The sequence below is a fragment of the Galleria mellonella genome, unplaced genomic scaffold (assembly GCF_026898425.1).
Source record: "Galleria mellonella isolate WM207_F2 unplaced genomic scaffold, CSIRO_AGI_GalMel_v1 utg171, whole genome shotgun sequence".
NCBI classification, from domain to species: domain Eukaryota; kingdom Metazoa; phylum Arthropoda; class Insecta; order Lepidoptera; family Pyralidae; genus Galleria; species Galleria mellonella.
Genome location: NW_026442014.1, coordinates 3,385,998 through 3,530,176, shown reverse-complemented (window position 1 = coordinate 3,530,176; position 144,179 = coordinate 3,385,998). Strand labels below are relative to the sequence as shown.

Genomic DNA, 144,179 nt, shown 5'->3' with positions numbered 1-144,179 from the left:
AGTATATTTCTCGCAAAGTAGGGACAAGTGATGGTTTAATGTAGCTGACATCTACAAGTACCTCGCTCGGAATGATCCTTCATAATATTTATCGATTTTTTCTGTGCAAATAGCCATGATCTATGGCTTTAGCTGCGTACAAAAACAAATCTGTGTACGACTTTAATTTAAATCAATTGAGTAACAAACATTAAAAGAACTTGTTTATTGCATTACAATTTTTGTTTAATTTTTACATTTTTTAATCAACGTGACAAACATTAAATTGAAATTTTTACAAAATTTGAATTTATTTTTACAATTCTAAATAAAATCATTATTTTTAGTTTATGCTTGAATGCTAAATTACTTTAGGCAAATATAATGTAATTTATTATTATTATTAATGTCATCAATGATTTTTAAAAATGTTTAAAATTGTTTATGTTTTTTTTATGCAACTTAAAATGGCAAACAAACTGACGGCCCACCTGATAGATAGTGGTAACCGTCGCCTATAGACGTGAGTAGTACCATGGACATAACAGAGTGTACTGTTTCGTGCATGATACCTCCCATGCGTTGCCATTCCTGAGGACTCAGATGTTATTCCTCTGTACCCTGTAAATTTACTGCCATAAATAATAACTCCCTCATATAAATTTAAATATGTGTATGTTTACTTGTGTGTATGTGTATGTGTTTTCTTTACATTTTACTGTCGGCACGCCTTGAAAAATAAATAAATAATACGTACACTGTTGTTTCAATTACACAAACTCACTCTTCGACGCATACACAAACAATACATGTGACCTACTAACACATTTCTTCTCAAGAATAAGAATGGGAGTAGAGTTGTTATATTTCTTGGTACTTCAACGCGTGAACGTGATATTTACAATATGCGAAATCCTTTTAATGTTATAAATATAAAAGTTTGTACATCTTTTTATTTATGTATACTTTCGCGTACAATAAAATATGTATACAGGGAGGATTTAATGTCTAATGGCATTCTCTATTAGTCAACCGAGAGTAAATGGCAATGCATTGATCTATCAAAATCAATTTGTAAATAAAATAAATACTTCGATACATAACAACATTAATACATTTTAAGATGAATGAATATACAAAAGTATAAAATAATGTAAAAATAAATAAATAAATAAATGTACTTACAAAAATTATACATATATACAAAACAATACATGTATAAATAACTATACATCATCATCATTCATCATCTCAGCCATTATCTATCCATTGCTGGACGGTTCTGAACCACCTGCATCCACTGACTCCCTGCAATGCATTTAAGGTCGTCACTCCATCTAGTGGGGGGTCGTCCTACACTGCGTTAATAGTTATGCATAACATATTATAAATATATGAGTTATGGTTAATTATATAATAGTATAGATTGATGCTCTTCATTGTTGCCAACTATTCATATATGCATGTTTGTTAACTCAATCACGTCTAAACGGTTAAATGTATTTGAATTAAATTTACTACATGGCTAGGTTATAGTTTAATTTAATATAAAGGCTACTTTATACACTGATTTAGCAAGAATAGACGCGGGATAAACTACTATGAGAATACTAAAGAAAATCAAATTTTAGCTATTAACTAAGTAGGTATGTTAGAAATTTTATTGAAACTACTTCGAACTGTGAATAATATATTAAAAAACAATTTCAGGAAATTTGGTAAGCTTTTCGTATTATATATATATATATATATATGCCTAATCTTATTGTATAATATTTGATTTTCGTAGCGAAAATTGCATTTTATTTATTTAAAGAAAGAAAAATAATTTATTTAATGGCATACACAGACATTAGGACAAGTAACAGTAAAGGAAAAATGTAGTCTTCCAAGTCACTAAAAAGGCTCCTACTCAGCATGTGTCGGGAGTCGTTACGGCTCACCGACGCATACATTTACACTCTATTACAATAAAAGAATTACAGAAAGAATTTAATGTTCGATGTGGCATTCATTTATTATTATTATCTATCTATCCTATAATATTATAATATCACTTGAATTAAATTATTACTAGGTTTTACCTGCGACTTTGTGTGATAAGAATTAAGATTGTGTTCCACAAAAAAATTTACTTCAATTGTGGCAAAACCAGTTATTTTGATTTTCTAAAGCAAACTACTGAACCGATTTTGATAAAATTCCTATTGTACCAATCTGTACGTACATCCTTAGAGATAAAAAAATAATTTTCCAAATCGCTTTTCGCTTTTATAGGGTAACGATCATAAAAAAACCGAGTTAAGAAATTAACAGATTTAAAAGTGTAAACTGTTGAGTTTCTTGCGGGATCTTCTCAACGAACTCGGCATTAAAAACATTATCTTAACTTAACGACTTAAGTGATTTTGACTTACGATTTTATGTTATATTCTTTATTGCACTTGTAAGTTACATGTAAAATAATCTATTTATAAATGTTGTGAGCAAGGGTGAACTTATCTCTGACAGAGATCTCTTCCAGTCAACCCAGTACAGTAAGAAAGCATTTCGTTAGCGGACAGCTGAAGTGCTACAACTATTAATATATAAACAGATATACAGTTAAACAGATTTTAAAGTGATCATGGGCGGTGATAGTGGCTTTCCATCAGGTGAACCGCATGGTCGTTTGTCCTAATAAAAAGTGCCAGGGGGAAAGGAATTATTAGTAACGGAGACTTAGAATCTCATTGCTAGCAATATGCCCAACCAGGTCGACCTCCTCACGGTTTCCCCTGGAAACTATCAAGGTTAATTCCTGATGAATTCATCATGATGGGCTAATTGGCCTATTTTCATTCTCATCTATCACCCTTCACTGGTGCTCCGCCAGCGTATCCCGTTAGCGCAGGCGGGATTACCATACCATTTTCACCTACCAAAAAAAATTGTAAAAAATAAAAAGTGCTTGTAAAGAAGTTTAAAAAAAGTGCTTGTAAACAATTCTATTTGAATGAAGATTATTGGAATTGGAATTTAAGAACCTCTTTTTTTCGAATCGGTTAAAGAAATATGTGTACGCCGTGCTATCGTCCGCACAGGCTTTAAACGAATGACATTTCTTATTACTCTACGGAACCCCTCAACTCGAATACATGTTCACAGCGCAAAATACTCCCGCGACTCCAACACCATTCTTGATCATTAATTAAAGTCCATTTCTTATACGATCCACGGTCGTCTTGGATCCAATTATTTTCTGTCCCTGTCATCTGTTTTGTTAGACAATCATTTTGTCTAACAAACGAAAAGACTTAGTTATACTTATATTAGTTAGACGAAAACAGGAGTAAACTAAGTTTACTCCTGATTTCCTGGGATATGTTCTCTGACTGTGATAATACTTTTTATCTCAGTCAGAGAACATATCCCACAACTATACAAACTGCTTCAAAAACACAAAAGTCGCTTATAACATACAAGTTACTTCTAGCACCAATAATGTAGAGAATAACTATATTATAAATTAATCTAACCATAATGATAATAAATATTTTTTGTTTAAGTAAACTCAATAATAAGCATTTTTTAATAGTATTATTTTTATGAAACAACCGCCCAGTTTGAAATTTAATTTCAGTTGAGAAAAACAGGCAAGAAACACTGCTATTGCTTTTTTTTTTTTTAATTTAAGATTACAAAAAAAATTATAGATAAAGTTACTAAAAAAAAGCTACAATCAGTCACAGTATTCTTGAACAGACCAGTGTCTACTAGAAGCACCCATTCACAACTTACATGTACCAATTATTTTTGCAAGATTCAATTTAATTGTTTATATTCATACAAAACTTTATAAATGTGATGGCGAAGCAGTATATAATTTAAAACAACTGAATAAAAGATATGGATTTCGCTGATAGTCACGAAAATCTCATTAAAACTTTTAACATAAACTCCGTTAACAATCTTACTAAAGTTTTGACGTCAGTTATACTTACCTATTATTCTTCTTTTCAATTCATTCGCGACTGGCTTATTGTTTAAAATTGAGAACCTTGGGAATCTTAATATAAATTAAAGTTCTAAAATTATAGATGCCTGTAAATTACAGTTATTTTTTCTGTATGTATTTTTAAACTACCCTAGTTTCTATTTAGAAAAAAAAAAACACTGCTGTAGTAATATCATTAAGATATGAAAATTTTATTACAATAATTATTGAAGGATTTAAAAATTCGAAGTGACTAGGATTTTACATAATTTTTAACATTTAAATATACTTTTATATCAATTTGGAATTACGTAATAAATTTCCAAGTATCTAAACATATTTATTTCTGTTAATACTCATATTATGAAGGCAAAAGTTTGTGTAGATGGATGTATGTTACTCTTTCATGCAAAAACTACTAAACGGATTTATATGAAAATTAGTACATGGATTGGTTATATCCTACATTAGTACATAGGATACGTTACGTAATCACACAGTTTATTTAATGTATCCTACGGTCTCCGTGGGATACATTAAATAAAGAAAAATGTTTAAATAATATTTATCGAAATAACAAAATAGGAAATAAAAAATGCATCTCCTTGTATGTAAATTGATTTAAAGTTTATTAAGTCGAAATATGTTAAATACTTTTCTTATTTTTATTATATTTTTTATTCTGCATAACATAATGATTATATGTACTAGCGATGACATATGCATTTTCTTAAAATCTCATTTTTGTTTGTGAAAACCTGTGCAATTGGCTTTTTGTCTTTACTATTGTTTTTTTTTTTTTTTTATAGTAAATCTATATAGGTGTTAGTTTTTCTTCAATAAAAAATTAAATATCATTTTACAAACATAACCTATTTCAACTAAATGGTTTCATCATAAATAATTAACTTCAATGATATAATTCTACAAAATTAATCTATATTTCCCTTCCAGTTAACTCTATCTACTTATAAGACGCTTGTAAAAATAATCTTAATAAAATTCATCTTAATAAAATTCATCTTAGCAATGACAAGATCCGTCTCGTTCCCTTTATAATTCCGTCCCTTTTCCACTTCGTTAAACGTGATGGCCTTCAAGATTAGTTTCATCAAACCTAATTGTTTTCCCCTGAAAATATCTACGCTGGTTTTGCTTCTCTGGCTATCTAATGATCAGAATAAAAATAACGTTTAACCTTTTTCTTTTATATTATACTAATAAAAATTTATTAAACTACTGGTCGCCCAGTGGTCGAAATTCGATAACATATATTGTTATAAATGAATTTATTATGGTTATGTTTGACAATCAGTAAGACTATAGACAAACAATATTAATCTGTTCTCAATTTGACCACAGACTTTAAGAATAAAACAAAAGATGATACTCGTATATGCGTGTGTATCAAATACATGGTAGTGTGTGTAATGTTTTTTTTTTTATTGATTTAAGAAATAATTAGCACTCTGCACTCCTTATCTATGTAAACTATAAGTGTGCCAAATTTTATATTCCTCCGTCTGCGCAACTTTCGTAAAAAGGGTTACAAAGGTTTTGCTTCACGTATTAATATATAGATACTAGCTTTTACCCACAAATTCGTCCACACCGAAATATATTTACTGATTGAGATAAAAAGTAGCCTATATGCATCTCCATCCCATATAATGCTTTTAAATCAAAGTTCATAGTGATTGTTTTACAGTGATTGTTAAGGCGCTATAAGGTAACAAACAAACACTCTTTGACATTTATATAATATTAGTAAGGGTAGTATTTTATTATACATATATATAATATTATATTAAATAAAGATGTACTACAGATGTATAAACGAGCTTAACTTTGTAAGAGTTCTCTTCCAGAAAATCCTGAGTAATAATTTTTAATAATATCATAAATTTGAAAATATATTTGTTACATTCAACCACTATTTATTTAATATAATGCTAAAAACAATAATGAAAAATTGTATCCAATAAAAAAAACTGACTTTAATTGTGACAAAACTACTTGTTTTGGTCTAAATATTCAACTATTGAACCGATTTTGATAAAATTTCTATGAAGCCAGTCTATAAGGATATCCTTTCAGATTAAAAATTTCTCCTTCTTTTTGAAGTCGGTTGGAAACAGACCAATTTTCATGAAATTTAGTACACGCATTGTATTTTATATAGAAAAGAGCATATCTATAATCAATAAATAATATGACATAAATACCCAACTTCTGTTAATCCATTGACACTTATTTAACTATAGCTTCTTTAGGACTTCCATCAACAATAATTGTGATATATTTTATATAATGACCACGTGGTTCACTATACTTGTTCACTCTTGATACGTCAGGGAGCTCCGCTCTGTTCAACGGTTGGACAAAAAGTGTCTCCCCACCCGAATAATAATCTTTTATATCCACAGGGCCGAATTCGAGTGAACAAGTCAGCGAGACTTGTTCACTCGATTCCTAGGTATTATAATAGACAATAAATTAAACTGGAAAGATCATATAGATGAATTATCCAAGAAATTGAGTTCTTCGGCTTATGCTTTAAATAAATTGTCTGCTATAGTAAATGAATCAGCGCTCATTACAGCGTATCATGGTATTACTGCTTCAAATTTACGGTATGGCATAATATTTTGGGGAAATTCAACGAAGAAAGAATTTGTATTTAAAGCTCAAAAAAGGTGCATAAGAGCCATGTTTAATCTTAAAAATACTGATAGTTGTATGCCGTATTTCAAACAATATAATATATTGACAGTACCTTCATTGTACATATTTAAAGTGTGTGTATTTGTTAAAACTAATAAGAATTTATTTCCACGACTTTCAGAAATTGTTAAACGCAATCGACGTGATAATGATAAGTTATATCTAAAAAAATCTAGTACAAAACTTATGCACGATAGTATATTATGTATGACACCAAAAATCTATAATAAAATACCAAAATCTATAAAGCATGCACCAACTAATGTATTTAAGTATAAATTAAAAAAATTCTTAATTGATAAATGTTATTACAATGTATGTGAATTCTTTAATGATAAAATTTGACAAAACGAATATTTATTTATATTTATTAACATCATTGTGACATCGTTCTTTTATTTTTGACTGACAATTATTATTTATTTAAATGTATTTGAAAATTGTAATGTGATGACGATTAATGGTATAAAATGGACTTGATGTACAACGTGAACTATCTGTGTAACCACATATTTTTGTATGCCGAACGTTATTATATTGTCAACATCTGCATGTATTTATACGCATGTTTTACAAATAAATAAAATCTTGAATCTTGAATCTTTATGTTTCATCTACTTTCATTATTGTACTAAAAAATACTATTATGGCAATCTGCATGTATCTTTATATTGTATTTTATCGTAGTTACAATATTTTTATTAACTAACATGTTTTTTTTTCTTGTTTCAGGTAATTCAGTGGATTTAATAATTTAAAATTGTGTCCCACAAAAATGACCTCCAGGAAACCATCTTTATTGATGTATTTGTCATAAAAGGCTATTAACCTACTTTCATCCTCACCTGTCACCCCTCACAGGTGGCCCGCCATTCATACATTAAAAAATTCAATAAAAAAATAAAATATATGGTCATTGATATATGGTCTTCTAATTGCCAACCCTCTTTACCAACATAATTTGAAGTCTGTTATTATAACGGATCTTGTTATCTGATAATAAATAAATTTGAATTGAAATTTAAAAAAAATATCTGAAAGTATTATTGATTTTTTTTAAACAACATTATCAATTTCAACTTCGTGTTAATTCGAAAAAAAAAATATTCTTATTCAGATTTGTTATTACGAGTACAAATCTAAAGCGTTATTAGCAAAGAGCGGGGGCTGATTTGGTAAAATATTGTAATACCTATTAAAGGTTGGCCGTGCCTCGGGCGTCGGCAGCGAGATTTCGAGCTTAAGTGAAACGAATTTGACTGAGTAAAAAAGCCTTCAAATTTTATCACGTAATTGTAAGATTGGAGGGGAGGTTGCCGGTGTGGAACAATCCGGCTTTTCAGTGTTCGCTGTTGATGAACGTCGATTTTTTCTCGCTTGATCTGCTCGTTTATGAATTTCTTTGCATTTTGTTCTGATGAACTGTTGTATCAAGGACAAGTTCCAAATTAAATATTTACACACCACATGGTTTAATGGAGAGATAGTTTTCAACATACAATTACTAGATACTGTTTACAACATACTTCTATTCAATTTCTCAAAGGTTGACTGTAAGAGATCCCTCTATGAAATAAGTCCACTATTATATATTAAATCTTTTAATACATCCGATGTAAATTGCATACAATAAAGATTTTACAATACAGTACAATAATCTGTATTTTTGTTTTAATGTGTGAAAATGGAATGGTAACCCCGCATTCGCTAACGGAATATGCTGGCGGAGCACCAGTGAAGGGTGATAGATGAGAATGAAAACAGGCCAGTTAGCCCATCATGAATTCATCAGGAACTAACCATGATAGTTTCCAGGGGGAACCGGGAGGAAGTCGACGAGGTTGGGTATATTGCTAGCAGTGGGATTCTCAGTCTCCATCACTAACAATCCCTTTCCCCCCAATAATCAGTATTCATGTACATAAAATTATCATTCATTCATTAATATAACGTACTATATACATAATTGTATCACATTGCATAGTGTAGTAATGGAACAAAGGTCTAAAGACAAAATTCCTAAAAAATATTGTTTTAGCTTCTTTAGTTCTTACTCGTATATAAGATATAATATAAGAGCCCTCAATTTTTTTTAAATATATTCCATGTATAGGCAATGTCTATTTTTTTTATACAACTTAGAATGGCAAACAAGCTGACGGTCCACCTGATGGAAAGTGATAACCGTCGCCTATAGACATGAGCAGTACCATGGACATAACAGAGTATACTGTTTCGCCCATGATACCCCCCATGCGTTGCCATTCCTGAGGACTCAGGTGTTATTCCTCTTTAGCCTGTAAATTCACGCCATATCCCACCCTTCAAACCGTAGTAGATATATTTATTTTCGATACTGTAATTTAATTTGTACTTATTTTAATAGTAAACTTAATTAATTATCTGTTTATCGTCGACTGGTAAAGAACGCTGTTAGGTGTTAAGTCCTCTATATGTATACTTACTTATATAATTGGGCATTGAAGTTTAAATAGATAAATTAGTTAAACGAAGATATAGTGCAATATAAACACAAAAATTACAGGCGAAATTAGGACTCCTTAATAATTTTTAAGTTAAAAATACCTTACAAGCTTTCGTTTAACATAATTATCTGAAATTAAGATTAATAATTTCTCAGAGAAGATGTTTACAAATGAAATTAGAATTTTCAAGCGACTTTAGAAATAAAAAAGTTGTCGTTTCGCTTGTACTTTTAACTGACTTCAAAAAAGGAGAAGATAATTCGGTTGTATTTTTTATGTTTGTTAACTTAGAACTTCGTAATTTATAAACCGATTTGAAACATTTCTTATATATTTGAAAGGATATAAGATTGATCCAATAAAAATGTAATCCAAATCAATTTAGTAGCTTAGTTTTTAAATCGAAATAACGGATGTTGCCTCGATTTATATCGTTTTTTTTATACGTGGAACAAAATCTACATGTATATGCCAATTTGTAGTCCATTTTCATAATTCTTTTCATTTTATTTAAAGCAAAATCTTAAAGTATTATAATAAAATATTAAAGTAAACGATGATAAAGAAATTGTACATAGTAATTGAAGAATTTTTGCGTTTTATCTTCACCAATTTTATACCGAACATAATGATTGTTATCTGATTTGTTTTATTCTATTTCTCCTTTGACAATTATTAGTAAACTAATTAGGGAAACTAGTTATTAGCCATAATTTTATATTATGAAATTGTTCGTTTATATCGTTTATTTTTTCTATAAAATACTGTTTGTTTTTAATAATCAAAAATTCTTCCTTTAATTTAAACTGTACTACCATTTTTGATACCACACTATTTATGTTTGCAATTGTTGCTGTGGTTTATGAAATAGGATAAATCCTTGTTAATATCAGATCTATACAAACAAGTAGAATGCCATCTACCCAAACTAATCATTCGGCTACAACCCAGCTCTAGTGGCTGTCACTATAATGAAAAATAATAGTCACTGGCTTCCAACAATAATGAGATATTCTCACAAAATTTTACCCAACCACTACAAAACGGAGGGTAATGTATTTCACACGAAAACATCACACCGTAAACATGTTTCAAAATTAAAATTTGCATCACATGCAACATTAAAAGTAGATTTCTCTTTTCTTCTCTATATATCATCTTACCAGAGGGAGACTTTGTACAAAAGTCGATTGCTTGGGTACCTCTGCCCCATTCGTGTTTCAACCGTGATGCAGCTGTGTTTGCATGGCTGTATGGCGTGAATTTATTGGTATACCCAATAAATAATAACACCTGAGTCCTTAGGAATGGCAACGCATGGGGGGTATCATGGGCGAAACAGTATACTCTGTTATGTCCATGGTCCTGCTCATGTCTATAGGCGACGGTTACCACTTTCCATCAGGTGGACCGTCAGCTTGTTTGCCATCCTAAGTTGCATAAAAAAAAAATTATGTATATACTCTTTCCGATTGATCCCATTCACTGACCATATTGTCTTCATGTTCACTCAGGATCAGATACCGTACTGTTGTATAAAAGTATTATTCAAATCTATTGGAGGAAAGTATTATACCCTTTTAGGTTGACCTCTCCTCTGGAAATCTTCATGGTTCATTCCTCATGAGTTCACCACAATAAACCAACTAACCAACTGACCTATCTTCATTCTCACCTATTGTTACTCACTTTTACCTTATCTGCGTATCCCAGCGTGAACTAGATTGGCACTCCATCTTTATACTGTAAAAACGGTTTAAATCCATTATAAAATTGTTTTACACTGATTTTTATAATACTTAATATTTTTTAATTAGAATTACGTTTAAAAATCGAACCTAACTCACAAAATTTTTAATATTATATTTACTAATACTAATTTAGATTACTAACAGAATATAAATACTACAGGACGGCGCCCTCTGGTGTCCTGTGGTATATTTTGCAAACTGGCTGCGTTGCCTATGTAGGCTTCCAATATAACTTACTGGATGACAGCGTTACACACACTTCCGAAGCACAAAGTGAATGAAGAATTTTTAAATAATTCACAATGTGATTTGAAAAAGCCCATAGTTTGATAAAAAAAACTTTTTCATACTGACTCGACATCTCTGTGTTACTAATAAAAAAATATATAAATACCATTAACTCCCCATGGAAGATTTTCCCCCTATTTTATCAACTATGAGAATCTGGAAAATGCGAACAAGCGATTTGCCCAAAGTTCCGCACAGTTTCATCTATACAACAAGAGAAACGCAACGCTTTTGATTTACGAGTAAAAGATTGTATCATAAATCATTGTGTAGCACCCGACACCTAGGCATGAAAAAAACGGCAGAAAAAAAAAACATAAAAGAGACGAGCAAGTATTTTTAAAAAAGCACTGTCAGCCACCCCTACACGCTATTAATTATACCGCCCAATTAGAATTTATTGCGGATCTTACTTTTTAAAAAGTTCCCTGTCCTTAAACATGAACAATACACGAAACATTTTTATTATTTATAGAGACTGCGTAGTAGTCTTGCACGAATACATCGGTTCCTGTCTTGTTTATGCCACTTGAAAGAAACTTCTAATAATAAATTTAAATATAAATCTGTAATTTTTACTGATGATAAACAATCAAATAATTACGTTGATGGTAAAAGAATGGGTGGCTCATTCTATGCCGGGACTACATGGCATTTATATTATATACATATATAATATATTTATGTTACCTATCCATTTATTTCATTTACATAAAGCAACGTTGCACGAAACAAACATCGACATTCGTCGGCATCAATTTTCTAAGCACGTTTATTGTAGACATGTACGTACGCTTTCCCTGTTTGACCCGTTCCTTTTTTCGTACATTTATAGTTATATTTGTATTACACAATGGGTATTGAAAAGAATTCGATCCCCCTAATTCCCCATTGGGGATGGACTGTATTTTTCTCACTAGACACTTGGGCGGGCCCACGTAATATATCAGTTTTGTTTGGACCCATTCCAAGTATGGGCTGTACATGAAAATGCACAATTTATAATCACTGCTGCTGCACAAATGTTTCTAACATAACGCCTCGATAAGTCCAGAGAGTTTAGAGAATACGATATCGTATAAAATAAATAAATCAAGGAAAGAGCATATTCCTTTTTAAAAGGTGAGCAGCACACCTCCAAAGCTTCTGGTGTGGCGGGTGTTTATAGGCGGCAGTAGTCACCATCAAGTAAACCGCATGCTCGTTTGCCCCCTGTGTTATAAAAAATAAAAAGCTTTCTATGACCTCGCTGGATGTGAGATGTGGACACTAACCAAATAAGAAAAGGATAAACATAAAGCCTTTGAAATGTGGTACTGGATAGGATGAAGAAAATTAGCTAGAAAGATCGAATTAGTAATGAGGAGGTACTTAGGGTTAAGGAAAAAAGACAAAGGTCTTTTTTTTTAAGTAATATATAACCTATATTATTCGCTAATAATGTAGCTTTCTATAGATGAAAGATAGCCATGTGTATGTCCCAGCGGGAAATGGAGGCCTGGCTAATTCTATAATTAGCAAGTCCTTCATTTCCCATGGGTGTTGTAGGTGACGACTACGGGAACTTATGGTCGAGAGATGAACAGCAGTATCCCTCTTAAAATATCTCTAAAAGCCTAACTGCGATTGCTGACCCACCTATCAAGCGTGACAATTACTGGCAAACCCCCGAATTGAACGACGAAACGAACATCGAATTGAAAACTTTTTTTGAAGTCAGTTTAAAATGCTAAGTAACTTATAATTGATCCGACCATAGACAGTGTGCTGATGTCCAATATTAACTAGTACAAATCATAATCATTACCAGAAGGAGACTTTGTACAAAAGTCAATTGCTTGGGTACCTCTGTCCCATTCGTGTTTCAACCATAAAACAGTTGTGTTTGCATGACTGTGTTTCGGTTTGAAGGATGGGAAATGGTGTGAATTTACTGGGTACAGAGAATAACATCTGAGTCCTCAGGAATGACAACGCATGGGGGTATCATGGGCGTAACAGTATACTCTGTTATGTCCATGGTACTGCTCATGTCTTTAGGCGACGGTTACCACTTTCCATCAGGAGGGCCGTCAGCTTGTTTGCCATTCTAAGTTGTATAAAAAAAATCGATTAATTGAAAGAACATTTTTATTTGTTAACAAGTTAGAATTTCTATGCTAATTTCAAGAAAACTTAGTTACTTTTTTCATAAAATGCTATTGAAATAGTCGTTTGTTAAACAACGGCGATCATTATCTCTTAACTTCAAGAATTCCACTTGTTTGATTTGAAATGTCTTGAAAAAATATTATTTTTGTATTCCAAGTCACCATCCAGACGTAGAATATCAGTTTTAATTTTCCCCGCTGGATGTAGAATAAATTATTTTTCTAGACGGCGAACAAGCCCTAGAGATGACTATTAAAAAGGACTTTTATCTTTTACCGCCACTCAACGTAATTCCGTTATACGAATCGCCTCTAGGTAATATTGTCATTGGAAAAAAATTAATACATTTACCTATATTGAAATTAAACTATTCAATAATATTCTTTGAATTGGCAATTACTTTTTTCATTGTTCGTTTTCTTGTTTTAACTTCGTTTTGTAGTACAATACAATCATTACTTTTTTTAAATTCGATATAAAAAGAGTCTAATATTTTCTATAGTTGTAAACAACGGATAAATATCACATTTGAGTGGGTAGGACTAACCGACTAACAGGTTTTAAAAACGCTCTGCAAAGTTTTTGAGTTTAAAATTATTTATATTAAATTTTTTACGTTTATTTTTTATAAATGATATAAAGTATATCTTTAGTCAGTCGCCAGCTAATAGATTTCAACATTATTAAAACACGTCTAGTTTATTCAAGATCAAAAAGTTTAATTATATATAATGGATTACCTTTCACAACTGAAAAAAGGCATGGATGAATTGACAGCCATGTTCACAGAGAAGATGTCAGCTTTTGAGGAGTCCCTTGGCAGTACGAGTCAATCTAAGGACACAGCGTCTATTGCATGTGAGTTCAGAAATTTTAAATCACTGATGTGGAAGACAGTTTCTGGTTTAAATGCACAGATGAAATTAGTACATCAATTACTAGATGACAGTGAAATGAGAGCTCGTGCCAAGGTACTCCTTGTTCATGGTCTGGTTGAAAGCAGAGATGAGGATATATCTGATAAGCTTCTAACAATGTTTAAAGATAAGCTTCATTTGCATAATGTTTCTTCACAAGTGTTGGTATCATGTCATCGACTTGGCAGCAATATAATTACAGGCAAACCACGTCCTGTCCTCATAAGATTTTTAGACCATCACACTAGAAGAAATGTGTGGGAGGCAAAGAAGATGTTAAAGGGAACTGGATTGACAGTCACCGAGTTTCTAACGGCTTCGCGACATGCTGTGTTTTTGGAGGCTCGTAAGAGCCTGGGTGTTAAGGGATGCTGGACGAATGGTGGTAAAATAGTAGTTGTATGTCCGGATGGTTCCCGTCGAAAAATCACATCCATCTCTGAACTCCGATCGATCAAGAATGCCGAGAAAACCACTGTGCAGATATCTGAGTCATCTGTAGAACCAGCAGCAAGACTGAACAAAGGTCGCAGTACCAGAATGCAATCGAAAGCGCCAAATAAGTAGGTCAAATACCGTTCAATTCTCATCACTTTACAACAGTAATCTAAATCTTAAAATTTTTCATTATTATTTTTATCCACCATCATTTTAAAAAATATTAACTTCAATAATGTAACAACAACAACATAGACGCTCTTGTGACAGGTGGTTGTCAAAGTCATCAACGCAGCCGGTAGCGGTAAAATCATAGATAGTGAACATATGCTGTTATGCGTTCCGTTTTATGATTTCTTATTAAACTGAGTAGAAATTTTAATCAATTTTATTATTCGATTTTAACAAATATTTTTAAACTATGATTAGGTAAGATTTATTTTTATTATTATTAGTTTTATTTATGCCAATATTGCTTATGTGTACGTAAATATGTTTTAAGGAAAAAAATTATAAATTGTTACCTTTTTTTATTTTTAAGATGCAGCAGTGGGGTTTTTTTTTTTATTTTTTTTATTTTTAATATTTCCACTAATTTATTTGCTGTTATTTATTATTATGTTATCTTCGTTTTAATGATCTTTTTTCTGTATTAAAAAATATATACTAGGTATACACCAGTATACATAGTGATTACTTGGGAGAGGTTATTCATTTTCTATATTGTAACAGTTATATTATTCTAAATTGTAACAGATATATTATTTAAGTCGAGTTTTAATTATACTTTTCATAAAAATTAGATCATTTTTTTTCTTTATTTTCTTTTTTGATTTGATTTGTATATTTTGATTATTTACCAATATTTCTGGATTGATTGGCTGGCGAGTGGCTGAGGAAAACTGGAATAATCGTAGTGTAGTATTTAGTTTTAGGTTGCTAGATAATATTAGATAGAATTCTATCAAATCTAAGGCAGTGGGCAATGATAATATCAGTCTGGATATGTTGGATCCTATCAAGGATCTTATAGCACATATATTAGCCGTCATTATAAACTTTTCTCTTTCTACTGGTACTTTTCCCACATCCTGGAAACTGGCGCATGTTATTCCTCTCCCTAAAAAATCCAATCCGTCTACTTTCTCGGAATACCGACCTATCTCAATCCTTCCCGTACTTTCAAAGGTATTGGAACATTTTGTTCATCGACGCCTTACTAAATATCTTTATCGTAATGATCTCTTGAGTCAGTATCAGTCTGGTTTTCGTACCGGTCATAGCACGGTTACTGCACTGGTAAAAATTACTGAGGATATTCGACTTAATATTGACAAAAAGAATATTTTAATATTAGTGCTACTTGATTTTACCAGTGCTTTTAATACTGTGGACTTTGATGTACTTCTCGGCATTCTCTCCAAATTTAGATTCTCATCATTGGCTCTGGCATGGTTCCGATCATATCTTTCTGGCCGGCGCCAATTGGTACGTGTGGATGACTGTTGTTCTGACTGGTGCGCGATTAATGCAGGTGTCCCTCAGGGTGGAGTTCTTTCGCCTGTACTTTTCTCAATTTTCATCAACGGAATTACGTCTGCTCTCCTCTCTTCATTTCATTTGTATGCAGACGACATGCAATTATATACTGCTGCTCCCATCTACAACCTTACTAATGCTGTAGATGTAATTAATAATGATTTGAACGTAATTGCTAAGTGGACGAAGGATTTTGGGCTTTTAGTTAACGCAGATAAATCTCAAGCGGTCATTATGGGTAGTTCTCATTTTATTGCTAAACTTCGGTATTTAAGAGTTCCCAACGTTATTTATGACGGAAAAATAATCCCATATTCCACTACTGTTAAAAATTTGGGAATTGTTATAGACCAGACACTGTCATGGGGTCCTCATATAGGTGAAGTAAGTCGAAAAATCCACGCATCACTACATTCCTTAAAGCGCCTACAGAACTTCCTCCCTTTAGGAACTAGACTTTTACTGGCTCAATCTCCTCTTCTTCCTCTTCTAGACTATGCTGATGTTGCCTACCTAGATCCCACACAGGAGCTTGTTGATAAACTTGAGCGACTGCAAAATCAATGTATAAGATACATCTATAACCTTCGAAAGTATGACCACATATCTAGTTATCGCAGTCAACTCAAATGGCTTCCTATCAGGCTACGGAGAAATGTCCACATTCTTACTCTTCTTTTCAATATCCTTTTTAATCCAACATGTCCACATTACCTTCAGGAAAGATTCAAATTTCGCGAAATTGATGTTCGCCTGAGATGCAGTAATGACTTCATTATAGATTTGCCTTGTTTTAATACTCAAAGCTATGCCATGTCATTTACTGTACATGCTGCACGTCTCTGGAATTCACTTCCTAATAACTTAAAGATGGCACAGTCGCTGAAATCTTCTAAAGCAGGTATCATAAAATTTTATTTTGAAAATCCCTCTTCATTGAGCCAATTGTGAATATATGTATTTATTATGTATACATGTATGTGTATGTAGGAGTGTATATATGTATGTGTATGTATGTATATATATGTATATATATATATATATGTATATGTATATGTATGTGTGTATATGTGTATATATGTATGTGTATGTGTATAAGTTTTTATTTATTAATGTTATATTATTATTAATTTACTTTTATTATTTACATATGTAGGTATATGGAGCTGTTTTTATTGTGTTATATATTCAATTTTTTTTTTTTTACTGGGTATTATTTAGTTTATCTTTAATTGTACGGTTATTACCCTTATACATTCTACAGTTTTCTTTCAGCTTCTCAAAGGTTGACTGTAAGAGATCCCTTTATGGGATAAGTCCGCCATTGTATACTAAATCATTTACTAGTATTTAATCTGACTTATGTACAATAAAGATTTTTACAATACAATTTACGAAAATATTATTTTTACTTTTAAATAAATTAGTGTTATTTTTTTTACGATTTTACAAGAAAAGTAATAAATCCTTTGTATTAATAAATCGTTTAAATTTATATCTTTCAAATTACCGACAAAGGCATTGCTTTATATACGCTTAAAAAAGACTAAGGTTTTGTAAACATAGTCAAGTTTCTTATGTCATAATTTAAAAAATATTACTAATAAAAAAAAATGCATTCTATTTACAACCGTAGTTTTCAACATCTTTCCCGTTTCTTTCTATGGCAGTTCTCTAAATGGATAATATAGATGCCTCTCTCAGTGTCTTCTACCGCCTTTTCCATGGGAATTGCTTCGAAAAATTTCACTCCCTGATTTCATCATCCCCTTTCCGTTATCGCACCACAAGAATAGACAAGCTACTGCATCCATACATGGTAGACTGCCCGCGCTCGCATACAAATAAGTTTACTAAACTCTTACGTAAACCGTACTGGAACGATGTGAAATGAATTTTTCCATGACGTGTTTCCTTCGTCCTTCAAACCTCGGATCCTTTAAACGTAGCGTGAAAAAGCAATTAGTGAGCCGGCATAGTACGGCCAAATGTTTGAGAGTATAACATTCACTTTTGGGTTGACTGCATTTAAGGACCATGTTGTCTCTATGTTCGCTCACGATGGTGTGCTCACATGTCGTGCTATAATAAAAAAAATCATTAATCCAATATTTGACTCGAAGAAAAATAATGTAACTTGGTGTAATTCTCTAAAAGCATTCGACACGACATTGCGTCTTGACCTAATTTAGGGCGTTAGCCGGAGGCCGGCCCGCCATTTCCCGGGCTATTGGGCCCAAATGGTGCTATCTAGCAACGACATCTAATTCCGCTGACAAAAAAGGGAATTTTATAGCTCTTGCGAACCCAGTCACGATTCTAAAATAACGCTGTCCAAAATTAAAACGTTCCTCAAACTTTTCCAAGTAAACACAAAATAGGTGACCCGAAAACGAACATCGCTTCGGGCAAATGAAATCAAGCACATATCATGCGTCGACGACGCCGGAGCCGACTTGTTAAATGAACCATAACACTCGGTTCGAGACCATTTCAAGTTCTATGCTACGTATTTCCACGTTTTTCTTTCTTATCTATGTAGATTTTTTTTTATAAAAATTATCATTCTTATTGAGATATGATCAAAAGACTTGATTGACTTTGTCCTCATTTTCAAATTCAAATTTCGCGTTCCGTAGTTATATTTTTGTAACTAAATAAATACATCTGTACAAGTATTTACCTTTGTAATTTACTAAATTTTACTATTCCTTTACCCGCGAGACCCATTTTAACTACTGAAGAGTTTATTCTTTGACTTTTGAATAAAATTTTTAATAGAAATTTAAATGACAAAACAATAAAGATGAAAATAGATTTTTAAGAGATTTAAAACTGGCATTCGAATATTGAAATAACTTTACAACTTTCAAACATTAATATGATTAAACAAACATAACGTTATATTTTACTTTCTGATAAAAAAATAACTTTATTCTAACTATAATAGGTACTCAATTTTATAAGCCAAATAATAGTATAAGACGAAAATGTCATATCGTATCAAAAATACAGATGTCTTGTAAAAAAGCCAAGTAAGAATATATTTCTCAGAAATTATTAGTTCCCGCATAACAAATATTATACGAAATGAAATATGTAGATATAGATATATATGTATGTACCACGCGCACATATATTTGTGTTACACAAAATAACAGATATTGCATGTTGTAACATTAAGACATAAATATAAATAAAAGCATGTTTATTACGAATTGTCATGAAATTGACATATTTGGCATCGATAAAATAAAGTCTTTTTATTACGATCTATCAATATAGTCCAGTTTGGTAATAACAAATTCATAAATATATATAATTAAGAAATAATAATATCTTTCTTTGTAATGAACGTGAAGTATTTAAAAAATATACATACTGTTTTCTTATAAATGAAGACAAAGTATTTTGTTTTTATGCCCAGTTTTTACCCAGTTGAATGTAGCAAGCGTTGCTAGTTCATTTCCGACAAGTTATTTATAGATTTCTTGAATTCTAAATACTGAAACCATATATTTAGATTTTTTTTTTATTTTTTGATTCAAATAAAGTAAAACTTATTCAATAAGATCGTTATAATTATTTATTTCGTATGTCATCTACGATATCATTCGACCTCGCAAAAAATATTTTGTTGTTCCGATTATTTTTTATAACACTATTTCAAGTTTAGGCCTACAGTAAAACCATTCATCTTGATTTACTTCTCTAAACATTTGCAGGTTTTATTATTTTTTAATATTCCCATTTATTTCATTTAATAATTTAAGGCATCAATTAAAATACTATCAATAGAATTCTTTAAAACAATAATTGAAATAGCATAATTTAAATCAAATTGTCAGCTTACAGAGATAAAATTTATTATACGTAAACCGGTCCCACGTTGGGCGCCAATTCGCCCGGAAGAGTCGCAGGCCTCGTTCACTCGAACGCGTTTATTGTTATTTTGATTCCCTAGTAAGACTTCCTTACTCGGACGTCCCGACAGCTAGCTGAATAGGTTTGTTTTCTTCCATTTTACGGATGTCTTTCAAAGAGTTGGCGATCCTTAAAGACTACAGATACGCGATATCCTATTGTTGAAATATAAAAGCAGATTTCTTAGACGTGATATGATTTTTTGTACGTAATAGTACTTAAATTTATATCTAGATATTTGTATAAAGACATTTTAATGTATATTGATTTTTAATAAGATTTTGTTGCATAAAAAGGAACTTAAACCTTAATATTTATATCGAACTAGCATGACTACAAACTTTATTTATAAGAATTGTCAGGATTAATTCAGAATTGATAAAGTAATATCACGTAGTAATAAGTAATATCAGAATTTTGTCAAAGCAATGATAAAGTTTGGCAGAAAGATGGTGCAAAATATGGACATGGGATATGTATCATCTAAAACATTGTACGCAATCAAAAGTCATAGAGCTCAAGTACTATTAACATTATGAATATAGTCTGCCCATTACATTTTTTATGCAACTTAGAATGGCAAACAAGCTGACGGCCCACCTGATGGTAAGTGGTTACTATCGCCTATAGAGATTAATAGCACCATGAACATAACATATATAATAGAATGAACTATTGTGTCTATTACTTTCTAATGCCTTTAAAAATAAAATTAAACTCCCATCTATCTATTATTTAAAGATAATTTTAATAATAATATTATAATTATAATATTTGAATTTGTCATTAACCTATTTATCAACCGACTTCAAAAAGAAAGAAGTTAACAATTCAGTTGTTTCTTTTTTGTTTTTTTTTTTTTTCATGTTTGTTACCTCATAACTCTGTCAGTTCTAAGTTGATTTGAATAATTCTTTTTTCATTTGAAAAGATATACTTACAGATTAGTCTCAAAGAATTTTTATTCAAATCGGTTCAATAGTTTTTAAAATCAAAATAGCTGATTTTGTCACAACTGAAGTCCGTTTTTTTTATTTTATTTTGTATTTATTTATTTTTTATTGCATTCCATAATATAATTAGTAGATAACATTTCAGTTATGGACCCCGTTGGGCACAGTAAGTAGCAGAGAGGAGGACAACACTTTTTTCACTTTAGAAATAGTCTAAGGATCTGTTACAATATTATCCAGTCATTGAAATTGTATCACGATAGGTACGTATTTTCTTATTATTATTATTCATTATTTAAGTATTGGTGTGTATCTATTCATATCGTAATTGTTATTAGTATTATATAGTTATTTGATATAATCTGTAGTTTATAAATATTTATATTCATATTGTAAAATTAATTAATAAATAATTAATAATAAATAATGAGACAATCTTTAATTGTTTATCATTTACATTACAATACGCTCGCGATTAATGTCCTTTGTGTGTACTCGTACATTTTATTTTCCCTGCAAATTAAATATTTACCTTTCCTGTTACATAATAATGTACTTGTATTTGTTTGATGTTGTTGTGTACCGTTGTAATTGAGTTTAATGACCTTGAAGGTGGAGCGGTTTAACGTAATCTCTCCTTAGTTTGGGACAGGAAAGCAATACAAATCTTAAGATTCCAATGATGGTACCTTTCAATATATCGACGATTAAACACGATATCTCTTAACTTATTAAAAGTCTAAAAACTAAATTTGCGTCAGGTTATGATGGCATCGGTAATTATTTGTTGAAAGGAGCAAGTAAAACCCTGTCACCTATTATAGCTTATATATATAATGTAAGCTTGCAAAATGGAATAGTGCCAGAGCCTTTCAAAGTAGCCCGAGTTTGTCCAATCTACAAATCAGGAAATTCACTGGAAGCTCATAATTATCGACCCATCTCTCTGCTGCCTTCATTATCAAAAATCCTCGAAAAGATAATCAATGAAAGGTTACTAATATATTTAGAAAAGCACAAACTACTCGATGACAGACAATTTGGTTTTCGTGAAAAAAAAAACAACAGAGAATGCTGTTACTAAACTAGTGGATACAGTTACCGGTGAAATTGATTCTAAATACAACAATAGAAAAATAATAATAATAGAAAATATCTCGACCTGGCTCACGAGGTGACCGAAATGTGGGAGGTGACATCCATCGAAATCATTCCAATCATTATGTCGGTGAACGGTCTTATCCCAACCAGTCTGGAACAACATCTCAGACGGTTGGGATTCCGGGGTGGCTCACTCCCGGGAAAGATGCAGAAAGCGGTGCTCTTAGATTCTGCCCGCCTTGTACGCCGGTTTCTCTCGCTAGGGCCCTGAACCCCGGCCGATTGTGCTTCTGCCGGGGGTTAGTTGCCATCTCCTCTCCTTAAGAGAGGAGATGAGAATTTTTATAAAGTTTAAAAAATAATAATAAATTCTAATTAGATTGTACATGTTCTATTACCTTATAAAGTACTGAACAGAATTGCTGCCACATTGTATTTTTACTCTACAAGCCTTCTTAGTGCCAAATTTTATAATACATAGTACGCTACAATTGTATGTGCATAAAGTGAGCCGAATTGCTCCTGATAACGTTGGAAGCGTTTTTTGAGCCGTCACTAAGACGGCGCTTAATTGGCGTGAGGGCGCAATTACGTGCGCTAACGACCCGGCCGGGCCGTTGTTGCGCATCCATGAGGACGTTATGTTTATCTTTACTTCAATTTGAGGACTTGTAATTTTCATGGCCCTCTTAAGCCTCTTATTATTTGACTAGCGACCTGCCCCGGGTTTACACAGGTTTATAAGAGGTTATGTAAGTACAAATGTTCCGTAAAAAATAATTGACAATGAAAATTGTATTAAAATCCGTTGCTTTGTTTAGATGTGTTAAATATGTGAAGAAACGAATCCAAAAAAATATAAGTATAAATAAATTTGTATAAAAAGAATATCATCCAACAAAAAAGTGAGCTACAAATAAAAATAGAAAAGTAATATTATGTAAGTAGATAGTGAGCTTTTTCCAGCAAATAGATTGATACGTCTCGAGTATACTTGAAGTCGGCGAATTGTTCTCCCAACCCCTTTATGTTGGCAATTACATTTACCACCACGTCGGCGCCAAGAATATGAATATTAAGTCTTCATATATAGACACAGAATAGTTAATAGTATTTACAAACGTTTCGTTCAGCGTTTCTGAGATAGGTTTTTCAGGAAATAGTTTTGTTATATATATATAAAACATATATACATAGAGAATATTTGAAAGTATATGAGGAATCTTAATAAGTACAAGCAAATAATTTTTCTAAATATCGAAGTGATAAAATCTCTAAATAATTTCTAGCTAGGAGTAAACTCGAGACATCTGCTATTATCTGGAGTTCTCATGAGACTAAATATATGTTGGAAAAAATACAGAACAAATTTATTAGATATTTGTTTTTCAGACGGTGTCTATCCTTTTTTCTCCCTTGACGTCCCAACCCTGTTCGTATTGAAAATGGTGGGATACAATACACTAGAGACGAGGAGGGACTTAATGATGGTCACATACGTCTTTAAGGGGAAAGATTGAAATTTCTATCATACTGGCTAACGTAAACTTTTTTGTGCCAGATAAAATACTTGTGTTAAACGTCATGAATTATTTGCCTTGCCTAAGGCTAAACAAATTTGCTCCTTAACGCACCTTTCATTAAAACACTTGTTTTATTAAATAATATTTCGAATAAAGATACTGATCTCTTTATTATGTTCTCAGACGGAATTTACAAGGGCTGGAATTTTTACTACTAATTATTGTAAAATTTAAACCAATATTGTTTGTTGTACCATGTGGAATTGGGATGTATCCTGTAAGAATGTGGAAATAAAAATAATATGTTTTAGAATTTTTCTGTCTTTCTATCTGTATGTATGTTTGCTCCGCCATCACCCAAAAACTACTGCACCAAATTGAATACAGCTTTCACACTTTTGTTCCTGAAAATCCATCTTAACAATTATAAATAATCCTAATACATTTGATAGGCGGGAGAAGGGATAGTTAGTAATGGGGATAAGTAGCCCTAGTAGTAGTAATTGCTAGCAATGTACTATATCAGGTCGACCTCCTCGTGGCTCCCCCTGGAAACCATCGTGATTGGTTTATTATTATATTCGTCATGGTGGGCTAACTGACCTACTTCATCCTCACTTGTCATCTCTCATTGATGCCCCGCCAGTGTATACCGATAGCGGGGTTGTCATTCCATTATCATCCATTAAAAAAAATACATTTGATAGGTGACACAAAATTCTGAATAATAACAAAATTATATTTTCTAATCACTTTTACCTATAATAATTAATTAATACTTACTTTTTTAATATTTTCCCATTTATGTAAACAAAATAAATATTCTTCATTACACTTGTAAACATATATTAATAATAAAAAAAATCCAATTGTTTTATTATTCAATTATTATTTTCAATTGTAAAATATCAAACACTACTTTTTCATTAAACATACATCGTGTACATATATCTATAATTCTTACAGAGCATTTATACAAAGTTTCATACATTTTTTAGCATATCTGTAAAACATAGTTTTTGCATTTCGTTGAGTGAATTGAATTTGAATTGTTCGAATACGAATACAACGATGTAAAAATTATTTTCTGCTAATATAATTGTACAATATTTTATCAAATTTAGTATTATTATAGTAAGTTGTTTATTTGACTTTAAAAATGTATACTTTAATGCATAGTGTGAAACATATAAGTATATATATATATATATATATATATATATATATATATATATATATATATATACTTATATGTTTCACACATTTTAAAATTCCTATCATTGATAGAAATTTACAGCGAACTTTAGAAAAGAGCGAGTACAAAAGATCATGGTAAGGTCGCAGTGTCATAGGTGTTCTACCTAAAAAGCACGTTTTTCATGCTCAACATCGGATGGAGATTGTAAAGCCTTCATCCGATAAGCTAAGTCAGAGATCTTCGTTTATAAAGAAGTTTTGCCTAAAATTCTTGACGCTAGAGGGAAGCACTTACACGAATGCTTAGTAGTTACTGAACCAACTCTACCACCCCCTATAAAAGTAATAAAACAACGCAATTCCGACGTTTTTTCCTCTAATCCCAACTTAAGAGAAGCCGAAGGGAAATGAAAATAAATCCGTCTAGGATTACACCAGGCGTATGAAGGCCCCGCGTCCGTTTGCTAACCCTTGCCAAAGTTTTCCTAATTTACCGTTATCGGGGCCCACGGGCCCCGGGTAACGCCGCTTATTCGGGTCAGATAACAGCGTGGATGCGACTACTAACGTCACTTCCTAAACACCATACTTACAGTTTGTAATGTTTTGCAATATAGGGTAAGTTAATGGGCGTACCAAACTGAAAACCAGTAATAGTACCCTACCCATATGGCTCGACTCAAGAAGTATTGTCGGTAGTAGGAAATTAGGTAACTCCATGTGGTTTCCAGGGGGGGCACGTGGAGGTCGACCTGACAGGGTGCATTGCTAACAATAGGACTGGTTGTCCGCATTACTAACAATCCCTTCATTTCATTACACGTAACATAGTATATAATTTATTTATTTATAAATAGTAAAACAAATAATAAAAAAAAAACTAAAACCAATTATAAATTTTTACCAATAGATAAAATATTCAAATATATATAGGTGAACGCTTCAAATACGAACCACGGTAGTAGGTATTTATTAAAAAAAAACCGAATGTATTTTACAAAAAGAACTTTGTACAAAAATATGCATAGATTGCTTTAACAACAGCGTATCTCACGACCTAGCGAAAACGTTGCTAACAGAAGTCGGCGACCGACATTCAATAACGAATTCCATTTCTGTACACACATATAGGTCAGTTCGGGATATTCATTTACGAGGGTGATATAGAATAGACGGGAAATAGGTTGTGGTGCATAATATAAGCATAAAGCGTATTGGTTTTATTAAAAAGTTATGCAATCATAATAGTAATTAATATTTTTATATAATTTTTTTCTTATATTTTAAAAGCATTCTAGTATTTATTATATAAATAAATAATACAATGTAAAATTCTACTGTAATAAATATGATAATGCAATTATAATGTGAAAGTTTATATAATTTGTAATTAAAATTAAAAAATTCAAAAATGATCAAATATTTGCACGCGTTCTCAGAGGCATAATATATAAGGGCAAAATTCATCAATCCTATCTAAAAATCACCTACATTCTTCCAAAATAAATTGATACATAAAAAAACATACATACTATCAAATCTTTCCTCTTTATAATTAGCAGCTCTTAACTGTCCACTGCTGAACATAAGACTTTTTTATGCCGGGACCACACGACAAATCACAAAAGCTCTCTTTATAATATTAGTATAGATATAGATATAATTAATTCTCTTTTACACAATAAGTGATTAACTAAATAACATTGTTTTAATTATTTATTTTATTTAGAAAATACAACAGATAACAATAAAAATGTACATAGTTAACTATAGTTATACAAGACATAAAACAAAATTGATATCCTAAAACGTGTCAACATAATATGAATGAGATGCAGTTGAATTAAAGTTAATAATGATTAATGAACTATTAAAAATTACTAAAACAGTCGAACATGAAATTCTATACTAATATATTTCAATTAAACTATTTTAATTTTTATTTAAATTATTAAATAGAAAAATTCTGAAACAGTTGAACGTGAAATACTATTATATATATTAATATACTTGTTTTTTTTTTTTTGTTATTAAACGCTTCCTCCTTTCACTTGTAACTAAACTGTAACTACAACACAACTACTAACCCAATACATCTAACTATTATAATTTGAGCTGCCGCGCATCTCACGAAACTAAGACAAATGAACGTCCGCAGGGAAAACTTATGGAGGACGGCAGGTCACATCAATCTGGTCAAATAACAAGTGGAACCAATCGGACATGGCTCGTAACGATTCCATCTCTAGTTAGAAATTAAATTGGCATAAAAATATCGAGGCAATAATCTTTAAGCGCAATGAATGTTTTTTCTATTAGCACTTTTATTATATAGATATTAAGATAATATAAAGCATGCTGTATTCCACGGATTTGTCTGTGAACATAATGTGATGTTGCCTTACTCAAAAAATAAAAATCAAACATTTTTCAATTTGATTCCGTATTTTTGTATGATGTCAGAACAAAAGCTGATAAATTAACTTTAAACATAAACATAAATCTATTATTTGCAAATTCATAAAAAAAAATTGAGAAAAAAATTAATTATTAATATATATTCTTTATTGCACTTGTAAGTTACATATAAAATAATCTATTTATAAATGTTGTGAGCAAGGGTGGACTTATCTCTGACAGAGATCTCTTCCAGTCAACCCAGTACAGTAAGAAAGCATTTCGTTAGCGGACAGCTGAAGTGCTACAACTATTAATACATAAACAAATATACAGTTAAATAAAATATTAAAATATATAATAAAATATTACATAAATACATACACTATAAATATATACAATACCTACCTACTTATATAGTATATGTTAAAATAAATTAATATACTACTTACATTAGAAATTTCGTTTAATGATTTTAAGATTTGAGAGTTCAATTAGAAAAATACAAAAAAAAATATTACTCAAGGGGAAGAAAATGTGATTTCAACCTCTTCTTGAAAGAGGTATAGAGGGACTCTCTTGTATGTGGGAAGGGAGTTTGTTTCATAACTGGACAGCTCGATACGAGAAAGAGTTGCCCATAAAGTGTGTCCTACACACAGGAAGTTCAAGCATCCTGGATTGCAGTTGACAGGAGCGTTTAGGACGGACTGGTGGTGGTAATAATTTAAACCGGGAGCGGAGGTACGATGGAGAATTGGGGTTATTGAGTATGTTATAAAGGAAAGAAAGGATGTGCATATCACGTCGAAGTCGGATAGGGAGCCACTTTAACTGGTTGCGAAAAGCAGACACGTGATCGTATTTACGAAGACCAAAGATGAACCTAATAGCTAGGTTTTGTAAACGTTCCAGCTTGTTTAGAAGCTCCTCAGTCACATCCAAAAAACAGACGTCGGCATAGTCAAGTATTGGGAGTAGTAGAGATTGTGCGAGCATAATTTTTGTGTTTACCGGGAGAAAGTATTGGAGTCGCTTGAGAGAGTGAAATGAAAAGTGCATGCGTTTACTGAGTTCATTTATATGACATGCCCAAGACAAAGTGCCGTCCATTATTATGCCGTCAATTACTACCTGTAATTGTTATCGTGAGTTACAATTCATTTTCCGCGTCGAATTTATCTGTATAATTGAATTATTCAATTGTCATTGTATATTTCTGTTTATAGTGCAATAAAAACTTAAATAAAATAAAATAAATAGTATAAAATTCCGTAGAAATACAAAACTTTAAATTTTTTCTATTACTTGCCAGTGTTGCCGTAGTAAAATTGTATTTCATTCGGTAAATCATTTACTTTTACTTCCTTCATCCTGACTACCACATTATCTTTAACTTTTCGACGATGCACATAAAAATAGGCACGTTAATCTATTATCAGTTAAATAACCAATTACTGTAAATGTTTACTGTCAAAATTATTATAGGTTTTTTGCATTCGGCTGTTTATAAAAAGCACCGCAATTCGCGAAAGATGCGTTGTTTGACACGCGAGTGTGAGCGATGTCACCGGCCCATTATCCCTTAATATTCCCTCAGCGCCACGGATTTCCATTAAACTTCGTACATTTTAAACAGTTGCCTTTTGTGCTCACTTCAAAATTCATCGCATATTTAAAGGTTACAAAGAGCTTTGTTTAACTTTTTGAGCCGTTTTAAGGGACGCGGCAGGCATCGCGAATTTTGTTTCACTTGATGTAATGAAAACAAGTTTTCCGCTTGTAACACGCTGTGTGTGTACTCGTACAATTCAGTTAAATGTAGCACGTGACTGCTTAAATCAATAGAATTAGCCTTAATGATAGCTTAGAGCTTTATCATCACAACAACCGTTACTGTCTATTGCTGAACATAAGCCTTCCCAATAAGAAGAGTTTTGCCAGTAGTTGGCACGCTTAGCAAGCGGATTGGCAACCGCGGCTAGACTTTTAGAGATGTTTTAAATTTACTGCCAATCCCTCGCCCTCCCTTAGTTCCCTCTTACGACATCTACAGGAAAGAAAGGGGTGGTCCATTCTATGCCGGGGTATACACGACGTTACATTGTAAAAACTATTAACTGTCTATTGCTGAGCATAGAGCTCCCTTGGAGATGATAAAGAGTTGGTAGAGGGAGGTTTACCAGTAATTGCCACGCTTGGCAGGCCAGTGGCAAGAACAGTTAGCAAGAACAGTTAGGCTTTGGTAATGTTTTAAGAGGGACGCCGCTGTCCATACCTTGATCATTACATTTCCTTAGTCGCCTCTTACCACAGGAAAAGAAGGGGCAGCTTAGTGGTATGTTATATTGAAAATAAGCATGTATCTAAATAATATACAATACAGTTTTACCGCTTCAACTAAAAACTAATATTTTCCGACCGTGTTAACTTGAAGCGAGCTCATTTTGCCACCCTGAGCAATTAACCGAGCTAGCGTTAGAATCATAAACACTAAACCAACTTTGGCAAGTCCTAAACGATTTTATTACAATTCGAGACGCAGTTCTATGTTTACATTGAAGAATTGTTTTGTAATGACTGTTACACGTCAGTAATGACGAAATATGTGGAACCATTGTAATATTACCATTACACCTTATTGTACCACATTTTTAGCAATAAAATTCATTCAATTCATTTAGATTCTTAAAATTGGTAAATAATAGTTCTTTACATTTTGAAAAAAGATGCGTCTATCTATCAAATTAATATTCCAATATATTATATATAGGCTCCAAATAATTTACCGTTTTTTGAAAAAAATATTATTGTCAGTAAATAGATCACTGACTTATAATAAAATCAATATGTATAAATAAACCATCAGTTTGCTAATTAAAAAGTACCAGTAATTACTTACTTCCTATTTAGCAGGTTTGTTTTTCTTATTTAATATTTATTTATACTTTATTGTGCACATTAATTATACATAAAAATATGACAGAGTTAAATAAGTAAGGTAAATGTCGAAGGCGAGCTTTAGTCTAAAAGAGTTCTCTTTCAGCAAACCCAAAGTGGAAAGGAGCATCATTGACAGTAGGTAGAGTGATGTACAATTTTGTGAGAATTTTTAAACAAAAAGAACTAGACAAAGTTAAGTTTATACATAACTAATTATAACATATTTAATCATATGTATACTAATATTATAAAGGGGAAAGGTTTGATTGATTCTTTGTTTATTTATAATGGATAAACTCAAAAAGAAATTAACCAATTTTCAAAATTCTTTTACCTATAGATTACCAATTTATAATGTAAATTAAAAAAATGATAATATAAATAAAAGTGTTGACTGCTAAATAAATAATGACTTCGTAAAATACCTTCTTGATCATTTACCTAAACCAATAAGAAGTGATCAATTATTCAACTCGTCCTCAGACTAAAAAAACAGAAACATTCCAATTTCTCAGCGAGACACCTTTTTACTTACCTGCTAAAGAGGGTGAAAAAAGTGGGTGAACTTATCAATTATTAGGAACAAAACCCGAGGCTCTATAAACTGATATTTGAATACCAATTTGTAAGCCGATAAATGACAATGACCAGTTACGGTGCCACGTGAACCCGCCTCGTGTCACTCTACACCAAAATAGGCCGAAAGGAACTACTTTCAGAACAAATAAAACAAAATGTCAATCTAATTAGCTTTTAAATGCGGCTTTGAATAAGATAAATAGTAACCTATATCCTTCACCCCAAATAATACCTATATGTAAAATTTTGTGATACTTTTTATTGCACTAAAACAAATATATATATATATATATATATATATATATATATATATATATATATTTATTGCACTAAAACAAATATATATATATATATATATATATATATATATATATATATATATATATATATATATATATATATATATATATATATATATATATTACATGTCACCTTCGCCAATTCTAAATTCTAAATACAAAAAAATCTTAGTAATTATTTTTTATTCTTCTACAGTGAACTGTTTCTACTATTCTGTCCATAATTCATTCATAGATATTGAATATGTAGTATAATTCATCTGAGATTCTGCCATATAGATTTAATTCCGTAATTATCAGAATGTAATGACATAATTAACTTCCACAACCTGCCAGTGGTAGATCTATTTATCTCTCTGCTCTGTCCTAATGTGGGATTAATAGACCACAAATTGAATAGATAGGCCGCTTCAAGAAAGCCACACAAGTGAAATGAAACGCTTTTATGTACTTTTGCTATCTGTAAGTTAGCAGGCGTCATATTTTAAATTATATGACCAAATTAACGCCAAGTACGTTTATAAATTAACAATGCTATTGTTAAAATGTTAATAAATATAATGGAGCAAATAAAGAATTAAATTTACACTGACATATTTAAATAACAAAAAGTAATGTGAATAAAAATACATGTCTATGTATGGCAAAACACGTACTTATGCTTTTTATATGTAACACCTTGTGTCTCATATTTCATGTGCATAATAAATAAGTAAATAAATAAGGCGACGTTCAAAAAGTTTTTTTTAATTACTGTTTTAAATTCATTGAAAGTTCTCTTATCGTCGTATTTAATCGATATCTTATTGTAAAATTTAATAATATCCATTCCTATAAAAGACATATTAACTTTTTGAAATCAGTCAGAACAGCTGGCTCACATTAGTTTATAGTACTAAGTTTATTAAGATTAAAATAACGGTGAGAAAATTGAAAATATTTTATATTAGTATCTTTGCTAAAAAATATGTTAAGTATTACAAAAACGTGTTTAGAGTTTAAATTTCAGAAAAAATTAAAGAAACAAATATTCTTATCGTGAAGTTAATTAATTCTTAGAAATATAAGAAATACTAATATTTTTTAGCAAATTCCATCATCATGAACTGTTAACAGACTACTGTTGAACATAAGCCTCCCCGTTGGGAGGTTTTGCTAATAGCCGTCATGTTTGGTAGGCAGATTGGCAACTGCAATTAGGCTTTCGTGGCAATTTAAGAGAGACGCTGCTTCCCATCCGTCTACCATTAAATTCTCTTAACAGCTTCTCACTACATCCACAAGAAAGAAAGGATAGCCTATTCTATACCGGGATCACTCGGCCATTATTCCATTTTCTCTTACTTACTTAATAATAAATAATAATAATAAATAATAAAATAATAAATAATAAAAGTACATTATAATAACTATATTCACGAAACATACTCGTAGATAAAAAAGTTGACCTGTCTTTAGCAACACATTTGTATAGAGACACTCTTTCTATATAATCTAAGATCCAACCCCTTATTACATCGATAGCAATAAAATCTTTGTAGAAATGTCAGTGTTTGACACTTATTTGACAATAAAATGACAGAAATCGTAGAAAGGCACTGTTCTTAATCTATGATACAGATGCAACGTACCTATTCTCGTTTCCCCTGAAATCTCCGGATAGAAAATAAAATGACCCGGCTATTAGGTCTCCATTGAGTTTTATTAGCAAGATTGATTCCAAGAAGGACGATAGAATATCTATAAAATCAAGAGGTTCGTTATTCAATTTTATCAAGAGAGGAAGAAATTTACATATTTTACTTTTTTAGCATTCAACATTAGATTATTACCTAAACATAAACCAAAATACACTAAACGTAGCATAGTACTTTTACATCGTCTTAATTATTTAATTTTTCTGACAATATTAAAAATTAAAGAATTCTATGTCTATGCTGCTATGAAGAAACCATACTATGCCACATCTTTTTATGTAATAAAAAGGAAAGGAATCATTAATAAGTACTAAAAACATACAATAGGTATGAAAAGTACAAGTTTGTTCTCATATTGGACACATATGTTCCTTATATCTGGCGCCTATAAACATTATTATTCATAGTGTGGCCCATTTGCGAGGGAGGAAATAATTTCGAAATTCGAATAGAACTCGGCTCATTCGCTCGTTTAATTCCTTTTTCAAAATATTGTATTATGGTTTACCGAAATACAATATTTTAAAAAAGGATTCAAGTCAGTGAGTAGCAGCCGCAGTGTTTGACATATCCTTTATAATCAGTCAAGTGTGTCCCACTTGTTTGATTATCCGTTATACCTGTGTTACCACATTGTACTGACAGATCACCCAAATGGAGGGCTCTCGGTCATTGCCGGAACAATAATCTGTTGATAACTTAAATATGAACTGAAAATGTCAATTATGTTATTGATCTAATAAATCAACATAAACCAGTCACTAAATGAAACTGAATATTAAATACTAGTTTTTACCCGCGACTTCGTCCGCGTGACTGTGATATGTTCACTGACCGGAATAAAAAATAACCAAAGTCCTTCCCCTTCCCATATAATACTAAACTTCATAGTGATTAGAGAAGCTGTCTAGGTGCCAAGAGGTAACAAACTCACTTTCACATTTATAATATTAAGTAAGGTTGGGGGGAAAGGGATTGTTAGCAATGGAGTTTGACAGCCCCATTGCTAGCAATATACCTTATTAGGTCGACCTCCACGTGGTTCCTCCTGGAAACCATCGTGAACAATTCTTGTTGAATTCGTCACGATGGGCTAACTGACCTACTTCATCCTTACCTATCATCCTTCACTGGTGCCCGCCGGTGTATACCGATAGCGCGGGTGGGATTACCATTCCATTATCATCCATTAAAAAAAAAATATTATGTAAGGATGAACACAAAACAAAGTACCCGTATCAAAAGCGTTTTTTTTTTCTTTTATTGAAGTCGCCCATAATAAAAAGTTTTAATGTTATGTTGTTGATGTTATCTTAATAGCTTTTATTTACAGCGGGCCCGCAATGTCTACGAGAACGGTTATTCTTTACGGAATTATGAAAACCGTAATCTTTGTTGAACTTTCGTGTTACGGCCGTTTTCTAATAATGTATCGCACATTGTATGCTGTGTTTATAATCATCATCATCGTCATCATCATCATCATCATCATCATCATATCAGCCGTTAACAGTCCACTATTGAACATAGGCCTCCTCCTATTGGGGGGGGGTATTACCAGCAGTTGCCACCCTTGACGGACGGGTTGCTAAGCGCAATTAGATGATATTTTATTATGTACATATTTGTATAATATGTATTTTAGTATTTTTCTTATGTATAAATAGAAATTAAATATTAGATAATTTAAGATTGTGTTCCACAATGACTTGTGGCAAAAACAAATTTCTTTTTGTAATTTTGATTGAAAATTAAAGTACTGTATATCCTTTCAGATAACAAAAGAATAATTCAAATCGGTTTATAACCATTTTACACTGTTAAATAATGCACGAGTGATCCCTGCATGGAATAAGCCACCCCTTCCTTTCCGTTGGGTGTCATAAGAGGCGATTAAGGGAAGTTATTGGCCGAAGAAATGGAAGGAGAAGCAGCGTTCCTCTTTAAACATCACCAATAGCTATGTAACTGCGATTGTCAACCCACCTACCAAGCGGGGCAACTATTGACAAAACTCGACAAGAGAGGGATACTCACTATGTTCACCAGTGGACAGGTGAGAGCTGAAATGATGATGCACTTCCAAGTACAGACATCGTCTGGATACAATCTTATTATATTAGAAAGAAGTATCAGAGGGAGACTTTGTACAAAAGTCGTTTGCTTGGATACCTCTGTCCCATTCGTATTTCTACCGTGAAGCAGTTGTGTTTGCATGGCTGTGTTTCGGTTTGAAGGATGGGATATGGCGTGAATTTATAGGGTACAGAGGAATAACATCTGAGTCCTCAATAAAGGCAACGCATGGGGGGGTATCATGGGCGAAACAGTATACTCTGTTATGTCCATGGTACTGCTCATGTCTATAGGCGACGGTTACCACTTACCATCAGGTGGGCCGTCAGCTTGTTTGCCATTCTAAGTTGTATAAAAAAAAGTAAGATAATACAATGGTGATGATGAAAGATGATGATGATGAAAGATTATGATGATGAAAAATGATGATGATGATGATACTACAAACTAGACACAAATCCTAATATTTGACAATAGAATGAATTAATAGTGATCGGTTTCATCAATTTACTACACATTGATACGGGGGAACAAAGCATCGACTGAATCCCAGAGATAAATAATTGAAATCCCCATCAAACGGATATATTTTAATATTCCCGAGGAGCATGTATAAGTTAAATTAATACGCGTGTACAGGGTGAAACCGTAATAAACCCGAAATACAGGCAGGTCAGTGTAAGCGGGCATTATCCGAGGACAATAAATAATATTTCTCATTACGCCCCTGCTACACGCCCCAGCCTGTACCCCATGCGCCCCCCTGTACAGCCGTGTAACGTAGGCACCCCTCTGAACTGTACGCGTACAAAACTGGCCAATTACAAATAGGTATTACATTCGAAAATCGAATCTTTTTTTATTTAACCGTGACGCAGACGTCATTTGCCGAAATTGATTTTATTATATTCTTGTTTCAAATTCTTCTTAACGGCTCTTTTCTTTTTTTCACACAACAATATACTTAATCTAATTTATATTTTATTGCTCGATATTCAGTAGTCAAAACGAAATGATTAGTTTATTATTTTATCTTTTTAAGTGGCTTCCAAAAATAGAAGATTTTTAACTCATCGGATTTTTTTACAACTATATCACACGATTATGTAGCTAAAAACATACCAACTGCTTAAAGGGAAACAAAATCTATTATGCGAACACGCAGTATATACAACGTGGTTTTCTGCGAAATAATTAAATAAATTCCCTCGCAAATGATACCAGAATGGCGCAGACCGTTCATGCTTTCAAAGCTTGAAGATTTTACAATACAATTGACAGTCGAGTTACTTATGTATATGTATAATAGTTATTCTATGTTTATATATTTATAATTTTTTTTACCTATACTTTGTTACTAACTATATAGCTTTTTTTATACAACTTAGAATGGCAAACAAGCTGACGGCCTACCTGATGGAAAGTGGTAGCCGTCGCCTACAGACATGAGCAGTACCATGGACATAACAGAGTATACTGTTTCGCCCTCGATACCCCCCATGCATTGCCATTCCTAAGGACTCAGGTGTTATTCCTCTGTACCCAGTAAATTCACGTCATATCCCACCCTTCAAATCGAAACACAGCCATGCAAACACAGCTGCTTCACGGTAGAAACACGAATAGGACAGAGGTACCCAAGCAATCGACTTTTGTACAAAGTCTCCCTCTATTATTTTTGCACCATATATGTTATGCTTTATATACAAACCCTATAGATACTTTCTCCTTTCGGGTTCACAAGGTTGACTGGAAGAAATCCCTTTAAAGGATAAGTCCGCCTGTGTACATATTTGTTAGAACCTGATATCTATATTATATATAGTAAATGTACGGAAGCATATAAATAAATAAGTCATTGAGGTGTATCTATGATATATCTTGTCGTTTATCGGTGCGTTCACGGTCGAAGTAGCTTATTGTTGTGGAGTAAAATATACGCAATAGTATTTTTACGCCAATATTTATACAAGACTAGCTTTTCCTCGCGATTTCGTCAGTGTAACGAGGACGTACATTAACCACGTATTCATTAACCAGAATAAAAAGTACTTTATGCCCTCCATCCCTTACAAAATGTACAAAATACGTAAATACCAGACTTTGTACAAAAGTCGTTTGCTTGGATACCTCTGTCCCATTCATGTTTTCTGGCAATATACATATAATATGCATCCATCAAAACGATATGGAACTATTATATCTCTGTTATTGCAATTCGAGAGTGCGAATCGTCTCAATTTTAATATCGACTTATTAGAACTTATTTCAAGAGTAACCCCACAGGTATGTTGATAATTTATACAGTAATCGCGTCGCGTTAAGTCCCAATCGTGAATTAAAGGACGTAGACCCGAACACATAAAAACAAAAAAAAAAGAATTTTATGTATGCAACTTAGAAGAGCAAAGTATAGATTTTCTACATTAACTACTCCAATTTTTTTTCAATGTGTGTGGCTATATATACACGCGCTACTCTGTGGTTGTGAGAAAACGTCTTCAGTAGCCCTCCGGTCAGAGAAGTATTATATTTCTCGGTCGAAACCATGTAAATATTTTTACTCACGCATTTTTAATTCTTTGGATTTTGTAGAAGCGTGCCACGTTTTCGTAGATAATCTATGACGATCTAGTTGATTAAAAATAATTACGACACGACAGAAATAAGGTTGGGATAGAGATGTCCATGCAGGCGACTTTTGTACAGTTTTCCTGATGCAGTTGTTTATTCTGGTTGCTTCCTATGAGTCTTTGAAACCATAAAATAGAAATAATCACGGACCAATCAAAAGTGTTGCTGTCTTAGAGGTTTTTGGAATTTCAAAAATGTTCACCTGCGCTATATAAAGAACCTATCTGCAAAATTTCAAGATTTTGTAGATAGGTTCACTTAATAAGTTTGCATTATAATATAAATATTATTTTATATTTTACTACAGTGTAATGTAATTTAAATATCTAACACCACACTTTAGTTATTTAAATTTATTAAAATGGTTTTTCTAAAAGCAAAACCCTAAACTACCTTAATGACATCTGGCGAAAATCTTTACAACTCGTGAAAGCAAATTTTCGTACGCGCTCCGCCGTGCGAATTCTCGAACGTTCTCCCCAAAAGCCTCCCTCATCCCGGCATCTGTCGGCGGTTACCGGGAACACACCGAACGTTCCCGACACCCCCTCCCGGTCCCCTGGTTAAAAGCCTATCGATCGCCCATCGCGCCGACACAACTTACGCTAACCGACGAAAGCACTGCCACGATTCGGTAAAAAATTATAAATAATTCAATATAATCTGGCCTAATAAAGAATTCCAAGATATCGCTATCGATACCAGTAAACGGTGAGTGAGACCACATAACTTGCCATTCACACTACAGCCCATTCATGGTGACGTGGAAAGAAACGCAATATCGTAATTTATGTCTTTTCTCGCTTTGGGTGTCGTGATTAAAATTTCTGTGCCTCTTTGGTCATTCACAATTAGTGAATGACCAAAGAGTATGTAGTGCAAAACAAATCATATCATGTATTTTTATATAATTTCGGTGAATAGTTAAAAATTGGGTCACACTTCCTTTCGTTGGTTACGCACTTGTGTACTCTCAGCTGTATTGTGCGCATAATAATGAAATCCTATTTTAATGTTGCTACTCTCAATTTTAATGTTTATTTGTTCATCATTCATCATTTCAGCCGTTAACTCTTACCTGATGAACATAAGCCTTCCCCAGGAGGGGAGTTTTGCCAGTAGTTGCCATGCTTTATTTGTTCAATTTACTTTATATTTATCGACGTATTTAGTCAATTCTTTTTTCAGTATGCTATATTATCAGGGTGTCGTCGCCCTCAAATGATAACAAGTGTAAGAAATATCTGCTAGAGAAATATATTGCTAAGCGCAAACATCACCTAATATAATAATAGATAAGCGCAAAACTCGGAATCGGTTATACTAATTAGGCTATTTTTTTAATATTTAGATACTTGTTGAAGCCCAAGAAAGGTTTTTATGAAAAAAAAACATTCATTCTCTCTATGAGTCATTTATTTGCATATTTAATATTCTGCATATATTTAGTACGCTGTTTTACCATCATAGGACGTACAAATATTATTATACATAATATTGCTTAAATTAAGTCCATTAATAATAATAATAACAATAATAAATGACTTGTGTCAATTTAAATACAATTTTCAATTGTCAATAGAAAAATATATAATAATAAAATAACTAAATTAGAAAAATTACCTAGAAAAAATGTAAAAAAAGCCATTTATCTTTTTTCTCATACATATATTTGACAGAACGACATCTATTCTATTAGCTAGTATTCAAGAAACTCCTAGTAAAAATCATTGACAAATTTTAATATTAGACCTCTCTGCATTCCAGAACAGTGTCATCCCCACGCAAGACTTGACACAGGAATACATAGACGATGATGGATCAGGCTTAGAACCTGACGAGAGCTCCGGCTCCGGTTGGGGCGCAGGTCCAGGAGTTGACGACGAGGACGGCCGAGGATCAGGTGACACGCCACCCGGGGACTCAGATGACGAAGACTACTTCGACCCAACAACAAAAGCTCCCACCACCCCGGCACCCATCAACCCGGATACCACCCCAGTACCTAACACCCCGGCGCCCAATACCCCAGAAATCGAATCCGTGGAAGATCCCAACTATGACATCATGGATGCGTTCGGAAAGTTCACGCCAGTCAGTGAAGATACCACGACGCCCCCTACAGACAATCAGATCGATGTAGTCATTCGTGAGTAGAGGCTGGAGCATGCCATTTCTTTGCGTATTATTTTCATTTATTGAATGGGAAAACTAACGATAAACCGAAAACACTTTTCTACCTTATTCTTCATATTCTTTCACTTATAAAGATGATTTTCAATTTACATTGGTTTATTGGTTTTGTCATTCAAATCGTTGACTTAATTTATTACAGCCTTCAGTGTTTTATATACTTTCATAATACAATTTATTGACATTTTTATTTTTAATTGACAAATATTCTTTACTTCGTATTCTTACTTTATACTTAATATTTATAAATTGACTAATTATAATAACTAATTATAAATTTACTAACTACAATATCTATTATTAGACTCTTCACATTTGTGACTAATTAACTAATAATTTGGTCATAAATTAATTTAAAAATTCTCTGTAACTAAATTATTGGCAATTATTGTATTAATTACATTGACATGCAGGATGCAATATTCAAGATTTCTCATAAACAATAGAATGACATTAATACTGCCATGACCTTGAATTAACAAGCTTTTTATCATCAACATGCGCATTTACAATGACAGTAAATACCTATCCACGGGACAGTTCTTCTCTGGACGCTGTGGGATACAGTAATTTATATGTCATAGAAGGAAAATATTCTATAATATTAATAATTTAATAATTATCTCTATATTGTAATTTGTAAACTATTGAGTTGCCTGCAAAAGAGCAAAGGATTGTGGTAAGTTTTTTTCCTAATAGTGTTTAGCTGTTTGCTACGTTTGTAATAAAGTTTTTTTTTTTTTTACTTGCATGAATTCATTCATCATCATGCAAGCCAAAACCATGATCGATTATCATAATGTCATTTTATATCGAATAATTATTCGCATGCCTATTGGTAATATAGCCCTAAATAGTTGTATTATCTCATAAACCCATTAGTTTAGAGGTAATTACCAATTCATTTATGACATTAGTAAATCTCATTGTTTTCTAGTCATCATTTGATTTTTCATCGATCGTCGCCTCCTATCCATTCCGAACTATCCAAAGAGTAATAGGTCCCAAGTCTTCGTCATCTAATATGCCTATACTTAAATCTACTAACAATTTCCTTATATATCACTATATTATTAAAATTAACTTATATGTTTTACTAATCAATCACATGTACAAATATTACTAAATTATTAAATCTGTACTTATTTAAGGTTTTATCTAATATTTTCTTTTTAATATTTATATATTTATTGATTGACTGAATTAAATTTACGAGACAGATAACTAATAGGTAAAAAATTTAATATTCTAGCAGAACTAATTTGGTACTAATGCATAATATTTAGTTGAATGTAGTGATTTCTGTCTCTAACACAAATTGAATTTTAACTTGTCAGTACTGCTGTTGATAAGCAATTTTCCAATTAGAAGTATGGAATAAAATCATTTATTAACCAACTGCAAAAAGAAGACGTTCTCAATTTGTCTCTACTTTTTTTTTTTGTATTTACACAATTATTGTTGATGATATCGTATATCATCGACAATATTTTAATATTTCTAGGGTGTACTCTAATGTTGGTCGCATATCTATAGTCTATACATAACAATTTAGTAATAAATTTAAGAATTTGACAAAGAAATTAATCGGTCAAGATAATTTCATTCGTTTATGTCTAAGTTCTTATGTTACAATTAACACTTAGTTTTTGATGAATACAGTTGAGGTTATAACGTCAAGTGTGAATAAACAAATCAATTAAATAAATAGCGACTGTAAACCATGTGTACAATTACAGCCACTCTGAAAAGAATATCTTACTAATAAGGATAATAATTATATAGAATCTTAAATTACTTATCTAATATTCCAGCTCGCGTGGCCAAACCAAGTGAAGGTAGCCCAGACGTGGTCGTCGGTGGCGCGAGGGACACGCCACCCTCGCGCCCAGAGCAAACTGACATCAGCATCTCTGGTGAAGACACCAACCCTGATACTGTAAGTATATCTTCATTTATACGAGTCGATATTAATATACGTGGCAACTCCATTTAGTCCTGCAATGACTACAGTCTGGCAAAGATTTATTCTAGGATTCAGTAACAAGATCTGTAATTGTATCCTAGAATAAATTTTTACTAGAAATGTGAACTATTTAATTGATTATAATTAATTTTTAAAACAGAAATACCAAAATCTTTGGGTTTTTTTATACAACTTAGAATGGCAAACAAGCTGACGGCCCACCTAATGGAAAGTGATAACCGTCGCCTATAGACAAGAGCAGTACCATGGATATAACAGAGTATACTGTTTCGCCCATGACATAATAACAGAAGATTTAATATATCTTCTTTTACTATATTATAGTAAAAGACCTACAGCCCAAATATCATAATAAAGGTCACTACAAATATTTGAAAGACCTCTTTATGCTATAACTCAAGAGGCAACTGGCCATAGGTGAGAGAAGGCTAATGGATCTCTCCAGTAAATCCAAATATCTCCGTCTAGTAAAAGAACAATACTTCTTTTCTACGTACGATGTCGTAAGAAGTGTAGAGGGAAGAAGTAGAGTGGTAGTAGTAAGCTAAACCGTAGGCTAGACCCAAGTTTAAAGTAGGGCAAAAGAACTTTTCGGTAGCACAAAGGCCATAATTAAGACTTCGAAAAGCGAATCTGTATAATTTTCTTGGGACTTTTTATTTTAAAGTAGGGTATTGCCCATCAATGCTCTCACCCTTAGCTACGGTCATGGTGGTTTAATACCCTTTTATTTATTACTCATTGTATGATTGCACGATGTTTTCTGTACAAGTAATCAGTACGTTATGGTCTATAATTAAAATTTGAATTGTAATTCAATAATATATCTTTTTCCTTTACCAATACCACTGTGCTGTCCTCAATTATAATACATGTTGACATTTGCCTCATAGATATTTTGTATGAGATAGTGATTTTCTGCATAATTAGCTCCAATTTCCAAAATAATACGTGTTTTATGTTTTTTTAATGAATGATAATGGAATGGTAATCCCACCTGCATTAACAGTTTACGCTGGCAGGGCATTAATGAAGGATAATAAGTGAGAATCAAAGGGCAGGTCAGTTAGCTGAAGATCGTGATGAATACACTTGGAATTCAGTACGATGTTTTCCAGGGAGGCCACGGGGAGGTCGACCTGATAGGGTATATTGTTAGCAAAATGGGACTGGTAGTCCGCATTACTAACAATCCTCTCCCCCCGGTGTTTTATATTTTTTTTATGGATGAAAATGGCATAGTAACCCCACCTGCGCTATCGGTATACACTGGCGGGGTACCAGTGAGAGGTGATAGATGAGAATGAAAAGGCAGGTCAGTTAGTCCACTGTGAAGAATTGAATGATAAATTTGTCACGATAGTTTTCAGGAGGAACCGCGTGGAGGTCGACCTGATGGAGTATATTGATAGCAATGGGGACTAACCTCCCCATTACTAACAATCCCTTCCCCCCGATGGTTTATGTTATGACGTATGAATGTGCATTACTTTGGTATTGTAAGCTTTAATTTTGAAATAGACATCGTACCATCACTACACTACCAGATCTACACCTGTGATAGTCACAAATTTTCTTCCCAACTGTCATTAATTTAAGGATAAATTATATATAAAATCATAGATATCAGATCAATCATAGTTATTTACGATTTCTACTGTTAACATTCCAGGATCACGAGTCAGCCGGATCGAATATAGAGTCGGATTCGCGGCCAGCAGATACCGACGTCTTCATCATGAACGCGAAACCCGAAGACAGAGCCACCAGCTTCTTCGCGCAGCCTGGCATCCTTGCTGGTGTGTACTTTACAATAAATAGTTATTTGAGTTACTGAAAGTCTCTTACTTCATTATCAATTCAATCGTTAATTGTCCATTGCTGAACATAGGTCCCCTCCTTAGGCTGCCATAAGCAACGATCCAAAGATACTTGCATCCAACATGGATATCCCAAAATACATATGATGCCTAGAGTACCCCCGTTGTTATTCCTGAAGTTTGAAACTTTCCTGTCCTGTATTTTTACTGTTATAATCTTCAATTTAATTCTACCGTGTGGTCCCGGCATAGAATGGGCCACCCTTTCCTTTCCCATGGGTGTTGTAAGAGGCGACTAAGGAAACTTAATAGTCGAAGGATTAGCCGCAGCGTATCCTCTTAAAATATCACCAAAGCCTATATGCAGTTGTCTTACACTACTAGAACCCCCCTCCCTCCTAATAGGTAAAGGTCTTTGTTCAACAGCGAACAGTTACCGGCTGATATGACGAAGATGATGATTCTATCTTTCAAACAAAACACAGCACACAAAATATGCGTTTACAATTAATTTTAATTCTGTAAGTGTGAGATAAGTTATTGTAGTAGACATATGTCTAGTTATATACACATATCATACTAATGACGTATATAAAGGTCAATAGATAATTCACAAATTAAAAGATACCAATATGAATCAGCCTTAAATCATATTCTTATAAATAGTGTGTCCAGTAAAAAACTTTGATGACATATTTCAATCGTGTGGTATTTGAAATATCTATGTTTATGATTTCAGCTGTAATCGGAGGCGCAGTGGTTGGACTGCTATGTGCAATCCTAGTAGTCATGTTCATAGTGTATCGTATGCGCAAGAAGGACGAGGGCTCGTACGCCCTCGACGAGCCAAAGAGAAGCCCCGCCGCTGCATCCTACGGGAAGGGACACAACAACCGGGAATTTTATGCGTGAGACGACACCGAAACCACAACACCACAAGTTTATTAGTCAACCAACCAACCGAGACTGGACATAGCCAATGGACAAGTCTCAATTGGAACGAAACTTTTTTAAAAATTTGAATTGGTATTGCGTTCCATTTCACGCACTCTTCAATACACAATCACTTATTTCGTTAATGTAACGAAATCTTTATCTCCGGCCTTGTGCGTGAACGCCACCTTCCACAATGCTATTTTACAATTTTATTGTTTCAATACGAACATACATAATGTACGGATTGTACTGTAAAATGTACAAACTTGGTACATTTAGTAAAGTTTGTCTTAACGAAGAGTCAGAATGCAAATTAAGGGGCAGTGAAATGTTAAAATGAATTATCAATTTGAAGACCAAATTTTATATGTAAATTCGTGAGATAATGTTTCGGGCATGAACCGGAAAAATTTGTCTACGCCGCGTAACAACAAGTGAAGCACACAAAGTGAGAAAGCTTACTTGTATATACGTGCCTCACTCACACTAACATGACATATTAGCTGCGAATGCGCAGTCTGACAGCGTTGTAATAGTTGTAAATTTTAAGTAAAAATATCACACATGCATATTTTTTTGTGGTGTGGTCACCAAAGCTTCACTTGTGTGCACAATGAGGCGACGCGCGATTGTTTTTCACGTAGTTTTCAGTAACAATATACCCGAGTGTTGCTATGATATTCTTCAAGCTTCGAGACCAATGTTGTTTGAATGTGGAAATATCATTGTTTGATAACATTTGATGCTGCATGAAAGATCTAGTGTGTTTTCTGTAAAAAAATCAATGTGCCATCTGTTTTTTTTTTAACTGTAAATTGCCATTTTCTCTTCGCATAGACTAATTTATAAAGTCAAAATTTAAGCGTAGATTACGTCCATATCTACTGATTCTTTTTGTATGTATATAAAATAAGAGCATGTGTAATGTATATTAAGTCTTCAGGTGTGTTGAAATATTATTGCTTCAATTTTATCATCGAAATTATTAAACAAAATATTTCTAAATTTTTGGCTGTTATTTACATGAATGGTTTGCTTATTTTTTGACATTAAAAACAAATGTTATGTTCCTTTCATGCCTAGATAGGTATTTTTTTAATTAGTCTTATAATAATATCTTTATTATGTAATCAATTGGGTTTTTACGATATTTTAAGTACTTTAGTTACATAAATTAATTTTTTGGCTATGAATTGATAAAGGAATTAATTATTTTTTATTTATATCCTTTTTTATGTGTTATTAGTCTTTCGATAGTTATTAAAACTTTCATTTTGAAAGTATAATAACATGAAAGCTTAGTTCGTTCATGTGTAATTGGTATGTTTTATGTATTTTACAATAAATACGTAAGTATATAATGTACCTACTAATAAGCAACGCTTTCTTTATTTAGAATCAAATAGTTATCTTAGTAATTTTATATTTAATGAAATGTCAACCAACCGTAGTCTAGTGTTCATCAATAATTCGATTTTCTTTTTAGATTTAATTTAAAAGGCCCTACGTAATAATAGTGGCAACATTGCGATATCCTATCGAATTTTGTTTATGTCGTTATTTTAAAATTGCACCCTTTTATCGAAATGTTTTTCTAATCGTTTTAACATAATCATGATTATTTTTTTTTAAGGAAAGAAATTTAAAATGAGAATTCAAATTACGTTTGGTTTTAAACTTCGAACTTAGCCTAACAAATCAAGCTAACGTCCTAAGTAAACACACAAGATATTTTTTTATTGTAATTAACGTAAAATTGATTACATTTGATTACAGTTAGTGGCACAATATAAATGAAATACAAAATTTTAAGGATATCGCAGCGTCTTTGTCCAGAAGGGCCTCTTGATAGCTTTTAAACTAGGTTGTGCAACGAAAAACTATAACCTAATTTTTATTGTTTTTCCATATAATAGATAATCATGGTTTATCTATTTACCTGTTGTGCCATCTCATTTATAAGATTTCTTTTAATTCAGCCTACAGCTTTCGAAACGGTAATGCATGCTCTATCATAAATTATTGTTATTAACTTTTAATAATTTATTGCTGCTAAGGAGGTCAATTAATTTATGCATAAATTATGGAATAAAATAAGATTAATAATCAGTGTATTTATTTTAATTATCAATAAAACTGTTGATAATTAGAATATTATTCGCAGAACGCGAAAACGATGTTAATTCCCATCGATTGTCTTGTCAGCCTATAAAAATGTAAGAAAACCATACAACGTGTATAAAAATAATTATAATACCTATAAATTATTTCTACACACATATCCCAGTTACTGAAATTTTAAAAGAGTATATGCTTATTAAATATTCCATTATTTGTTAAATGCTCTTGTAACAAAATGGGGGAGCCACTATCTATGCAAGTAATAACGTCGATAAATGAACTTACTTCTTGGCAAGTGCTCATTAAAATTGGATGGATAATACCGAAATACGCTAATAAAGTACGTATCGAAACATTTCATGAGTAAAAAATGGTTTTAACAAAATACATGTAAATTGTATTAAGTCTGAAGACAGGCGTAAATAAATAGACTTTGTTTCAGCTTATGTCAATTTTTATAGACTAAAACAAATTAAAAAATAGAACACAACATAAAAACATGAATTCTATCAATTGTATATAATTTAGAGTAAATATATTGCAAATCTGCATCGGGCGATTTTTTCCGTACAATTGTGTGAACACGAGAAAAAATCGCGAAAAAATCGCGCATTGAACATTCACAATGTATTTTAACCGTTACACCTATTTATTTTTATTTGAAATGGCAGCTAATTTAAGCAATTTACATATGATACAATCAAATTCACAATACATTCCTTGCGGTTTCATTAATAAATTTGAATAAGCTGTAGAGGGCCTAGGCTCGCCTAGTATTAAGGATTTGTACATTGTATTTGTAAATTCTTTTAGATTTTAAACTAAATAACTATGCCTACAGTAAATATATCCTATAGTTAATTACATTTACCTACGCAGACAACAGAAAATAAATTTTGTTACTACTTATTTTCTGCGCACTTGAAACATGCGATGTTAGTACATGAGACGGTGACCAGATGTCGCTAATGTGTTATACTCCTATATTTTGTATCCTAATAAACGAAATATGTATCCCTTTATAAAGAGTCTCATCTGGAATCTGTCTTACATTTAGAGTATATTAAAATGTATCATTTTCATGAAAGTAGCTTTGTATATTATAAATTATAATAAGTAATGCTAAAAAAATAATATCTAATAATTGGAATAGTTGCCGAATGAAAAAATGCCCCAAATATGTATATTGTTTGAGGGATTGTAATCATCATTATGTACCTACCTATATTTTTCTATTAATTTTTATTATATACTTTGGATATTATTTTCAATATTATACTCGTAGGTATCTTTAAATACATGACAATATTACGTTACTTTTAAATAAGACGTGTATAATTTTTAATTTAAAATTTCATTTTATTAAAATCCAAATCAATTATTCGCTTCAAAAAGCAGTAAGTATTGATTATTATCAATTTATCATCATACTTACTGAAGCTTTGTGTATACAAATTAAGGTTTTTGGTCACTAAACAAAATTAAACAAGAAAAACCATTCGATAATTTAGAAGTTTTGCTTGAAATTATCATTAATTACAAAATAATCAACAAAAATCTCTAGTCGCGTTCCTAGCGCCATCTAGTATTTCTTGTCTAAGTGTGTTCAGTGACCAACCAGCTTAATAGTTTTGTATACGCAATATATGTATGATTTTTTTTAATAAGTCAAATAACGTTGGTTGTTTACGCCTGTTAGTTTAGGTTAGGCTATACAAAATGGATGTCCACCTTGTAAATAGTGCTCCTTTACACATAGGTAAATATACAGGTCATTATGAATAGCATGTGTTTTATTTTATCCTTCATGAGTTCGACATCGTTCTAAGCATACTCCTATAACAGTTGTCAAGTCTCCTACCAAGCGTAGGAACTACTGCCAAACCCCCTTATAGAGGGGAGAAAGGGATTGTTAGTAATGGAGACCAAAAATTCCATTGCTAGCAATATATCTAACCAGGTCGACCTTCTCGTGGTTCCCCCTGGAAACTATCATGGTTAATTCCTGATGAATTCATCATGATGGGCTAACTAGCCTGTTTTCATTCTCATCAATCACCCTTCACTGGTGCTCCGCTAGCGTATCCCATTAGCGCAGGCGAGGTTACCATACCATTTTCACCCATAAAAAAAAACCCTTATAGAGAAAGCCTATGTTTAGCAGTGGATATTTGACGCCAGATACAATAAATGGATGTGTTCCTACAGAAATTATACAAAAAAGTTTTCTTAAATTTAAATTTTACGAGTTACTAACTTCTACCCATACTTGGACTTCGTCCATAAAAAGTATCCTAGTCCATCCCGTGTATACCAAATTTCATAGCTGTTAAGGCGATATAAGGTAAAAACAAACAAACTCACTTTCACATTTATAATATTAATAAGGGTGTTACTTTGAGTCAGACAAATATAATATATGTATATAAATAATATACATAGATATATAAGTATATAGTAATTCATATAAGGCGAAACAAAATCTGTCATTCCCTTTTTTATTACACCTATTGGTGTAAATTAACCTATTAATTAAATTAACAAAATATAAGAATGCAAAACTAATAGAGATTGATTAATCGATTAGCTAATGCTAATCAGTCATCGTCATCATACCAGCTGTTAACTTTCCACTGCTGAATCCTTTCCCTTGGGATATTGCCCCCAGGAATAGTTGCAACAGTTGACTGGCTCGATTACTCAGTATTCCTCAAGAATAATAGATCTCTTTTAGAGAGAAGCCCATCCTTGCTTACAAATTGTTAAACTAATCGCAGTATCTTTTAGAATATAATATATGTAAATATAACAATGTTAATTACATTTATTGGAATCAGAATCCTCTCTAATTCTTAATAGTTCTTATTATTATGCTAATACGTGTTATATAGTGGGTTTGTTTATTTGTTACCTCTTAGCACTTTAATAGTAAAAGCCTTTGCATGTAGTCGCAAGTAAGAGCATAGTCTTATTTTTTAATTTTTATTTTCGTAATTTTTTTTTACTTTTGCTCATGGCGCACATTTGTGTTTATTTATTGGTACGAATTTGAACTGCGGTTTAATACAACGTGAAAGTTTATCAATGAAAGTTTGGGTTTGCTGGAAGAAAACTATCAGAGTTAAGCTCGCCTTTGTACTTTTGTTTACCTCTGTCATATTTTTATAACTAATATGTACAATAAAGTATTAAATAAATAAATAAAAATGGATAATGATTTTGTACATAAATCGTCTGCTTGGGTACCTCTATCCCATACTTGTCCCATACAGTTGAGTTTGTATAGCTGTGTTTCTGTTTGACGAGGGAGATAAGGCAAAAAAATACACAATACACAAGTATAACATCTTAACCCTCAGGAATGGCAATGCATAAAAGGTACAGTTTATGTCTGTAGGCGACGGTTACCACTTCCCATCAGATGGGTCGTCAGCTTGTTTGTCATTTTAAATTGCATCAAAAACATCAATAGCTGTCAGAAACGCCTGATATTAAGAGCTGAGCAATTATAATGAAGTCGCGAATTACATTAATAAAACTTGTATTAATTTAAATCAATACATTTTTCTAAATTAATTTAAATTAAAAGAAAGTGTTAACCTCACCTGCTCAGTTTGTTTTATTTAAATTATATCATTTATTATAACTTCGTATATCTATAAATAATAAATAGTACACAGCAGAACAACAAGACTACTGGGGGGGAAAAAATACTACTAATAACACTACTGAGAATCCCATTGCTATCAATATACCCAACCAGGTCGACCTCCTCGCGGTTCCCCCTGGAAACTATCATGGTTAATTCCTGATGAATTCATCATGATGGGCCTGGCCTGTTTTTATTCTCATCTATCACCCTTAACTGGTAACCATTTTCACCCATAAAAAAAAACATAGGACTACTGGGGGAAGGGTTTGTTAATAATGCGGACTATCAGTCTTATTGATAGCAACATACCCTATCAGGTCGATCTCCACATGGCCCTTCTGGAAAATATTGTGCTGAATTTCAAGTATATTCATCACGGTGGACTAACTGACTTGCCTTTTCATTCTCATATCTGTCATCTTTCACTGGTGCCCCGCTAACGTATACCGTTAACACAGGCGAGGTTACCATTCCATTATCATCCATTAAAAAAACATAGAAATACTAATAATAAACATAAATAATAGACTACGAACGAAATAAGATACGAAATAAAATTCGTGACTAAACATTAAAATAATTATTAAGAATGCATCAAATAGCTTCATAAGTTATTGTTAAATTAAAATAATACGAAAGACTATGCACACATCGCATTATATTAATTGTCAAATATGTAACGATCGGTAACCTTTTCGTAACTTATATGATAATTTCATTTATTTTTGTCTAGGTAGCGTGGCCGAGTGGTCTAAGGCGCTGGTTTTAGGCACCAGTCTTAACGGGCGTGGGTTCGAATCCCACCGCTGCCATAGTCTTTTTTCTGTAATTTTATTCTTTTATTAATTTACTAATATTGTAACTAATTTATTATATTCATAAATAATTTCTTTTAATAGATAATATTTTATTTAATCCATTTTTCTTTACTTCATTTTTTATTCATTAAGGTTTACGTAAAAAAATTGTATATTATTTTTAAACTGCATTCTATCAAATCAAAAGTACCTATATAAAAATTTATTTATTTATTTATAAAAAATAATATAATTAAAAGCATGACCTAAAATCTAACACAGGGCACAGGCATTCTTTAAAAAAAAAAAAGGTGTAACCGATGTCAACGCGAGATAACGGATTCCACACAAATAGTATATTTGGACCCAATATTGAGGTTTTGCTTATAATTCGGTTTTAAGTTATAAAATTTTATAAATATAGGTGCTGTATAGCGTGCTCTTTTTTTATAGTAATATATTCTATAATTCTACTTTACACTAGTTAATACCAGTAATAAATGTAAATATTTATACAGATGTTTGATTTTTTTACCTGTATTATTCCTGCGCAATGATTTCATTATAACCAAAACTCAATGATGATTTTAGTAGTTTATTTCATCAAATAGGTACCATATTTCTTCCTGAGTTGACAACATTATGGCGGGAAAAGGATATTTTTCTTTTAGTACAGTAACGTCCCACCGATGAGCAAAGGCTTCCTCCTATTCTGCCGTATTATATTTGGATCAACTAGCGGAATATAGAATAATTCGATCATTCATCCAATCACTGTTGAGTGTACCGTTGAATTCGACTCGAATGTTTATAAATGAAAACAACATCCTAAATAGGCACTCAATATTGCTATTCACTTTGATTTATTAATACGGGCCTTAGGAACATTGGTCCTTTGTTTATTTATTAATTAATTTATTTTTTAGTATTTAGTTTTACTTTTGTTTCATTAGTGACATCTAGATAGGAATAAAGAGAAATATATTACATTTTTGTTTGCTCTCTCGCCACTTGGAGACTCGTCATATTCGATTATGTTATTATTATAATTTACTCGTATACTATCTACTTTTAAAAGATCAAAAATAGCGATTAAGTGTACTAATCAGGCCTTTAAATAAGTAGTGCGATTAATCAGTGAGAGAAAAGAGATTTATGTGGGTTATTCGAGGTGAGCGCCGATGCTCGGACTCGAATCGATATCGTATCGAATAAATAATTAATCGACGTCATTTTGTAGACAGCGGAATACATCCTTTAATATATTATATTAGCATAAATCTAGATTAATAACATTAAACAGATATAACCTATTAGACAAAATACACAGAGGTAAAAACCTCTATGTATTTTTGTAAATAACCTGTTACCTATTTTGTCTAATATCTCTATACTGGGCAGGAAGGGATTGTTAGTAATAGAGACTGAGAATCCCATTGCTACCAGGTCGCTCTCCTCGCGATTTTCCCTGGAAACTATCATGGTTAATTCCTGATGAATTCGTCATGATGGGCTAACTGGCCTGTTTTCATTCTCATCAATCACCCTTCACTGATGCTTCGCTAGCGTATCCCGTTAGCGCAGGCGGGGTTACCATTCCATTTTCACCCATAAAAAAAATATCTCTATACTATATATGTACTATGTATTCTATGTACTTTACAGATCTCTAGGGCTCCATAAAGCTAATAAGGATACGATCCGCTAGAATGAATAAATGGGTACTAACAATAAACACATTGCATTACAAAGTATATCTGTCAAATAACAAATGTAAAGGAATGTATTTTGGCGGGAATTATCTGTAAAATAAAATTGAGTAAGTATTAATTTTTAATATTTTTGTCAATTTGCAGTAGAATTAATTCAGTTTTAATTAAAAATACTTATTTTTCTTAGATTGCAAAATAAAACTTACTACTATTTTTTTTATTTTTTTTATGGGTGAAAATGGTATGGTAACCTCGCCTGCGCTAATGGGATACGCTAGCGGAGCACCAGTGAAGGGTGATAAATGAGAATGAAAACAGGCCAGTTAGCCCATCATGATAAATTCATTAGGAATCAACCATGATAGTTTCCAGGGGGAACCGCGAGGAGGTCGACCTGGTTGGGTATATTGCTAGCAATGGGATCTCCATTACTAACAATCCCTTTCCCCCTACTTACTACTATTTGGTTTTACATTGCTATAAACAAACTCACTTTCACATTTATAATATAGTAAGGAGTAAAGATTATACGGCCAATATGGCGTCATAAGACATAAATAAAGAAACGAAGCAGACTAGATACACCAGTGCTCTAGCACTTCTCTAGAAGGAATGTACAAAATAAAACTCTATACGAAATTGTCCAGTCAACATGGCAAGACATGCTGATCTACTATTACATTATGCATTTAATGAAGATTTAAATAAATAGATATATACTCACTATAGTCAGACGAAAGCCTACATTAGAAATCTGATTTAAATCGTGAGGCATTGTCAAGTTGATATTAATGATCTAAAGATGATGATAATTATTATCATTTTTCATACTACCGTTAGTCTCTATAGATATATTACTCTGTAAATATATTTGCGGACACTTGTGAGCCTAATCCATGACCAAGTTATAGATACAATTGTCTCCAACTGGGAACCAGTTCTTGCAAGAAAGAAAAAGTTTGCAACAACAACTTATGGTGACAGGGAAAGTCATACAAACTATAAGTAATCAACTAAAAGATAAACAGTGCCTACCCATAATCTTAGCAGCGAACTAACTATAGTTACGGGTCCATAATTTTATGTTTAAATGTCATGAATTTTGTCCAATTTTTGCAATTTAAAAATATATGAAACGACAAATATGTCTGAATACAAAAGCATATTTATTTGTATATTTTAAAAGCTATATTACAGTTAATTGCCGTGTAGTCCCAGCATAGAATAGGCCACCCCTTCCTTTCCCATGGGTGTCATAAGAGGCCACTAAGAGAAGATAGGGGATGGGCAGTAGCGTCCCTCCTAAAACATCTCCAAATTACTTGGAGTTAAACACTTTTTAATAATAAAAAAAAATTAACCAAAAAGGAGCAGTGGAGATCTAATTCATTTAATGTAAGGAAATATTTTACCTTTAACTGAAAATTTAAAAGTCACTGTTAATCTTACTAATACATTAAAATTGTAACTTAACGTCTGTACCCATATGAGAGATAAATAAGAAAAGTTAATATGAGAAGTTTTAATAACACCAAAAAGTGCCAGAACAATAATTTTTAAAAAAATTGTCTGTTTATCTGTCTGTCTGTTTGTATATTTGTTCCAGTATCACGTAAAAACTACTGAACAAAATTGAATGCGGTTATTTACAGTGTGTGTTTCCGAAGCGCTTGATACACCGTCTAGAATTGCTATATTGGTTTTATTACTTCTAAAATCAACATGTATAAAAAGCTAGTTTGTAAAAAAATATATTGTAAAAATTCTAAATATTGTAATAAATTACGTTCTAATTATTGTTTTATGTATTTCCCTATAAGATATAGTATATTTTAACAAAATGAACAACAAGGTAAACTAATATGAAGTCTATTATTTAAAACATTTTTTTTTATACCACGAACGAGGCAAACAAGCATACAGCTGTAATCTAAACATACAGCCATATTTCTGTTACTAATGGCATCTTGTGGGATTCTTTAACTGCTTTTATTTACTACAAATTTATAAGAATTAAAATATTTTTTACATCTTGTTCGTGTTTATAGTATTACCTTTCGAGGAATATATATTTAAATTGCTTAAGATAAAGAAGAGAATAAATTAAAACTAGTAATTATAAGTATTATTTGAAATTAAAATATGTTAATTTATTAATGGTATTAAAATTATAAAATATTAGTAAGATAACAAAAAACAAGCTTTTTAGACCAATACGAATATAATACCAGAGGGAGACTTTGTACAAAAGTCGATTGCTTGGGTACCTCTGTCCTATTCGTGTTTCTACCGTGAAGCAGCTGTGTTTGCATGGCTGTGTTTCGATTTGAAGGGTGGGATATGACGTGAATTTACTGGGTACAGAGGAAAAACACCTGAGTCCTTAGGAATGGCAACGCAGGGGGGGTATCGAGGGCGAAACAGTATACTCTGTTATGTCCATGGTACTGCTCATGTCTATAGGCGACGGTTACCACTGTCCATCAGGTGGGCCGTTAGCTTGTTTGACATTCTAAGTGGTATAAAAAAGAATTAAAAAATTACTTAAAACTAATCTAGCCGTTCTCAAGTGGCGTGCTTACTAACGAACAGCGCTAAACTTTTATTTATATAAATTATTTAACATTGTAGCGGTACTTGACTTCAGATGGACGGACAATCATATGATTTTTTGTTCAGAAATACCTAATTCCAATATTCCATCAATCTTCCTATAGTAGGTACAGCCAGTTTGAAGTTTAAGTCTGATTAGACATCAGAGAGCACATTGACCTCTAGTGCAGTTAAAGATCGTGACATGGTGTATTTTATTTTAATTATCTTTTCATAATTTTAATAATACCGTTCATAATTAAATCAATGTAACACATTAATTTAATTATTAAAGTCAGAGAGTAAGAATATGGCAAAGTAAATCGATTAGTCATTGTACATTTCTCCCTCTCTCCCTTCTTGAAATATGGGCGACCTCGTTAACGCCGAGCTAAATATGCTAAACCAAATCCAATTAATAAGTTTAGGTACATGATAGATACTTGACTTATTCTTTTTAATACTACTTAGAATGACTACAAGTTGATAATGGAAAATTATAAGGCTGAGCATATGCTAAAACAAAAATAATGCACAGCATAGTATATTACCATCGGGTAATACGTATATATTGGCCTAACAAACGGATGTGGTAAATATCAATCATTTAATATAATTGAAGTGTAGCATGTGTACACGATGTGTGGCCCCCGTGTAGTTCCGGTATAAAAATAGGCCACCCCTTTCTTTCCCGTGGGTGTCGTAAGAGACGATTAGTCGTCGGGAAGGAGAGGGATGGATAAGCAGCGTCCCACTTAAAACATGTGCAAAACCTAATTGCGGTTACCAATCCGCCTGCCAAGCATGGCAACTACCAGCAAAACTTCCCAAGGGAGAGATTTAAGTCCAGCAACGGACAGTTAAAGGCTCATAATGATTATAATGATAGGCGATATCGCAGTGGCCGACAACCTTTCTCTGCCATCAATATCTAAAAGAATCCAATATACCTATAAATATCGGAATCAATTCAAATCCCAAATAAAACCCATCCGTATAGCAGGAATTTATTGACAGTTGTGTCGCAACTATGTATCAAACCATACATCGTGATTTAAGTAAAACATTGTTGAAAACTAACACTTAATCTTTGACCGATTGTGCGAGTAAATTAAAAAAAAAATACATAAAAAAAATATAAAACATTCTCAATATATACCGTATGTCTTTGACTGATAGCAAATTAAAATTAAAAAAAAAGCTTTGGCGCCAAAATAATAAAAAAACTATTCAGAACGTGCATGTGTAATCTGTGCCGGCACTACAACGAATAACAGAGCCATATTCTGACAGATTCGAATCTAATTCTAATTCTGCATCTGAAACAGAATGTGTATGCCTGTATTCGCAAAATAACTTGAAAATTACCATTTCAAAATATGAGTACTATGTCGCACGAATTTGGGAAGTTTTTAACCCAATTACTTATAACACTGAAAAAATCGTGTTTCTACCGTGAAGCAGTTGTGTTTACATGGCTTTGTTTTGGTTTGAAGGGTGAGATACGGAAATGAAATTGCAAAATACAGAAACATAATACATGAATTCGTTGACCCAATAAGAGAAAACTCTTAAATAAGAAGAAGACATATAACACCTTAATCCTCAGGAATGGTAACACATTAAAGGAATCATGAGTGAGACAGAGGGAGACTTTATACAAAAGTCGATTGCTTGGGTACCCCTGTCCCATTCGTGTTTCAACCGTGAAGCAGTTGTGTTTGCATGGCTGTGTTTACTACTTACTTATATACTTGTAAAAATAACACAAAAATGGTTTCATTTTTGTGATTTCCGTATTTACATTAAAACGTATTCTCTCTGTTATAACGAAATTCCTATCAAAAACTTGTCTTTTGCATCGTATATTATATAGTACATTACCGAGACAAATTACCGTTTGATGTATAAAAGAAAAAGTAAATATGCAAATTTTTTATGTAATAATAAGTTATGGGTACACATGATGGTATATGGTAACCCTCACATGTATAGCTCATAAATATAAACAGTACCATTGACACCATAAAATACTCTGTGACTCCCATTGTAGGCCTTATGTGAGTAGTTTTCTGTGGACTAAGCTATTATACGTTCATTAATATTTAACCTTATTCCCTAATAGAGCTATCATTCAAAAAAAGAAGTTACAGGAAACGAAAAAAAAAAGAAGTCATGATAAATATCATTAATATTATAAATGTATAATTAATTTGAAATATAATTTCTACGCAAAATTAATTAATATACCTGTCCACTTATAAAATATTTTCATTTCTCGTTTATTATTATTTTTTTATAAAAAATCATAAACTCAATTAAAAAATCAAAACAAATTAAAAAAATGTTCTGCGATTCATTATTTTGATACTGCCAGGAACGAGTGTAGATTTTTTACATTAAAAAAATACATAACGTACTCTCCTACATTATAAAAATACGGTTTGAACTTTAACTCCGCAACATCGGTCAATGCACTCAAACCAGCTATGCAACTATAATCCCATGATAATCGTTCACAAAAATCAACCTTTACACTCATCTGTTAAAGTTTGCAAATTGAACGTCGCCGATTAATCTAATCTTTATAAATTTATGACTGTCCATCAACTGATTTATCTAGGTGAAGTTCACTGTTTTTGGGCCACTTGAGCGCGGGAGTGGTGGTCTACCATCAAAGTATATAAACGCGGAGAAATGCTCTCACTTTATCCACTCAGCTGTTTCATTTCGCACAATTAACTATTCGCAAATATGGCAGCGAAATTACTAGTAGCTGTGGCGCTCTTTGCTATGTGCCAGTCCAGCCCTGTTCTTATAAACGGTAAGATTTGATTTTTTGCAAATTTAATGCATAGTACTGTATTTTTATTATTGTCACTTATTATTATCAGTACTCAGATTTACTACGACATATTATATTGGCAATTTTAAATAAAGTCTAATTTAAATAAACTATATAAATAGTCTGAGACTACTTTTAATATTCTTAATGTATTTTTATTAATTTATTTATGGTTTTACTTTACAGGAGTACTATACCGTGATGGACGTGGCTTCTCTATCGGCCAGGGCTACAGCAGCACTTATGGTGGCATCAGTCAGGCGTCTGGTTCAGCAAGTACTAGCGGTGGTTCCGCTCAAGCCTACGGCAGTGGATCCACTGGCGCTCAAATTGCCCGCAATGACGGTTTCGCAGAGATCTATCCCGGACAAGCCGTTGCCCAGGCACAAGTTTACGATGCTCCTGAAATACCCTCATATGGTTCTGCTAAAGCAGTAGCTGAGGCCCAAAATGGAGCACCATACTACCCTGTCCCAGCTCCAGCAACTGTCATCACCTACGAACAGAACTTTGAAGTGCCCGCTGAAATCAGTTACGAAATCCCCGCCCAGGGTCCAGTCTCTGCTCATTCATCTGCTGTTATGAATGGCAATTCCGATTCGGCCATTTCCTCTGCAATCACCAATGGAGCTGGGTCAGCTCAATCTTCATCTCAAACCCAAAGAGGCATTGGCAGCTATGGTATTACATCTTCCAACGCGAAGACTTTCGGTTCTGGTTATGGATCCGCTGCATCAAACGCTAACAATGGGTATGGCTCTGCCGTAACTGCTGCCAGGACTCAAGGAATTGGTGGATTCGGTTCTGCCTCCTCACAAGCTCAAAACGGCGTAGGTTCGGCTCTATCGACAGCTCAGACTCAATCCAATGGTGGATATGGTTCAGCCTCTTCCACAGCAACCAACGGTGATCTCGAATCTACCATTGTCGCTGCCAAGACACAAAATTATGGTGCTAATTATGGATCGGCTAACGCAAACGCCAATGTAAATGGTCAATACGGTAGCGCTATCTCATCTGCTAAGACGTCCAACAAGAAAGGTATTAGCTGGCGTTTCGGAACCGCGTATGATAATCCATCTGGATCTGCTAACGCCCAAGCCAACACTCAATCCGGATACGGCGCTGCCAAATCAACTGCTCAAACATACAACAATGGTTTTCCCCAAGCAGGATACGGATCCGCCAACGCTAACGCTGACGTAAATGGCGCTGGTGCTGGCTCTGCTAAGTCTGCTGCTAACACTATGGGTGGATATGGATCCGCTATCTCTAGTGCCAACCTTGGCTCTGGTTACGGATCAGTTAAGTCCGCTGCCAACACACACGGATCAGTGTATGGCGGTTCAAGAACCGCTGCTGACGCTCAGAGCTCTGGATTCGGCAATGCCTCTTCGTCTGCTAAAACTCAAGGCTTAACAACTGGCTACAGGATCGCCAACTCTGCGGCCAACACATCTGGTTTTGGATCCGCTCACGCCAAAGCCCAGAGTATGTAAATACAAGTTTTACAACTCTATAAGCAATGATATTAAGACGACTTCCGGCTGTTGGAAAACTTGTCTTGGTGTTTTTGCTACAGTTTTATAGCATTTATAGATTAAGTATTTATTTATTTATTGAATGTGTCCTCTAGTTCATTTGAAGTCTGAACATTTGATAACATATTTTGAGACTGCTATTTATTTACGAAATAAAGAAAAATAAATTTATTTTAATTGTTTTAATATTCTATATAATAGCTACCTATGATCTTTTTACAAATAGTAATAACCATTTCATTAATTGCATATATAAAAGATATAGCGTTATAAATAAACGGTTCTGAACCACCATAAATGGCAAAGTACAATATTTCCGCTTCATAAACGAGTTGAGGTACTCATAGTAGAAGCTGTTGACTGATTTAGCGTAGAGATGACCTCGTCCATCAAACATATAGAATATAAAATCTATCAATAAGCAATTACATTAATTGATATGAGCTATAAAAATTATTTAAATTAAACGCAAGTAATCTAGTAGTTATATTTTTATAATATATATGCTAAAATTATAGTAACCGTACGTTATATTTTATGTATATATTTATCTATTTACACTTTCTTGTACGAATCACAAAAACGCCAACTCTTTATTTTCTGAAATATTTTAGCTACAAAAATTTTAGATTTTACTTACAATAAAATTGCTACTTCAATAGTAACAAAATAAATATACCTACACCAATGCGAGAGTTCTTTTAATAGATGATAATGAAATGGTAACCCTACCTGCGCTAACGGTATACGCTGGCGGGACATTAGTGAGGGATGAGAATAAGAAAATAAAAAAAGACAGGTCAGTTAGTCCATTGCGATGAAAACACCTGGAACTCAGCACGACGGTTTCCATAGGTGATCACGTGGAGATCGACTTGACAGGGTATATTACTAACAGTGACACTGGTATTTTTTATGGGTGAAAATGGTATGGTAATCCCGCCTGCGCTAACGGTATACGCTCGCGAAGCACCAGTGAAGGGTGATAGATGATAATGAAAACAGGCCAGTTAGCCCATCATGATGAATTCATCAGGAATTAATCATGATAGTTTCCAGGGAGAAACGCGAGGAGGTCGACCTGGTTGGGTATATTGCTAGCAATGGGATCAGTCTCCATTACTAACAATCCCTTTCCCCCCGTGAGACTGGTATTTCATATTACTAACAATAAATGCGAGAGTAAGTGCTTTTTATCAATTGTAGTAAGAATTATCATAATAATTCTACGAATTGGCGAATATTTTAGAGCAGAAAAAAAAATACAAAATAATACATATTAAATGTTTCTTCAGACTCGGTAACGCGGACGTGATATCGCTGGAGTTGCGGACGTTCATAGTCAACTGTTGCAGTAACCGTTCATTAAACATGAAAAGGTATCATTTTTGAAGTAATTTTTTTTTTTATACAACTTAGAATGGCAAACAAGCTGACGGCCCACCTGATGGAAAGTGGTAACCGTCACATATAGACATGAGCGGTACCATGGACATAACAGAGTATACTGTTTCACCAATGATACACCCCATGCGTTGCTATTCCTGAGGACTCAGATGTTATTCCTCTGTACCCTGTAAATTCACGCCATATCCCACCCTTCAAACCGAAACACAGCCATGCAAACACAACTGCTTCACGGTTGAAACACGAATGAGACAGAGGTACCCAAGCAATCGACTTTTGTATAAAGTCTCCCTCTGGTATCTTGTTTTTTTACAACACAGGGGGCAAACGAGCATGCGGCTCACCTGATGGTAAGTGACTACCGCCGCCCATGGTCACCCACAACACCAACGGCATTGTAAGTGTGCTGCTGGCCTTTTAAAAAGGAATATGCTCTTTTCTTGAAGGTTATGATGTCGTATCGGTTCGGAAATACTGCTGCTGGAAGTTGATTCCAAAGAGTGGTTGTTCGTAAAAGAAAGTGCCTTGAAAAACGCACGGTAGAAGACCGCCACTCGTCCAGATGGTTTTGATGAAACTTTAGTTAATGGCGGGTTGTACGGTGGTGAAATCTCTATTTCTCTCCTACTTACTACTACAGATTCTGTTTAATGTGAGGCTGCACCTTCTAATATTAAAAGTTGCCATTGTCACATTCATTATACACGATCTCCATCATGGGCTACCAAAGTTTCTATCCACCAGAGGGAGACTTTGTATAAAAGTCGTTTGCTTGGGCACCTCTGTCCCATTCGTATTTCTACCGTGAAGCAGTTGTGTTTGCATGGCTGTGTTTCGGTTTGAAAGGTGGGATATGGCAGTGAATTTACAGGGTACAGAGGAATAACACCTGAGTCCTCAGGAATAGCAACGCATGGGAAGTATTCCTAGAGGTTCTTAATTCTACTTATTTATTTTTATATTACTCGATATTTTTGTGTGTTTGATATGTGATTTGATTTTAATGAATTTTTTTTTCTACAAAGATTTATTTACAATATAATACCATACTAACTTTGTTTTAAATTGTACACTTTTTTATAAAACATACTAATAAAATAATAATATTATACTAAATAAACGAAGTCATATTGAACTAGTTAGTACGCTATACAGTACTATATCTTATTTACTTGACCTTTGTGATCTGCGACCGCTAGAACCGGTTCTAGTATCGCATTATAGACACCATGGGTGACGTATTCATTAGTTTTTGTTATAGATCGAGTATTGACCCAGCACGTAACTGTAAGGAGATTCGGCCACCGCTTCAAGCGTTACTTTGCAAATCCAATCCATCTTGATATAAATGGATGTTAGGAGGTCAATGGGTCCCTTTAAATATATTGACCGAGTGGTCATAGGGTTATTAATTCGATTTTTAAATGGCAAACATTAAAATTATTACATTTATAGTGAAGTGAATAAAGAGATCTGCAGGTGTACCATGAAATTAAATTCCGAAATTTCGGACTCAATTTCATGTTTTTGTTTATAAACAATCGATATTGGTATACCAATATCGGACCAATAAATGGAGTTTAACATTTCGGCCGTCATACATCCTATTATAAAAGTCCAAAGGAACAATATTTTAACATTTTTAATATTTCCAAACGGCACGTATTATGTAATTTTAACATCAAATTTCTGTTTCGTTTGGCTCCAAAATTTCGGAAAACATTTCATGGTTAGGCCCTCTAATCCTAGGTGGTCTAGCTTTTACCCGCAATTTCGCAATCGCGCCAAAAATGTTTACCGACCGAAATAAAAAGTAATCTATGTCCTTCTTTATCCTATATTGACACTTTCGAGGTGTATTAAAGTTCAATAAATAAACATACCAAATTTTATAGTAATGGTTAAGCCATTAAGACGCCTAGAAAGGACGAGGAGAAGGATATTATGTACACGAACAATAAAGAATGGAGAAGAACATAGGCTACTCTTAATACTCTACTAATAACATATCCTGGTCATGCAGACAAAGTCGCGAATAGAAACTAGTAGGGTTATACTTATTCATCTGCCTTCGCTTCGACTTGGCATGAAGATAAATTCAATTGCGAACCGATGAGTTATACAAACATCTATTTTCAGCTTCTTTAATTTATTATCGTCATTCTATTATAACTTTACAACAGTAAAATCCATAAAATAAATCTATAAATTAATATTTCATATTATTGTCCATATTTTTAACATCAAATAAAGAATGGTGTTTGTTTATAGAAGCCCAAATTATAATTTTATTAGTTGAATAGCCATAGAAATAGAAAAATGGACATTATATTATAAATTCGTGGTTCTGTAGGTGTAAATATTTATCATGTTTATTTTGTTTAGCATACACGCTTACATTAGCCACACCTTCCTTTCTCGTAGGTGTCGTGTCCTTACATACGAAATTGGCGTTTTGTACGGGAGGAATATAAAGTGATTTTTTTTATTCAACTTAGAATGGCAAACAAGCTGACCGTCGCCTACAGACATGAGCAGTACCATGGACATAACAAAGTATACTGTTTCGCCCATGTTACCCCCCCTGCGTTGCCATTCTTGAGGACTCAGGTGTTATTCCTTTGTACCCAGTAAATTTACGCCATATCCCACCCTTCAAACACAGCTGCTTCACGGTTGACACACGAATGGGACAGAGGTACCCACCCAAGCAATCGACTTTTGTACAAAGTCTCCCTCTAGTGGTCTAAAATATATTTAATTAATCAAAGTATGCACTGTTATTATCTATGCACTTTTGCCATTTCATAGGTAGTTCACTAAAAAGAAACCATGGAGGCGAGAATCAATAAAATCTTTGAAAGCAGTTTGGACTGCCGCATCGGAGTTGAATATTTTTCCTTGCAAGAAGTTGTTCAAATTCCGGAAAAAAATGGTAATCTGTTTGAGCAAGGTCCGGGGAGTACTGTGGATGTCGCAGACATTCTAATTGTAACTCATGTAACTTAGTGGTCGTTTGTTGTGCAGGGTGTGGTCTTGCGTTGTCGTGAAGCGGCAGTGGCCTAGAGCGATTGATCAATCTCGGTTATTTAGCAACTAGTTCTTCCTTCATGGTTTACAGTTGCTGACAATAGATATCTGCTGTAATCGTTTGGCCAGATTTTAGGGAGCTGTAGTGAACGACATCGGCGCTAGTCTCCCTGATTCTGCGTACACTGTTTAAATAGTTTTAATAATTGTTTTAATAATTCTAGTTCTTGTGCTGTCAATTCTATTAATGTAAAATCGATGTCTTTGAAGGAGACTTTGTACAAAAGTCGATTGCTTGGGTACCTTTGTCCCATTGGTGTTTCAACCGTAAAGCAGTTGTGTTTGCATGGCTGTGTTTCGGTTTGAAGGGTTTTTTTCGGTTGTTCGGATATGGCGTAAATTTACTGGGTAGAGAGGAATAACACCTGAGTCCTCAGGAAAGACAACCCAGGGGGGGTATCACGGGCAAAACAGTATACTCTGTTATGTCCATGGTACTGCTCATGTTTATAAGCGACGGTTACCACTTTCCATCAGGTGGGTCGTCAGCTTGTTTGCCATACCAAGTTATATAAAAAAAATTGTCTGCATCTGTAATTGGTGTAGATGCAAGCTCTATATTGTCAATTAAAATTTATGTCTGTGTTTACACTATTGATGTACCTTTTAAAACAAGTTAATATTATTGAAAGTGAGACGTTAGTTATTCATAAATTTACATAATTCAGTGATCGTATCTCTCGTAGCAACTGTATTATTAACATAAACCAATAAATATATATCCGCTCTACATTTAAGTTTAATATGCCTATAAATTAGGAGTTTAACGATTGGGACAAACCCATTATACCTTCGCAGATCACAGTTACTTTTGTATAATCAAAGTCTAAAGGTAAGGAATTTTCCTTGCTAGCTTTTACTATGTGACTTCACCCGTGTACCCATTATATGTTTATTGACCAGGATAACTAACCTATATCCTTTTACATATCATATAGTGAAGCAGTTGTGTTTGCATGGCTGTGTTTCGGTTTGAAAGGTGGGATATGGCGTGAATTTACTGGGTACAGAGGAATAACACCTGAGTCCTCAGGAATGGCAACGCATGGGGGTATCATGGGCGGAAACAGTATACTCTGTTATGTCCATGGTACTGCTAGTGTCTATAGGCGACGGTTACCACTTTCCATCAGGTGGCTTGTTTGCCATTCTAAGTCGTATAAAAAAAACACGTATACCAAATTTAGTATATATAAGAAGATGATAAAAGGTAAAAAAAATAAACATTCACATTCATACTATTAATAAGGACTCTTATAGAGAGATTCAATAGCAAACGTACAAAATTAATGACTAATTTTAGTTTATGCAACTAAAAACCTCAAATAGGCTAACAACCTACCTGATGAAAAGTGGTAACCGTCGCCTATCATATAAGCCGTTAACTGTCCACTGCTACTCACTGCTGTCCACAGTTGCTGCGCCTGGCAAGCGGATTGGCAACTGCAGTTAGATTTCGATGATCTTTCTTAAAACGGAGGGACGCTGCCGCTTTAAAACCATGAATTTCCCTTAGTTACCTCTTACGACAGACACGGGAAAGGAAGGAGTGGCTCGTTCTATGCCAGGACCACCTATAGACATAAACAATATCATGGACAAAACAAACGATACCATCTATGGTACCCACAATGCTTACCACTGAGAAGAGAGAGAGAAGAGAAAGAGGGAGACTTTGTACAAAAGTCGATTGCTTGGGTACCTCTGTCCCATTCGTGTTTCAACCGTGAAACAGTTGTGTTTGCATGGCTGTGTTTCGGTTTGAAGGGTGGGATATGGCGTGAATTTACTGGGTACAGAGGAATAACACCTAAGTCCTCAGGAATGGCAACGCATGGGGGGTATCATGGGCGAAACAGTATACTCTGTTATGTCCATGGTACTGCTCATGTCTATAGTCGCCGGTTACCACTTTCCATCAGGTGGACCGTCAGCTTGTTTGCCATTCTTAGTTGTATAAAACAAATTCTTTAGTAATATGGATAAAACCATATTACGCCGAACCCATATTGGGGTAAGGGTAAGAAGATGGTGATGATCCACTTTTGTTATATACTAGCAATTACCCTCGATAACGGGATATTTTAACTAGCCGGTTTATTTTAACTAGCCAGTCCTTCTCGATCGCATACAGTATGTGTATACCAAATTTCATAATAATAGATTAAGCAGTTAATACGCTATAAACTAACAAACAAACTTATTTTCACATTTATATTAATATTTACAATTAATTATTATATTTAAAAATATTAATAATAATCTATAATTATTGACTTGAAAAAGTATAGTCTATTTATTCATGTCAAGTTTATCTTTAAATTTTGGCTAAACATGTTCCTATTCCTGGATATATCAATGTCACTGACAACATTTATTTTATTTAATTTACATAATACCAAAGGAAATTAAATTTAGAAAAAATATATCATCGTCGTTAATAGAAATAGAAATAAATTGCATTAATACATATCGATGCCACCGGCGAAAGTCTAGTCACTGTAAAAAATGTCTTAATTTTTTTTTAATTTTTTTTATGTTATTTCTGTACAGTCAATAATTTTTTTTTTTTATAATCATCATCGTTATCATTTCAGCCATTATCCGTCCACTGCTAGACATAAGCCTCCCCCATAGACTGCCATAAAGAACGGTCCTGACCACCTGACCACCACCTGGCCACCTGCATCCACTGATGCACACAATGCATTGCAGGGAGACAGTGCAAACATGTAGTCTCTAGGAAAAACTACAGCAGGGAACTTATTTTTCATACAAACACAGCATGTACAGGTGTTGAATTAGTATGGGGATCCCATTTTTTTAATTTTTTAATTGCCTTTACTTAATTTTTGTTTCACGAAATTTTTGTCTTAATAGATTCTATAGATTAGGTAGACAATTTCGTTATCAAACATGGGAGGTTTTGTATATAATATGTAATAGGTACCACGCTTGGCAGGCGGGGCGCTTAGGCGGTAAAGCGTTCTTAAATCTTAAACTTTGGTGGTGTTTTAAGAGATAAAAAAAAAAAAAAAAAGACATACTGCTGCCTCTCTTTAGAAAAGAAAGGGTGGCCTATTCTATACCGGGACCACACGGCAAGCTCGAAATTAGTGGATGCAGGTAGCTTAGGGTCGTTCCTTATGGTAGTCTATTGGGGAGATTCAACAGAAGAGAATAAATAATGGCTGATAATTTACCGCATTATACCATGATGGTATAATGCAGTAAACTATTAGTTCTACGTACCGCAAACAGATTTCAGTATGTTGATACTATATACTATACACCAAAATTACTCAAAAACTACAAAAATCAACGACTTCCGACATCCGATAGTGACATAAATTAGATTACGTTTAAACGCTATAAATTTAAAACAATCGGCATAGAATTACGAAGTTATCGAATAAAATATACACAAAGAAATACAATCTAATTGAAAAAAAAACACAATTTGTTTAAAAAAAATACCTCCTTTTTAAAATCAGTCGAAAAGAACAAATCACATTTATGGTGTCCAACCAACAGAATCATAATCAAATGTTAAATCTCACAATTCATCAAGCACATTAAAAATACCTATTAACTTTATTTATTTAACACGACCAAAATCATTTATGTAAATTATAAAATATTGATATCATAGAAAATAGATATTTTTATATAAACGGTAAATCTGTCAGCCAACTGCAGTTTGATAAATAGCCGCGAAAAGGAATTCAGAGTAAAAACTAGACAATTTATCTTATTTTTTAAATTTCGAATATATTTTTATTAAGAAAAAGAAACTTATTTTTTTCTCATTCCAATTTTAAAATATAGATATTTTCGCGCGCATCTGCGCCGCAAATTCAAAGTTCACTCTATGGATAAACAGGATAACTGACCCCGTTATAATGTTTTGTGTTAACATTTATGATTAGTAATAAATGTGAAATAGCAACGGATGATCTCAGCTGTTGTTTGACAGGATCATAAATCTACCGGATACATATTAACTCGGTTATTAGCTACTTAATTCTAACTTTCTATAAAACTAACTACTGTAATTATTTATAACGATTTTTTTTATTAATTATAAAAATCAAGCTGTGTCTGTCTGTATGAATTATAATCAGTATTATTGTGTTTCAATACAGTAATGATTGCCTCCTATACCAACCTCGATATTTAGAAATTCGCTTAAAAAAATTTATATATATCATAAAACCAGATGATTTACGTAGAGACCTTTGATGGCTCCAATTCGATAAGCTCACAGTAAACGGTTTACTTCGTAAAGAGGTAACAACAACAAATCAATCTAACAAACACGACTGACCGACTGATGTATAATTGGAATTACGTCCTACTAAGTACAATAGTATACTAGTACCGTTTCATTATAACTAGAACCGGTGTAATAAACGTGTAGGTACCTTTTTGCATTATTAATGTCACGACTTGACCATACAATAAATCTAATAGTACAACTATAATTTTCTGATATCGGAACTATTTTTTTTTATATACCATTAACATACATATTTACGGATTGCCTGTAAATTAATATGTATTTATTATTGTATCAGCCGTTTATTGTCCACTGCTGAACATAGGTTTTTCCCATAAGGGGAGTTTTGCCAGTAGTTGCTACGCTTGGCAGGCGGGTTGGCAACAGCAGTCAGACCTTTGGTGATGATTTAAGAGGGACGCTGCTGCCAATCCCTCGACTATAAGACAACATCCGACATCCGACATCCGACATCCGACATCCGACATTTTTTTAAATATATAACAAAAGATAAAATACGAATTTACTGGGTACAGAAGAATAACACCCGAGTCCTCAGGAATGGCAATGCATGGGGGGTATCATGGGCGAAACAGTATACTCTGTTATGTCCATGGTACTGCTCATGTCCATAGGCGACGCTTACCACTTTCCATCAGGTGGGCCGTCTGCTTATTTGCCATTCTAAGTTGTATAAAAAAAATGTTTTCGCAATGTGTGTCGCAGTGACCCAAATAGGCTACAGTGTTTAATTAAATTAAAATTTAAAATGTTTAATTAAATAAAATTCTTTTCATTCATATCGTCTAGTCCTGTTTCGTCACTAAAGGGGCCCATCTTTTCAATAGAACTGTTAAATTATCGAAAATAAATACTAGAAAAGTAACTGTAATAATAATATACCGTTCTTCGAGACAAACATTATCTTTTAGTATCATTGTTTAGCTACAAGCATGCCATCATCATTGAAAAGAGGCGCAAATTTATCACTATTGTATAAAATATTGCTTTTTATAATCAACACCTCGAGATTCATAATGAAAAATAATTACGGTACAGTTAACACTTATATTACAATACTTTTTATACCTCTAAACAAGTAAATGGACGATAACCTTGCGCCTGTCAGTTAACAAAAGAGTATGTGGTAGATTGAATATTCCCCTATAAAAAAAAAAAAAAAAAAACATGAGTCATCATCGACAGGGAATTCATCCTTACACGCATGCCCCTAATGGTCGGGTATAATGCAGTTTCAGAGGAGTTTCCTCCTGCGTATGCTCAGGCTGTGGAATGACCTCCTTGCCGAGGTTTACCCTAGAGACTACAATATGTGGTTTTTCAAAAAAGGTGTATTAACGTTTCTTCAGAGTCGGCAATGTCCATGTGATACCCCTAGTATTGAAGGCGTCCATAGGCTACAGTGACCGTTTACTATATAATAGACGGGCTATATTTGTTACCTTCGTGGTATAAAAAAAATACAAAAGGTATCCAGCTTGGTTTTTGTTATTTATCAACTCTTGTCTGTTTAAAAAAAAATATTAAGTTTTATTAGTGATACACTCCTAAACATAATTTGCATTCCGAAACTAATGGTATGAAACGACATTCTGGACGTAATGAACATGACGTACATGTAATAATTTAATGAAAAAACCTTCATACACCGTTCAATATAAAAAAAAATACTGTTATGCAACTAATTTAATGGGATTAATTTCATTTTAAATAATACTTAAAACTAATTCCAAATGTGATATATCTCATATACCTCATATATCGTATTTGAAATTAGTTTTACGTGTCTGGATACTTAATAAACACAATTTGAGGTTGCTACAAATTTATTTCAATTGTTTTAATATTATTAAACTATTTAACATCAAAAACACTTTTTAATAACAAGACAGCGTTATTAGTAACTGGCTCGTTTCTATTTTGTAATTGCGGCTAAAATAAAAAATAATGTTTGCCACTCTTTAAATCACACTTTGGACATGTACCGCGCTGGTGCTCCTTAATTGTGATCACAGTTTCCCCTGCATGAACGGCTTGAGGTACTTGTGGAAGGAGCTGTTGACGGGCTCCGCGTTGAGGGGGCTCTTGAGGGCCTCCTCCATCAGGCGCTCGTACACGCGCCCGTCGTACGCGCCCAGCGCAGAATTTAGAATCTAGTATAACCAATTACAGTAATTACTATACATATATAAATAAGCCTTGTAGTAACAGAATGCGAATACGATGTGTCACCAGACCTTGTCAGCCCCAAAATATAGTGAAAGGCCACTTAGGAATTTGTGCAAGAGAAGGAAAACTGAATTTAAAATCCTATACCAGTCGATCTCACCAGCATGGTAATAGTACGTAGGCTTTTTTTATTGAATAGAGTCCCATGTCCAATAATGAGATATTATAATATATTATTAAGATACATTGGAAAGAAACAACAAGAAATATTAACGAGTTAAATAAAATTGGGATCAACTATGTTTAAGACAACGTTACAAATTGCTAGAGAACGGATTTGATAAATTAATAAAAACACCAAATAAATAAATTATAAATGAAGTCAATTGTTTAATCAGTAGATATAGTTGAATAATAACTATCGTGAGTACATACTATATTGTTATTATTTATAGGCTGGAAGATGCATGAATTAATTGCACCGACAAGAGGAAACTCTTAAATGAGAAAAAAAATTATATCGGCTTTACTCACGTTTTAAATACAGCCGCGTAGCTGTAAATCGTGCTCATGACTAAGGGCTTGTTCATGGCATGTTAAGGGCATGACACAGTTCAAAACTAGTCGAGCATCCCCAAATTTAAAACGTAAGCAGATATGTTTTTTGTAATGTTAATTTAATGTTTGTAATGTAACCTGCGCTGTTGGTATATGCATGCGGTCGGGATGAAATCGGGTCAGTTGATACATCGTGATGAAATTCAGAAATTTATCACGATGGTTTCCAAGAAAAAGAGGTCTAAGTCGACGCAACAGTGTATACTGCTATCAATAGAGTATATAGATAAGTAGGTAACCTCATCTCTAATGTCAAATCCGTCGACGAGCCCCACAGCATTGGGTCGGATCTTCTCCAAAAGTTCTTCATACCTGGCCTGCATGTCTCGAACATCGACTTCTGATAATGGAGAATACTGCGTAAAAGAAATTTTAGATCTTGATTTAATAAATAAATAATCCAAAGTAGATTGTTGCCGTTATGATATTAATCCACAGAAACACAAAGGCAACAGACTACTGCTGCTGTGAAAATAATTCAAATTAAACTATTGCCGTTATGATGTTAGCTCGCAAAAATACAACGGCAACAAAATACTGTTGCCGCACAAAATAGTTCAAAGTAGACTGTTGCCGATATGTTGTTAGTCCACAGAAATACAACGGCAACAAACTACTGTTGCCGCACAAAATATTTCAAAGTAGACTGTTGCCGATATGTTGTTAGTCCACAGAAACACAACAGTAACATACTACTGTTGCCGCACAAAATAGTTCAAAGTAGTCTGTTGCCGTTATGAGGCTTATTTACAGAAATACATTGGCTACAAACTACTGTTGCCGCACAAAATAGTTCAAAATAGACTGTTGCCGTTATGATGTTAATCCACAGCAACACAACGGCAACAGACAATTGTTGCCGCACAAAATAGTTCAAAGTAAACTATTGCCATTATGATGTTAGTCCACAGAAATACATCGGCAACAGCCTACTTTTTTTTGCCACATATATTGACACTTTGAACTATTCAAAGTAAACTGCCGACGTTATGATGTTACAGAAAAACAACAGCAACAAACTTCTATTACCATTATATTTATTGCATTAATTGAGATAGTTGCCTATATAAATTCTTTTAATTAAAACCAGAAGAAACAAAATCGATTGAGTTTTCCTTTCGCTTTAAGGCTTTTGAAAGTCGAGTAGTAAATAAAAATTAAAGAAACGCCTGAACTTTTTAGGACGACTCCGAAGATTAAATATTTTTCTCTTGATCATATTTGCTTTAGTAGAAATTGTAGGTAACTAGGCAGGTAACTAAGCTACTTTAATTGTTTAAAGATGACAATATCTTAATAATACAATAATGGAATTGTAACTAAAGGCTGATTATATATGGGAGATATTTAAGAAAAATTAATACGAGGATCTTAATACGATAAATAAATAAACAGAAAAACGATCAATAAATACCAAAACAATAAATTTTAGAAGTTTAGTATCTATCTGACTATCTGTTTTTTTTATCTGTAAGTCTTTACACCTATCCCCCGATTTACACGGTAGATACGTTCCTGAGAAAAACGTGTAAATCGAAAATTAAAAATTTTCAAGTCAAAACCGTGTAAATCGAAAAGCTTGCAGAAAATGCATAATTTTGCTATTTAACAGTTGTGATTTTTTTCAATATTTTTAGGTGTACACAGAAATAAAAATAAAATGCATTGACAGGTTAAAATATGTAATATATTACGGAAACACTGTTTTTTTATTTAATTACAATACATTAATCGATCCAAAGCGATCAAAAATTTTGATTTTAGTTTCTAAAGAAATATTTTTTCTTTTAACTTCTTTCGACATTATAAGCCTATAATTTTTTTTTAATTTATGTTAATTTATAAAAATCTTAATTATGCACTCACTTGTAATTTACGAATATGAAAAATTAAATCTTTCTGACACTGTGAAACTTTCACTCAAATACAATTTTCCGTAGATAAAACTTTAATTTTATGCGAAGAAATACAGACACAGTGTGCATGTGTAGCAAGTCAGCATATAAGCTCGGGATTCCCCGTGAGATGTGTACACAGCGCACGTGTTCAAACACAGTAGCATTTAGTAGAGTGCGATAAAAACAAAAAAAAAAAACTTATTTGGAAAACCGTGTAAAAGCGAAAACGTGTAAAACAAGTACCGTGTAAATCGGGGGATAGGTGTATATTTCTTCTGGCATCACGCAAAAACTACTACATCAAACTGAATGCAGTTTTCACAATTATGTTTTTCAAGATCAAACTTAACATCTGATTTATATTTTATACTTTTTGGGCAAAACAATAAAATAAGTTGTGACCTTTTTATGTTACTGTAGCACACGTATGAAAGAAATAATTGTTACTTACTTTATATATTTTACTTTTTTTTGTATACACATTCTTTTATCTCTTTTAACTGTGTATACCTATTATTATTTATGCGCTGTAATGCACATAAATTATATCTATCTATCTATCTATACGCCATCAAAAAGTATTTTGTTTAATTGGTTTTCCTACTTTTGAAATCCTCATGTACGAAGTAGCGGGAAAGAAGCTAGGAAAAAAATTCTATATTTTTGTCTACAAAACTCACCAATAATAAATCGCCGAGTCTCTCCAAAGCCCAGTACAAGGTGAACAATTCAACTAGCTGATCAAGGGCCTTCCTCAGCGGCGGTGACAGCGATGACGCTATCCGGTCTGTCTCAGTCTTGAACACCTGCACGACGATGGCACGGCCGTGGGACTGGATAAAGCAAATCAATTAATATCTCATGATGCTCAGTGACGTGAAGTTCAGTCACTGCTATACCATATCTCACTCGGATTTTGTTTTATACAACTTAGAATGGCAAACAAGCTGACGGCCCACCTGATGGAAAGTGCTAACCGTCGCCTATAGACATGAGCAGTACCAGTTTCGCCCATGATATGCCCCCTGGGTTGCCATTCCTGAGGACTCAGGTGTTATTCCTCTGTACCCAGTAAATTCACGCCATATCCCAACCTTCAAATCGAAACACAGCCATGCAAACAAAACTGCTTCACGGTTGAAACACGAATGGGACAGAGGTACCCAAACAATCGACTTTTGTACAAAGTCTCCCTCTGCTATCTGCATAGTTACATAACATCAAGAACATATAATACGAATACTACAGATTCGTGTGCAGATGACTGTCTATTATGTTCCTTTATGGCCAATATTTATTAAATATTGTATTGCAAAAATTGCTACTTTTATATACTATATATTGTTTCTACTAAAATTTACCGTGTGCTCCCAGTATAGAATAGGCCACCCCTTCCTTTCCAATGAATAAGTAAGAGTAAGGGTCGCCACTTAAGAATCTTTCTTCCTTTTCGGTGGTCGGTTCTTCGAGCTATGTGACCAGCCCATTGCCACTCCGACTTTTTTTAACTAAACCTTTTTTAACTTTCTTAATCAAACCACTTAATACGCTATATTCATACATAGCTATCATATTATATTTCATTTAAGCCATATTACAAAATAAATTACTAACTTCAGCAGCAGCTGTCAATTGTACAGAAGCCTTATTCCATGCGTCTTCACGTGATAACCCCATTTTCTGATACTTTTCAAAGTTAGCCACACTGAATGCTAATTTACTGTAAACAAAAATAATTCAATTACCAATAGTAAAATACTAGCGACCCGGCCCGGCTTTGCGTGGGTTGACAGTATTTTCTAAAATAATATATAGCCTAATTCTATTACTCGCTGATAATGTAACTTTCTATAAGTGAAAGAATCGATTATGTATTTTTTTAAGTTTATATATATATTTTAGTTTTATATATACAAACAAACAATCAAATACTTTCTATTTATAATATTAGAATAAATTGAAATAATTTTATCCGTTTAATTAACAAAGAAAATATTTAAAATATCTTTATATACTTTATATTATTTTAAAACATACAAATTATACTAGTTGCCATCTTTTTTCTTTTCTTTTCCCAAAAATTTTTTGGAAAAAATTGCTTTTACACTAAGACCGCCTTTTGTACATTAAATGTAATAATTTTTATTTTAAGTGGCGAAATAGAGAGTAAATAAATAAAATAATTCCAATAATTTAAATAAATACACTTACCCTCTAGCTACTTTTTGGAAAGCCCTAATGATACCATTAACTGATCCGTCCCATCGATCCAATTGTTTCTGATCAGCCAAGTACGCCATAGAGGGCGCTAATTGTCTACCGTTCAACATCTGTTGCCACGCTTTTACTAGTGACCTAAAAAAATATCTCACTTCACTTATTATAATTTAACAATAACAACAATTTATCTTAATCCTATTAAAAACGAAAGTTTGTAAGGATAAATGGATATTTGTTACTCTTTCACACAAAAACTACTGATCGGATTTGTATAAAATTTGGTACATGATTAGGTTATATCATAATTTAACACGTAGGATACTTTATGTACCGATTTACGTAGGTAAAGCCATTAAATACAGCTAGTTTTGTAATATAACTCTTCACACTTATTCATTCTTTAGATATCGTATGATCCAACACTATGCATCAGTGTAAGATACTAAAAACTTAAAACTCAGTACAATACTATCAGACCATAGTATCTAATAGTATAATAATATCCAACATATAGATTGCCCAAATGTTAGTAGACCAATGTTCAGCTATGAAACATTATTATGCTGTTGCGAATACGAGTACTGTAAGAATTAACTATTTTAATGTAAAAACTAACTTTGCTAGGTCACTTATTTGTTTCACAGAATAACTAGTGTTTTTTTTTTATTCATTTTTTTACTTTTTTTTTTAATTTTTCTGGTCTGATCTTAAGATTTAATATGTTCTAGTTGTAAAGCCATCACATTGTGTAAGATCTATGTGTATACTTGAATCGTGCTATATGTATTGAATCAGAATAAATTAATAAAATTTAAAATGAATAAATTTAAAATTATTCTTATGGTGATACTATCATTAATACAATCCAAAATAAAAAATATGAAATTGAAATTAATAATTATTTTTATATTCATTCATTATGATCATAAGGCCATTTTTGTATCCATATTATGTTTGTAAGTTCAAACATAGTGTGCTTGTAATGGTGAATAAAAAAAATATCTATCTATCTGAACTGGAGGTACCTTGCAACTTGTAGCAAAAGCACAGTGTTTTCTCCCTCAAATGTAGAAGCAGGTGTAACAAGGCCGTAAGTTTGAGGCAGGTTAGAGGACAGCATGTAGCCATGTCCTCCGCAGGCCAGGCGGCTTCTTTCGACAAAAACAGCAGCGTCAACACTGCTCAATACTTTCAAACAACATGCTAGAGAATGCAGCTAAAAATATAAAAAGGATAATAAATGCAAAAATATAAATAATCAATAAAGAGTAAATAAATAAATAAATCAGTGATTTACATATTAAGCAAACAACTCACAATATTGCCGTTTTGCATCACTGTGACACATATATTACAATTTACGTATTTTGTTATATATAAAATTTTGTTCATTATGTTATGTTAAACACTGTTTTCTTTACCATTTTCACAATATATCTGTATTTTTTTATGCAAAAAAAGAGTTCGTCTATCTATCTAAATCTAATATATGTTTTTAGTGGAACTAGAGATTAAATTTGCCTCGAAGATCAAAAAATGAAATTGGGGTATAAAACCATCATTTAATTACACAAGCACAGCAAAATAATATATAAAATAGCAAAATAAAAAATAGCAAAATAGTAATACTGAATAATACTAGTAAAATTATAGAAACTCTTCATTACCTCAGGCAAATTGTCCAATTTTCCAGCATTCAACTCACTGGTCACTTTAGCGTAGTGGTCCCAAAGCCACAACGCTGTACGGGAATACGCGTGACTTGTTGCAATGCCGATAAACAGCTTGTGCTGTTGAGTTACGTAATCTAAGATTTGTGGTTCGGGATCCCTGTAAAAAAAAAAGGAAGAAATTTAGCAGAAATATTATCCTGAGCTAGAATGGTCATTTCTCAATAATCTATTTCACTCTTTTACAATTGTCTATAAACACCACTTGAAGTTGCTAGTAAATTGTGGATTAATATAAAAATAATATAATATCGTTATAGTCGTAGAATACTACTGACGGATATATATATATATATATATATATATATATATATATATATATATATATATATATATATATAGATAAAGATATAGATATAGATTTAATATTTGTCAGATCCGTCAGCATTCTACGATATGTTTATTTATGAGATACCATTTAATTATTATTACTTACTCAGGCTTCAGCTTCGACTGCCTTCTAACAGCTGAGTATCTGATGGCGATAGTGACTGCTTTTGCTAGCAAATTTGCCATATTATTGACTATTAAAACCCTCACATATACCATAGTACCGTACGTCAATTTACTATTGGCTCCAGCTGTAAATGTACCATCCTGAAAATTATTTAATATTGAATTTTAAAAATTTTGAATTTTAATTACTAACTGATCATTATATTTAATTACAAAAAAAAACTCTACAGTGACACAGTTCCTTTAATCTAGAGCGCTCTTCCGAATATTAAAATACTTTTACATAAAACGTGGCATAATCTTACTTATAAATGTGATAAAATTGTAAATAGACAATATAAAAGGGACTTATTTAAGAAAAATTGATATGAGTGATTCTAATAATACAAGAATACAATATTTTTTTAGGAAATTTCGTCTGTCTGTATGTATGCTTGTTCCGATGTCACGCAAAAACTACTACACCAAATTGAATGCGGTCTACACTGTTGTTTTCAGAAGGTCGAGCTTAAAATTTGGTATGTATTATCTTGATACACTATCTAGAAGTGATCTCTTTTGTTAGTTATAATACTTCTGAAAATCATAAGTAGTGGGCAAGAAATTAGTACACTAATATATTTCGAATACATGTCTAAAGTCCCTTTGAACGAAATCATGATCATCTAACAAATATTGGTATACAGAAAATGTAAACTGACATAATTTACGTTGAATCATAAGCCCTTATTTAATTAAGCTTGTAGTAGGTATAATGTAACAATTTTTCTATGCTTGTATATAAGAATTTATGTACATACTCACTTTCGATACTTGTGCATTCCTCATAAGCATTCTGTCTCTGGGTATTCTATGATTGTCGAAACCCAAGAAGCCATTATTCACAGTATTGTATCCGAGTTTAGCTCCAATCTCGCCTAACTTTATACCAGGCAAAGGCATATGTGTTTCCTCGTCACGAATTTGTACTATGAAAGGTTGTATTCCACAATTTTTGCTCTTTGTGTAAAGAATCGCCATTACCACGCAATAGTTTGCGGTGTGAGCCACTACATAAATAAACATTTAGTTTATATCATACACAAACAAATACACGAAATTAGAGAAATGTTCGAAAATAAAAACTAAATAACAGAAAAGAAAATGTGATCATAATTCCTCTTCTAAAGATTTATGTCTCTAATCCAAAATTTTACATGCTACTGTTTAAACACAGACTAAATTCAGTGACTAAATTCAAAATATTAATCACATTTTCGAATGAAAAATGAAACTAAAACATCTTGGCATCGAATATGAAATTAAAAAAAAAATAGTTAAATAAAATTATCATCAATAATTAAAGCAATTTAATCAACAAAACAAACTACCGACAAAAACCAAATGTTCAACTTTGTTGGCTTCTACATTGACTTTATTAAATTAGATATAGGTATTTAATTGAGGCTAATATGTGAAATTATGGACAGAGTGTATGACTCCAAATTTTTGCCTTTAATTTTGTTCATGAATTTATTTACTTACTTACATATTGGCACTTCTACCTAAACTATTCTTTATTTAATAACATGTGTGAGTAACTGAGAGAATATTTAATATATCAAAAAGATACTCACAACCACCAGGCCACCATTTATACGCGGTAAGAGTGGGACTGTGAAGAACAAATTCTTCAGTAGCAGGGTCATATGTCGCTGTGGTTTCCAAGCCTCTAAGAAATGTGCCATGACCTAATTCTGTCTAAATATAAATATTTTTGTCTTGATTTCATCTAAGTATACAAATATTAATCTTAAGAATAATCTTCTTCTAAATCTTCTTTAAAGAATCTCAAGTTCTCTAGCTAGTTAAATAATCAGCCAAAATTGTTGAAAATTGTTACATTAAAAACAATTTAACAATTTTCAACATTTTTGACAAAATTGATATATAATTGATTTTTGAGATTACCATACTTCTGTAAGCTAAAGTTATGAACACCCTTACCTTAATAAATATAATTTAAATATAGCTAATTAGTTTTAGCCAAATTTTAGAATTTGGTGCTGACAGAAATTTTACCTGAGCATAAGTTCCTATAATTTCCATATTCTTAGCTCTCTTCAACCAATACTCTCTCTGCTCATCGTTACCTTGTCCTATGATGGCCGGTATGAACATTACAATATGTAACGTTAGAGGTGAGTTATCTTTGAAAATAGCTGACGTAATTGTACTTCTATAGCTGTTTCTAAAAATTAATATGAATACAATTAATTACAACAACAAAGTTAAGTAACAAAGGAACCTACATTGTAATAAATTAAATTAAATTAAATATCCGAAACAGTTAAGCAAACTAAAAATCTTTGTTAACTAGAAATTTTTCATATCAATTTCAATAACAAAGTCGTCACTATGCCTGTACCTTATAAAGATAAAGACAAAGATAGATTTATTTGCAAACATGTGTACATAGTAAGTGCAAAGACATACTTGTTGTTCATTGTTCATAAGAAGTACTGGTGACTCCTCTAGCACCTAGTTTCCGTATCTGACATAGTAAAAATAGAACCTCATAATTAAGAACTAATTCACATCACATCACACTAACTATTTTTACTTAATTCATTGTTTATATATTCTTTATATACGTATAAAAACGTTAAAATATTTACACCTTTTATTTACAATTTACAGTCCTTCAACGTGCAATTTGTGGTTAATACACATATTTGAAAAAACAAGCAAATCTTCTATTGTTTGTATTTACAGCATTTTAAAGTTGGGATAAAATCAATTTTCCTAATAGATCCAAAAAGTTATTAATATTAAAAAGTTTAGAAAGTGTTGGGTGTTAGAGGTTAACTCTGTTAGACTGTTAAAGTTTAACCGAACGTACCTGATTCGTTCATGATCAGACTGGTTGGGATCGTCCAAGCTTTTCTGAACTTTGTAAAATAATACTGCTTTACGTATAGCATTTTCATACTTTTCTTTATGACTCAAATACTCCTCTGGTATCTCATCTCTGAGTTCTTTCACACTTAGTACTTTGTCCTCTAGAAAGTTATTAAAAAAAAATTTTGATTTTTAATTACATACCTTTTTATTTATGATTTATCAACTGACTTTAAAAAGAAGAATAGTTCTTGATGCAGTTATACTTTTTTTATGTTTGTTACATGAGTCCCGTCAGTAGTAAATCGGTTTACTACTGACGGGACTCAAGTAACAAACTCGAGAGAAACTCGAGATCAATCTGTAAACATATATTCGAAAATACATGTTTACAGATTGATCTCTAGAAATCTTATAAAAATCGTTTGAAAAATTTACTTTTTAAATCAAAGTAACTTTTTTTGCTATAATCGAAGTTGATATTTTTTTTTTTTTGTGAAACACAATCTCACGTCATTCATATTGTATTTAGCGTATATTTAATGAATGTTAGTAATCTCATGTAGTCCCAGCATAGAATAGGCCACTGCTTCCTTTCCCGTGGATATCGTAAGAGGCGACTAAGGTAGACCAAAAGACAAACCACACAGACACAGACACAAGAGCCAAATTCGTCTGCCAAGCATGACAACTACTGACAAAACCTCTGACTCAAGGAGGAGGCTTATGTTCTGTAGTGAACAGTGAAAAGCTTTTGATCATTTTATATATATATAAATAAACATAATATAATTATATATATATATATATATATATATATATATATATATATATATATATATATATATATATATATATATATATATGCATATGTAAAAACTATGTATATCTTAAAAAATATGTTGATTGTCATTCAACTGTACGTTTTCCAAAAAATTAATAAATAAAATAAATAGATATGATGATGATGATAATTTACTGGTAAAGAAATGTTTTATTATAACAAATTGCAGTCAACCCCTAACTTAACACAGTATTAGTAACAATATTATTGCAGCTTTATATATGTGACTGTATTTTCAAAATCAGTTAAGTTAGTTTTTGAGTTTATCCATTGCAAACAAATATACAAATTATTAAATCTTTCCTCTTCACCACATTAGCTTAGATTACTTATATATCGTCATAGTCGTAGAATACTGACGGATCTTTATATGTAATATTTGTCAGATCCGTCAGTATTCTACGACTGTGACGATATGCGAGTATAATTGTTATCAGTCAACTAAATCAATACAATAATGCGTCTATCTGAAGCAAATAGCGTTTTCTGTTTCACTGACATTACATGTATGAAAGTTGATAAGACTATTGATGCTAGAGATTGTTGGTACTCCATGGAGTTTGGAATCCAACTTTATTAGCTAGACTTCGGCCGCGAGACCGAAATATGTTTATTGTAAATGTATATGTTTACTTTAAAAATAGCCAATATGCTTTTCCATCCATATAGTAGGTTTCAAATTTCATAGTGATTGGATAAGCTGTTAAGCCGCTATAATTTATAAACAAATAAACTAATAAGCAAACTCATTTTCACATTTATAGCATTAGTATTTTATAAATTGTTAAGTATTTTATGAATTGTTAAGTATTTTATGAATTGTTAAGTATTTTATGAATTTTTAAGTATTTTATGAATTTTTAAGTATTTTATGAATTTTTAAGTATTTTTAATTACAATTTTATGAACTTACTGTATTTGTCATTTCCGACAATTGTTTCAACTTTATCTAGATTCATTTTGGAATTTATTTGGTAACAACAAACACACACACGCACACACATTTATAATATTCCCATTGTACTTGTACATATATGTAAATATTATTAAAAATTAATATCAGTTTAAAAATAATAGAACACACATGTACTACCTCCGTAGATTTACTATAAGACGTTTGTTATTTAATCAAATACAGACAGCTGTATATATTTCCACAAAATTTAGCCCACTAATAAACCGTTGCATATATTTTTACTTCACACACTCAAAAATACAAGCAGTTACAAAAAGTTGAACTAACCCATACGCCTTCTTCTGGCCGTGTTTTCTCTGCCGCCATCCAAATAGTTGGTCAACTCTTCCACGTTGAACTCACATTTCGCTCGCTCAGACGCTAAATCCTTATTCACAGTAATTTTAGCCATTTCACTACAGTATCACACATCTAAGTGGTAACTCGTTTAATACCTGCTGAGCGTACAGTGCTCTCTATTTCTCGTGTGCCCATATAATAAAATTGATATATTATCACATAGCGGGCACAATTCATTACAAATGATAAGATAGGCGCCTCATTTAGTTTATTAGAGGAGACTTACTGTAAGTAGTAATAAGAATATTGTTTTTTTTTTATGTCTGAACTATACGCACGTATAAAATCTGTGTACCTAAAGACCTAAGAGATAAGAGTTGTAATTATCAGGAAAACGTATTGCGTATTGGGATCAATGAACGTGGTTGATAAATAAAATGTATATAATTTATATTCATTACTTGCAGCACACAAATAATAACAGACATAAATAGACATACATAGAAAAAGAGATAAAAATAAAAGAATACATATTACAAAAAGAAAAATACATAAAAGTATTAAAATAATTTTCCTTTCATGCGTGTGCTATAGCAATACAAAAATGGTCACAACTCAGCGGGCCTACCATGAAATGAAATTCCGAAATTTCGGACTCAATTTCGTGTTTTTGTTTATACCAAAATCGGACCAATAAATGTAGTTTAACATTTCGTTCGTCATACATCCTATCATAAAAGTCCAAAGGAACGATATTTTAACATTTTTAATTTTTCCAAACGGCTAGTATTATGTAATTTTAACATCAAATTTGTGTTTCGTTTGGCTCCGAAATTTCGGAAAACATTTCATGGTAGGCCCTAAGTTTACTGCATTGCCCTCGAAAAAGCAAAACACTGATATTCCGTTATAGTAATTGTTGTGGTAATACTACAACCGGGTACAGAATATCTATGCAGTTATGTAGGAACCTACTCACGCAACTAGAAATTATGCAATTTATGCATCACCTCGTTGTTTTACTTCCTTATACTTGTACAATTAATAATGAGTTAACAAGTAAGTCTAGTTTGTTTAAAATCTGAACATTTATCTGTTATTCACTATTTGTATTCTAACTTGTTAATGGAAATTCATTATGTGGACTATATTATTTCAAATACTTGTACGTAGTTCTATATCTAAGCAAGTCCACGGTACTTTTCATGTCAGCTTGTTTGCCATTCTAAGTTGTATAAAAAATATTATGAGATATATATAACTTTATTTTAAGACTGTTTATGAAAGTTTTGATTAATAAAAATATTAAATGTCTCAAATTATTTTTTTTATACAGATACTGTTATTTCGTCTATATCGCTTAAAATACTTGTCGTTTGTTTAACTGACTTTATTTGAAAAATACTTTAATTACATATTTAGATAGAACAATGTGATGAAATACCATTAAAAAGTTACGTACAGACGATAAATATTTATAGCTGTTTATTTATGAAGTGTATTTGCCGCGTGATCCGGGCATAAAATGGGTCATCCCTTCCTTTCCCGTGGATGTCATAAGAGGCGACTAAGGGGGCCTAATGATCAAGGAATGGACAACAGCGTCCCTTTCCTCCCCAAAAACTCCCCTTATGAAGGAGAACCTATATTCAATAGTGAACAGTTAACGGCTGATATGGTATGGTATGTTATTTATGAAATAAAGAAAACCACATTTATTTTTCAACATAATAAGTATTTTTCTTATAAATAGCTATAGACATGATTAAATTAAATATTTGGTTCCATTCGTAAATGTAACAGTTATAAATACACAATTACAGTTTCCCCCGCATGAACGGCTTGAGGTACTTGTGGAAGGAGCTGTTGACGGGCTCCGCGTTGAGGGGACTCTTGAGGGCCTCCTCCATCAGGCGCTCGTACACGCGCCCGTCGTACGCGCCCAGTGCAGAATTCAAAATCTGTAATGAACAATTATAAAAAAAAGATATTTACATTAAAATGGAAAACGAAGGTTAAATTAAATCAGGTTAGAAAAAACTACAGAACTTAGAGACTTAGAGAACACACTAAAATATCTAAGTAACAGTTATTTAAAAAAAAAAATAAAGGAGTAGATATGGAGTCATATCTATGTTTATGCGTTATGCAGTAAGAAAATAGTTTATTTATAAGAGGTTTAATAACGTCAATTTAACACTGCACGTACTAAGTTAATGGGTTGCCGCGCCATTTCTATTTATTTTCTTTGTTTCTATTTAGTATATGGATTAACATTTATCTCGTATTAATAATCAGTGGTAAATCACTTGTAAATCAATTGATATTTACGTCACTACCAACATGTTCTTATCAATTAATCCCGCATACGTAGATAGATATGTAATCTCTAATGAATATTTTTTAAAGTTTTCAAAACCTTTCCTATTCTTTTTACTTGATTTTTTTGAAATAAGAAATAACAATTAATAAAAATAAATATTTTATAAAAGAAATATAATATTAACAATTAGTTAAATAAAACAAAAAGTCGAGTACGATTAAAAGGACTACACAATTTATATTGAAATCTGGAACTTTAATAAAATAAAATAAATATAAATACTACATACATACGCACAACGGCCCAAATGAGAGGCTAAGCGCGGAAAAAAGAGTTGAATTTACATTTCATTAAAAGTAAAAATATATAAAATTTGAGATAGGTACCTCATCTCTAAAGTCGAATGCGTCAACGAGCCCCACAGCATTGGGTCGGATCTTCTCCAGAAGCTCCTCATACCTGGTCTGCATGTCTCTAATATCGCCTTCCGATAGTGGTGTATACTAAACAGAATAAAATAATAGTAAATCTTTAAGTTATAAATAGCTGCAGTGACGAGGTCGATATTAATTTGTGATAGTCCAAATGCTTTCGTACGAAATGGCTACAAATGTATAACATGAGTCGTATTGCTGGATCTGCTTATGGATATGGTGGCTTTAGTTGTTAAACATTTAATAATAGTTGTAAACATTATACATTTGTTTTCTCTGTACTAATTATTAGTATCAATATATGCTGTGTTTGCTAATAAAAAATTGTTACACTTAGTTCCAAGCTCTATAATTGTATAATATAAATATTTATAAATATTACCATATTATTACTATCTTATGGAAACAATTGTTGGTGAACCTAAATAAATGAATAAATAAATTTGTCTAATTTTATGTATTTATAACTTTAAATGAATTCTTTCTCCCAACTCAGGATATTTTATTCCCACTTGAATATTTTATTACACTTATGAACACATAATAATAAAATGGATGAAGATTTTCCATCATTATATAATATTTCTACATTGCAATATCTTTGATCATATATATAACCAATCGAGTTTGACAAATAAAATGAACGCCGATATAAATTATTTCCACAATGATTCTATTATCAGATTATTTTTTTTTTTACTTTACTGCATTAATTTTAGAAGGTTTTATTATTAGTCCATTACCTTAAGGTTGTCTTGAAAAGATTGCTCTCAGCAATAAGACCGCCTTACTGTACTTATACAATTGTATCGTTGTGTTTGTAAATTGCCTTGCTTATTTCCTATATTGTATAATGCAAATAAAGTAAACTCATTCATTCATTGATTCAAGGTTAAGATTTTAGTGTTACTGTCGTTAAGTAGCTCTACTTGTATGGCTATGTTTCAGAAAAGTAGGATATGGCAGTGAAATTACAGGGAACAGAGACCTACCACCTAAGTACTCAAGAATGACACACTACGCTTTATTATGACCATGGTAATGTTCATTGCTATAGACAACGATTACCACTTTCCATCTATTGGGCCGATTATTTGCCATTTTAAGTTGTATAAACAAAGACAATCAGTTTGACAATTTTAAAGAAAACAATGTGGAATAACACAATTATAATAATGTGAAATAACCGAGGATACTAAACTCACCAGTAATAAATCGCCGAGTCTCTCTAAAGCCCAGTACAAGGTAAATAACTCAACGAGCTGATCAAGGGCCTTCCTCAGTGGTAATGACAATGATGATGTTGTCCTGTCTGTCTCAGCCTTGAAGACCTGAACGACGATGGCACGGCCATGGGACTGTCGAAATAATGCAATTAATGAGACTATATTATATTTTTACAGCGACTAGAACTAAGTGCTGTAACAATAAGAATGTACATTTCTCTCGTTATTACTGTTTCAATTCTAGAGTTATTCTCGTATGTGGTCTAACCTTATAGATCTTGAGTCACAGTACACAGTAATTTACATATTTTACTTCTGATGTCGGAACACAAGCTAAGCAAAGCTGTTGCTTTTAGTTTACAGTTTAGCTAAGTGGCAGAAATATAAAGAATAAAAAAAAAACTAATACGTTGCAGATGAATATTATAGAAAATCCGCATTAGATATCACGTAATAAATATATCAATACCTTAGGAAAACCTAATGACATACATGAAAACTTACACAACAAACAAAGTAACACACCTTCTTATAAAATAGATATAGTCAATCAAAAAACAATTTACTAGGCTCTTTTACTAAAAACCAATCAATATGCCAATATTCAAATCATTAATTATTCACCTAGATGTATATATATCGTAATAGAAATTGCAAATTGAATATTGGATTTCTAATAAAAAAAAAACAAAGTATATTATCTAAGTACGAGTATATACTAACTTCTGCGGCAGCTGTGAGTTGTACAGAAGCCTTATTCCATGCATCCTCATATGACAATCCCTCTTTCTGATATTTTTCAAAGCAAGTCACACTCCACGCTATTTTGCTAAAATAAAAATAATAATTAAGTTTTTTTTTTTTTAAATCAAACTAATTAATTTACAAATAAAAGGAACAAACCTACCCTCTAGCTACTTTTTGGAAAGCCCTAATGATGCCATTAACTGATCCGTCCCATCGATCTATTCGGTTCTGATCAGCCAAATACGACATAGATGGCGTTAACGGCTTACCCTTCAACATTTGTTGCCATGCCTTTACTAGAGACCTGAAAAATATTGCAATTTATATATTTTTCGAACTTAAATTATATAGATAGAGTGTCTCCATACAAATGCTTCGGGAAAAACGGGTCAACTTTTACACACAATTTTGCGTGATAAATATTTATTCCTAAGTGATTCCTTTATAACTCCTATATTTATTTTGTCTTATAAATTATGCATATTTTTAATGCGTAAAAAACTCATTTTATTTATTAAATAATTAATATAGATACGTCAAGATACATTGTATGTTTAAGTATATAAAATATTAATAACAAAATTAGTCAGCTAATTTGACAATTAGGTGACAAAAAGTTAACCCGTTTTTGAGGCTTGATACTGTATCTACACAATGTAAGGTTTCAAATTCTATATTGAAATAAAGTAACATGATCATTTTCCAAGTCATGAACAAAATAAATACAATACCTTGCAACTTGTAGTAAAAGCACCGTATTTTCTCCTTCATATGTGGAAGCAGGTGTAACAAGGCCGTAAGTTTGAGGCAGGTTAGAGGACAGCATGTAGCCATGTCCTCCGCAGGCTAGGCGACTTCTTTCGACCAACACAGCAGCGTCAGTTGCACTCAGAACTTTCAAACAACACGCTAGTGAGTGGAGCTGAAAATAAAAGAGAATAAAATAAGAACATATATGTTAACATAACATATATACTCGTATATATGTATGATATAATGTGTTATATTATATTTTTATTAATAATACTGAAAATCGAATCCAATCCAAAAAAATATAAAACATGAAAAAAATAAACGTTAACAATAAACGTAAATTTTAAAAGTTAATTTTCATGCAACTATATAACAACTTATTGCCAACATAATCGCATAATCTACAAACAATAAATATACCTAATATTGTAAAAATCTAGACATTCTTCATTACCTCAGGCAAATTGTCCAATTTTCCAGCATTCAACTCACTGGTCACTTTAGCGTAGTGATCCCAAAGCCACAACGCTGTACGGGAATACGCGTGACTTGTTGCAATGCCGATAAACAGCTTGTGCTGTTGAGTTACGTAATCTAAGATTTGCGGTTCGGGATCCCTGTAAAAAAACATAAGGATCTTTAGCAAAAATATTATTTTCACAGTTTTAAATATTAACAGCTTAAAGAAACTATTGGCACTATATTGAAAATTATCAATTTTAGTGGTTTAATTTGTGGGAGGGAGGGAGACTTTGTACAAAAGTCGTTTGCTTGGATACCTCTGTCCCATTCGTGGTTCTACCGTGAAGCAGTTGTGTTTGCATGGCTGTGTTTCGGTTTGAAAGGTGGGATATGGCGTGAATTTACAGGGTACAGAAGACACACCTGAGTCCTCAGGAATGGCAACGCATGGGGGTATCATGGGCGAAACAGTATACTCTGTTATGTCCATGGTACTGCTCATGTCTACGTCGTCCTACGCCTACGACGGTTACCACTTTCCATCAGGTGGGCCGTCAGCTTGTTTATCATTGTAAGTTGTATAAAAAAAAAAGTACGTAACGTATGTAAAAACGTTTACATACGAAATGAAAATATGAACTGATAGATATCAGAGATAGAATACTTTCTATATAGCCCGAGATAATTTATTTAAGTCCGCACAACATATATTATATATAATGTAATGTAAAGTTCTCAACCGACTTCAAAAAGAAGGAGGTTCTCCATTTGTTTGTATTTTTTATGTTTGTTATTTCATATTCTCTTTTTTATCTAAAAAGATATATTTCAGATTGATGCCATAGAAATTTTATCAAAATCGGTTCAGTAATTTAGTTTTTAAATCAAAATAACTGGTTTTGTTTCAACGAAAGTCGGTTTTTTTTTATATGGGACACTATATTTAATTACATATACTTACTCAGGCTTCAACTTCGATTGCCTTCTAACAGCTGAGTATCTGACGGCAATAGTGACTGCTTTTGCTAGGAAATTTGCCATATTATTGACTATTAAAACCCTCACATATACCATAGTACCGTACGTCAATTTACTATTGGCTCCAGCTGTAAATGTACCATCCTGAAAGGAATTAAATTAAAGCTGCGACTTCAAAGTTATCACTGTGTTTCTCCTTCGCTTGCAACAGTTTTGTGCTTTGTTTCTCTATTTGCGATAGCGATAAGCACGGTTCAAAAAAGGATTACTATCTCTATTTATAAAATATATTTATTAAAACTTTTTTTCTATTCACCCGCTACTTGGTACGCATGAATGTGAAAAATAAGTAAAGCAATGAAATGGACCAGTTCTAGATGGTGTATGTATATACAAAATTTTTAGTTAGACCTTTAAAAACATAACTGTGAGAACCGCATCTAATTTGGTACAGTATCTTTTACATGACAGCAGCACACCCGCAATGCCGTTAGTGTTGTGGGTGATCATGGGCGGCGGTAGTCACTTACCACCAGGTAAGACGCATGCTCGTTTGCCACCTGTGTTTAAAAAAAAAACGATGCCAGAGCCTTATGAAGATCCCTCATATTGTTTTTTTTCTTAAATATCTCTCATGTACAGACGTCATATAGTTACAATTCTATTACATTAATAAGATTCTATTATAGATTCTTTATTGCACTTGCAAATTGCATTGTTAATTCATTTATAAATATTGTGAGCAAGGGTGGACTTATCTCTAACAGAGATTTCTTCCAATCAACCCAGCACAGTAAGAAAGCATTTCGTTAGCGGACAGCTAAAGTGCAACAACTATTAATACTACATTTTATGCATTCTATAGTAACAAATGTACTATATTTTGAATATATACGTACTTTAACGCTTACTCTGCAAAAGAAACACTACGAATATTTTTTTACGTTTAAAAGATTTAATTTACTTACTTTCGAAACTTGTGCATTCTTCATAAGCATTCTGTCTCTGGGTATTCTATGATTGTCGAAACCCAAGAATCCGTTATTTACAGTATTAAATCCAAGTTTAGCTCCAATCTCACCTAACTTTATTCCGGGTAAAGGCATATGTGTTTCCTCGTCGCGAATTTGTACCATGAATGGTTGGATGCCACAACTCTTGCCTTTCGTATACAGCTGCGCCATTACCACGCAATAGTTAGCAGTATGGGCCACTACACAAACAAATATTATTAGTTACATATATTTATATGTATATATCTAATGTTATTATTTGTGAAGTTATTCTTGAGTAAATTAGTAGCAATGGAGCTGACATTGCTATTAATTTACAATATAATGAATAAATTTCAACTTGTACGGCCCATGCCCAATATGATTACAACACATCTGATGAAAAATGGTTACAGTTGTCAAAAGACATGAACTGTTGTTTGACAAATCATGGACAGCAAAAAACAGATTTAGGTTGTCTGTAAGAGATTGCTTTTAGCGATAAGGCCGCCTTTTGTATATGCACATTTTGTATAAATACTTCTTGTATACATCTCTACTGTGCGCAATAAAGAGTTTATTATTATTATTAGAGCAGAAAGAAATTATCAGCATTCTAAATTCAAAAAAGATACTCACAACCACCGGGCCACCATTTATACGCCGTGAGAGTGGGACTGTGAAGAACAAATTCTTCAGTAGCAGGGTCATATGTCGCTGTGGTTTCCAAGCCTCTAATAAATGTGCCATGACCTAATTCTGTCTAAACATATATATTTTTGTCTTAATTTCATCTAAGTATCATATAAGTATCGATCAGAAATATTGATTTTTTAAAACTGACAGATAATAGCAACGTTGCCACACTTCCGTATGCAAAATGTAAGTTACGCTCTTAACTATTAAGAAATATAATTCCGTTGAGAAGAATAGAGCTAACAAAACAGGCTCCTTTTCCACTAGCACTGACTTTGCTCAACGGTGCCATGAGCCAGTATCCGGTCTTGGATATATTTACTTGTAAACTTGTCGAATTTCGCAAAATGGCAATAAATTACTTAGAAAGTGTCCACTTTATTATGTTTACACATACATAATAAAATTTAATTTCATTATTAAGTGTATGTTGTGATTGCTTAGAGAGCTAATTGGTACCTAAACTGTCAAGCTCCCTTACTAAGAAAATTTTATAAAATTTTCTATCTTTGAATAAATAATTGAAATCGAACTATTTAATTATAACCAAATTTTAGAATTCGGTACTAATGTCAGTATGAAATGAGCAAATGATATAAATTTCACCTGAGCATAAGTTCCTATAATTTCCACATTCTTGGCTCTCTTCAACCAATAGTCCCTCTGCTCATCACTGGCTTGTCCTATGATCGCCGGTATGAACATCACAAAATGCAATGCTAGAGGTGAATTGTCCTTGAATATTGCTGAATTTATCATATTCCTGTAGTTAATTCTAAAAACAGACGTATTATTATTAATATTACAAATTATGAAAACTGACAATATTTTAACACTAGTAATTTAGCCGGGCTTCGCTGGTGTAGGTAGAATTTTTGAAAATAATATATAGCCTTTGTACATCATATCATCATCATATCAGACTTTAACTATCCATTGTTGAACACAAGCCTCCTCTTAGGGGTTTTGCCAATAGTTGCCATACTTGGCAGGCGGATTGGAAACCACAGTTAGGTTTTAGATATTTTAAGAGAGACGCTGCTGCCCATCCCTAGCCCTCCCTTAGTCGCCTTTAACACCCACGGGAAAGGAAGGGGTGGCCCTTTTTATGCCGAGACCACACGAACACACAGCAATAGCCCATGTTAATCGCTGTTAATGTAGCTTTCTTTAGGTGGAACATTTTTTAAAATCGGTTAATTAGTTTACGACAAATATACAAAAACACAAACGTTTCCTCTTTATGACATTATCATACTCATATATAATATTATGACTCTTATTTACTAAGTTGTTTGAAATATTTAAACAGCGGAGTGAATAAAAGAATCTATATAATGTATTTGTAAAATGTTATACATATGTAATATGTATAACATTTTACAAATACATATATACTTCTTTATACATATTAGTAATATGTATAAAGAAGCCTATAACAGCACTGTCGTTATCACAAAAATTTGTGATTTTTTAGGACTAACATAACGCTTTCTTCTGTATAATAGTGAACAGTAAAAAAATTCCAAAGTCTACAATTTATCTCTTTACAAAACTACAAAAAAAGTAATTGAAATTAATCTATGTTATGCAAAAGTGATCTATTTTAAATATGCTATCGAGACTCGACGCGGAGAAAATTCCTTTGCAGGTACTAATAACTCCACATACTTCAGTCTTATCGTGACCATAACGTGGTGGAATTCAAGTCGAAACGTCGACAACAAAGAAGCATGTATTTCGTTCTATTAATATTATGTACCTGGAAAGGTTTGTTCATCGCGTTAAGTCCCGATTGCGCTATTTAAAATATGTGTAAACAACGCGACAGGTTAAAATTAAAAGTGGTCTAACTGGAAATCCTTATTACAATCGAGTTACTGCCACTAAGCAGCTGCACTCACATAGCTTTGTTTCGCTGTAACAATTATTCTTATGAATTTTATTTTAAGTTTGGTATATGATAGTAAAATAATAGTGTGGCGAAAGGACTGTATACTAGTATGGAAACACAGTATTTTTATAAAGATAATATAATTATAAAAAATATACATAGCAAACCAAGGAAGCAAAAAAAAAAAATGCGAACGAAACAAAACTAAACTGACACTAACTTCAAATCATAAACAAAAACTTATTTTTAATAAAATTAAAAAGGATATTAAAAAAGTGCGTCGTACACATATACGATACATATACATAATAACTTAGTGCTCAGAAATACCAATGAATATGTACCATACCAATTCACTGCATTTCGCGATTTACAATGCAGTTCATGTACAAAACAATGATCAACACACATTCACACACATCAACACAACAAACAAGTTGACGCCACACACATTGTGTGGGGCGTCAACTTGTTTATTATTTCCAGTTTAAATATTACCATATTATTTTTTCAGCCAGTCAACTGAGTAAATAATATATAGCCTTTGTTCATCATATCATCATCATTTCAGCCATTGTCCGTCCACTGTTGAACATAAGCCTCCCCCTTAAACTGTCATAAGGAACGGTCCTGAGCCACTTGCATCCACAGACTCCCTGCAATACATTTCAAATCGTCACTCCACCTAGTGGGGGTCGTCCTACACTGCGTTTGCCCGTACGGGGTCGCCACTCAAGAGCCTTCCTTCCCCATCAGTTATCGGTTCTTCGAGCTATGTAACCAGCCTTTGCCACTTCAGCTTGCTTATCCTTCGAGCTATATCGGTTACTTTGGTTCTTTTGTGGATATCCTCATTTCGCATTCTATCACGCAGAGACTCCGAGCATAGCCCTCTTCATAACCCATTAATTAAGTAAATATATAAAGAAAATCATTGTTAAGAGCATCTTGTTAACACATTGTAGGAATATTGGTCAATCCTCTAACGTACCTGATTCGTTCATTTTCCGGCTGTTTAGGATCCTCCAAGTTTTTCTGTACCTTATAAAAAAGTATTGCTTTACGTATTGCATTTTCATATTTTTCTTTATGACTCAAATACTCTTCTGGTACTACGTCTTTGAGTTCTTCCACACTCAATACTTTGTCCTCTAGAAAATTATAGAAATGTTTTTATAAGAATGGTCGAATAAGAAGATTCTCTGCCTTATTGCTATGTTTTTTGTATTTATTAGATCCTTAGATTATATAAATAGAGCATCGAACCTCAAAAACGGGTCAACTTTTTGTCAGCTAATTGTCAAATTAACTGACTCTTTTTTTATCAGTATTCTATATACTTACGCGTTAAACGTATCTTGAAGTATTATTTAATAAAAAAAATGAGTGTTTACACATTAAAAAGATGCAGAATTTATAAGATAAAATAAATATACAAGTTCTAAAGGAATCACTCATAACGATTTATCACGCAAAATTGTATGAAAATATTGACCAATTTTTCTCGAAGCATTTCTATGGTGACACTCTATTCATATAATCTATGGTTAGATAATATCTTCAGCTTTTTAAACAGACTTATTACCTTTTCACTCGAAAGAAATAAAAAATTCACAATTACCTTATCAGTTGTTTTGAATTGTAAACTATACTTATTACGTAGAAAAAACTGTATAGTTTCATCAGAAAATAAACAATACAAGTAATGGAAGTTATCATATCATGCACTTGCACCGGTCAAGGTCACATACGCCGCTCGATCAAAGTCTCTATTTTTATTTAAACGCAATGCTGTGTTTGGACTTGAGAACAAAGTTTATTTAGCATTTTTTCCCTACAATTCAATCACAGTTCACAACGATTGGTTGAGTGATTAAAGCGCCAATAAGCGACAAGCATCCAACGGACAAATTTGTTATGTATTCGTTCGAAATATGTTTAAGATGTTGGATCATTGGTTATTTCTTAAACTGTGTTATTATTAAGGATTAGAATTTAAATAACAACTAAACAGTGCCAACTAAGCTTGTCTCTATTAAATTCTTGTTTAAATGAAATATGTTTATAGTAAACAGCTCTCACGCTTAAATTAAACAAAAAATACTAAATTTAATTTGAAAATACGTTTGTATAAACGTATCCGACACGCTAGTCTCCGATTGGGGTAGGCAGAAACAATGTAAAAACAATCGTTTATTAAATAAATAATATTATTTATATTAAAGGGTCAGTTATTACCGACCTTTTTCGACAATGTAGACTCTTTAGCTTATTTTAGAGCAAAAATAAAATATAATATGGCAGTCGTCACATTTATTTTAATTCATATCTGAACATTTATTCAACCGACTTTAAAAAAAGGAGAAGTTACTTATAATACTATATTATGTTACTATGTTATGTTACCTACAATGTAAAAACGAGAGATTAATGAACTCGCTGTGTTTTTGTTGTTTCCGACAATTATTGTTTCGACTTCATCCGGAAGTCTTCTTCAGGGGGCATTTAGCGGCTTGCGTCATAGCGTCTCGCCTCACACTCCTAAAACTCGCCAAAAACAATTGTCGGAAACGACTAAAACACAGTGAATTTAATAATCTCCCTTTTTTACATAGACAAAAAAGGTGTTACTCAATTCGATTGTACTTTTAAGTTTTTCGAAAACCTCAGAACTTTTTGAATTTTGAATTTGAATTTTTTTTCTTTAAAAGCAGAAGTATATATACTTTCAAATTGGTCCCACAGACATTTTATCAAAATTAGTTCAGTAGTTTAATTTTAAAGTCGGTATTTTTTATAAAAAAAAAAATAAATCTATTATTATGATGATTAGAATGCCAACTAGCTAACGTACTAACCGATTCGCCTTCTTCTGGCCGTGTTTTCTCTGCCGCCATCCAAATAGTTGGTCAACTCTTCCACGTTGAACTCACATTTTGCTCGTTCAGATGCTAAATCCTTATTCACAGCAGTTTTAGACATTTTGCTAAAGTTGCACCCATCCAACTACACTGTTCTCTTAGTAGTTGCTCGATCCACACTGACTTGTGTATTACGTACTTTGACTTACTATGTACATTTTTGCAACGCACGTAAAGTTTATAAGAATAGATAAGATACGAGTATAACATAATATTATCTGAGTACAATACATACAATAATTATCATTTGCTATATAAATCTCATTATAAGTAAATAGCAATATAATAAATAAATATACATTGGAACTTAGATTATATAGATTGAGTGTCTCCACAGAAATGCTTCGAGAAAAACGCGTCAACTTTTTCATAGAATTTTGCGTAACATATACTGTAGTTATGAGTTAACTTCTATATTTATTTTGTCTTGTAAATTCTGCAACTTTTTAATGCGTAAACACTCATTTTATTTATTAACTAATAGGTCAAGATACATTTTATGCGTAAATATATAGAATAGTGATAAAAAAAGAGTAAAAAAATACAAAAATTTGACCCATTTTTTAGGGTTCGATGCTCTATCTATATGTTATAATTTAAGCATTGAAAATAGCCTTGAATAATCTCACAGTATTTTTTTCCTAGGGAATACAGTTTCTGTAAATGTTAGGAGTCAACAGCACTTCGCTAACGTGATGCCAAGCGTAATGATAAATTTACAGTTTATTTACTTGGTTTGGTATTAGGTATTTCTGTTTTCATGTGTGTTATGAATATTATAATTTTATGATATTATGATATCATGTATGAAATGAATAATAGTCACAGTACTAGATACGTTCAAACATACATAGAGATTGATAAAGTTTTATATTTGTATTATTCGTAGTTTGGAGCTGTTTTTTTAGGTAGGTAATAATTAGGTAGAATAATGAGAATGTTTAACGTATGAAATTTTTATTTCTCAATCTGTTCGAAACTTCGTTCATATACCACCTTTTTTTTCATTCTTCAAGATTAGCAACGCGCACGTGACACCCCTAGTGTTGCAGGCGTCCATAGGCTACAGTAACCATTTACCACCAGAAGGGTTGTATTCAGTTGGGGTCAATTGTAACTTTTGTGGTATAAAAGTAAATAAATAAACCTATATTACAATATTTTTATAGCATTTTTACATTTTTATTTTCATATATGAAATATTAGAAAAGAGTCAATAATGCACTTCACAATACATCGCTGTGTAAAAATATCATATTTTAACCCATTTCGGAAACGAAGAAATAAAATTAATTTATTTTGCTACAATGTAGGTAATTTTTAGAAGAAAGAAGTTTACATGCCCAATATACATTATGACTATGTCGGCGTGCAAATGTTTGAAAATATAATTAATTTACATACATAATCCACATTATGTTTCCTTACGTTAGTTGTCTTAATTTATTACAGTACACAGAATTTAAATATCTGTAGAACAGTTGTGCAAATTAATACATGATTTTAACAAACTATGTGAATGTATTCATTAGTGCATAAGAGTAAATACACCAATTGATTCTTTAGTATAAGTTGTCGAGTACATTTGTTTAAAAGTTACAAGAACTTATCACAGTATATCAAACATATTTTTTTCATGTAACATACATACTATAAAAAATTCATAACAAACAAACAAACAGACAAAATTTTAAAATCATTGTGTTATGGTTCTGTAAAGCATTTTATGTCCCCATAAACTATACTTCTAGAAATTAATTTTAATATATTTTATGTCTTATGTTAGTTTATTTAAGAATTTTTGTCACAATTATTATTCCTCTTGATCTTATCAGCCGTTCATTGTCCACTTCTGAACACAGGCCTCCACTATACAGGGGATTTTGCTAGTATGTAGTTGCCACGATTGGTAGACGGGTTGGCAACCGCAGTTAAATTTTGGTAATATTTTTTTTACAACACAGGGGGCAAACGAGCATGCGGCTCACCTGATGGTAAGTGACTACCGCCGCCCATGATCACCCACAACACCAGCGGCATTGCAGGTGTGCTGCCGGCCTTTTAAAAAGGAATATACTCTTTTCTTGAAGGTTATGTTGTCGTATCGGTTCGGAAATACTGCTGCTGGAAGTTGATTCTAAAGAATGGTGGAAGAAAGTGTCTTAAATAACGCACGGTGGAAGACTGCCACTCGTCCAGATGATTGGGATGAAACTTTGGTTTTGTGGCGGGTTGTACGGTGGTGGAAATCAGCAGCAGGTATCAATCCGAACAATTCCTCAGAACACTCTCCATGATAAATTAATATTTCAAGAAGCATGCTGCTGTCTATCTCTCGACCATTATGTTCCCTAATTGCTGCTTACAACATTTGGGGGAAAGAAGGAATCGCCCGTTTTATGCTGTACCAAACTACAACTATAATATCGCCACCACAAAAGGAATAATTGGGTGTAAGGGATTTTTAGTAATGGGGTGTAATAGCCCCATTGCTTGCAATATACTCCATCAGGTCGACCTCCACGCTGTTCCCCCTCGAAACCATTGTGATTAAATCGTGCTGAATTTGCCGCAATGGGCTAACTGACCTGCTTTCATCCTCACCTCATCTCTTATTGGTGCTCCGCCAGTGTATACCGATAGCGCAGGCAGGTTTATCGTGCCATTTTCACACATATAAAAACAAATAAATATAAAGCTGTTTAACACTGTTTATTAGTAAGGTGTTATTAAAAAAGCTAAGGAAATACATATTTTCACAGTTTCCCCTGCATGAACGGCTTGAGGTGCTTGTGGAAGGAGCTGTTGACGGGCTCCGCGTTGAGGGGACTCTTGAGGGCCTCCTCCATCAGGCGCTCGTACACGCGCCCGTCGTACGCGCCCAGTGTCGAATTCAGAATCTGAATATAAAAACAAGTAAGTAATTTAATTTTCCTATCAAATTACACTATTAGGAAGGAAAACTATTTTTTTTTTTATTATTAAATAGTTTTTTTCGAAGTGATAATATTTAGGAATATCATTATCGCCATTATTTATTTATTTAAAGGAACATCAACAGCATATGGCATTATAATATTTTTATTTTATACAACTTAGAATGGCAAACAAGCTGACGGCCACCTGATGGAAAGTGGTAACCGTCGCCTATAGACATGAGGAGTACCATGGACATAACAGAGTGTACTGTTTCGCCCATGCGTTGCCATTCCTGAGGACTCAGGTTATTCCTCTGTACCCTCACGCCTCTGTAAATTCACGCCATATCCCACCCAAACCGAAACACAACTATGCAAACACAACTTCTTCACGGTAGAAACACGAATGGGATAGAGGTACCCAAGCAATCGACTTTTGTACAAAGTCTCCCTCTGGTAATATAAAAGAGGAAACTGACCGGTAAACACATAACCGAAATAAATACAGACAGACACATTAATGGGACAGATTTCATTATCGAGATGTCTATGCGAGAGAGACAATTACAAAAATATTGAATCAAATAAACCCAACAAATTAAAAATAAAACAACTACCTTCAATGAGAAAAAAAATTACTAGCTAAACAAAAAGTCTGTCAGAAGTGGGATTCGAACCCACGCCCTCAGAGAGGACCAGAACAACTCGAACCCACGTTTAGTGGGCAAGGGAAACTTGAGTCTGGCGCCTTAGACCGCTCGGCCATCCTGACAACAACGTGATCTACGAATTTGCTTTTTATATATCTAATTATGTATTTTTGAAATATTACACGTTACGTATTTCTAATTTTGCATTATTATCAAAGTATTAAAAGAACGTAATTTGTTATACAATAAATGCAACAATAAGCTGATATATTTTATCGCAAAGATTACATGATACAATATCTTTTACTTCCACAATCTTTTACTAGTCATCATTTCTACACGTCACAACATTTATCTTCTATACTATCATTATTTATTATAAAGAGGAAAGATTTGGTTGTTTGTTTGTAACTGATAAACTCAAAAATTGCACAACCTATTATAAAAATTATTTCACCTATAGAAAGCTACATTATCAGGTAGAAACACATGAAAATTCTATCTGTCCGTGCAAAGCCGGGCTACATCATCTAGTCATTAAAAAAATTATACTAGTACTTGAACTGTCATCATTAATTTAAATAATTAGATGTTTTTACGGCCAAACATATACATTTTCGTATATCTTATAATTTTCTCAATTAAGCGAGTTAGAAAAACTTATATATAATTTATTATATTAAAGAAATAAAAAATCAACATGGCGTTTTAATTTTAATGGGTGAGGAAATGAAATCAGCTATTTAAAAAGAAAAAAAAAACATTAATGAGATAAAACGTAAAATGAATACAGTATAAGAAATCACTAATAATATTTTTTTTATAAATTTATAGACTATTTTCCGTAACAGGTAGCTAAAATGTTAATTACGAAAACAAATAAGAAAGACGAAGACTATTAGAGTGTACCATTTCTATTTCACCCATCAAAAAATATATATGTGTTATTCGGGTCAATAATGTCAGTATATATCTTCTATCCAATATACGAGCAACATACAATATATACATACTCGTTACATATAATAATTACATTACAAATAATTCAATTATACACATAATATACAATATATGTTATAGGGTTCGTTGAAACGAATTTTATTGCGTACAAAGTGTAAATGATACATGTTACATTGATGTATAAATAACCTAGATACATAATTAGAGATAAGTAATAAAAAAATAAAATTATACGTATGTACAAGTAGTATTATATATATATATATATATATATATATATATATATATATATATATATATATCTACTTGTACATACGAGTAATATACCGTATTGCTGCACCCAACCCTTATAGTTCATATTCTTCGAAGAATTTTTCGAAAATTCTTTTGTATTTTCGCGCTTTTTTCTAAACTAAATAAGCCTTCCCCATAAGAGGAGTTTTAGCAGTAGTGGCCACACTTGACAGACAAATTGGCAACCGCTGCTGCCCATTCCTCGACCATTAAGTTTCCTTAATCGTCTCTTATGGCACCTACGAGAAAGAATGGGATGATCTATTCTATGCCGGGACCACACGGCGGTCTTTCGCACTGCTTACTTACGATATATAAAAAATACCTATGTAAAATTTCATATGTCACCATGAAATGTTTTAACAAATAAAATATGGAAACAATACATAATTCCCCGTACTTACCTCATCTCTGATATCAAAAGCGTCGACAAGGCCCACAGCATTCGGTCTTATCACCGCCAACATTTTCTCATATCTTTGTTGTAGATCAAATATATCCTTCTCCGATAATGACGTAAACTGCAATGATATAATGATAAATAAGAATGATAAATTTATTTTAATATAAGCACTTTGAATACCGACGCTAAGTGGCCCCACTTTTAGTGCGACCACATTCCGTATGATGAGTGAAGAAGTCCGGAAGCCCATCTTATACCCATCCCTTTCCTAATCCTAAAATCCTTTCCCGAACCCTGTCACTGACACTGCAATTAGTATGTGTTTGACTGCTAACACTAGAAATTTGACCACCACTATTATTATCTGAAGTTGGCAGTCACGCACATACGGAAGCGGAATTAAACAGGTTGACAAAAGCAATTAGGTTTTGGTGGTGTTTTAATAGGGACACTGCTGCCCATCCCACGATTCGCTCCATTGCCACTATCGACTGGACTAATAGTCGCGACCGATTTGGCCACCCCTGGTATAAGAAAGTAAATTGACTTCTTCATCAATTAAACAAACCCTAACTAGTAATACAAAAGTGACATATTTTTCGTTGATACTAGACGCCTGATGAATTAATAATAGCAACACTTTTGATTGAACACTTGCTATACTCTAATCAATAGATGTGAAAGATATTTTTTTTTTTTTGATGGGTCAAAATGGTATGGTAACCCCGCATGCACTAACGGGATACACGGGCGGAATACCAGTGAAGGGTGATAGATGAGAATGAAAACAGGCCAGTTAGCCCATCATGATAAACTCATCAGGAATTAACCATGATAGTTTCCAGGGAGAACCGCGAGGAGGTCGACCTGGTTGGGTATATTGCTAGCAATGGGATTCTCAGTCCTCATTACTAACAATCCCTTTCCCCCCCGTGAAAGATATTATTTATTCATTTCAAGTAAACAGTTACAAAGACAATGCATATTCTTAGTGCCGCAAAACTGCTTTACTGTTTGTCTGCAGCTTTGTGTTCTTGCACATATGTACAATGTAGCTTTATAAACAATTATGAACTTATATCCTAATTCAATATAGTAAATCTATATCTTTATACATACATACATAATTTTAGTATTGAATTGACTATAAAATTATTATAGAAAGACGTCATTTTAGAGTCACTGCAGGAGCATGACTAAATAAAGACGTTATTTTAGGATCGTCATCATGAAATAACTGATAAAGACGTCATCTTGGTGTCCAGGTAGTAAAATGATAAGTGTGATGACCCTTGAAAGTACCTTAAATAGTGATGTCTTTTTAAGGTACTTTCAAGAGTGATTTTAATAAATAAGAAAAAAAAATACCTACCCTTAGAAGATCGCCTGTTCTCTCCAAAGACCAATATAGAAGATACAATGTACATAGTTGCTCCATAACACTTTTGACATTAGGACTTGACGAGGCGGTCAAGCGTATCGTCTCATTATAATATGTATCGTATATGACCGCTCTACAGTGAGCCTGTTAAAGAAAGTATATTTAAAATAAAATAAAAATATTCTAGCTTTTTAAGGGACTTTCTAAATTTTCTCTTTATAATTGATAACGTTTGCTTCAGTATGTTGTTTTTGCGTCCAACACGAACGTCTCATATTAATTTTGTGATGATTGAAGCAGCTTTTTCTTTCTTTGTGAAACAAAAAATTGCTTGTTGCGAAGAATAATCTAATCACAATAATCAACATTCTAAATTCAAATATTTTAATTTTACTTTGTAACTTTTTTAAATGGGCTTAGATTAAGGCATTAATTACATATTACTGTTGGATATAGGCCTCAAAATAGAAAAAAAAATATCAAATTCGTTAAGTAAAGCCATGTATCAAATCACGAGATCAAATCTGTAGCCGATTAAGTTATAATGAGTTACGAGTATATCAACACTAATGTTAAGAATATTTTTAAATGTGCAGTTATTTAATCGTATCAGCATTCCCTTTGCTTTTTTAACTTTATTATTATGTAAATTTAATTTATTAATAAGTAATTTAATTCAAAATAGAGGTAAATCACCTCGGCTGCAGCCACGAGTTGTATAGTCGTCAACTGCCAAGCGTCTTCGAAATCTTTACCAGACTTCTGATGATATCGTATGCAATTAATGCATGCTGAGATTTTACTAAAAAAGAGGTAAGAAATTATTTTTCGTCATATGAAATGGTTACAAACAAGCTATCTTTTAATCTTAATCCTAATTTATGTGAAAAAAGACGCTTGTTACAGTTTGTTTTAATCGATTTAAAAAAAATTAAGATTCTCAATTTGCTTGTATTTTTCTTATGATTGTTACTTCATAACTCCAGTAGTTATAAACCGATTTGGATAATTCTTTTTTTTTATCTGAAAATTATACTATACTTACAGATTGGTCCCATAGACATCCCATCAAAATCGATTGAGTAGTTCAGTTTTTAAATCAAAATAACTGGCGTTGTCGCATTTGAAGTCGGTTTTATTTTGTGTCCTTCAAAATTTTAATTCCAAATGCGACATACTTTAATTTTGTACACAATGGAGATGTGAATTATTGGAAAAAAAAATTTAAAAAAATATTATGACTCCTAGTGTCGCACATAGAATAAGCATAATTTAAGTAACAGATAAAAAAAATACCCAGCAGCAACTCTTTGGAACGCTCTAATGATGCCCTCGTTACTGCCGTCCCAGGGTTTCTTCAATTTATCAAAAGCATGTGAGAGATATGATATTGTAGAAGTCACTGGTCTCCTTTTTTCTACCTGCTCCCAAGCTTTCACCAGAAACCTAAAATTATTGAGAGTATTTTTTTTTATACAACTTAGAATGGCAAACAAACTGACGGTCCACCTGATGGAAAGTGGTAACCGTCACCTATAGACATGAGCAGTACCATGAACATAACAGAGTATACTGTTTCGCCCATGATACCCCCCATGCGTTGCCATTCCTGAGGACTCAGGTGTTATTCCTCTGTATCTAGTAAATACACGCCATGTCCCACCCTTCAAACCGAAACACAGCCATGCAAACACAGCTGCTTACCCAAGCAATCGACTTTTGTACAAAGTCTCCCTCCTCTCAATTATCTTTTTAAATCAACATCATTAAAGTAATTCTTACTAATATTGTAAATGTGAATGTAAATTTATTCGTTTGTTTGTTTTTTAACTTATAGCGCTTTAACGCCTTAACCAATCACTCTGATATTTGGTGTATACGTACTATATGGGATAAAGAAGGACATAGGCTACTTTTTATCCCGATCAGTGGACATATCCCAGACACGCGAACGAAGTCGCGGATAAAAGCTAGTGCTTATTATTTCTATGAAAAAAAAACGAAATGTAAAAATAACTACTAAGATCGGCTTCGTTCGAGTAGATAGAATATTGAAAATAATAAAATTATATATATCCTATGTTACTCACTAAAAATCAAAATGTGGACATGGAGAAGAATGGACAGAATAAGCCTGACAGAAAAAGTAACGAATGAAGAAGTCTTGAAAAGGATGAATGAGAAAAGAACAATAATAAAAACAATAGAGAATATAAGAGGCAAAATACTGGACCACCTTATATGACGTTTTTTTAAAAAGCACAATAGAAGGAAAAATATGGGGTAAAAGAGGAGGGGAAAGACCAAGGAATAACTACATGGGACAGATAAAGGAAACATTAAGTAATAAATTAACATCTGGCTGATAGAGAATGCATAAATTGGTTGCACCAACAAGAGAAAACTCTTAAATGAAAAGAGAGAGTTACTCGCTAATAATGTAGCTTCCTACAGGTAAAACAATTTCCAAAATTAGTTTAATTATTTTTGAGTAAATCCTTTACAAGCAAGCAATCGAGTATTTCCTCTTTATAATATCAGTATAGATTATACTAATTTCGTTACCTAGCAGTCTGCAAGAGTAGCACAGTGTAGTCCCCTTCGTAAGTCCTGGTTGCCGAAACATAAGAATAGATCATGGACAGATTGGACGAAGCCATGTACCCATGACCCCCACACGCGAATCTGCATATTTCAATAAACGCCGCACAATCAGAAGTGCAGATTGCTTTTAAGCAACTGGACAGAGCGTGGAGCTGAAATGAAATTTTTGAAATTTTTAAAATTAATATTAGAATTGATATTATGACTATAACGGTGTGGAATAATTATACTGGATATATTTCACAGCGCCATCTGGCACCAAATTAAACAGAACTTGTACTATGTAACATCGAAGATAGATTTAAATTTATATCTAATCACAGCTTCAATTTTATATATATGTTTATAAAATTAATGTGGTGTGATCCGGGCATTGACTAGGCTACCCCCTCCTTTCCCGTCGGTATCGTAAGGGGTGACTAAGAGAACTCAATTGTCGAGGAATGGGCAGTAGCTTAATCGTTACCAAAAGTCAAATTGCGGTTGCCAACCTGCCTGCCAAGCGTGGCAACTACTGATAAAACTTAACGGGGAGGCCTATGTAAATACGAGTATATCTATACATATAATATGTATGATATATATATACAGAAGAAACACCCAGAGCAGTACAAAGAGATATACATAAAAATATGTGTATTAAGCTTATTGTGAACCCACACTCATTGAAAAGTGAGGTAGAGCATTAAAGTACTATACCATCAAGGTCGAAATGCTTATTCTTAAATAAATTTGAACAAAAGTGCTGTTACACCAAACCTATAAAGAGCATGAGAACGAAAAATCATGTAATTTTATTTAACAGTTGGTACTAAATTGTTTCATAATTTCTTTTCAAACTTACCTCTGGTAAAGTGTCAATTTTGTCATCTCGAATATCTGCCAAGACTGACGTGAAGGTCTTGTAGAGCCAGTCGCTGGTGAACTGCAGCGCATGCGCGGTCGCTATACAGATGAACAGCTTGTGCTGCTGTGTCAGATAGTCCAGCACTTGGGGCTCGGGTTGGCTGAGGAAAAACATTTCATAGATAAAACTTAGGGTGAGTAATATATGGCATGTCTATATATTGAATTTACAATACCAATATATTGGGCCGATAATGGACATATAATGTCTAAATATGATAAACTAATATATGATAAACTAATACATTCATCACGATGGGCTAACTGACCTGCCTTTTCATCCTCACCTATCACCTCTCACTGGTACCCCGCCAGTTTATACCGATAGCGTAGGCGGGTTTACCGTGCCATTTTCACCCAGAAAAAAGTCCCCATTACTAGCAATCTTGCCCTCGCAGTACATATTACTATGTAAAACTACTGTTATATATTCTGCATTATAACGTACTTGGGTTTAGGCTGCGATTGCCTCCTCACAGCTGAATATCGGACGGCTATAGTGACAGCTTTGGCCAAGTTAAACGCCATCTCGTTCACCAGCATCACGCGTACGTACACCATCGTGCCGTACGTCAATTTCTCATGTCTCGCCACTTTCACATATGTCCCATCCTGGCAACAATGAACTACACATTCAAAACTACTCTCTATTCTCATAGGGTATTCAGATTGAAAATATGATAAGGAAGGATGAGATAAGAACAGGGTCTGGGTAAGTTAATAGGAAGAAAGATTTGCTGTAGTTTTTAATTATAATATCTGGAATTAGTAACAGCTCGACTAATACATGTAATATTTGACAAGAAATTTACTGCATGCCATAAAAAAGTAAGCTTTAAAAAAAATTATTATAAAAAGTAATCTACTACGTATTAAGATATAATAAAATATAAATTTACTAATATTTTTACAATTAATACATGAGATCAATCTATCGACATTACCTTACCTTTAATACCTGAGCATTTTTCATCATCATATTTTCTCTTGGTATCCGATGGTGATTAAAAACAAGGAAGCCATTGTCACCCGTGTTATAACCCATCTTGGGCCCTATATCACCGACTCTTATTCCTGGTAGAGGCATATGGGTTTCTTCGTCTCGAATCTGAACGATGAAAGTGTGGACTCCATGGCATACACCCTTGGTATAAAGTTGAGCGACTACTACACAGTAGTTCACTGTTTTGCCGACTGTATTAAAAAATAAAAATAAAATATTGAGAAAATAATAAAATTGGGTTTTGAAAAAGTAAAAATAAATAAAATAATAAATACATGTAAATTTATTTCCAGGACAAAATTAATACGTAATATCAATAATTGGAGGTGTGATCCCGTCATAGAATTGGCCATCCCCTTCTTTCCCGTGGCTGTCGTAATAGGTGACTAAGGAAGCTAAATAGTCGAGGCATGGGCAGCAGCGTCCATCTTAAAACATCTTCAAAGCCTAACTGCGATTGCCACTCCGCCTGCCAAGCGTGACAACTACTGACGAAACAGAATGAAACAAAGAGGGAGGCTTATGTTCAGCAGTGGACAGTTAAAGGTTGATACGATGAATATAATATTCACTCACGTCCTCCTGCCCACCATTTGTAAGACGAAAGAGTTGGACTGTGCAGCACAAACTCCTCAGTTTGCGGGTCGTAAGTTGCCGTTGTTTCTAATCCCCTTATAAATGTACCGTGGCCAAGTTCCGTCTGCAAATCAGAGAATACGTAAATTCGTTACTTATAAGTTACAAATCTTTTTATAGAAATACGAGTACATTAACCTAAAATTTATTAAAGTTTAATATTGATAAATAACTATTTCTCGATATATTATACCAAAATGGTCACCACTCAGCTAATTGTTTAGGCAGACACTCACTCAGCTAAGTCTTTAGATACAGTCGACTGGTATTACTTAATCGTGTAAAACTAAGAAAGAAAAAAAAAAGAAAAATATTAATTTGGCGCATATCAATAACAATTACAACTAAAACACAAACAATTTTAAACTTCAAGAAAGAAGAAATGCAAAAATAAACTTATACCTAATTAGAAATTATGCAATTAAAATAGTCACCACTCAGCTAAGTATTTAGGCATTCATACGTAAAACGCTGATTTTCTGTGTAATCAATGGGAGTGATAGATGGCGCCACCGTGTAGACATATTACTATTTGAATATAGGTACATAATAACTATTTATTAGTATAACAGTAACAACTATGCAATATGGAGTATTACTGTCACTTATAGGCGGGAGCACCTACCATCTTAAACCCTTCGACTCGTTGCAACGACGAGCTATGAGAATTGTCGATGATTCCAGGCTTGCAAGCGGTATCGAACCCTTAAGTCTTAGGAGAGATTTTGCCTTACTGCTTGTACAACGGATTGTGCTCAGAGGAATTGTTCAATATGATGCCCGCAGCTACTTTCTACCATCATACGGCTCGCCATCGACAGGGAGTTCATCCTCATGTCCTATAGCCTCAATGAACGCGTACAGCGTTTCAGAGATGTTTACTCCCAAGAACACTCAGGTTATGAAATGAGCTCCTTCTTACTTCGGGTACTTCAAAAGGAGGGTAAAGAGGTTTCTTCAGGGTCGGCAACACACGCGTAATACCTCTGGTATTGCAGGTGTTCATAGACTACGGTAACCACTTACCATCAGGTGGGCCGTACACTTGTTTGCCACCTCAGTGTTATATAAAAAAAATTATGTCGTGAAAACTAATCTTAATATTACATATAATATTATATATTATTTACATGAATTTGAATTTGACCCTGCTCGATTGATCCGTAGACGGTCAAATTCATATTAATTTAACAATAACATCGTGTCGTCGCCGATTCCTTTATTTTATAAAAATTTTAGTCAGTTCACGCATATTTACGAGTATATTGCATGGGTGGCCAACCGATCGATCGCGATTATTAGTCCAGTCGATCGTGACAAGGCAAAAAATATACCTAATATATTTAATAATATAATATATTTTGCTAATCCACCGGAGGATGCTCAGACGCAATACCCACACTAATATAAATAAGTATTTACTAAGAATAATATTCAGTTTTATGTTTTCCCTCTTAATAAAATAAAAAATACTACAATACTACATAATTGTGTGAACTATGTTGTTTCCCATCTGATGGTCAGCAGTTGCCGTAGCCTATGAACGCCTGCAATACCAGGTGTATTACGAGCGCGTTACCGACCCTGAAGAAAACTCTTTATCCGTCTTTTAAAAAAACCCCATGCTGTAGTCTCTTGGAAAAACCTCAACAAGGAGCCCATTCCATAACATAAACGTTCATAGGAAAAAACATCTCTAAAACCGCACTGTAAGCGACCATCTAGACCCTAGCGTATGAGATTTTATGTTATGTATAAATCCTAATACTTAAATTATAATTTCCAAGAAAATAAAAAGCTAAATATAAGATCACAAAAATAACAGTTTTACAAGATATTAAATAATACTAGATAGGTTATGTAAATTTATATCTTGTTCAATCCCCTCCCTGCAACCTTTGACCTCAGTTACTACTAAAACTATTTAGTAACAAGCAAGTCAATTGTTTATCTACAATTTAAGTAGAATAATAAGTTAAGTACCGATAGAAAAACAATACTATTATATACAAGTTAGGTCAAGTAAAGTAATACAGGTCACTGGATGTGATCCACTTCCATATTCCCTGTATTATACTTGCTTAACTCTTTTATTAAACAATTTGAGTTTACACTAACGACCTTACTTATTTTATATTATAAATATAAAAATACGTAAGGTCGTTATATATATATATATATATATATATATATATATATATATATATATATATATATATATATATAATACATTTATAAGTAGTAATAATAATGTATCGGTGTGCATGCATGAGACTAGTTATGGAGCAAAAGACGTAAGAGTACAGGCCTCTTTTTAAATATTTGGCATGAAGATAAAAATACAAACTCTTAACAGTTCGTATAGTAACTAAGTAACAATAGGTGTCACTAATGAACGTTTTTCTTAATAATTGTGGTGCTCCACGATATCGTACGATTTTACCGTAGTGATATAATAGAAGAGCAAAATGTAATATAATTTTCCGTCACGATATTACCATGATGTTTAACCAATTTTAAAAATTCTTTAACTTATAAAAAGCTACACACAGCGCGTAATTTAGGCCATATTTTAATTAAAAAAATTAGATATCCTTACGGAAATTAAAATAATATAACCCAAGGTACCAATAATTTGCCTATGAAAGCTAATACAAAATACTAATTTATCTTCCTGTGCGCAGACAGGGCGGATCGTTAGAAATCTATAAAAACGTCTGTGCAAGGAATTTACGATTCGAAATAAACGAACGATTGAAACGACCATAATGAAATAAGGTCCCTGGTTTGGGACACAGGTAACAGAGACTATGTTTGATTCAGAACTAAACCAAATTAGACTCGTTTGTTCATTTATAAATTAAAGGAAATGAAATAATACCTGGACGTAAGTTCCAACAATTTCGAAGTTAAGTGCTCGGGGCAACCAGTGAGCCAGCTGTTCGGGCGTGCATTGACCCATGATTGTGGGAACGAACATCCCAAAGTGAGCAAGCAACGGAGTCACCTCTTTAAAATATGCATCAGCTATCCTTCGGAAAACTGGTGAATTGAAACTGGAATAATTATAACTTAATTGTAAACTTGTAACAAAATAAACGTTTTATACAGATACTAATTTTATCCCGCAACTTCGAATGCGTGGATGTTGAAATGTAGATAACCACTTTCAGATGACTTATTAAGATAAAGTATATTCATTCATTCAGTTCGGTGTAGTAGTTTTTCGTGATTGCCGAACTAACACACAGAGAGGTACAAATTCTAAAAATTAACACTCCGTCATATAAATTTTTGCACATACTATATACAGACATCATTTAGTTTCAGTGTCATTACATTTGGTCTACATTTTAGTCGTAAGATTAGGTAATATATTATTATCTGTTATTATACCGTGACGATAAAACCGTCAAATATCGCTCTACACTACGGTAAATTATAAAAAAGTACATTGTCTATCTATGTAAATAGATAATGAAAGGATTTTCAGCTAATAATTGTTCAGCTAGAGCTTTCTTTTTCGCAGGTTATAAATGAAAAGGTTACTAAATAAGATTACAAACCCTAAAGTTTCAAGTCCTGTCATATTCATCAATTCGGTTTTGATAATTCTGGCATATATACATGACTTCTTTACAGCATTCTCATATCTCTCTTTAGGACTGAGATATTCTTCGGGAATCACATCCCTAGATTGTCCATCATTTAAAGATATATCCTCTGTAACAATTTTACATTTACCTCAAATTATATTTATTAAAAATATATTCTTCAGTATATTCTTAAAAATACTCATAATTAGACTCATCCAGGCTTCACGCGAATAGATAGATATTCTATTTAAAAAAAAAATACACATTATGTTACTCGCTAATAACTTTTAGAAGAAGAAATATTTTTTTAAATCGGTTATTTGATTTTTTTATTGATTAATTAGAAACAAAAAAATCTCTTCTCTATATAATAATATAGTTTAGATTAATAGATTTTGTAATTAAAATATATAATGATAGTTTTATAAAAATATATAAAAAAACTACGGCCATAGTGTTAAGCTAACTCCAAAGAAAAAAAATATGAGTTCATAGTCGGTAATAATAAACTTTTTTATAGCTTTCTAATATGCTTACATACCTATTTTCTTCCGCTGTATCGTATTTTTTTCACCACCATCCAAAATGTGTGTAACTTCTCTTATATTGAAATTACATTTTGCCCTCTCTTTTACCAAATCAACATTTATTTCTATAGTTTTCCCGGCGAGCATTTTTATTTTCATATTTTCACATAAAAACCAAACTTTAATTACTGGTGAGTTTGTATGTGCTACTTTTCTGAAGTTCACTTGTAAACTAAATAAAATTTATGTACATATATAAGAATTGAATGATAATGAAACTTAAATATTCTAAGTACTTGCGTAATTGAGGGTTATGTATAATTAAGCAGCACCTTGGTGATCTAATTTTGCCTGTTTAATCTAATTTAAATTATGAGTATAAAAAACAACTCCCAGTCGTAAAGGTTTTACAAAAATTTGTTAAGTGATTTGTTTATATGTGCAACAATCATTTTGTTACAACAAAATGAACATAAACATTATATATTAATACACTATCTATCTTAAATTATATACTAATAGACATACAGACAAATCTAATTGACAAGGAGAACTAAATTTTTATTAACGGCAGCCTAATTGCTGTTAATATGACAGCTCGACCTTAACACGGTTCCCTTAAAATCAATCGTGGTTAATTTTTAGTGAATTCGTCACGATAGGCCAACTGACCTAACTATGAAGTCAGACATGATAGGTGATAATTATATCACCTATCATCCCTCACTGGTACTGCCAGCGTATATTATATGTATGTTATATGTATACTGCAGACAAGTTTACTATTTTATTCTTATTAATAAAATTAAGGGGCTATGAGAATTGTCGATGATCCCAGGCTTGCAAGCGGTATCGAACCCTTAAGTCTTAAGAGAGATTTTGCCTCACTCTGCGTGTTCTATCGCTTGTACAACGGATTGTGCTCAGAGAAATTATTCAATATGATACCTACGGCCACTTTCTATCATCGTACGGCTCGCCATCGACAGGGAGTTCACTCTCATACCCTACGTCTTAAATGGTCACGTACAACGCGGTTTCAAAGATGTTTTCTCCCACGAACACTCAGATTATGGAATGAGCTCCCTGCTGAGGTTTTCCCAAGAAACTACAGCATGGGGTACTTCAAAAGGGGGGTAAAGACGTTTCTTCAGGGTCGGCAACGCGCGCATAATACCTCAGGCGTTCATAGGCTACGGTAACCGCTTACCATCAGGTGGGCCGTATGCTTGTTTGCCACCTCAGTGGTATAAAAAAAACATGGTTGTCGTCGTTATCATAATGACAAGTTTTCAACAAAAACCAAATTACTCTTTGACGACTACTGCCCTATTAATTCCTAACCTCTCCAATTTCTGATTTATATGTATCTTAACTTGTATTAAGCACATTAACTGGATATTCAATCGCATATGGTTTGAGCTACATATCTTATTTTGCATATACAATACAATGTCATTTTACATACAAAATACAAATGTACTTGAATGCAAAATGACATTTCAATTTCACAGGTATTACAGGTATTAGTATTTACTCGTAATTAAAACAATATAATAAGTATTTATATTAATATAATATTAAACTTATATATTTTAAATGACATATTATATACAAATTCAAATAATAATAAATAAATCACAGTTTAGCTTTCTCCCAGAATGGCTTTATGTACTTGTGGAAGGAGCTGTTGACGGGCTCCGCATTGAGGGGACTCTTGAGGGCTTCCTCCATCAGGCGCTCATACACACGCCCGTCGTATGCACCTAGCGTCGAATTCAGGACCTAAATACACAAATAGAAGTACTGAGTTCGATATTACAGGAATATAAATAAATAACAATATGCATTTGCTTTTATAACTATGTCTAGATGAATTGGATCTATCAGACAAGTACATTAAAAAATTATATATATTGTTAATATATATATTTATATATATTTATATTTTAAATTAATGTTGTCTACTAAATTACAGTGATATAGACAACAATCAAGTTTTTCATACGATGAACCGTAGATAAACAATAATACTTCTTCTATGAATTAACTATTTTGAGAATTTTAATAATTTACCGACGTTACGATTACATACGACTTTATCGTGGCGATACTCGTAAGAAGAGCAAAATGTCTGCAATTGTATAGAAATACAATAGAATCTAATGAAAATATAAGCAAACAGATAATTAATCCAACCATAAGACAGTAGACTATGTTCAGTAATATTACAAATTAAAGTTCGATTGACTCAATATTACGAAAGATTATGAAAATCATTTCTGTAATAATTTCAACTTGCTTAATATATTATTATTATTACTATTGAAATAGACTATAATTTATTTATCGCAACTATATCGTGGACATGCGCAGAAATTTAAAAGTATTCCCGTACAATTACATACATTTTACTCTCCTATTATATCGTGACGGTAAAATCGTATAATGTCATGTGTCATGTAGCGGTAAATCTTAATAATTTAAGATTATGATCCACAAAGAAGCCAACTTCAATTGCGCAAAAAGTTATTTTTATTTAATAACTAAACTACTGAACTGCTTTTGATAAAATTTCTGTGGGATTAATTTCCAAATCGATTTATAACTGAGGTGATACGAAATAACAAATATAAAAAATAACAACTAAAATAAAAACCTCCTACTTTTTGAAGTTGGTTAAAACGTTCTTTGACATTCTACCTAATCATATGAATAGAATAAATACAGAATTCTGACTTATACATAATAATGCATATACTATTACAGGTTCAATTATATTACAGAAATAAACTGGAATACATTTTCTTGCACGTATTATTTAACATGACGCACACAATATAAAAAAAAAATTATGGAAATTGTATGCAGTCTACTATTTTTCCATTTTTGAACATAATACCTTCAAGTCTGCGAAGGCACAACGAGCAATCTTGTTTACTTTAATACTTCAAGGTTACAAACCAATTCAGACTAGACAAAACACAGATATATAGAGTCAACAAGTCTAAAATACATTTTAATCATTCTGCTAAACACTAGAATGTACTTGTTATGTAAATATTTGACAATCAGTAACATCCAAATATTCGTTTTTTTTTTATTTGTACTACTAATATCAGAGAGAGACTTTGTACAAAAGTCAATTGCTTGAGTACCTCTATCCCATTCGTGTTTCAACCGTAAAGCAATTGTGTTTGCATGGCTGTGTTTCGGTTTGAAGGATGGAATAATGGCATGAATTTACTGGTTACGGAAGAATAACACCTGAGTACTCAGGAATGGCAACGCATGGGGGTATCATGGGCGAAACAGTATACTCTGTTATGTCCATGGTACTGCTCATGTCTATAGGCAACGGTTACCACTTTCCATCAGGTGGGCCGTCAGCTTGTTTGCCATTCTAAGTTGTATAAAAAAAATAGACTTCAGTAGACTGCCATATGATCAGGTATCATCATTCGTTTCTTGTTGTTCTTCATTCTATTAAAACAAGCATGCATATCGTCTTTTACAGGAAATTCAAACAGAACCGATTCAATTCTGACATATTCTCTATTATTCATATCAATAACAACAAAATAAAATGAAGATTATAAATAATTAATATTATATATTGATACCTCATCTCTAAAATCGAAGCCGTCAGCGAGCCCAACAGCATTTGGTCTGATCAAAGCAAGCAACTCTTCGTATCTGATTCTCAAGGCAGCGATGTCATCTCTTGATATTGTGGAATACTGCAAATATTATGTAGTAATTAAATTTATACAATACATGATATTATAAATCTCCAGTAAACGAGAAAACTTTTTTTTTTTAAGAACGCAGTCTATGAACGTTACAATTTGCGTATAAGTAACCGGTAGCGTCTCTATTAACTAACCTATCAACAACTGAGTCAGTGAACTTTGTATATATATAAAAGGAATCGCTTCTAAAGATTATGTTGTTTATAGACAATTTCGCTACGACTAGGTTATGGGGCACACATGCCATTAAAATTGATTGTGGAATATCGTTAGTTGAAGTTGTCATCAAACACAGTTTACAAACAAATTATTTGACAAAAACAAATAGATACTAAAACACACATACACTCTTAACTGCAAACTGTTCATCCATTAGCTAGTTTTAATTGATAAAGGATGTGATGTTTTTTAGAACACTTAATCCCACTCAAGGTGAAGCCTTAAATTAATTAGTTGTTGATATACTTTTCCGTAATATAGTAAGTAAGGGGTGTTACTACATATTATAAATTACTGTAATATTGTTGTTTGCTTACCAACAAAATGTCACCTTTCTTTTCCAATGCCCAATGTACTAAATAAAGTTCAACCAACTGCTGCAAAACTCTAGATAAGTTGGGAGATAAAGTGTTCGACGCACGTTGAATCTCATTTGAAAATACTTCGCAAATTATTACCCGACAATGAGCCTGCAATTAAAATGGAGAATATCTTTATTATATTTATTAAATCATTGTTATAATAAAGTTCTTATGTGTATAATGTATATACATATACAAATGAACACATCAGTAAAATTGCACAAAGACACATCTAATTATACACATAGCTTTGTATATTCATCCTCAGCCGAGTGTTTGACGACTAGTGTATTTCAAACTAGTATTATGATGGTCAATCAGTAATATTAATAATTTCAAATTTTGGATAAGAAAAATAGTACAAAATAATTGTGACAAAATTATAATAAGACCGATATGAAATATCGCGTTCATGATTCACTGTTCATCCCAAAGTGAATAGTATAGTAGTAAATAGCATTTACTAGCATTTATTCCGCCTTTTTTACTAATTTTCTTTTAGTAAATAAAGTTAAAATAAACAAATATGGAAGTAAACTCTACTAAAATCAAACACATTTATAATTAAATATTGTCAAATCCTGACGGGATCAATATCTTATTAAATGTATTATTATTCATAACCCACCTCACTAGCTTCTACTAATTGTATCGAAGCTAGATTCCACGCTTCCTCCTGGCTTTTACCAGCACCGACATGTTTCATTGCGGTATCGTAAGCTGTTTTAATTTTTCTGAAAAACATTGAATACGAGTATTTAACAAATTGAACATATTTTGTTTATTTCTATATTATTCGTAGTATATAAATACATAGAATCGACATATGGAGAGAGGATTTATCTTGAAGACTTGAGCAATCAATTGATCATTCTCCAAATAATTACATTTCTGTCCATCATAATGGAGCACAATTTACAACGCATGCGTGCGTGCCCATGCGTTGTTACATGCGTTCTTAATATACTATTGGCAAAAGGTGCATTACATATTTAAACCCAAACATAAATATATGTTACATATTTCTTAAGATAAATGCTTAAGATAAGATACTTTTATTACCACCTAATCTTGCAATTTGCTAATAATAAAAGTATTAATAAAAAGAATATTCAAAATTGATAAGGCAGACGGTACCAGAATTCAGAAACTGTGGCTCTACAAATTAAATTAGAACGAAAATAAATATGAATGCATACAATGTTACATACCCAGCAGCAACTGCCTGAAACCCTTTTATGATTCCTTGGTTTGTATTCTCCCATCTGTAGTCAGTTGGTTTCGCAAAGTTGAGCAGGTACAAAACAGTTGGATTTAATTTTGTGTCACCTTCTAATATTTGCGTCCATGTCTTTAGCAGAAACCTATAGAAAAAATCAAATATATTTTTGTAATAATGTATTATACCCTCTATAAAATGAAAATTTTTCCTTTTGAAGATCTGCATATAAAAAAGTGAGTAAATTAATGCGAAGCTGGGGCGGAAGCGTTTATCTTTTATAAGGAGATGGGTACACAACATTAGTATATTAATGGGTGATAATAGTGATAAAAAAAACACATCATTACCTAGCTGTCTGTAATAACAGCACAGTATTTTCACCTTCATATGTCATGGCAGCAGTGGTGAGACCATAAAGCAATGGTAAGTTGGACGATTTCATATAACCGTGACCACCGCACGCCAGGCGGCACTGCTCAATGCCTGCTGTACAATCCTGAGTGCACACAGCTTTCAAGCAGCAGGATAAAGCATGTAACTGGAACATATATTTTTATTTATTTACCTAACTATATATTGACTTCGCTCCCACCTGGAAATCACCGCGGTTAACTCTTAATGAATTCGTTACGATAGGCCAACTGACATGATTTCATCCTCACATGCCATCAACCGCTAGTACCCGGATAGCGTATACCGATACCAATAGATTGGTTTAGGATACCTCTTTGATCATGATTTTAAGTTAGATAGATAGATAATTTATTTACATTACTTTCAGCACACAAATTACAATAAAAAAACATACACATAATACACAGTAAAAGAGATAAAAGAATGAAAATAAAAAAGCAACAAAACAAAAAAAAAACATAATATATAAACCAACAATTTCTTTTCCATCCTTTCCTTCATGCGTGTGCCATGTAACACAAAATGGTCACAACTCAGTTTATTGCTTTGCCCTTAAAAGAGCAAAACACTGATATTCTGTTGTGGCCAAGTGTCAGTCGCGAAATTCCTTATTAAAAATAATGATAAAAAGAAATCTACGTAAAAGTCAACCTGATAGGGAGTATTGTTAGCAATGGAGCTAGCAGTTCCCATTATTAATAATTAGGCAGGTAAAGGAATTGTTATTAATGAGGTCTAACTACCTCATCGCTAACAATTTACCCTATCAGATTGACTTTTACACAGTTACCCTTGGAAACAATCGATATACATCGAGATAGTATACTAATGGACTACAACGCTCTCATACAATGTATTTTGAAAAAAAATAATGTATCTCCATTAACTATTCTATTTATCTATAGTTCATACAAGCTTAGCTGTATAATATAATATCCACTGATTTTTATTGTTATCTAATTACCTCAGGTAACTGTTCCAAATTTCCTTCTGAAATGTTTTGAAGAACTCCCAACATTGTCTTCCAAAGCCACCGTCCTACGATCCTTAAGGCATGACCTGTGGCGATATTAATGAAAAGCTTTCGTTGCTGAGTCACATAGTCCAGAATCTGAGGTTCCGGCTCACTGCAAGATAAACATTATCTATTTTATAAAATAATTTATTTAAATTATAAAATTAATTAATTACAGACGATTGTAATATATAAATATATAATTATCAAGTATGACATAATTTTAGCTAATTTCAGGATTTACTTTTAGATATTAATTTTGATAAATAAAATAAATATAAAAAATAGCATCAATCAAGATATATTCTTAGTGCACAAATAATCTCACGTGTTTGTCTCACGTGGTGTTATTACTGATAAATATTAATAAGCTCGAGCTTATCTTGGACAATAACGGTAATTGATTGTAATAACAGCTGTAGTAGATAAAATATATACCTACTAGTGATCCCGGCTTTGCACGAGTAGGTAGAACTTTCGAAAATAATATATAGCCTATATCACTCGCTGATAATGTAGTTTTTATAGGTGAAAGAATAATTAAAGTTGTAAGCAGTTTTCAAGTTTATTTATTAAAAACAAACAATCAAATCTTTCACCTTTATGATATTGATGAGGGTATTGATATTGATAAGGGCTTGATAAGGGCTGATACCCTTAACTGATCGCTGCTGAACATGAGCCTCCTACATAACGCGCTTCCAAATAACATTAACAGATCTAAGAACTAAATACTTTAAATAGCCGGTTCGAAACGATCTCCACGTGGAGATCGAGATACGAGTGAGACGAGACAGCCTGAGCTGTGACAGTGCCCTCAGACTAAAAAATAGGAGACTCTCCATAATTCCTTCCGCAGATTGGGAGTGCCGTCTGCACTCACCCTCATTACCTACAGTTAAGCTGTAAAGACCATCTGCATCCAACACCATTAATCTAGTTAAAACAAAATCAAATCAAATATCTCACTTGGGTTTCGGCTGCGACTGATGTCGGACGGCCGAGTAGCGGACAGCAATAATTGCAGCTGCAGATAACTGCATCGCGGCGTCATTTACAATATTCACCCTCACTATAACCATAGTTCCGTACGTTAATTTATCACTCCTAGACCTTACGAATGTTCCATCCTGAAAAAAAAATTTGTAACAATAATCTTTAAGTTATTTATAAATCCACTCTATTGAACTGTCTCCTGGAAGAATCAAGGTTTATCCTTGCATTCCCTTCATGACCTATATCCTATAATTTTTATTTTTACATTTGTTGGTGGTTGTTTCAAGAACAAAATCTCATGTTTATATCCTTTCTTTTCTTAGTTAAATTTATCAAACATTTACATTCCAGGTATAATGACATCTAGTAAAAAACTACCCCGAACTTACCAACTGAAAAGTATGTTTGATACCAACCTTTTTTACTTCTGAGTTCCTCATCAACATATTCTTTCTAGGTATCCTAAAGTTTTTAAAACCAAGAAAACCATTGTTGGCAGTCTGAAAGCCCATTTTTGGACCAATCTCACCCACGTGAACTCCTGGGAGTGGCATATGGGTCTCCAGATCTCTGATTTGTACTATAAATGGTTGGATACCATGGCATTTCCCTTGGGTGTACAATTGAGCTACTACGATGCAATGGTTGACAGTATGTCCCACTGAAAATATTTAAGTTATTATATCTGTTTGTATAATAATGGGAGAAAGGCAAAACACTAATAGATAATGATAACAAATTGACATTAGTGAAATAAAAATTACCTCTGGTAAAAATCTGAATGTCTACTAGATTCAAGTTACAACATTTTTGATATGAATCTAATACCTCTAACTACTCTATTAGGGATTATTGTGAACATATTTATTTTATACTAGCTGTATCTCGCGACTTCGCACGCACAAATAAGTAAATAAACTATCCAATAGCTATATGCTAAGTTATGATATAACCTACATATGTATCAAATTTCATGCAAATCCGTTTAGTAGTTTTTGGGTGAAAATATCACAAACAACTACACATCCATCCACCATTACAAACTTTCGCATTTATTATATTAATAGGATAGGTACTTACATCCACCGGGCCACCATTTGTAAGCCGTCAGAGTGGGTGTGTTCAAGATGAACTCTTCAGTTTCAGGGTCGTACGTCGCGGTCGTCTCTAGACCTCTCAGAAATGTACCGTGCCCTAGCTCAGTCTACGAAATAGTAAGGTGTCATTAAAAAAAACATCAAGTACATAATTTTAATTTAATAATAATTGTAATAATGGCTGATAATGATGAATAATTATCAATCAATATCTCACAAAATCCTAATTAAGAAATTTCACATTTCTTGTTCGTTCGTTCTGATCTATTAATTTTTAAATATTTATATATACCTCATATTTATATATATATATATATATATATATATATATATATATATATATATATATATATATATATATATATATATATATATCACTGTGTTTTCTCTTAGTGACACTTTTATCATTAAGCTATATCAATCTTTGATAAATGAAAAGAACAAAATGACACGAACAACGACCTTACAAACATATCGCCATTTATCAACTAATCGCCTTATTACATCACCAAAATGTAGAAACTGGGTAATTATACGTTTATTATAGAAATGTCGCGTGATATCAATATATAATGTCTTATACCTATACACTGTACTGTACTTGTAGTACAAGCTCTGCTTAGTTAGAACTACATGGCGCTGTGCATATCCAGTCATATATACATACCTACACTTAAAATATTTTTTTTTAATGGATGATAATGGAATGGTAACTCGCGCTATTGGTATACACCGGCGGGGCACCAGTGAAGGATGATAGGTGAGGATGAAGTAGGTCAGTTAGCCCATCGTGACGAATTCAACAAGAATTGTTCACGATAGTTTCCAGGGGAAACCACGTGGAGGTCGACCTAATAAGACATATTGCTAGCAATGGGGCTGTCAAACTCTATTGCTAACAATCCCTTTCCCCAATACTTAAAATATTGTATTTTGTAGTATTTTTTTAACTTTGGCAAAAGCAGCATACTCGTAAATGATGTAGAAATAAAAATGTGCCGACTGAAGTGAAAACTGCACAATTACGTGTGTATTTTGCGAATCGTCCGAGGTGTCTGTTACGGTAACAGTGTTACGAGTTCAATGGTTTTTCCCTCATCTCAAAAAATGCCAACACGTATGTGTATCTATGTACGTACATACACAATATATGTATATACTTATATACAGATGTGTCGGTTACGATAACACTGTCGCGAGTCCGACGGTGTTTTCCCATCTTAAAAAATATCCAACGCGCCTAAAAAGTTTTCACTTCAAAAATCCAAAATTCACATTAGCATATGAAACTTGTATTTTAATTAGTTAATTTTAAACTTTCACGTTGTTTATACATATTTTAAATACACAATTTGAACATGAGCATTTGTCATCGCGTTAAGTCCCGATTGTGTATTTAAAATATTACATTTTAATTGTCTCAAAAATTATATAAATACAACAAGGCTTCAATAGATTTGAATACTTACCCAAATTTAAAACTTTAACACTACATTTAAATTTCATTTTTATAAGTACGTTTGACATATCGGTCCGTACTGGTCAGTAATGAGTGTATAATTTGGTTAAATCTATTTTGAATGCTGTTACTTAATCTCTGGTTGTACATTTTAAGTTATTCTTATATAAAAAAAAATATTATCACCTGTGCATAAGTTCCAATGGCTTTCATTTCCATTGCTTTTGGTAACCACTCAGCTTTCTGCTCGTCATTCATAAGACCCCAAATTGTTGCAATAAACATGGATTCATGAAGAAAGAACGGTGATATATCTTTTATTGTTGCTGGTAGGATATTGTATACATACGTAGGTCTAAAATGTGCAAGTTCACAAATAATATTATAAAATAATACAGACAAGATCGTTTAAACGTTAATAATTAAGTAATTATGCAGTTAATGGTATTATCATAAAAATGAAAGTATTGTGTAGTCATGTTACCCAGTTGTCATATAACCCTTAAAACCAGTTAAATAACTTCTCATAACCACGATGGTGAAATGTTGGTAGTGACATACGGAACCAGCCAAACAAAACATGCTTCTTATTACAAAATAGACATAATATTAACCCACGAAAACTAAATAGACAAGTGATCAAAGTTGCTTTTACAATTACAATATTAGAACTTATTTTATTTATTGATTCAATCAATTATAATACGACACCTGATTATGGGCTAAAAAGGGCTGATTGGACACATATGGAAAATACATAAAAATAGGCACAATTAAAATTTATGAACTATATATAACATACTTTTCTGGTATAAGCGGTTTGTTTTGATCGTGCCGCACACGAAGTTCCCTCAGTATACACGCTTTCCTGATAGCATTCTCATATCTCTCCTTGTGACTCAAGTAATCCTCTGGTATGTCATCTTTAAGTTCTTTGATAGCAAGCACAGTCTCTTCTGCAAAAATAAAATATTACGTATGTAATTTCTTATATAGCAGTTACAAGGTACGGAGGTTTAATACCATATTTCTCTTAGCCTAGAATACCGCTACTGACTTCTGCAAGTAAACTTAATAATGAAACTTAATTTAAACGAGAAATGAAAGAAATATAATACAATGCACCCTGAAAACTATAGGCTCTCAGTCAGCCGTAACTCCCAGGTAATAATTTTGGTAAACTTGATAAAGTCACTCTTTAATAAGTTTCATACCAAAAGGAGGTTTATATCTTTCTATAAACTGTAACAATTAAGGGTTAGCAATATGTAAAGTTTTGTTATAGATGATGATTATATAGGTATAGGTAATTTGTTCTTTCTTATAAAACCTATTGTGATTTAATATTATCAGTATAAAATAGAATCAATGCAGTCATTTAACGTTATTAAAGCGAGTATTTTACTCAATATTTATGGTCACCCTCATCATCTCAAATCCCATTAATATATAACGACCCTGTCAGTAGATAGAAGTGTATTTTTTTTTCTATATAACAATAAACAATTTTCTTTTAAATAAAAACTACAAGATTAAGAATTATAGCTTTTTCTAGTCTACTCGTAACTAGACAGCTAGACTCTACGTGTTAATATAGGAGACTCAAAATTTTATATCTTTTTTCGTCAGGTAAAATATTTAACTCCACCAATAAGAGCATTTTTTTAATGGTATTTCTGTTTGCACCTTGTAAATGTATATCTAATTGTTTTATAATGGAGACTCACTTAAAAAACATGTACCGTATACGCGAATAAAAATAAAGAATATATCGTCGCATTAGGAACTGATACTGCAATGTCATTCAGAAAACTTTATAAGTTTAAATAAACTTTGTACTTTCAATTAATGATAATTAAAGCACAAATAAAAATCGTGCTCTAGGTACCGTTTCTGATATAAAACTAATTAAGGAATGTATTATGTGATAATAATATTTAAAACAACTTCAAATTTAACAATATAAAAATATCTCCGCAGACTGCTTTACAGGTATGCAGATAAAGGATTCAATCACAGACGTAAAACCAGGTATAGATTGTTTTAAAAAAAAAATAATGAAAAGGTAAATTTTCGTTGAAATTACAACAGAAATATTATATTAATGAAATTAGTAACAAATCAAAACATTTTTTTAATTGTAATAGACAACCACAACACATATTGGTTGGACCAATAGTTCATTTGTTTACATTTTCATTGAAACAGACTATACTATTCTTAATCTATGATATTATAACATTAAATTCTATTAATGAATAAGCCAACAGAAATTTATAGTCATTGGTAACTTTATTCTCTAACCTATACTTTGATCTTCTTTCAAAATTACGAAGCTTAAATCAATAGAAGGTTTTAAATGTCGCACTGCTAAACATTATATCATGCTGAGACCGAAATAAAATAAAAAGGCAAAGCCCAAATGGCGTGTAGCCTTAAAACATTAAAAAATTGGACAGAGTTATAATATTTTGTCCGAAAAACTTTCGGGGGAAAAAGCGCTCGTCGCATCTATTGATAGAATTGGAATGCAAGGATGCAAACAACGAATAGCAGACACTGTAATCAATTCGCATCGAGATATGTCTGACCAAGATCCTGTCAGATTTATTATTATTCTTCTTTCTCTACGAATATATTTATACATAAAAAAAAATCAAAAAATTATTGTTTTATTAATAGAAATTAATCCAGAAAAAATTGAATGAGGTGTAAAAGAACGTCCATCAATTTTTTCTAATATTTTTATGTACAGATATCGTCCACTAAGAATTTTGTTATATCAGTAAGATAAATGTCTTTATTTTGGCGACTAGGGTCCATTTGTTAGTAACAATTTATTGTATATGTATAAACTGTATTACTACTATAGTAAGACATTTTTACTACAAAAATACTACAAACAGAACGAGGTTCTCAATTCAGATGTATTATTTTTTATATTTGTTACCTCATAACTCCGTCATTTAAAAACCGATTTAGAAAATTATATTTTTATCTGAAAGAATATACTTACAGATCGCTCCCATAGAAAATTGTTTCAAATCGATTCAGTAGTCTTGCTTTTATTATATATCTAAACAACTGCTTTTCTTCGTCTCAATCTTAATTAATATTATTAATATTTTCCCTTGCTTACCAAATGCTTTCCTTTCCGAAGTGATCTCTTCACCGCCGTCAACAAAGTGTATCAACTCTTTTAAATCGAAAGTGCATTTCGCACGTTCTCTCACTAAATCCACGTTCACTTTCGTTGAAGTCATATTTATTTTTATATTCTAAATAATTACGTATAAAATATATATAATATATAATATCAATATGTATTCATATAATAATTTAAAAAAATATATATAACGTCAATATTCCGTTGCATTTAATTCGGAACTGCTTTGCAATATCGTTGAGTAGACTTTATATGTTTAATTAGACTTTGTACCTTTGATTAAAGATAAGTAAAACGCGAATTTCAAGAGTAAAAATCGTATCCTATGAGTTCCGTGTCTTATTTTTTTTAATATCCCATTTTTTTGACATAAAGTACCACGCAATCACGCCTATGGCCATCCAAAACCAATTTTTAACTATAAGCAAAAACAAGTTCCTTCTTGAATATAAACTTGGAAATTAAAAGTTTTGTCATGTCACGCCATTAGTACATATATATACTAATACATATATATAATATAGTATTATTGGTGTGCTTTCCTAAATTAATTAACAAATAAAAATATAAAAAAATCGGTAACCTCGTTGTTTTCTGAAGTCGGTTAAAAATAGTAAAATAATATTACAAATAGATAAAGTCCATAGATAAAACAAAAGATAAATGAACGGATGTTATGATAGGAAGGTGACTTCAACAAAAATTTCACGGTGATGAAATCAGATGATTAATCAATGTGTATAGATTATACCACTATTATACCACTATCTTCTCGGAATTAAAAGATTCTGCTATCTTGCCTTATCCTATGACTTCATCTTACGATCCCACGCACCCACGCACTTACACGCACACACATACACACGCACACACGTACGCACGCACAAACGCACATACACACACACGCACTCACGCACACACGTTTTAATAATTAAATATGACGTCGCTTAATAAATAATATTTATTATCATACTCGCCGTGTGGTCCCAGCTGTCAATACTGGATGTATCATCAGATCGAACTCCACACAGTTCCCCCTGGAAAACATCCTGGTTAATTCTAGTGGAATTCGTCACGATGGACTAACTGTCCGTTGTCTGTAAGGTTTAATTTTATTTATATTTTCTTATTTACAATGTAAAAACTCGAAGACTACTTAACCAATTCTTTCACTTATAGAGAGCTACATAATTAACAAGTAATATAGGCCATATTCCATTTAAAAAATAGAGATCTTTACTAAAATTAATATATGAAAGTTAATACAAAATACTAATTTATCTTCCCGTACGAAGCCAGGGCGGATCATTAGAAAACTATAAAAAGTTCTGTGCAAAGAATTAATGATTCGAAATTAACGAATGAATGGATGACCATGACGAAATAAAATTTTTGATTTGGTACACAAATTACAGAAACTTATGTTTAATTCAGAATTTGAAAACACATTTCTGAATAAAAAGAAATGACATAATACCTGGACGTAAGTTCCAATGATTTCGAAGTTAAGTGCTCGAGGCAACTAGTAAGCCAGCTGTTCGAGCGTGCATTAACCCATGATTGTGCAGACAAACATCCCGAAGTAAGGGATCAACGGAGTCACTTCTTTAAAATATACGTCGGCTATCCTTCGAAAAACTGGTGAACTGAAACTGAAATCATTATAATTTTATCGCAAACTTGTAATACAAAAAAAGCGTTTTATACAGATACTAGTTTTAGCATGCAACTTCGAATGCATGGATGTTGAGTAGACAACCACTTTTAGATAACTTATTAAAATGTATTCAGTTTGGTATAAAATTTTTGTGTGATTTCGGAACTAACACATACACATAACAGAGAGACATAAATTCTAAAAATTATTATTTGTTATTGCTTATAAATTTTTCTACATACTATATACAGACATCGTCTATTTTCAATTTTATTTTGTAAGATTAGGTAATATACCTACCTATACGAGTATATGTATAACATGCTTATTTTATCTATTTGCTATACCACTACGATAAAATCGTATAATATCGCTCCACGCTACGGTAAATTATAAAAGAGCTATCTGATTAGATTATAAAAGATTTAACAGCTAATAATTATTCAACTAGAGCTCTCTTTTTCACACGCTATTAAATTAGGTTAGTAAATAAGATCACATACCCTAAAATTTAAAGTCCTGTCATAATTATCAATTCAGTTTTAGTAATTCTGACAAATACACATAAATGACTTATTTACATCATTCTCATGTCTCTCTTTAGAATTGAGATATTCTTCGGAAATCACATCCCTAGGTTGTCTGTTATTTAAAGATATATCCTACGTAACAATTTTGCATTTACTTCAAATTATCTAATAAAATTTATTAAAAGTTATTCCTAAAAATACTCATTATTAGCGACTCATCCACGCTTTACACTAGTATATAGATATATATTCTATTTTTTTTTAAATAAAATAGACACTATGTTGCTCGCTAATAATGTAGCTCTAAAAGGATAAAACAATTATTAAAATCGGTTAAGATTTTTCTGGGTTGATCCATTAGAAACAAAAATCTTTCCTCTTTATAATAATATAGTTTACATTAATAGATTTTTAATAAAGATTAATGGAGATTTTAAAGTGATAATCTTTCTAATTCGAAGTTCTTTTGTTTGTATCAATTAAGTTAGGTATTTATTTTTGTATACCCGACAATTGCGTCTCGTAAGGATTTTTTTTATGCTTCTAACCTTACCTTAGGACCTTTGATTATGCTTCTAAGAACAAATAAATCGGATAGCATCATCAAGCACACTTCAAAACAAAGCCTTTTATATTTTAATAAAACTACTCTCATATCTAAATTATTGGCATAGCATTTAGCTAGCTCCAAAGAAATAAATATGAATTCATAGTCAATATTGATAAACTTTTTTCAATTTTTTTAAAGTACTCACATACCTTTTTTCTTCCGATGTATCGTATTCTTTCACCGCCATCCAAAATATGTATAACTTCTCTTATATTGAAATTACATTTTGCTCTCTCTTTTACCAAATCAACATTTATTTCTATACTTTTCCCGGCGTGCATTTTTATTTTTATATCTTCACATGAAAACTAAACTTTAATTACTGATGAGTTCGTATGTGCTACTTTTCTGAAGTTTACTCGTAAACTAAATGAAATGTATGTACATGTATAAGTATTGAATGATAATGAAATTTAAATATTCTAAGTACTTGCGTAATTGAGGGTTATGTATAATTAAGCAGCACCTTGGTGATCTAATTTTGCCTGTTTAATCTAATTTAAATTATGAGTATAAAAAAACAACTCCCAGTCGCAAAGCTTTAACAAAAATTAATTAAGTGATTTATTTGTATGTGCAACGAAATAAAACAAAAACATTATATATTAATACACTATCTGTCTTAAAATATATATTCATATATACGTAAAATACATACAAACAAATCTAATTGGCAAGCAGGACAAAAATTATATTAACGGCGGCCTTATTGCTATCAATATACACTGAAAGGTCGAACTCTACACGGTTTGCTTAGAAACAATCGTGGTTAATTTCTAGTGAATTCGTCACGATAGGCCGACTGACCTAAGTGTGAATTTAGATACTTAGGTCATATGATAGGTGATAATTATATCATCTATCATCCTCCATGGTACCGCCAGAGTATATTGTTTGTATGTAATATGTATACTGCAGACAAGTTTATTTTCGTTAATAAAATTAAAAAACACAATTGTCGTCGTTGTTGTCATAATAACAAGTTTCAACAAAAACCAAATTACTCTTTGACTGTTGCCGTCTGAATTATTCCTAACCTGTCCAATGTCTGATTCAGATGTATCTTTATTTGTATTAAGCACATTGAATGAATATTTAATCGCATATAGTTTGAGTTCCATATGTCATTTTACATACTAAATACTTGAATGCAAAATGACATTCAGGGTTCACAGGTAATGTTTACTCGTAATTAAAACAAAATAATAAGTATTTGAATTAATATAATATTAAACGTACATATAAATTGAAATTATAATAAATAAATCACAGTTTCGCTTTCTCCATGAATGGCTTTATGTACTTGTGGAAGGAGCTGTTGACGGGCTCCGCGTTGAGGGGACTCTTGAGGGCCTCCTCCATCAGGCGCTCGTACACACGCCCATCGTAGGCGCCCAGCGTCGAATTCAGGACCTAAATACACAGACAGAAATAAGAAGGAAGTGAGTTTGATATTATAGGTATATAAATAAATGACAATATGAATTTGCTTTTATTTGTTGTCTAAATGAATTCTAGATCTATTAGACAGGTACATTAAAAAATATTGTTAATAAATATTTATATTCTGAATGTATATGTATCGTCCACCATTTGGTAGAGTGATATATAAGAATTAGTTTTTTTTTTTTTTATTTTCATACAATTAACCGTACATAAACAGTAATACTTTTTCTGTGAATTAACTATTTTAAGGATTTTTAAAATTTATCGAAGTTACGATTACGTACGACTTTACTATGGCGATACACGTAAGAAGTGAAAAATGTGTGCAGTTATATAGAAATGCAATAGAATTAATGAAAATATAAGCGAATGAATAATAATTTACCCAACCATAAAGAAAGTCAACCATAAAAAAAGAAAGAAAGTCTACCATATCCAATACCAATACAAATAAAACTTCGATTGATTTAATATTTCGATTGGTTATCAATTTCATTTCTGTCATAATTTCAACTTGGTTTGTTATTAGTACAATTGGAATAGACTATATTACCTCGACGATACCGTGGACGTGCGCAAAAATTTATAAAAATATTCCCATACAATTACATACATTTCATTCTCCTATTATATCATGATTGTAAAATAGTACAATATCATATGTCATATAGCGGTAAATCTTAGTAATTTAAGATTATGTTTCACAAAAAAACAGACTTCATTTATAGCAAAACTAGTTATTTTGATTTAATAACTAAACTGCTTTTGATAACATTTCTGTGGGACTAATTTTTATTTGTTTGTTCTCATTATCTTGTTTGTCCATTGCATCTCAGTAGACTGTCATATGACCAGATTATTATTTGTTGTTGTTGTTTATTATATTGAAATAAGCATGCATATTATCTTTTACAGGAGAATCAAACAGAACCGATTCAATTTTGACACATTCTCTATTGTTCGTATCAATAACAAGAAAATGAAATTAAATTAATAAATAGTTAATATTATATATTGATACCTCGTCTCTAAAATCGAAGCCGTCGACGAGCCCAACAGCGTTTGGTCTGATCAGAGCAAGCAACTCTTCATATCTGTCTCTCAAGGCAGGGATGTCATCTTTTGATATTGTGGAATACTGCAAATATTAGTAAATAATTTATACATGATATTATAAATATACAGTAGATAAGAAAACTTGTTTTAAAAAGTAAATATTATACCAAATGTAAGCATTGACGAAGAGCTGATAAAACCAATGACCAACGCAGTCTATGAACGATACAATTTGCGTATAACCGGTAATGTCTCTATTAACTAGCATATCAACAACTAAGTGGGCTAGTGAATTTCGTATGTAAAGAAATCGGTTGTAAAGATTTTGTTTGTAGACAATTTAGCTACGACTGGGTTATATTTTTTATCTGTCTCATACATTCGGATTCGAATATAAAAAGAATCTTTATCTTCAGAGTCTCCACTCTCAAGTATTGACTGCGAGTGGATACTAAAGTACACATACCTTCCAAGCCCAAACTGTCCTTTCACTTACTAATTGATAAAGGATACGATGTTTTTTTAACACTAAATCCCACTCAAGGTTAAGCCTTAAATTAATCGGTTATATATACAATATACTTTTTCGTGTACATATATTACAAATTACTGTAATATTTTTGTTTGCTTACCAACAAAATATCACCTTTCTTCTCCAAAGCCCAATGCACTAAATAAAGTTCAACCAACTGCTGTAAAACTTTAGATAAGTTGGGAGATAAAGTGTTCGACGCACACTGGATTTCATTCGAAAATACTTCGCAAATTATCACCCGACAATGAGCCTGCAATTAAAATGGAGAATATCTTTATTGTATTTATTAAATCCTTGTTATAATAAGATTCCTATATTTATATTGTGTATACATATACAAATAATCAGTAAAATTGCAAAACCTCTTACTATACACATAATTTTGTATATTTGTCCACTGTCGAGTGTTTGACTAGTATATTTTAAGCTAATGATGGTCAATTAGTAATATTAATAATCTTAAATTTTGGATCGATAAAATAATACAAAATAATTGTGACTAAATTAATATGAGGCCGATATGACGTATCGCATTCGTGATTCACTGTTCATCCCAAAGATTGACTGGTAGAGAATGCTATTAGCATTAATTCCGTCTATTATTCCATATTTTCTTTTAGTCAATAAAGTTATTTAAATAAATAAATACAGAAGTAAACCTTACTGAAATCGAATAGAATTGTTAATAATGTGTCGCAAAATCTTGATGGTATCAAAGAATCTCACTAATTGTATTATTACGCTTAACCCACCTCACTAGCTTCTACTAATTGTATCGAAGCTAGATTCCACGCTTCCTCCTGGCTTTTACCAGCACTCACATGTTTCGATGCGGTATCGTAAGCTGTTTTAATTTTTCTGAAAAACATTGAATACGAGTATTCAATAAGTTGAACGCGCGATAAATACGAATCCCTACTTAATCACATTTTATTTTATTCTGTATTATTCGTAGTATACAAATACATAGAATCGTCATGTGGTAAAAGGATTTATCTTGAAGACTTGCGCAATCAGTAGTTCATTCTCCAAATGATTAGAATTTTGACCATCTTAATGGAGCGCATGCTACAACACATGCGTGCTCATGCGTTCTAAATACGGGATTGACAAAATGTGTATTTTATCCTGCGCAAAAAAGTCTCGTCAGCACAGGCCTTCAAAAGATTTGTACCAACATTGATAATGTTTGTATTACCATCTAAATACAAACATAAATATATATTACATATTTTTTGAGGAACATGTTTAAGATTCATCACTGAAGCCATCACTGTAATTTTAGAAATTGATAATAATAAAACTATTAGTAAATAGAATATTAAAATTAATAATGCAAATGGAACCAGAAATCAGGAAGCGTGGCTCTACAAATTGTATTAGAACAAAAAAAACATAAATCCATACAATGTTACATACCCAGCAGCAACTGCCTGAAACCCTTTTATGATTCCTTGGTTTGTATTCTCCCATCTGTAGTCAGTTGGTTTCGCAAAGTTGAGCAGGTACAAAACAGTTGGATTTAATTTTGTGTCACCTTCTAATATTTGCGTCCATGTCTTTAGTAGGTACCTACAGAAGAAGTCAACAAATAAAATATATATTGTGCAAGGATGCATTATGCACTCAGAAAACAACCGAAGAAATGTTTAGAACACAGCAACGCCGGTATGTCTAGACATTTTATCACATTTTCAACTACGAATAGTTTAAAAGGAATGGAGTGATTAAAACAACAAGAAAGAATAAAGTGACTAGCGTTTGTCGTTTGCATTAAATTTATAGTGAAAGCAATTAGCATCATTCCTAGGTTTTATTTTTGGCTTACCTTTCTTCTATTAGTATAATATCATTAATTTTATGATTTCTGTTGGCGGTAGAGTGAATAATGGAAATACAATGCGATGTAACTCCTTTTTATTCCCAACATACCAAAGAAACCCCGTGGGAATCGTAAGAAGCAACTAAGGGAACTTAATGATCGAGGAATGGACAGCAGCGTCCCTCTTAAAATATCTTACCTAGCTGTCTGCAATAGCAGCACAGTATTTTCACCTTCATATGTCATGGCAGCAGTGGTGTGACTATAAAGCAATGGCAAGTTGGACGAATTCATATAACCGTGACCACCGCATGCCAGGCGGCACTGCTCAATGCCTGCTGTACAATCCTGAGTGCACACAGCCTTCAGGCAGCAGGATAGAGCATGTAACTGGAACATATATTTTTATTTATGGACTAATCTATTTACTTCGCTTCCACCTGGATACCATCGCGATTAACTCTTGATGATTTTTTTATACCACAAAGGTGACAAACAAACATACAGCCCGTCTAATAGTAAACGGTCACAGTAGCCTATGGACGCCTGCAACACTAGAGGCATCAGGTGCGCGTTGCCGACCCTGAAGAAACTTTAATATACTCTTTTTGAAAAATCCCAGACTGTAATCTCTAGAAAAAACCTTGGCAGGGAGTTCATTCTACAACCTAAGCGTTCTTGGAAGAAAATTTCTCTGAAACCGCACTTTATGGGACTATTTAGGCTCAAGCGTGTGAGGATGAATTCCTTGTCGATGGCGAGCGGTGTGATGATAAAAATGGCAGTAGGCATAATTTCAAACAAATCCTCAGACCACAATCCGTTATATAAGTGATAGCATACACAAAGGAAAGCAAAGTCTCGATACCGCCTGTGAGCTTGGGATCGTTAACAATTCTCATAGTCCGTTTTTGAACCGAGTCAAGAATATCAAGCTGGTATCCAGGTGCTCCGGCCTATAGATGAATGCAGTACTTTGCGAAATTGTCACAATGGGTCAATTAACTTGGTTTCATCCTCATTAAATACCCCAATAGCTTATACCTATAGATTTGTTTAGAATACCTCTTTATCCCCCGGTTTTCAGTGAGATCTGCGTAAAAATCAACCTGATATGAAATATTATTAACAATAGAATCAGGAGGGAGTAAAGGAATTATTATTAATGGTTGCCTTAATAATAATTCCTTTACTTTTAAGGTACCTGCCCAATTGCTAGCAATATGGCCTATCAGGAATAACCTCCACGCAATTCCCTCTGAAAATTATCATGGTAAATTATTGTTAATGTCGTTATGATGATACGTTACTCACTGGTTGTTATGTAAGGATCAGTTGGTATACCGATAGCGCAGGCGGGGTTACCAATCCATTATCATATATGAGAAACAATATAATTACAGGCACTTGTCGATTATCAACACGTAACACTCGGCATGACCACATTTTGCTGAACATAATAGGTATTAGTATCCAGCAGGGTAGGGGACAAGCCTATTTACTCGGTTTAATTTTTTATGCAATTTAGAAGGCAAACAAAGAAATGGCAGTTCTGATTTTGATTAATTATTAAAATTCAAATTTTCAAATTCAAATTCAAAAATCATTTATTCATGTAGGACATTTTAGCCGCTTATGAACGTCAAATTTTTACATTATAATTTTATTTTTTTCCCTACCGTCCAGTTCGGTATATAGATCCAACTGAGAAGAACTGGCAAGAAACTCAATTGAATTACTTTTTTTTTTAAAAGCCCGTTTATTTACAATGTATATTTATATAGGTGTCTATGTCTAACATTAAATGAAAATTCAGTGCATGAACAACTATTGCCATGCACATTCGTCATTCAAGTAATCGTTTAGCCTCAAGTAAGCCTAGTTAGCCTCTTTCAAGTAATCGTTTAAGTATTAAAAAGTCGAAGAACTATTCAGAAAACCTAAAATTTTTGGTATCAGCGACATAGGAACTATCGTCAGTTCGTTTCTTTTAGATCATTATATCGGGATAGTATACTAATGGGCCACAACGCTCTCATACAATGTATTTAGAAAAAAAAATTAATTGTGCATGTCCATCAACTATTCTATTTATACAAGCTTTGTTCACATTACACTATGTAATATAATATCCACTTATATTTATACTAAGCAATTAGATACCTCAGGTAACTGATCCAAATTTCCTTCTAAAATTTTTTGAATAACTCCCAACATTGTCTTCCAAAGCCACCGCCCTACAATCCTTATGGCATGGCCTGTGGCAATATTAATGAAAAGCTTTCGTTGCTGAGTCACATAGTCCAGAATTTGAGGTTCCGGCTCACTGTAAGATAAACATCTTTTTATGAAGTAATTCATTTAAATTATAAACTTAATTAATGACGGATGATTGTTATTTTTTTTATACGAATTAGAATGGCAAACAAGCTAACGGCTCACCTGATGGAAAATGGTAACCGTCGCCTATAGACATGAGCAGTACCATGGACATAACAGAGTATACTGTTTCGCCCATGATAACCCCATGCGTTGCCATTCCTGAGGAATCAGGTGTTATTCCTCTGTACCCTGTAAATTCACGCCACCCTTCAAACCGTATATGTATATGTTATATGTATATAATTATCAAGTATGACATAGTTTTAGCAAATTTTGAGGATTTACTTTTAAATATTAATTTTGATAAATAAAATAAATATAAAAAATAGCATCAATCAAGATATATTCCTAGTGCACAAATAATCTCACGTGTTTGTCTCACGTGGTGTTATTACTGATAAATGTTAATAAGCTCGAGCTTATCTTGGACAATAACGGTAATTGATTGTAATAGCTGTAAGAAATAATATATATGTATACCTACTAGTAGTCCGACCCGGTTTCACACGAGTAGATAAAATTTTCGAAAATATTATATAGCTATAACTTGCTCATTGATAATGTAGCTTTCTATAGGTGAAGAATTTTTAAAATCGATCGAGTAGTTTTTAATTTTATCCATTAAAAATAACTGATCAAAAAAAAATATCATATTTATACTTCCATAAAACTGAACACATTACCTCCGGTGAAGCTGTAAAAGCCATCTGCAGCCAACAACTTTAGTTAAAAGAATCTAATATCTGTATCTAATCTCTGTATCTAATATCTGTATATTTGTTTATGTATTAATAGTTGTAGCACTTCAGCTGCCCGCTAACGAAATGCTTTCTTACTGTACTGGGTTGACTGGAAGAGATCTCTGTCAGAGATAAGTCCACCCTTGCTCACAACATTTATAAATAGATTATTTTATATGTAACTTACAAGTGCAATAAAGTATATATAATATCTCACTTGGGTTTCAGCTGCGACTGATGTCGGACGGCCGAGTAGCGGACAGCAATAATTGCAGCTGCAGATAACTGCATCGCGGCGTCATTTACTATATTCACCCTCACTACAACCATAGTTCCGTACGTTAATCTATCACTCTTAGAGCTTACGTATGTTCCATCCTGGAAAAAAAATGTAACAATAATCTTTAAGTTATTCATTGATCCACTCTTTTTTTTTAATGGGTGATAATGAAACAGTAACCTCACCCGTGCTATCGGTATACACCGGCGGGGCACCAGTGAAGGTGAAGATGAAACAAGTCAGTTAGCCCATCGTGACGATTTCAACAAGAATTGTTCACGATGGTTTCCAGGGGGAACCACGTGGAAGTCGACCTAATTGGGCATATTGTTAGCAATGGAGCTGTCAAACTCCATTGCTAACAATCCCTTTCCCCCCTAATCCACTCTATTCAACTGTCATTGGTCAACAAGATCATTGCATTCTCTTCATGATCTATATCTTACATGTTTTATGTATATATACTGCTTATATGTATACACATATAAGCAGTATATATATATATATATATATATATATATATATATACTGTAAGTGTATATAATGAGTATACGGATATATATTTTACATTATTACATGTATCATATCTCTATATTAAGAAATAATAGAATTTCATTGTGTCTCCGATCAAACTGTTTATTACTATTATTACTCCTATCCATCCAAAGGTTGTCTGGAAGAGATCGCTTTTAGCTATAAGGTCGCCCATTGTTTTCTAAGTGTGAACATTTCTTGTAATTATTTGTATCTATAATAAGTTTATTACTGTAATCTTTTGGAGGAAGCAATAAAGAGTATCTATCTATATCCTGCAATTTTTATTTTTGCTGTAATCTTTAAGTGACAATAATTATTTGTTCTATCGCGTTTCTGAACTTTACTATAAAGTTTTACACTTTTCTGAACTTTACTTTAAAGTTTTATTTTTAAACTTTACTGTAAAGAATTTGAGGTAAAGACCGCTAAAGGTTGTATACCATACCATCATTATCATCATATCAGCCTTACATTGTCCACTGCTGAACATAAGCCTCCCTCTTAGGGGGATTTGCCAGTAGTTGCCACGTCTGGCAAGCAGATACCATACCAGCCGTTAATTATCTACTGTTGAACAATTTGAATTTTATTTGACTCTAAATGAACTGTAATTTTAATTTATATTTTTTATAATGTTATTATGTAGTATCTATTCTGTACAATGTATTTTATGCTTTGGACAAATAAATAATCTAACTTTACATATTTAAGTCTTTTGAACATTTACATTCCAGGTATAATGGCATCTGGTAAAAAAACTACCCACGACTTACCAACTAAAACGTACGTTTGATTAAATACCAACCTTTTTTACTTCAGAGTTCTTCATCAACATATTCTTTCTAGGTATTCTAAAGTTTTTGAAGCCAAGAAAACCATTATTAGCGGTCTGAAAGCCCATTTTTGGACCAATCTCACCCACGTGAACTCCTGGGAGAGGTATATGGGTCTCCAGATCTCTGATCTGTACTATAAATGGTTGGATACCATGGCATTTTCCTTGGGTGTACAATTGAGCTAATATGATGCAATGGTTGACAGTATGTCCCACTGAAAATATTTAAGTTATTATATATCTTTGTATAACAATAGAAAAATGACAAGATAATAGAAATAATGACAAAATGTTAGAAGTGACATAAAAATTACCTCTGGTAAAAATCTGAACGTCTACTAGATTCAATTTACAACCTTTTTGGTATGAATCTAATACCTCTGACTACTCTATTAGGGATTATCGTAAACATATTTATTTTATACTAGCTGTATCCCGCGACTTCGCACGCACAAATAAGTAAATAAACTATCCAATAACTATATGCTAAGTTATGATATAACCTACATATGTATCAAATTTCATTCAAATCCCTTCAGTAGTTTTTGAGTGAAAATATAACAAACAACCACACATCCATCCGTCATTACAAACTTTCGCATTTATTATATTAATAGGATAGGTACTTACATCCACCGGGCCACCATTTGTAAGCCGTCAGAGTGGGTGTGTTCAAGATGAACTCTTCAGTTTCAGGGTCGTACGTCGCGGTGGTCTCTAGACCTCTTAGAAATGTTCCATGCCCTAGCTCAGTCTACAAGATAGTAAGGTCTCATTAAAAAAAAAGTTGCAATCTTTTTTATTAATGAAGAAAATAAAATATTTTTATTATCACCTGTGCATAAGTTCCAATGACTTTCATATCCAATGCTTTTGATAACCACTCGGCTTTCTGCTCGTCGTTCATGAGGCCCCAAATCGTTGCAAGAAACATGGTTTCATGAAGATAGAACGGTGATATATCTTTTATTGTTGCTGGTAGGATATTGTATACATACGTAGGCCTAAAATGTGTAAGTTCAGAAATAATATTATAAAATAATACAGACAAGATTGTTTAATCGTTAATAATAAAGTAATTAAGTTGTTAATGGTATTATCATAAAAATGAAAGTATTGTGTAGTAATATCGCCCAGTGACTATATAACCCTTAAAACTAGTAAACTTCTTCTTATAACCACAAGGAAGAAACGTTGGTTGGGACATATGGAACCAGCCAAACAAAACATGCTTCTTGTTAGAAAATTCCATGAACATAATTTTATATAAGACTCCCTTAAGTATTTTTCTTTTTTTATAAATTGAGTAAATTAAAAAAAAACTGCTGACCTCGTATTCTTACTGGCATAATATTAAGCCATAAAAACTAAGTGGACAAATGGTCAAAATTAATTTCATATATAGAATATTAGAAAATATTTTACTTTTTTTTTGATGCGTGCAAATGGTATGGTAATCCCGCCTGCGCTAACAGGATACGCTGGCGGAGCACCAGTAAAGGGTGATAGATGAGAATGAAAACAGGCCAGTTAGCCCATCATAATAGATTCATCAGGAATTAACTATGATAGTTTTCAGGGAGAACCGCGAGGAGGTCGACCTCGTTGTGTATATTCCTAACAATGGGATTTTCAGTCTCCATTACTAACAATCCCTTTCCCCCCTATTTTACTTAATGATTCAGTCAATTATAATACAACACATGATAAAGAATGCTACTAAGATTAAATTCGCCTTTTGTGCCAAATTTTATTTTGGTCAATAAAGTTAAATAAATAAATAAAATTGTATATAGAGAGATGGAAGTATGGAATACATAAAAAAATATTCAGTAGGCACAATTAAAACTTATGAGCTGTACGTACCTTTCCGGTAAAAGGGGTTTGTTTTGATCATGCCGCAGACGAAGTTCCCTCAGTATACATGCCTTTCTGACAGCAATCTCGTATCTCTCCTTGTGACTCAGGTAATCCTCTGGTATGTCATCTTTAAGTTCTTTGATAGCAAGCACAGTCTCTTCTGCAAAAATGAAATATTACGTATGTAATTTCTTATATAGCAGTTACAAGGTACGGAGGTTTAATACCATATTTCTCTTAGCCTAGAATAACGCTACTGACTTCTGCAGATAAACATATTAATGAAACTTGATTTAAACGAAAAACGATAAAAATATAATACAATGCATCCTGATAGGGGGAAAGGAATTGTTAGTAATGGGGTCTAATTTCCCCATTACTAGCAATACACCCTATCAGTTCGACCTCCACGTGGTTCCCTCTGGAAACCATTGTGCTGAATTCCAAACGTACGGGCTAACTGACCTGATTTTTCATTTTCACCTATCATCCCTCACTGGTACCCTGCCAGTGTACACCGATAGCGCAGGCGGAGTTACCATTCCATTATCATTCGTTAAAAAAATGCATCCTGAAAACTGAAAGCTCTCAGTCAGTCGCAATTTGCCAGGTGAAAACAGGTAATAATTTTGGTAAATTTGATAAACTTTTTGATAGGTTTGATATAAACGGGAGTTTATACTATTCTATAAACAATAACAATTATGGGTTACCAATATGTAAAGAATTGATGTAGATAATACTGTTATAAGAAATTGGTTCTTTTTGTATAAAAACCTACTGTGATTACTGTATAATTTTTTTTATACAACTTAGAATGGCAAGCAAGCTGACAACCCACCTGATGGAAAGTGGTAACCGTCGCCTATAGACATGAGCAGTACCATGGACATAACAGAGTATACTGTTTAGCCCGTGATACCCCTCAAGCGTTGCCATTCCTCAGGGCTCAGGTGTTATTCCTCTGTACCCAGTAAATTCACGCCATATCTCACCCTTCAAACCGAAACACAGCTATGCAAACACAACTGCTTCACGGTTGAAACACGAATAGGACAGAGGTACCCAAGCAATCGACTTTTGTACAAAGTCTCCTTTGCACCATATATGGTATGCTTTATATACAAACCCTATAGATACTTTCTCCTTTCGGGTTCACAAGTGGAAGAAATCCCTTTAAAGGATAAGTCCGCCTTAATTTAATTATATTAATAATAATTTAATATTAGTATAAAATGAAATCAATGCAGTCATTTAATGTAATAAATCAATTATCATATTCACTTCAAATCCCGTCAGTAGACTTCAACCCTGACAGTAGATGAAAGTTTATTATTATTCTTTTATCTATACAACATTAAATAATTGCCATTACCTATTAAATACAAGAAATGACCACAAAATTAAGAATTATAACTTTCTCTAGACTGCTCGTAACTATACAGCTAGACTCTCCATGGTAATATAGGAGACTCAAAATTTTATATCTTTATTCGACTGGCGTTTCTTTAGATAAAATATTTAACTCCACCAGTAAGAACATTCTTTTAATGGTATTTCTGTTTGCACCTTGTAAATGTATATCTAATTGTTTTATAATAGAGACTCAATTGAAAAACATGTACCTATATGAATATAGATATAAAGAATGTATAATCCAAATGCTAATTAGGAACTGATACTGCAATGTCATTCAGTAATTACGTGCTTTAATTATCTATAATTGTACTTTCAATTAATGATAATTAAAGCACGAATAAAAATCGTCTAATAATCTATCGTATCGTAGGTGCAGTTTCTGATACGATACTAATTTAAGACTGTTTCATGTGATAATAAAATTTAAATCAACTTCAGTTTTAACAAGATAACAATGTCTCCCCAGACTGCTTTATAGACATGCAGATAAAGGATTCAGTTACTGTCGTAAATCTAGGTATAGTTTGTTTAAAAAAAGAACAATGAAAAGATAAAATCTCGTTAATATTTACCACAGAAACATTAACTTAATGGAATAAGTAACAAATCGAGGTGGTCCCTTCTGTAAACCATCGTGCTGAATTCCAAATGTACAAATGTGAATGTGAATAGGGCTCTATTTTCCGCGCTTAGCCTCTCATTTGGGCCGTAGTGCGTATGAGTCGTGGCAAGTACAGCCAACCTAGCTCCGCCCAGAAGCGCAGAAGCTACCTGGGTTCTTCACAGGCCTCACGGAGCGACCTCACCGTTCCGTGGATTTCTAAGCGTTAATGGGCCACAGCCTCACATTCCAAGATTACGTGAGCAGCCGTTTCTTCGGCATCGAAACAGCCTCGACATAGAGGGCTGTCTGTGGCTCCTATTGTGTTTCCAAAGGTACTTATCACGATGGACTGACTGATCTACCTTTTCATTCTCACCTATCATCCCTCACTGATGACCCGCCAGCGTATACCGTTAGCGCAGGTGGGACTACCATTACATTATGATCTATTAAAAAAACTGAAAGGGACGTTACGTATACATTATTTTAATAGGAGTTATAAGTTATGAGATATATAAAAAAATTGTTTCTTGTAAAAAAATTGTTGAACGCAATCTTAACCCTTCTTTGCATGATTTTTTTATTGGTGAATTAAATCAAGGTGACATAATTTATGTTCAAAATTAAAAGAAAAATGGTTAAAAAATAAATTTGACAGCTATTTTTTTCTGCAATGGACATTAAAAAGATATTCAGACACAATCAAATTAAAGTGAATTTGTTCTTTTATATAATTTTTGGGCATTCGATGTTATGATGGAAATTTCCACCATTATACAAAGTAGGGTTAAATTATATTTTTTTTTATGCAACTTAGAATGGCAAACAAGCTGACGGCCCACCTGATGGAAAGTGGTAACCGTCGCCTATAAACATAAACATAACAGAGCGTACTGTTTCGCCTATGATACCCCCCATGCGTTGCCATTCCTGAGGATTCAGGTGTTATTCCTCTGTGCCCTGTAAATTCACGCCATATCCCACCCTTCAAACCGAAACACAGCCATGCAAACACAACTGCTTCACGGCAAAAACACGAATGGGACAGAGGTACCCAAGAAATCGACTTTTGTACAAAGTCTCCCTCTGGTATATTTTCCTACGATCTAACCCACAACCATTATCCATCAAAATCCTTCCTTTGAGCAAATTTTAATTTTCCCTTGCTTACCAAATGCTTTTCTTTCCGAAGTGATCTCTTCACCGCCGTCAACAAAGTGTATCAACTCTTTTAAATCGAAAGTGCATTTCGCACGTTCTCTCACTAAATCCACGTTCACTTTCGTTGAAGTCATATTTATTTTTATATTCTAAATATACTGTGCTTTACGTATTAAATGTTCAATATGTAATTATATAATAATACAAAATAAAAGATATAACGTCGATATTCCTTTGTATTTAATTCAGGACTGATATTGCAATATCATTGAGGAGACTTTATATGTTTAACCAGACTTTGTACCTTTGAATAATAAATAATAAGTAAACGCGAATTAATAAAAGTAATAATCGTGTCCTATGAGTTCTATTTTTTTTTAATATCCCATTTTTATAAGAAGTACCACACAATCCTGTTCTTCCAGCTTAGATACCGTGTGTTATAAGGAACTAGGTAATTAATATTTGGGAGCTCAAACGAGAACACCAAGAACCGAGTCAGTTCAGAAAAATCCGTTTCCTTAATTGATTTATTATGAATACAACTTATAATAAACATTGCATAGTAAATACAGGTTATACATATTGACTTCGGTTTTGACAAGATACTTATTACTGTAGACAGACAGGCGAATAACGGTACATCATGTTTTTTTTTTTAGTTATTCCTAAATCTTAAAATATTATTATATTCAGCACAATGTATTAATGTTATCGAATAAAATAAAATCAAGTTCCTTCTTGAATATAAACTTTGAAACTAAATGCTTTTGGACGTCACACCGTCAATAGGTACTTATATATATATATATATATATATATATATATATATATATATATATATATATATATATATATATATATATATAGTAAAACATTCAAAAATTAAAAAACGATAATATTTCTTTTCTAAAGTCGGTTAAAATATAGCAACACAATATTACAAATAGCTAAAGCCCATAGATAAAACAGATGATGTTGTGATAGGTCGACGACTTCAACAAAAATTTCACGATGATGAAATCACATGATTAATCAATGTGTATTTGTATTTTTTTTTATGG

The 144,179-nt window shown here is 32.6% G+C and overlaps 7 protein-coding genes and 2 non-coding genes across 12 annotated transcripts in view; 3 read left to right on the top strand and 6 right to left on the bottom strand.

Moving 5' to 3' along the window:
• Positions 1 to 48,411, top strand: part of LOC113518375 (syndecan) — a 362,685-nt gene extending 314,274 nt beyond the window's left edge. Inside the window, exons 2-5 of one of the 3 annotated variants that reach the window (XM_026903265.3) lie at positions 39,340 to 39,721; positions 41,580 to 41,704; positions 43,425 to 43,551; positions 44,312 to 48,411. In XM_026903265.3, the coding sequence (XP_026759066.2) occupies positions 39,340 to 39,721; positions 41,580 to 41,704; positions 43,425 to 43,551; positions 44,312 to 44,484 (807 nt within the window). In that variant the 3' untranslated portion in view covers positions 44,485 to 48,411. Of the gene's footprint in view, positions 1 to 39,339; positions 39,722 to 40,287; positions 40,445 to 41,579; positions 41,705 to 43,424; positions 43,552 to 44,311 lie in introns of those variants that run through there. The other 2 variants (XM_031912982.2, XM_026903266.3) reach the window with 2 other exon arrangements.
• A 2,602-nt stretch (positions 48,412 to 51,013) lies between these two features.
• On the top strand, positions 51,014 to 51,093 carry Trnal-uag (transfer RNA leucine (anticodon UAG)). The gene has a single exon. It is a non-coding gene; the product is annotated as a tRNA-Leu (tRNA).
• Positions 51,094 to 58,107: 7,014 nt separating this feature from the next.
• On the top strand, positions 58,108 to 59,931 carry LOC113518485 (ice nucleation protein-like). The gene is made up of 2 exons (XM_031913266.2): positions 58,108 to 58,206; positions 58,414 to 59,931. The coding sequence occupies exons 1-2, from the start codon at positions 58,137 to 58,139 to the stop codon at positions 59,724 to 59,726; spliced, it is 1,383 nt and encodes a 460-aa protein (XP_031769126.2). The 5' UTR covers positions 58,108 to 58,136; the 3' UTR covers positions 59,727 to 59,931.
• A 10,248-nt stretch (positions 59,932 to 70,179) lies between these two features.
• Positions 70,180 to 82,966, bottom strand: LOC113518515 (probable peroxisomal acyl-coenzyme A oxidase 1). The gene is made up of 13 exons (XM_052892895.1): positions 82,624 to 82,966; positions 80,538 to 80,697; positions 79,718 to 79,886; positions 79,273 to 79,396; positions 78,461 to 78,705; positions 77,637 to 77,797; positions 77,138 to 77,300; positions 76,496 to 76,686; positions 75,462 to 75,605; positions 74,865 to 74,970; positions 73,931 to 74,083; positions 71,592 to 71,708; positions 70,180 to 70,718 (listed from the first exon to the last, which is right to left on the bottom strand). Exons 1-13 carry the CDS (start codon positions 82,745 to 82,747, stop codon positions 70,575 to 70,577), a joined length of 2,001 nt encoding a protein of 666 aa, XP_052748855.1. The 5' UTR covers positions 82,748 to 82,966; the 3' UTR covers positions 70,180 to 70,574.
• Positions 82,967 to 84,349: 1,383 nt separating this feature from the next.
• On the bottom strand, positions 84,350 to 96,241 carry LOC113518516 (probable peroxisomal acyl-coenzyme A oxidase 1). Its single transcript, XM_052892894.1, has 13 exons — positions 95,999 to 96,241; positions 94,132 to 94,291; positions 91,853 to 92,021; positions 91,190 to 91,313; positions 90,527 to 90,771; positions 89,542 to 89,702; positions 88,573 to 88,735; positions 88,097 to 88,287; positions 87,526 to 87,669; positions 87,342 to 87,447; positions 86,598 to 86,750; positions 85,345 to 85,461; positions 84,350 to 84,596 (listed from the first exon to the last, which is right to left on the bottom strand). Exons 1-13 carry the CDS (start codon positions 96,120 to 96,122, stop codon positions 84,453 to 84,455), a joined length of 2,001 nt encoding a protein of 666 aa, XP_052748854.1. The 5' UTR covers positions 96,123 to 96,241; the 3' UTR covers positions 84,350 to 84,452.
• Positions 96,242 to 98,762: 2,521 nt separating this feature from the next.
• LOC113518195 (probable peroxisomal acyl-coenzyme A oxidase 1) lies at positions 98,763 to 112,176 on the bottom strand. Its single transcript, XM_026902998.3, has 13 exons — positions 111,954 to 112,176; positions 111,383 to 111,539; positions 110,698 to 110,872; positions 107,757 to 107,880; positions 107,127 to 107,371; positions 106,626 to 106,789; positions 106,116 to 106,278; positions 105,233 to 105,423; positions 103,964 to 104,113; positions 103,364 to 103,469; positions 102,659 to 102,811; positions 101,288 to 101,404; positions 98,763 to 98,961 (listed from the first exon to the last, which is right to left on the bottom strand). Exons 1-13 carry the CDS (start codon positions 112,096 to 112,098, stop codon positions 98,818 to 98,820), a joined length of 2,034 nt encoding a protein of 677 aa, XP_026758799.1. The 5' UTR covers positions 112,099 to 112,176; the 3' UTR covers positions 98,763 to 98,817.
• Trnal-caa (transfer RNA leucine (anticodon CAA)) lies at positions 99,636 to 99,751 on the bottom strand. Its single transcript has 2 exons — positions 99,714 to 99,751; positions 99,636 to 99,680 (listed from the first exon to the last, which is right to left on the bottom strand). It is a non-coding gene; the product is annotated as a tRNA-Leu (tRNA).
• A 1,320-nt stretch (positions 112,177 to 113,496) lies between the features above and the next one.
• Positions 113,497 to 128,800, bottom strand: LOC113518440 (probable peroxisomal acyl-coenzyme A oxidase 1). 2 transcript variants are annotated; one of them, XM_052892899.1, is made up of 15 exons: positions 128,588 to 128,800; positions 127,119 to 127,293; positions 126,615 to 126,738; positions 123,278 to 123,431; positions 122,662 to 122,830; positions 121,000 to 121,123; positions 120,336 to 120,580; positions 119,893 to 120,053; positions 118,873 to 119,035; positions 117,842 to 118,032; positions 117,484 to 117,636; positions 116,901 to 117,006; positions 116,228 to 116,380; positions 115,563 to 115,679; positions 113,497 to 113,724 (listed from the first exon to the last, which is right to left on the bottom strand). In XM_052892899.1, exons 5-15 carry the CDS (start codon positions 122,758 to 122,760, stop codon positions 113,578 to 113,580), a joined length of 1,659 nt encoding a protein of 552 aa, XP_052748859.1. In that variant the 5' UTR covers positions 122,761 to 122,830; positions 123,278 to 123,431; positions 126,615 to 126,738; positions 127,119 to 127,293; positions 128,588 to 128,800; the 3' UTR covers positions 113,497 to 113,577. The 2 variants fall into 2 exon arrangements, with proteins under 2 accessions (XP_052748859.1, XP_026759161.2); XM_026903360.3 differs by lacking the exons at positions 126,615 to 126,738; positions 127,119 to 127,293; positions 128,588 to 128,800 and adding an exon at positions 125,615 to 125,846.
• Positions 128,801 to 129,644: 844 nt separating this feature from the next.
• Positions 129,645 to 143,469, bottom strand: LOC113518439 (probable peroxisomal acyl-coenzyme A oxidase 1). Its single transcript, XM_026903358.3, has 13 exons — positions 143,126 to 143,469; positions 139,938 to 140,091; positions 138,907 to 139,075; positions 138,702 to 138,825; positions 138,042 to 138,286; positions 136,637 to 136,797; positions 135,461 to 135,623; positions 133,497 to 133,687; positions 132,895 to 133,047; positions 132,228 to 132,333; positions 131,573 to 131,725; positions 130,906 to 131,022; positions 129,645 to 129,851 (listed from the first exon to the last, which is right to left on the bottom strand). The coding sequence occupies exons 1-13, from the start codon at positions 143,247 to 143,249 to the stop codon at positions 129,705 to 129,707; spliced, it is 2,007 nt and encodes a 668-aa protein (XP_026759159.1). The 5' UTR covers positions 143,250 to 143,469; the 3' UTR covers positions 129,645 to 129,704.
• Positions 143,470 to 144,179: the final 710 nt, after the last annotated feature.

Coding starts and splice junctions, on each gene's coding strand:
- LOC113518485 (XM_031913266.2), top strand. CDS start 58,137: ATGGCAGCGAAATTACTAGTAGCTGTGGCGCTCTTTGCTATGTGCCAG. Junction 58,207..58,413: donor CAGCCCTGTTCTTATAAACG/GTAAGATTTGAT, acceptor TTTACTTTACAG/GAGTACTATACCGTGATGGA.
- LOC113518515 (XM_052892895.1), bottom strand. CDS start 82,747: ATGGCTAAAATTACTGTGAATAAGGATTTAGCGTCTGAGCGAGCGAAA. Junction 78,706..79,272: donor TAAATGGTGGCCTGGTGGTT/GTGAGTATCTTT, acceptor TTATTTATGTAG/TGGCTCACACCGCAAACTAT. Junction 70,719..71,591: donor GATTTGACATTAGAGATGAG/GTTACCTACTTA, acceptor TGGTTATACTAG/ATTCTAAATTCTGCGCTGGG.
- LOC113518516 (XM_052892894.1), bottom strand. CDS start 96,122: ATGTCTAAAACTGCTGTGAATAAGGATTTAGCATCTGAACGAGCAAAA. Junction 87,670..88,096: donor CTTTTACTACAAGTTGCAAG/GTATTGTATTTA, acceptor AATATTTTTCAG/GTCTCTAGTAAAGGCATGGC. Junction 85,462..86,597: donor GACTCGGCGATTTATTACTG/GTGAGTTTAGTA, acceptor TATTCTGTTTAG/TATACACCACTATCGGAAGG.
- LOC113518195 (XM_026902998.3), bottom strand. CDS start 112,098: ATGAAAATAAAAATGCTCGCCGGGAAAACTATAGAAATAAATGTTGAT. Junction 110,873..111,382: donor ACAGGACTTGAAACTTTAGG/GTTTGTAATCTT, acceptor TAATTATTCCAG/TTTCAATTCACCAGTTTTCC. Junction 102,812..103,363: donor AACTCGTGGCTGCAGCCGAG/GTGATTTACCTC, acceptor TTTCTTTAACAG/GCTCACTGTAGAGCGGTCAT.
- LOC113518440 (XM_026903360.3), bottom strand. CDS start 125,738: ATGACTTCAACGAAAGTGAACGTGGATTTAGTGAGAGAACGTGCGAAA. Junction 117,007..117,483: donor TTTCAGGCAGTTGCTGCTGG/GTATGTAACATT, acceptor AATGTTTTTCAG/AAAAATTAAAACAGCTTACG. Junction 116,381..116,900: donor AATTAGTAGAAGCTAGTGAG/GTGGGTTATGAA, acceptor TTTTAATTGCAG/GCTCATTGTCGGGTAATAAT.
- LOC113518439 (XM_026903358.3), bottom strand. CDS start 143,249: ATGACTTCAACGAAAGTGAACGTGGATTTAGTGAGAGAACGTGCGAAA. Junction 140,092..143,125: donor TTCGGAAAGAAAAGCATTTG/GTAAGCAAGGGA, acceptor TCATTTTTGCAG/AAGAGACTGTGCTTGCTATC. Junction 133,688..135,460: donor ATTTGGATCAGTTACCTGAG/GTATCTAATTGC, acceptor TATATGTTCCAG/TTACATGCTCTATCCTGCTG.